Source organism: Castor canadensis, chromosome 1, assembly GCF_047511655.1.
Source record: "Castor canadensis chromosome 1, mCasCan1.hap1v2, whole genome shotgun sequence".
NCBI lineage: Eukaryota > Metazoa > Chordata > Mammalia > Rodentia > Castoridae > Castor > Castor canadensis.
Window position 1 is genome coordinate 45,563,257 of NC_133386.1, and position 144,179 is coordinate 45,707,435.

At 38.2% G+C, this 144,179-nt stretch overlaps 2 protein-coding genes and 1 non-coding gene across 12 annotated transcripts in view; 2 read left to right on the forward strand and 1 right to left on the reverse strand.

The window, feature by feature from the left end:
• Nucleotides 1-369: 369 nt before the first annotated feature.
• Nucleotides 370-63,285, reverse strand: Dcbld1 (discoidin, CUB and LCCL domain containing 1). The gene is made up of 11 exons (XM_074075731.1): nucleotides 63,087-63,285; nucleotides 37,488-37,700; nucleotides 23,406-23,540; nucleotides 22,054-22,105; nucleotides 18,548-18,620; nucleotides 12,543-12,676; nucleotides 7,761-7,801; nucleotides 6,386-6,473; nucleotides 5,163-5,212; nucleotides 3,576-3,695; nucleotides 370-2,333 (listed from the first exon to the last, which is right to left on the reverse strand). The coding sequence occupies exons 1-11, from the start codon at nucleotides 63,190-63,192 to the stop codon at nucleotides 1,807-1,809; spliced, it is 1,539 nt and encodes a 512-aa protein (XP_073931832.1). The 5' UTR covers nucleotides 63,193-63,285; the 3' UTR covers nucleotides 370-1,806.
• A 12,013-nt stretch (nucleotides 63,286-75,298) lies between these two features.
• On the forward strand, nucleotides 75,299-75,433 carry LOC141416624 (small nucleolar RNA SNORA18). The gene has a single exon (XR_012441256.1). It is a non-coding gene; the product is annotated as a small nucleolar RNA SNORA18 (small nucleolar RNA).
• A 17,465-nt stretch (nucleotides 75,434-92,898) lies between these two features.
• Ros1 (ROS proto-oncogene 1, receptor tyrosine kinase) overlaps nucleotides 92,899-144,179 on the forward strand; it is a 128,351-nt gene continuing 77,070 nt past the window's right edge. For 8 of the 10 annotated variants that reach the window (XR_012448800.1, XR_012448798.1, XR_012448802.1 and 5 more), the window contains exons 1-18: nucleotides 92,899-93,277; nucleotides 100,810-100,854; nucleotides 102,595-102,654; nucleotides 104,287-104,313; nucleotides 109,314-109,374; nucleotides 113,008-113,156; nucleotides 114,270-114,408; nucleotides 117,857-118,058; nucleotides 118,831-118,907; nucleotides 120,331-120,453; nucleotides 120,911-121,095; nucleotides 122,325-122,422; nucleotides 126,251-126,747; nucleotides 128,196-128,408; nucleotides 129,102-129,212; nucleotides 130,759-130,937; nucleotides 133,418-133,609; nucleotides 140,043-140,143. Coding sequence is in view for 4 of the 10 variants with exons in the window: in XM_074075738.1 (XP_073931839.1) it covers nucleotides 93,155-93,277; nucleotides 100,810-100,854; nucleotides 102,595-102,654; nucleotides 104,287-104,313; nucleotides 109,314-109,374; nucleotides 113,008-113,156; nucleotides 114,270-114,408; nucleotides 117,857-118,058; nucleotides 118,831-118,907; nucleotides 120,331-120,453; nucleotides 120,911-121,095; nucleotides 122,325-122,422; nucleotides 126,251-126,747; nucleotides 128,196-128,408; nucleotides 129,102-129,212; nucleotides 130,759-130,937; nucleotides 133,418-133,609; nucleotides 140,043-140,143 (2,582 nt within the window). In the remaining 6 variants the exon portion in view is untranslated. The remainder of the gene's footprint in view (nucleotides 93,278-100,809; nucleotides 100,855-102,594; nucleotides 102,655-104,286; nucleotides 104,314-109,313; nucleotides 109,375-113,007; nucleotides 113,157-114,269; nucleotides 114,409-117,856; nucleotides 118,059-118,830; nucleotides 118,908-120,330; nucleotides 120,454-120,910; nucleotides 121,096-122,324; nucleotides 122,423-126,250; nucleotides 126,748-128,195; nucleotides 128,409-129,101; nucleotides 129,213-130,758; nucleotides 130,938-133,417; nucleotides 133,610-140,042; nucleotides 140,144-144,179) is intronic. The other 2 variants (XM_074075744.1, XM_074075752.1) reach the window with 2 other exon arrangements.

Below are 144,179 nucleotides of genomic sequence, written 5' to 3' on the forward strand. Positions count from 1 at the left end.
AAAAAAAAAAAATGGGGGAATGATAGAACAATAATGTTGCCATTTATAAATCAGTGGCCATTTTATCCTCAGCCCTCACTTGAGAAACTCCCAAGGACAGCCCTGCCCTTAACAGAAATTCCGACCCTCTAAACAGCCCCACCGCACTAACTTCCTTAACCTTCCTCTTGTATAAAACCCACACAAGGCCCAGATTCATGGCTGCACCATCTTTTCCCCGGCCAGCCTGGCAGTTTGGGCCCGCCATTAAACTTTGCTCTATGGACGTGAGACTTTTCTCATGGGCTTTCTTTGTGAGTGGTGTTTTTCCTAACAATAGGATTACGCTCCCAATGGCCCAGTAAGCAAGGCCCCAATAAAAGTCGGGGGTTCTCTGATTGGGCATAGTTTATTACAATTAGTATCCACATGTAAACTCCACAAATTAAATGGTCTTCTGTAACCACCGCAGATAGTCTGCCATGACCTTCCAGCACCCTCACTATTTTAACATATATACATTTCACAGAAAGCGATATCCACACAAATAGGGTTCTAATACATTTTTTAGGGAAAGGATTTTTTTTTTTTGGTTCATATTTTCTATTAAAAAACAAAATATACACTTTCCTCTTTGGCAAAAGAGGTAAATCCCCAACAATTAATTCACAAAGCAAACTCAGAAAGCAACCATTGAACTTGAGGTACAACTGAAGTCTGGGTTACATACTCAGGAGAAAATAGTTTTTCACAAAATCAGTTCAGCTCCCAACCATGTTAGTAGAAAAGCTCTGTTTAGACTTGGCCTTGATCACTTTCGTAGGAACACATTTCAAATAACATTTTTGTTCTCTAGGGCACAGTGGAAGTCACTAACACACGTTATTTCTGAGGAAAATTATGAAAAGCATAAGGCTTTTGTCCTCTGCAATAATTTTAATGAGGCACAGAAACATGTGAAGCCGTAATTTGGCTGTAGTTGCTGTGAACCTTCATTGCAAATTGTTGAAAGAACAGCTGGGAATTGCCTGTCTCAGTATTTTGGTGTTGGGGTTTGAAAAGGTAGATTTGCATATAAAGGCTGCATAATATTCGCCAGGCCTGAGGTGAGGAGACAGTAAAGTAGGAAGAAGGCCACTCTGTCAGGCCCAGATCAGCTAAAGCCTCTGCAGGCTACAGATCCTGGAGCCTTCTGAAGTGGATCTGCAGAGACAGGCAGCTGCTGAGGTGAAGTGTATTCCTTTTTAAATCTACAATCACCATTGCCAACCCCCCCCCCACCACGTGCTTTTCATACTTCAAGTAATTTCATTTCTTCCAGGAGAAGAATGCTAAAAAAAAAGCTTAGTTTTAGTTATCAAAGGAAAGGAAATGAGCCACAATAAAAGGTTGTTTTAAACAGACCTGCTGCTCACACAGTATCAACCACATTGAAAAAAAAAAAAAGACCACATATTACTGTATGTTTATGCAACAGTCTCATTTTCCACTTCACCTCTGTACAGAACTACAATCTGACAAAGCCAACTTAGGTTACTTTAATGCTTGTTAAATACGACTCTGTACAGATTGCACATTTTATACTAAAGCAGCTCAATATCACAGTTAGAGAAATGAAAATGCCTTCTGAATTTTTTCATTTTTATAGCCCAATAGAACCCAATGGGCTCTCAAGCTAAGGGTAAGAACAAAACCAACTGCCCAGTTTTGTAAACAGTATGAGAGGTTGTCTCTAGGATCCTATTAAATCACACACACGCATAGGTCTTCCAGTGACTTGTAACAGCCGCACGCTCAGCACCACAGCAGGTTTCTTTCACATTGTGTTCACAAAAGAGCAGTCATGGCCGTCTGGTTGAGCGGTGTGAAGCAGTTTCTGGGGGCTGAATAACCATCATTCATCCCAGGACGCATCTGAACCTTCTGAGAGGCAGGGTCTCCGCTCTCCGCAGTCAAGAAGCTGCTGGTCTTGGGCTTGTCATAGTCTCTGTCTGCAGGCTTGGGGCTTGGTGGCATCTGATAGTCCCCCCTGGGGGCCCCTGCGGCAGGGGAGAAGCCCCCGGAGGACAGGGAATGTTTGTGGGCGGGTGCGGGCCCCGCTCGGTGACCGGTCTGAGCAGCCGAGAACGAGTGGGCGCGCAGCAGGTGCCGCTCCACGATGGGCGTGGCGTACTCGGGCTCTGCGTGGGTCAAGGGGAGCGCGTACTCGTGACGGTCCGCGCGGTGGGGGCAGTCGTAGTGGCCGCCGACATCCGTGCTCGCCGCGTTCTCCCCGGCATCGCTATCCATGGGCCGGAAGGTGGAGCCCTTCCTGGTGACTGTCCCGGTGCCAATCATGAGAGGCTGCTGGTAATCTGAAACCAAAAGAAAACACGCATCATTTTTGCAGCACCACATCCAAATGCAAGCCAGCTAGCTGGTCGCTGGGGATACTCTTCTTTCCCCTCCACTGTTTTCCACCAAGCACCTAGAGTGTCCCAGGTTCTGTGGGAAACACGAGATGCAAGCCTGATGACACACATAGGGACTTATTAAAAAAAAAAAAAAAAAAGCATACTGGGACTTCAGGAACCCTCCAAGGGTCACAGGAACCTAGAGAAGAGAGTATGTTACACCCTATGGCAGGGGAAAGTGATTCATGAAGGAAGTGGCTTTAAAACTAGTCCTTGAGGTGCTAAAGTTTGGAGGTGGTGGTAACCCTGAGAAAAGAGAATTAAGGACATCCATGAAAGTAGTCTGATATGACCAGAGAATGAGAGACTATGGCACAGTTGTTTAATGGAAATAAAGACCAAAGCAATAGGTCTGAGTTTAGTGATGACCAGAATAATAAAAGAGCTCACATTTATTGAACCCTAAATCTGTGCCAGACACGATTCTAAGATAGTAAGATATGAATTAAATCTTTTAATAAAAATCCTATGAGATAGGACTATTACTCCAAGTCACAAATGGGAAAACAAAGCAGAGGAAGACTAAGGAACTCTTCCCAGACATATAGCTAGCAGGCAGTGGAGTCAGGACTCGAGCCCATATTTAAAGTGTGTGCTCTGTTAATGGTCATAGGACAAGGTGGTTGCCTTGCTAACAAAGTTTGGTTTAATTCTATAGAAACTAACAGACTGGCACAGTCTGAGATAACTCTGGAGGCAAAATGAAGAAGGAAAGTCAGGTAGTAAAATTGGCAAAGACAGATGACACACTGATGGCTTCTCAGGGACATTGAAGCCATTTGAAAACCTGCAGAGTCCCTTCATCTACCTCCTCCTCAAGGGCAGGGGGTGGTATTTAATTCATCTTTCTAGTCACTCTTTCCTGGAGCTTTAATCAAAATCTTGGTAACAAATACAAATTAAGGGCTTCATGAGACCAGCAGTTCTTCAGGCCACTGCCATGAATGCCATGTGTCCAGCAGGCCTGTAAGACTCAACCAAATGGAGCTGATGAATAATATGTCAGTGCCAGTTTGTAACTTTGTGCAGAAAAAAAAATTCTGCTTTATTAAAGGATTTTAGTCTTATTTTTCTCTTGTCCCTCCTCTCTCCACAAGCAGCACCTCTTATCTAATAGCATTGTCTCAGGGCTATGACACTTACCTGCCATATCACTGGTGACGAGATCTAACTTTTGTGTAATTTCCTTCTCATTGTCATAGCTGATAGTAAACTCTGCTGACTGATGCCTGGCAAAGGGATATTTAATCTGCTTCCAACAGTCTGTAATAAAGATAACATGAAGCAAACGAACATATCAGAATTCAATGCACATACTCCATGACGTGTTCCTTGATGGATCAGAGTCAAGCTGTCTCTTTACCGTTGATAGTGACAAATGCACAGCCATGGCTGTTTTAAATGTGTGCACCAAGAACCCCATGCTGAGGCCAATAACAACAATGGCAAACACTACCTTAAGTATGCTTTCCACTGGCTTTGTAAAACGTACTTACGTACCCATTCAGGTAGGAGAGTATCCCTCTATGAACCATTTGGGCATGTTTTTTCTTGTGGCCTAAAGATGCTGAGAGTACTGGAGTGCATTGGCTCAAGCAGTAGAGTGCCTGCTATGCAAGAGTGAAACCAGTCCCCCCCCCAAAAAAGATAGGGCTGATGCTGAACAAAAGTAACCATGAAAATTCTAAATTAAAATATAGAGACTACATGCAATAAATTCCCTTTTTTTAAGACTTGCAAACTTAAAGACTAGAGAGCTTACTTTTTCTTAAGCCATACAGTAGTTTCCCCTTATCTGTATGATTTTTCTTTGGCTGGACTGAGGTTTAAACGCAGGGCTTGGTGTTTACAAAGGAGATGCTCTACTGCTTGAGCCACACCTACAGTCTATTTTGTTATGGTTATTTTGGAGATGCAGTCTTGAGAACTACTTGCCCAGACTGGCCTCAAACCATGATTCTCTCTATCTCCCAAGTAGCCAGGATTACAGGTTCCTGGCGCCTGGCTCCCTTATCTGCAATTTTGCTTTCCAAAAAGTAAAATGGTCACAGTCAACCATAGCCCAAAAATCACAAACTGAAAATTCTAGAAATAAACAATTTGTAAGTTTTAAATTGCATACTAGGTTGAAAACATGAAATCCTGGACAGTCCTGCCTTGGATGTGATAAATCATCACCATCTAGCATGTCCACTCTGTATATGCTGCCCTATGAGTAGTCAATTCAGTGATCAAATCAGCTGATATCGTATCACAGTATTGTGCAACACTTCTTTTACTTAATAATGACCTCAAAGCACAAGGGTGGTAATAGTAGCAATTTTATTTCTGTATGTTATTATAATTGTTCTATTTTGTTATAGTTATTATTGTTAATCTCTTACTGTATCTAATGTATAAATTACACTTTATCTTGGGTATGCCCCTATAGGGAAAAACAGTATATATAGGGTTCGATATTATCCATGGTTTCAAGCATCTACTGGGGGTCATGGAACATATGCCCCACAGATAAAACAAAGAGAGACTGCTGTATAAGTATAGGTCACTAGATACTTAGGATGTTTTGTGATTTTTGTTTTTGCAGTGCTGGGAATCAAATTCAGCACCTCATAAATGCTAGGCAAGCAGTCTACCACTCAGCTACATTCCAAGCCTATTCATGCTTTCAATCAGATCTTGTCACTTCCTCAAATACACAATAAAACTGTAGATGAAGTTTTAACCGACCTGTTTTCTGAGCCTCCGCTGATACATATGGATTTCCTTTCTTCTTCCTCCTATCAATACAAAAAGTCCTACTGAATATTGTAAGTCAGCGTGCCTTTGTCTCCTTGTATAAACATGAATATTATAGTACTTACCTAATAGGGCTGTTGTGAGGATTAAATGACATAGCAGTTGCTATGTGCTTATAAAGTTATATGAAAATATAGGATTATAAATAAATTTATCTTATAAAGGTCACAATATTTTCTCTAGAAGAATGTATACTAATTAAAAAAAAATTTTTTTTTTGTGGTACTAGGGTTTGAACTCAAGGCCTCACGCTCACTAGGCAGGCACTCTACCACTTGAGCCATGTCTCTAGCCCTTTTTTAGTGTTGGGTATTTTTTGAGATAGGGTCTCTTGAACTATTTGTCCAGGCTGGCTTTGAACTTTGACCCTCCCAGTCTCAGCCTCCCAAGTAGCTAGGATTATAGGTGTGATCCACTGGTGCCTGGCTCTAATTTTATTTTACATACTAAAAACCAATGTATTATTATTCTATTTTCTCACTTGCCCATGCAATTAATAAAATCCTGAAGTAATTCCTCCTGATTACATGTGTCAGTTCAGCCCTATTTTCTATACTGAAGTCCAAATTGTGGTGTCTTTAAAAAACTAGAGATTTAATATCTTCGTTCACTTATGTTGGAAAATGATGCTTCTTTCAATTTGGACTAAGTTGTGAAGGTGTTTAAAAATGTAAAAAGAGAAAAACTTCAGAATGATTTTAATTTTTTTGTTTAAACACAAGTCCTAACATTTGTTATAATGAATACAGAGTCTGAGATCTGGAAAAGAGTCAGTGCTCACTGTGGTAAAATCCTTTATTTTATGTGTGAGAAATCTGTGGCTTGGGGAGATGGAGTGACTGGGCTGCCCAGAGACACAGATTGCACCAGGACTTGGGCCTCCGGACTCCTTTCAAATATGCTTTCCACTCTATGGAAAGGAGAGGGGAGACTTCAGAAGGAAGTCTCTGGATGTTGACTTCAACAGTCTCTACAAAACTTGTTTTTAAAATACAAATTCATGTTTTTATTCCAGAAGTGGTACTGAGAATAAATTCACATTTTATCTTGAAAGAAGATGCTTTTTGATACATGTGTACCTGAAGAGTAAACTTTTTGGGTTTATGATAGCTTACATAATTAGAGAAGAAATTAAAATATGTAAACTCACATACTTTCTAAAGGCTGCAAAGATCCCAATTCCAGCCAGAAGAAGCACAATGAGGAGCACCAATGGAACAGCCACAGTTGCAACATTTATTCCTGGAGACAGGGAAAGCCAATGAGTCACAGTATAAATGACTGCAAAGCAAAGTTCATGGCATAAAACTGAGCCTGGATTTGAGAAGTCTTCAACTGTTTAATATACAGGGGAAATGAATGAGCATTTACTGATACTAGAAAGCAAAAGGAAAGGACTCAGAATCCTGGCTAATTTTGGGAAAATAAATCACTGTCCCTCTCCTCCCCAAAAATGGCAGTTTCCAATGCTCCTCAGGGATTAACATTTACTCTGAGCTTATTGTTTGGTCTGTGTCAGACTACAAAAGTCAGAATCAAGGCGGCCAGTTTAAAGAGGGCCCACCCAGCCAGGAATTATTTAGACAGATAAAGAACTTAAATTCAGCGTGGAGCTCCTAGCTTGGCTTTAGAGTCCAGTTTCCCCAAATGGTGGGCGGGTTTGGACCTGAGCCATAACAGAGGTCTGGGGAGCTGTGGGATTCTAATTACCAGAACTCTGGAGTGGACTGAGAGGAAACGCAGCCTGATGACCTCAAATGGCATTTCCACTCTGCTTCACAAAACACCACACTTTCCTACCACCCTTTCTGCTTTAGGAAAGGAGATTACTCTAACAGTCACTGAAGTGGGCCCCCGGGCTTGTGGGCTGCTCTTCACCTTGCTTTTTGAGATCTCTGGGAAGAAAATAAAGGGATGATCAGGAGTGGAAATGTGTAGTTCATGAATAGAAGGAAAAGAAACTTAGACGGATACAAAATGTGTATAAATAACAGCAGTGTTATTTATAAGAGTGAAAGTCTGGGTAGAAATTGGACAACTTAAATTCTAACAGGAGGGGAATGGCTGACTAAAAAATGTTATATCCATATGAAAATAATGCTATAAAGATATTGATCTCATAATATGTTAAATAAAAAACACGTTACAGAACAGGTCATATACTATGCTACTACTTACGTCTTAAAGTTAGAAATACAAATATAGTTGACTAAATGCAGTAGGATATGGTGATCATCTATAGATGATTTTTGTTTCCTAATTTGTATTTTTCTAATCATAACATTATGTAAATTATTTTATATTCTGAAAAAAATAAATGTACTTTTAAAGTTCATTACCACTGAAGGAATAAACTAGCACTGAAGAGCTTCATTTTGTTTTTAAGACAGGGTCTCACTAGGTAGCCCAGACTGACCTAGAAGCTTGTTTGAGATCTTCCTGCCTCTGCCTCCAGGTGCCACCATACCCAGCTCATTACTAATGAAGAATTTTAGACAACCAAATTCTTGAAGAAAACTTGATCCTTACCGTTGGAGGTAAACAGAAAGCGCTTTTCTGACAGGGAGCCACTGAAACAAAAGACAGACACAGGAGTGAATGAGTCACTTTACTGGATCCCAGAGAACAAAACAGGGTGGTAGCATAGGGCTCAAGTGCCTCCCCACCTAGGCAGCCTCAGACTCCTCACAACACCCCTGCAAGGCCACTGATATTATTTTCATCAGGAGTTTTGAAAGATAAACAGGCTTCCTAAATTCATACAAGTGACAAAGACCAGGACTCTGCTCTATTTAATTATTTTACACTCGGAAAGAGTTGCTTACTATTCTGTTTGACTTTGAATTACATACTGTATGTAGAGGGAGAAAGAGACAGAGAGGGACAGAGCACACCAAAACATGAAATCCACAGAGAACCCGAAAGTAATCTGTTCAAGAAGGTAAGGACCTTCCTATCAAAAGCACTTTTGAGAAGTATCAGGTAGTAAAACTTCCTGGAATGGATTTTTTTTTTTCTTTCACATTCTTTATCTACTCTTACTCCAAGGCTCCACAAACTCTGGTATTCCACACAAAGGTTCTATTATAATGTCTGTACTGAATAAACTGCAGTGGTCAGTCATTTCTCATAGGAGGAAACTCAGACCCACATGGGTTATGAGACTTGCCTAAGTTCACAGACAGGGACAAAGACCCTTAAAGAAAGGTGCACAGTGTTGGGAAAAATTTAGGATTTAGCTGTAGCTTCTCTTTGTCTAATTTTTCCATTTCCTCAAGTGTTCTGGCATGAAGTGTTATACTGAAAATGTGGGCCAAATAAGCCCAAACCATACTGCAGCAACCTTGAAAGCCTACTCTCACTCCCACTGCTGTGAAATACTAAAATGTTAACTTTTATTTTTTGTTGTTGACCAAACAGATGAAGTATGACTTTGGAGTACACTCAGAGAAGATACCAGAGAAGCTCTGCTTCTAACAGCTCTTTGTCTGGCTTTCCTCCATTATCACCTAGAATATGTTCTTCCATTTCATTCTTTTATACTAATCAAATGTGACCACTTGGAGAATGCTATAGGTATATAAGCCTCCTCTTTGAAAAATGAAAACACCAACGGGAGAACAGGGCTTTGAGGCATTTCCACTTAGGGTGAATGAATTCCATCAGATTACAGGAACAAGGAAGGAGCCTCCCAAAGGGCTACAGTGAAGAATAACCTGAGGCAAACACAAAGGAAGGCTTTTCCTTCTGGCATTAGGACTCATCCTCTGTATGAGGTCAGCCCCTCTTCCTGATTCCATTCTGGTCTCCTCAAGTCAAGGAAGTGGCCTGACCCCCGGATGAATCCCAGAAGTATGCTGGATATTTACTTTAGGGATCTTGTCTTCCTCAGCTGCAGTGCTTCCTTCTGTGTTTTTTCCTGAACACCAAACAACCATGTGTGGGAACATAAGTTCAATGACCGCACGTACAGTGGCTCCCAAACAGCAAACAACACAGATAAAAACAACGGGCTCCCTGAAGATTTGGGAATCTAAATGTGTGGAAGAGACTGTATTAACATACAGATGATTCTTTGCTTAGAGCAAAAGTCAGTGCCAAATTACAGAGCTAGGCAGAAGGGACCCACCAAAACAGAAACCAGACTATTTGCTCAAATAACTATATGCAATATATAGCAACACTTTTACTAATTCATTAATGATTTAAATTTATGTACTTTTGTCATAGAAATTTAATTTCAAGCTACATCAAAGTAATAAACATGCATTGAGTTCAGTCAATACAGAAGTAACTGAGGAATAAAGTACTACTTTTTTCAGTAATTTTGATAATTTTTCTTCAAAAGTAAAATAAAATCCAAGCAGTGTAAGTTAAACTTTGCTATCTTACTTTCTTACAAAAGAAGCATTCAGATATATAAAAATATAGGCAAGAGATCTGAAGCCAAAGGCCAATACTTCATTACTATTTGGAGAGGGCAACACCCAAGAAACCTAGGCCAGAGCCTGAAATAGCACCTAGTATCAATAGAAAAAAAAAAATCAAAAAACATAAAAAGAAATTCTCACATTTAAAGGCTTACATTACATGAGTGATAAGTTTCATTCTAAATCAGGCTGTAAATTTTAATGTTCCAAAGAGTTGAGGCAAATATATATATGTGAAAAATATATGTGGATATGTATATATGTAATTTTATTTGAATGAGGATTTTAGTTTCTAAAGGCATCCTGTTACTAAGCTGTTAGAACTTAAACTTCGGCACAAATCTAGAGATTTGATTTTCTTTTTTGAACTTTTAGATAGATAAAAAGAATACTTTGTGGCCTCTCATTGTTAAAAATCCTATCTAGGAGAGAAGGTAAATGGGAAGTCATGGTAGAGGAAGAACCCAAATATCATGAGATGTATGTAGTGTGCATCCTGTCCTTAGAAGATCAGTCTTTTGTCAATTACATATGGCATTACTTGCATTGCATATGAAAAAGTTAGGTTGGAACATCATCTGTAGTAAACCATCACCTCACTCTGAGCTGGGAACTTGCTAGTCAGAGGCTCTGCCTTTTCTCCTCAACTAGCCTACTGGTCATGAGCATGACACGTTTATGGTCACAATTGCTCTCTGACATTCATCCTAAGACTTTGACTCTACCCCAGTACACCTCCTAGGCTTTGTTCCTGCTTCTCATCATAACCCAAGGCTTGCTTCCTTCATGAAGGGGATTTAACCAACTTTTCCTCTAACTGCAGTTGCTACTCCCAAGCCCAAGCCTGGACCAACACCCCAATCAGAAATGGTTTTAGACTCAAAATTTACTTATAAATTCAAAAGTTGATCTTTTGGAACTTAGAATATATCTTCCTATAAAAACAACATTGTAACTTGTGGTCAGGATCTCTATTTGACCGATGACATTGCCAACCTATAATACATTTAGAAAAAGTAGAAGGAGAAAGAGAAAAAGTATTATATAACTTTCTTAAAAATCACATCAGAGCCACCATATATGTGCTGACTTGGGAACCGATCCACTACCCATAATGTGATTTTTACCAGATAAGATAGCACACAATCCACTGTAAGGATTCAACAGTAAAATATAATTTTTTTTTTTTTTTTTTTTTTGGTGGTACTGGGTTTGAACTTACGGCTTTGCACTTGTGAGGCAGGTGTTTACTGCCTTTTTGCTCTGGTTATTTTGGAGATAGGTTCTCACCTTTTGCCAAGGTCCACCTGGACCACAATCCTGTTTTATACTTCCCACCATCACTGGGATGACAGATGTATACTACCACATCCAGCTTTTTTCTGTTGGCATAGGGTCTCTCAAACTATTTTGCCAGGAGTAGGCTTGCCTGGAACTGTCCCTCCCTTTCTCAGCCTCCCACACAGCTTGCTACGACCAGCATACTCCACCAAACCCAATAATTGGTTGAATGAGCGTCTTGCAAACTTTTTGCCTGGGCTGGTCTTGAGCCACTATCTTCCTGATCTCAGCTTCCCAAGTAGCTATTACTACAGGCATGAGCCATCAGCATTTTTTTTTTTTTGAGGTGGGAGGGCAGTACTGGGCATTGAACTCTGGGCCTTGTGCTTACTATAAGTGCTCTGCCACATGAGCCACACTTCCAGCTAAAATATGACCTCATTCTTTCTGTTTGCAAGAGCAAAACAGTGGGACCAGAGAATATCGTCATACAGACTGTGAGTAGCAGAAGATACAGCTCCTGACTTATTTTTCCCACTTTTGGATCCCAAAATGACTGCAGCTTCCATTTTGTGCCTTATCTTGAGGTCCAAACCCATGTGGAAAGTTGTTCAAAAAACAGTCACCATAGTCAGAGAAAAAGGAGTGAGAGAGAAATCCAGTAGCTCAAGGAACATATCTTCCTCACTAGCTGTCCATCTGGAGGGGCCCTCCTTTTCGACCATTCCAAGCTGCCTATTGATATGTGTGGGCATACACACCACAGAGCAGCCTATATTCAGTTCTGCACAGATCTAGCTTCCAGGTGGAGGAAATCTGAAAGCATACAAAGCTTCAGTTGAACTGTTTAAAGCAACTGACATATATTTTTTGCTTATGAAGCAAAATGAGAAGCTAACAACATAAACAATAAAAGCCATCTTTTTCTATTTCCTTTTTAAAAAACATTTTATTACCCCTTACCCAAGAGACTGGCTAGTGCTGGGTGCTGGTGGCTCATGCCTGTAATCCTAGCTATTCAGAAGGCAGAGATCAGGAGGATTGTGGTTCAAAGCAGCCCGGGCAAGTAGTTCAACAGACTCTATCTCAAAAAAACCCATCACACACACACAAAAAAGGATGGCTTAAGTGGTAGAGTGCCTGTCTAGCAAGTATGAGACCATGAGTTCAAACCCCAGTGCCGTCAAAAAAAAAAAAAAAAAAAAAAAAGAGAAAGACTGTCTAGCATTCTGGGAATCTCAGTGGTTCTATAAGGGTTTATGTATTTTAGTTCCCTGTCCCCTTCAATATCTTAGGTAAAACTGGAGACAACCAGTAATTTATGGAAACCAAAAAAAAATAAGCCTTATTCTCTCCCAGCTCTGCCCTGGGGCTTCAGATGTGTGCCATTTTAATGTGCATGTCAGCATAACCAGTGAGCTTTTTTACTGCTACATTTATCTTCCACATAGAGACCAAAAATGCTGCTTAAGCACACACACATATATTTTCAAGCTGACAAACCTTGATATCACATCCCTACTGTTCTTTCAAAACTGTGACCTGATTAATTATGGTCTCAGGGCTATCTTCCTCTCAGAAAAAAAGGCAAAGTACTTACTGCCTGGAGAGCACACCATTGGCCAGAATTCCTTCATAATGACTTATTCCTTTGTGCTGAAGCACACTGATCCGGCCACCCTGTTCATCTGCAATTATTCCTGCATGAATGGCGGCTTTGCACAATAAAGAGGTCTGAAACAGAGCAACATCATCATTCAGAGCTTACTTAATAAACATTTAAGATATTGTGGTGATTTACAATAGCGGTTGCCTACCTCCACCTCATGAAAAAATGCCTCCCAGTAGTCATGCCCTGATGTAATCACCTTCACCTGCTCTCTAAACCGGGCCAGGGAGCTTGCTTTGTCCTGCTGCAGATAATGTGACCCCACCAACTACCACATGTGAGTGGAGCAGCTTTAGACTCTCCAGCTGCAGTTGATATGCCATATGACAGCAGCCACAGGAGCAATTCCAGGGTAGGGGAGCTGAAGAACCCACAGCCCAAACTGCTCACTCACAAATTCCTCAGCAAATGAAATGGCAGTTATTCCAAGCCACTAAGTTTTGGGGTGGCTTTAAGCAGAAAAAGATAATAGATCTTGTTTCTTAGACTTGGTTTACCAGATACATATATTGTTTAATGTTTGAAAGGGTGAACATCCCATACCATAGCTTCATTTGTTTATTCAGAGATTTACTGATAACAACTAGCCACAGAACACTAAAGGGAACAGAAAACTTAACGTGGGTGTTAGAGGACTGATGAGAAATCACAGTTCACAGCCTCATCGAATTTTCTGAATCCCACGAGAGAGATCAACAGCTTGTGCCTGCTGGGAAGCAGGCCTGTGCCTTGGAAGATTTAGCAGCTGCTGGCTGTTGACAAATCAAACAAGAACAACTGACTAGTTCCAATTAACACACAGTCATGGGGTTAGAATTTTCTCTGGTGGGAAGTGGGGCTGAAGGAACAACTAGAAGTTTTCCATGGGGTGCCCAGGCCATAGGCCCCTGAGTACAGACCTGGGGGGGTGGGGAAGGGTGATAAGGCAGACAGGCCAGGATTGTGGAATGAGAATATCATTCTAAATAAACTTCAGCTATGCCCCACTTCTGAGAACTAATGCCAAAAAAAAGAGCAGCTCATGAAATTGCGTCTCAGTCACTGAATTTAGGAGCTCCTCCTTGTGTTAATGACAGTGTTGTTTACGTTACTCATAATGGAAATGTTCCCTTAGATTTAAGTTAAAATATTAGAAGAATAGATGAGACAAATCATAGTTTGTAACTGCTGTTGTTGCAAAAAAATTGAGAACTTTTTAGAGACTTCATATTTCCTAAACTAAACTGGATTTGGCAAAGGACATCAGTTTTGTAGTACTTGCTATCATAGCCAAAAAAGAGGGAAGATTTCATAACAGAAAAGAAATTTTGAGAATGCCAAGACACAGATGCAGAGCCTACCCCTCCTGACTTTGGAAACAAAAAGAAGAGTTAGAACTAGAAAAAAAGTAATGCTCTTTAATAAAAATGAAGCTTGCATTTTTTAAAAAAAGTTTTCTGAATCTGCTTACATTCAAAAACTTGCTTAGCCAGGTTAGAGAGACTCTTGCCTATAATCCTTAGCTACTTGGGAGGCTGATAGCAGGAGGATCATGGTTAGAGGCCAGCCCCAGCAAATAGTTCGTGAGACCCCATTTCCAAAATAGCTAGAGAAAATGGACTGAAGGTATGACTCAAGCAGTACAATGCCTCCTTTGCAAGTTTGAAGACCTGAGTTAAAATCCCAGTCCCACCAAAAAAAAAAAAAATCCAAAAAAAAAACAAAACCGCACAACTTTCTTGGCTGGAGATGTCACTCAATTGCAGAGCACTTGCCTAGCTTACTCAAGGCCCTGGTTTGGATCCCCAGCGCTGTAAAACAAACAAGCAAGCAGGCAAGCAAGCAAACAAACAAAAAAACATTTTGTCACTGGTTTAGATTCTTGAGGTACAAAATGGGGGGAGGTACAAAATGGGGGAGCCAGTAGTTAAAAAAAATAGTGTTGAATTTAAATTCAGTAATTTAACTTGTCATCTGCTTCTGCATTAGATATGCAGAGGTAATTTTTCTGCTCTTGACTTGGTTTCCCTACACATCTGAACAATGACAATGATTTGTTACCTCATGATTCTAAATGGTATCCAGTGTATTTTTTGTTTTGTTTTATGGTTCTGAGAATCAAACTCATGGCCTCACACATGATAGGCTAGCACTTTATCATTCTGCTATAACCCTAGGCCTTCCAGTTTTCTTTTTGTACTGCCCATGAGAGCTATTGCCTTCACTCAGCTCCAGAATGGAAGCAAATTAGTATAGTTGTCTACTGGGCAGCCATTCTCCCTGTCCCTCGAGTATCTTTCTCAGAATTCTGGCTGGAGCTGGGTTAGTCTTCACCTAATAGCCCTATGTAGAGCTCTCACTGGACTTGGCATGTCCTATAGCCTGGCTTGGGTAGAAGAGAACAAGGTCACAGGTCAATGAACAACAGAACCTACCAGCATCACTGGCCACAGCACCCAGCATTGAAAAAATCCAATGGTATATACCATTTTATGGAATTTATTTAATTATAGCAACACTTTCCCATAATATTTAATGTAGGCCACATGATAACTCTCCAAGAGAAGAGTGAGCCACCAGGTCTGCCTAACATCATTATGATAAAATTACCAGCTTTTACCAGAACTATTTCCTTTTTAAAAAACACTCTCTCACCCATTCAACTTAAACAAAATTGTTGTTTACTTAAGGGTGGCTTTTTAGGTATTAATTTTAAAAGTTCACCTTCATTAAATCTGGTTTTTAGAAAATTGTCCTTTGAACAACAGAATAATTTATACTTTGATTTTCTACCCATTTTTGAAGTCTAAGTCTTAGTCAAGTATAAATGTAGGAGAACCACATTGCTGGCCTGTGTTAATTAGTGATTTACCTTAAACAAAATTCATTAACTCAAATGAAATCATTTAAGTGTAATGATTCTTCAGGAAAGGAAATGCAACAGGCCACCCAGGAGAACACCTGCATAGTGAAAGCAGTTGCAGACACAGCGTTAGCTACACTAAGTGTTTCTGAAGCTGCTAAACCACAAAAGATGGTCAAACAGATTAGCATGAGACTCAACGAAAACAATTTCCCAAGTGATTATCAAATCACCCCAGAATTGGGGGATGTTAAAAAATCTTCCTTAAAGAAAAAAAATCACCTTGTTCTGAAAAGTATTGACAATGCATTAAGAGTAAATTTAACATAAAAGTAAACATTTTATATTACAGTTAATAAAACATGAGTCAAAAGCAGTAAGATGGCTGGCAAAGTGGCTCAAGTGGTAGAGCACATGACTAGCAAGCATGAATCCCTGAGTTCAATTCCCAGTACTGCCAAAAAATAACCCCCAAAACCAGTAAGATGGATAGAATAAAGCAGATGCTTAAAAATGTTGGTAGAATGATGGTAAAATGTTAAATCATAAAATGATATATTCCACCTTCTATCATATGAATTGTTCCTACGTGCTATAGTCTTCATAATTATCATATTAGTAATACTTTCTTTAGGAAAATAGTATGCACTTATTATAGAAATGTTGGGAAATATGAAAATAAGTAAGATCACTCAGAGATACTCACCATTACACTGTATCTTCCTATGGCTTTTTATGTGCACAAAAGATCTAGTTTCTCCCCTTCTTGACCTAAACCAGGAGTACTATCTTTCTTTATTTTACAGTACTTGAAGATTTTTGAGAAAAGAGCATTAGTGAAATGAATTAAGCGATGTGTTCCACTTAAGAGCAGATGGCTTCAGATCAATAGGCTGAGAAGAAGGTGCCAAGACAAAAACTGTTCTGGAAGTAAGGGGGCAGATCTTCAAGAGAAGTCTATACTCCTTTGCTGGCAGTGGAAGCAGACTGCAGTGCAGAAGCCTGAATTAATTAGTCAAGGAGATAAACTCAGAATCTTAGTGATTCAAAAGGCCTTTGAATGTTTCCCATTCACTGCTCTGGACAGATCACCACATCTCCATCCCACGGAACCCTTCCTACACACCAGCAAATGATTTTAACATCTATACTGTTTCTCCAAGCATCCTCATCCCATTTTGCACTGCTCAATTATTCCATATATGCAGCTGAAATTGGCCTCCCTATCACTTTTATCCACTGACCCTAGTTCTGCCTTTTGGAGCCACCCAGAATGAACCAATGCCTTTTCTACAATAGACAACATATTCTCTCCTGAGACAGAGCATCTGCTATGTTAATGGCTCCTCTGGTAATTAGCTTTATAGATTCTGTCATCCTGACCTATAAGATATGCTTTGGTTTTGCAAAGACCCTTCCAGAAAAGATGAGGTTACAAGTGAAGATATTTCCCAAGATGAAGGTGCCATAGAACAGACTCTAGGACAAGCCCCATGATCCTTGCCTCCTGGTATTCACTTTTGTAGAATTCATCCAATAAGGACAGTGTTGTGACTTTCTTCTAACTGGCAGAATATGGCAAAAGAGGTAGGATACTATTTCCATGAGATAATTACATAAGGTTGCATTGTGTCTTACTAGGACACACCTTTGCTAGATAACTCATTTGTACTAGCTTTGAGGAAACAAGTGGCCATGTGGGGAAGGCCCAGTTGACAGAGAACTAAGTGCATCTCCAGTCAAAATCCAGGAAGAAACTGAGGCTTTCAGTTCAATGACCCTCAAGTAACCAAACACTGCCAATACTCTATGAGTTTAGAAACATATCTGTCTGTAGCAGAGCCTCTAAGGAGACTGTAGCCCCAGCTGACAGGTTGGTTGCACCCTTATGAAAACCTGAAATGAGAACCCAGCAAAGGCATGCCCAGACTCCTAATCCACAGAAAACGAGATATAAGGAAGCTATCCCTGTCAAAAGGCAGCAAGATAAACATCTACAGGAAGAAAAACTGTGCAATTTCCTATTGTACCTAATTCTTATGTTTCCTGCACATGAAAATAATTAATAAAAACTTTCTAATGTTAGGAAGGAAAAACTACACCTAAATATTTTATTTCTCTTAGTTAAATTCCTGGAGTCATTTTATAGCTTGTGCCAAGTAAATCTTCAGACTAAAGTAGTATAAATCATTTGAAGATTCAAATAATTTATTGAGTTACTAGGGGTTGAACTCAGGGTCTTGTGCTTACTAGGCAGGTGCTCTAACATTTGAGTCACTCTGTCAGTCCTCAAATAATTTATAGGTCAAATAAATATCTGTGTCAAACTTCTCAATAGGACTGAAGGTGTGACTCAAGTGTTAGATCACCTGCTTAGGAAATGTGAGGCCCTGATTTTGAATCCCAGTGTCTTAAAAAAAAAAAAAAGGCTATTTTTTTCCCTGCATGAAGACACAAATCAATAACATTTTTCTCATCGCTTGTGAGACCGCTCTCTTCTCTCTCTCTCTTTGCTTCCCAACCGCTAGGGGAGAGCAGCTTGCTCTACCACATGGTCCTCCATGATGCACTGCTTTACCATAAGCCCAAAAGCAGCAGGGCAAAGTGACCAAGGACTGAAACCTCCAAAATTTTGAGACAGTACTAGAGGTGTGGCTCAAGCAACACAGTGCCTGCTTTGCACTCAGTGTAGAGCCCTGAGATAAAACCTCAGTCCCACTGGAAAAATAAACCTATAAATCAATAAATAAAACTTTGAGACAAATAAACCTTGTCTTCTTTTAAGTAGATCTATCTCAGGTATTTGTTATAGGTAACAGAATGCTGACCAACACTATGGAAGAATACTCAGGTGTTCAAAAAGGTTTTGTTTTCATTGCATTTGTATACACTTAACTAGAAATGCTGGGAAGAAGAAAAAATGCTTAGATAACCTTGGTTTTATGCTTCTTATTTCATCTCATTGTCTCAGAAAAGAGAATAGCTCATTTGCAAAGTTTTATATCTCATTTCACTTTACTTTGTGAAGACTTTAGGGAAAGCAACCAACTCTTACTCCTTAATTTCCTTCCTGCCATTATCTTCAATTACTTACATCTCTATAGCCATGTACCATATTCCCAGAAATATCTCCTGCTATGTCTCTGCAACCAGCTGGGCAGAATATGCTGGAAAAAGAAAAATAAAGCATTTTTAAAATTAAATTTTATTGTAACAAAATATTAAACTATACTTAAATTTAAAAAGTTGTTACTCTTCTCCATAGAACATGAGGGAATATCTTGCTTTCACAAACCCAATTTGTGAAAACACAGATTGAGCTAAACTGTTAATCTGGAGGCAAGTTTTACACAATTATTTGCTTCATTTTTTTTGTATAGACTCTATTTGAAAATGAGCTTCCCTAATACACTTTGGTTCTAAGATGTCTAAGAAATAGTTTTAAGGTAAAAGGAAAGTTTCATTTATATAATATGATTTCATTTTTATAAAAATAAATGTAACAATTTACTTTTTTATAGCTTAAAAAGAATGACAAAAAAAGAGTATTTCTAAACGGGGTGAGGTGGTACACACCTATAAATCCTAGTACTTGGGAAGCTGAGTGAGGCAAGAAGATCAAGCGTTCCAGGCCAGTCTGGGCTATATAGTAACACCCTATTTCAAACAAAAGAAAGAGCAGGATTCTGAGGAACTTTTGCTTTCTGTGTTACATATTCTATATCTCCATTACCTATACTAGCACTGTTTGACCAAAATATAATGGTTACTACATGCAAATTTAAATATTCTAGTAGCCACATTAAAAAAGTAAAAAGGAACAGGAAAAATTAATGATATGTTGTATTTAACCCAATAGATCCAAATTCTAATAATTTCTACATGTAAATAAACAAGAAATTATCAATGATGTTTCTTTCTTTCTCTCTTTCTATTTCTTTCATTTCATTGGAGACATTGTAGTCTCCAATGTCTGGAATGTATTTTATATCTACAACACATCTAAAATTGCATTTGCCAAAATTTATGTGCTTAATAGTTGTAAGTCTCCAGTAGTTTCTGTACTGGACTGCACTAGTCTATATAAATTATAAATTAGGTTTCAATTTACTTAACAGTCATCTTTCAAGAACCTTTTGAGAAACATGTCACAGAATGTAGTGTGCTGGAGGATCTTGGTGCTAGGGGTAGGGTGACCAGGCTCTGGCACAACCTAACTGGCTGTGTAACCCTGAATATTACATACAATCCCTCTTGCACTCAGTGTTTTCATCTCTGATTCCTCCAAGTGTCAACATATCAATAAGGTATAAGGGCCACCTATTTACATCTATGAAAAACACACAAAAGAAATCCAAAGTACTGTAAGAAAATGGATAGCTCTGAAGATGAATACTATGTGCCTTTGTTTCTAAATATATCACTGTATAATATTAACATGGTTTATCTAAAATGAGTGTACCAGTCCAAGCACATTCCACAATAGCAGTTGTTTTAAATTATATTTCCTTTCAGTATCCTCTTGCTGACTTAGCAAATTATACTGTAATAAGTATTTCACAATTCTTTCCCTACCTTTTGGAATCCCAGCATTACAACAGTAATCAAGGAATTAACAAACAAAAATAATGGGGAATCCTACTGCAGACTCACAATTCTTCAGAGACAATTCCCTTAGAACCTCAGAATTCAGAATGTTCTGAATTTCAGACAGGTAAAATGGTACCAATGATGTATATAAGACTATATGTAATATATATAAATCTGCATACATTAATGAAAAACAGTAATAGTTCTATGTCAAATGCATAAATACTAGTCACATTAGACCAAAAAGTTCTATGTTAATCTAGTACAATTTTGTTGTCAATAGAATTTAAGGTCACATTATTCAGGTATTGCTACTAAACGAGTAACAAAGGCTTTCAAAGCTTTCTGTATTCCAGAAGTGGATGAGGAACTGTGGACTATACCAATGACCACACCCTATCTTTAAACACTACAAAATGAATGGGCTACAGCTGAGGTGATCTGGCACCTTAATGACACCTTGTATGCTTGAATATATTCCTTTTATTTTTTTGGCAGGACAGAAAATGAATATTAATGCCTGGAGGCCCTTTCACCACTGGATTGTACAAGTATGGCTGGTAAAACCTTAAAGAATGCTGACTTATATGTGGGATGAACAGTAATTTTATTAGGCAACATTTAATTATTACTCATTTTCACTTTCCATTTATCTCTAGTAGACCTAATATTAAAATTAACACTGGAAGTTGATTCTGCACCAAAAATAATCATATTAAGAATGTCCAAATATCTGAGCTAGTTAGGACCACGGTCTCTTTAAACTTGACTCCCTGGGTACACTTAGTAGGTATGCAGCCCTTGGTAAGTGACTTCATTAATTTGTGCATCTGTTTTCAGGTTATACAGAACCTGCCTTGTAGGCATGCTGAAGTATTCACAGGAGCTACTAAATGCTAATGCAGAGAGTTGTACCTGTCACTAAGAAACAGTGGTTCTCAACTGGGGTGATTGCCTACTGGAAGACATTGGGACGTCTGGAAACATTCTTGGTTATTACAACGAGGGTAGATCAGGGAAGCCAGGGAAGCATCCAACAATGCTCAGGATAGTCCTATACAATAAAGAATTACCCAACCTAAAGTACCATAGCACTAAGAACCGGTAACCCTGCTCTAGACTACTTTACTTTCTAGATAAGGAAATGTACATCAAAGAGACTAAGGAGATTTTTCAGTTAAACTGGAATGACAGTAACACTGGGATGACAATTTTCATTTCCTTATTCTCAGAAGGCCCTTCCCCTTCCCTTGCTTTTCTTTTTTTTTTGGTGATACTGGGATTTGAACTCAGGGCTTTCACACTTGCTAGGCAGGTGCGCTACTACTTGAGCCATTCTGCCAGACCTATTATTGTGTTGAGTATTTTTGAAATAGGGTTTCACAACTATTTGCCCAGATTGGCTCTGAACCGGAATCCTCCTGATCTCTGCCTCCCAAATAAGTAGGATTATAGGTGTAAACCATTGGTGCCTGGCTTCAGTAGGTTTTTATTTAGCGTGAAAGACAAAATGAACCCCTTGTTACCATCCCACCATGAAAGAATTACAAAAGTCTTCCCCAAATATTGGCCAGGAAAAAAGTATACTCTATACACAATTATTTCTTATTGATAATACGGTGTAATTCAGGGGTCAGCAAATTATAGCCTATAGGCCAAATCAAATCTGCTGTTTGTTTTTGTAAATAAAGTTCTACTGTAACACAGCCACACTTGCTTAGGTTCACATTACTAATGTTTGCTTTTTTATTACAACAGCAACAGAGATTGTATGAATCAATGCAATAGAGACTTTTGGCTTGCAAAACCTGAACTATTTACTATCTGGCCCTTGACAAAAGTTTGCTGACCTCTGGTATAGGAAGCCATTTCAAATACTCCTCATCAGTTTCAACATGAGAACTTTAAAAACAACTTAAGTACAAATATGGAGCTTCATCTCATTTCATGTTAAGGAAAACAAAACATTTAGCAACATAACTGAAGGACAGTCAGGACACCTATATTTACCTGTATTTTGTCTTCGAATAATGACTACCTCGTTCCAAACAGGTTATTAAATCTGTCACAAATAAAGATAATTGCAATTAGCAGATTGAGTGAGGATTGGGGCACCCATGCTTCAAAACTGTCCTTTTAAATAAAAGACAAATTTTAAAAGCATTTATTCATTAGCTAGTTATCTGAATTTTCCTGTTTGAAAATTAACAAAACCTGAGAACTCTGTCTCCAGTATCTAATCATTTCCTTTCTTTTCACTTTCCTATCACCAAGAATGGTTTTCCAGTGTTATCTTCAAGTAAAAGATACCAGATTCTATTTCCAACAGAAAAACCAATGCTCATTAGTTACTATCCACTACATACATACAAAGAGCATATGGCATATGGGTAACCTTTCAAGAGCCCAGATGGTCCATAGAGAAGGTTTCCAAGAACATGTTAATTCAACTTAGCCACTGGCATCCAGTGACACAGGACAAATATTTACCCAGAACACTACAGTATATCAGCCTTCATCATTTGGACCAAGCTCTTAAAAGAAGATGTTCTCTGGAGTAATTTACAAAACTGAACTAACACTCAGCAATGGGGAACCTAAGATGCTCTAAAGGTCAATGCATTTAGATAAATCTACTATAGTTCCCCAAATATTCCACTCTTGCTGTAATAACTCTTTCTCTTCATCAACCTTGTCAAGAACCTTAGGAAGCAACACAAAACGAACACTGGTCATACTAGCTAATCAGACCTGAATGACACATCCCTTTCTCTGACTATTTTCACCAGAGGAGAAATTTGGACACCTCTGTGACCCTAGACAGATATGGACTGGGCTTCATGGTAATGACTCTGGAGTACAGAGGCCAGGACAGCCCACTTTCCTCTCTCTTCAGTGTTCATGTTCCATTCCCTTCTTTCCCACTCAAGTTTTGGTACCATGTGATAGAAACCTCCTCATACTGGTATGAGTATCTCCCACACTGAATATGTGCATGGATATGTGTTAAGGATGGAGATGGGAGGTCACTCGTTAAAATGTTTGCTCCCTGAGCAAGGAATTAGGCAGGAGGAAGGCTCCAGAGACCAACCAGGCCTTAGAAGGGATCAGGAGGATAGCCCCAAAGATGCACTATTCCAGGCTTGTAGGTAAAAAGAGATTCACCCTATCCCACATGGTCAGCTAATCTATCTACATTTGCTATGAAATGATTCTGTTCAGGCCCAACTATTACAAAGAAACTGTTTCTCTCTCCCCTACATCTTAACTTTACATCTAAGATCACAATTCTGTCCAGAGAAGGTGATAAGTAGCAACAAGAATTCTTAGGCAGATCCATGATGTTGGTTGTTTTGCTCTACCTGGATAGTCACTGCTGGCATAGGTCAGCAAAAAACCCCGACCAGAAATGTGGGATCCACTCGCAAAGCGGACAGTTACTTCATTTGTGTTCAGCCAGAGTTTTTCGGGAACAGTCATACTTCCACAGTATGGACCTACAAACAAAGCACACTTATGGCACATTTCAAAATTTACACCAGCACAAAGAACTGCTATATGGCATTTTTCTCCCTTACAGGTTAAATTTCAATATAACGCATATGTAATATTCTCATCCTCACCTATCTAGATTGCTGCTTGACACTGAGACTGGTAACTCGTAACTGATCAGAGAACTTGATTAGACTGGGAAGCCAGGTGAGGAAAGTGGCTTACCCTAGACAAACAATAGGTTGGAGCCAGTTAATTACCAACAACCTAATGAACAGGATTTGATCTTGGAAAAAGAAAGCTAAAAAGCAAAGGTCAAATACATTAGGCAATAAAGAAAAATTTGCCGCAAAAAAGATACGCTAGAGTCCTCCTAAATTTTCTCTAAGATACTCGAATTCCAAGGAGGTTCGAGAATGAAAAGATTATTCCATGCCTAGTAAAATCTTGCCCATGTCTTTGTATTAACTTCTGCTTAACCTATAACCCTACATAATGTATTTTGGTGTGTAAAATGAGGTTTATACAAAAGTAGAATAATTTCTAAAGCCTTCTGCAATGTATAGTATAAATTATGCAGGCAAGAATATAACATTGTTGCCCAGCTTGGTGGCTCATGTCTGTAATTCCAGCTGTTCAGAAGGCAGAGATCGGAAGAATTGGGGTCTGGGATCTGCCAAGGGAAAAAGCTAGGGAGACCCCATCTCAATCAATAAGCTGAGCATGGTGGTAAAAGACTGTGGTCCCAGCTATGTGGGAGGCCCCTAGGTAAGATGACTGTGGTCTGAGGTTGGCTGGCATCTGGGAAAAAAGTGAGAGCCTAGCTAAAAACTAACCAAAGCAAAAAGGACTGAGGGGTATGACAGAGTCTTTGCCTTGCAAGCAGAGGCTTTGAGTTCAAATGTCAGTACTGCCCCCCTCAAAAGGATAACATTGTTTCTAAAGGAAATTGCTTAAAAAAACAATAGAAATCACAATAAACTTCAAAGGGAAATATTAGATTTGGAGCATACAAGAAAAAGAAAACCCCTTCCTAAGACTACTTAAGTAAAGGTCTAGTTTGTAAATTGTCATCTTGAAAGTCATGCATGAGCCAGGCACCAGTGTGGCTCACGCCCGTATTCCTAGCTTCTCAGGAAGCAGAGAACAAGCACTTTAAGGTTCTAAACCAGCCAGGGCAAATGGTTCACAAGACCTCATCTTGAAAATATCCAATACAAAAAAGGGCTGGTGGAATGGCCCAAGTGGTAGAGTACCTGCCTAGCCAGTGTTGAGATCCTGAGTTCAAACCCTAGTACCGCAGAAAAAATAAAAAGTCATGCATGTAAATAATCTCTATGAAATTGGAATTACTAAGAAAATTTGAAGAGATGTATTTTTTGGCTGGCGGGGTAGATCAAGTCCTAGAGTGTTGGCCTGATGGGCGGGAGGTATGGAGTTCGAAGAGAGGTATTTTTCATCAACTTCTCTCAGAATAGTAAGGACACAGTCAATAACAAAAACATGAATCACGTTAAGGAAAGAGGGGAAGAAGGAGAAAAGACCACTCCAACTCAGTATGAATTAAATGTGGTTACACTAACCAAAACCAACAGAGTGAGAAGCTGTTCAGTATTCAGAAATTATGAACCCAGCTAAGACTACTCTCCTGGCATGAAGAATGTGATCTTTCTCCTGTCCTGTCCAGGATTCATATTCTGAAGATACGACAGAATAAGAATGCTGAATGCTTACCCTCACATGCCACATCTGTTTTTCCCTATTATTAAGTTCTAGTGAAATCTAAACAAAAAGCTACCACTTTCCTCTTTAGAAATCCTCATTGTATATATATGTTACTTGCATGAGCTAATATTTGCAAATTACTTAGAAGAATACATGTGGTGCATACTGGGAGCTATAGAAGTGCTTGTTAAATAAATAAACTAATAAATCTTAAACCAATACATAATGTCTGTTTTCTCTCTAAACTGTGTTCCATGGGACCGGAAGTTTCATAACCATCCTTTCCTCTCTAGCAGATTACATAGTACCTTGCAAATACTATGCAGCCTGCCTCTCAAATATTGTTTGAATTGAAATATTTCCTATTTGCAACAATTTATAAAAGATAAACCCAAATAAGAGTACACAAAATATTTAAAATTTTGTCACTTGGAAATATCATGGAGAAGTCAAGAAGCAAAATATGGAGGAAAAAAATTAGTAAAATGGATATGTAGTTTTACAAATTTAATGCTGCTTATAAGTGTTATAGATAAGCAGTTCAGACTGCGTTTTTTAAAACATAATGAAGCAGAATGATATGTATTTTTTACAAAATTAAAGTGAGTCAGATTGGTGTGCTCAACCTCTTAAACTTAATTCTGTTTCCTATACATACATTAGAAATGCCTTTGTTCTCTGCAAAATAAGACAGGGGAAAATACTTGCTGTAAAAACCAAAGGATAAAAATGAAATAACTAGGCCCTTGTTGCTATTCATAAACTGGAATATTTTTTCCCCCCACAATTACCCACTTTTATATTTGCCCACTTACTCCTCTCCAAATTGATTTTATATTAATCTCTGTCTAACTTCCTATAGCATTCCAATGAGTTCTGATAAAAAATGAAGTAAGCATGTCTAAATTGATAATAAGATTTTTTTTGGCAATATTCGGGTTTGAACTCAGGGCCTCACGCTTGCTAGGCAGATGCTTTACCACTTGGGTCACTCCACCAGCCCTTTTATTGTGTTGGGTATTTTAGAGATAGGGTCTCGAGAACTATTTGCCCCATCTGGCCTAGAACCTCAGTCCTCCTGATCTCTATCTCCTGAGTAGCTATAATTATAGGTGTGAGCCACCAGCGCCTGGCACCAATGAGAATTTATTTGAATTTTTTTTTTTTAAGGTTTTATGGAAGAGCTGGAAGAAACGGTTGCAAAATTTTATGTATTTTATACAAATAGATAAAAGTACATATCACCACACTAAATTGCACAATATATATGATTCCCCAGACTCAAAACACATAAATTCAGTAAAACTCTAATTTGGTTTCATCTTGTTCCTGCCAAAGTTCAGACAGACATATAAATACTTCTGGAAGAAGTTCAAAGAAAAAAAAAAAGTTAAATACACTCTCCTTTAATTACCCTTATGCCCCAGACACCAGTCTGTCTCACATCTTTACCCATGTACAGCATAAATGAATCCTAGAGGGAATGGGGTATACCTTGTCTACTACATAAGTGGCACCATTAAAAGTTGTTTCCAAGGTTTCATTATAGTCACTACAGCAGGAAGGAGCCCTCCTCTGGGGTTGGGATAAGAGCTGAGCACTGGCTACAACGTTGCCTGGGGCAAAACACCCAAATTATCTCTGTCTCAAGACTTGACAGATGCAGATGCCTTTCCACAGATGAGAAGTTAATAACTATCTTCCTAGAGTTAAAAGGGGAAATAAATGAAAAGAGAAAAATGTAACTGGTAGTAAGGGAAAAATAGTTAATGGGAAACCATCGAATGACCATGTCTGTATTAAGCAGTGTTCTTAGTTTTCAGCCAAACTTCTTTGAGGATTTCTATAAAATCCTTTCTCTAGCCTACCCCACCAAAATGACACAGTCATGTACTGTTTGTACTGTAGTCAATGATGGACTGTGTATATTATTGGTGGTTTAATAGAATCAAAATTACAATGTCATAGTACAATGTCATTGCACTTGTGTTTGAGATGATGGTGGAGTGGACTTCCTACCCTGTCAGTTGTATGATAGTTCAGCAATATAATTATGTACAAGACAGTACTTAGTAAAGATAATGAACGCCTGTTATTGGCTTATATATTTATATTATATTTTTGTCATTATTTTAGAGTATATTCCTTCTGTTTATATAAAAAATGTTTACTGTAAAATAGTATGCTGTGTTACACTGGCAGCAGCCTCATAAATCTTGTTTATCAAGCCTCTTGATGGCATCAAGAGGCCATACTGAATGACTGACATGCACCATCTCAGTTTGTGTAAGTGCACAATGACAAAATTGCCTAAGGATGCATTTTTCAGAACATAGCCCTGTTAAGTGGCACATGTCTATATTTCCCTGTTTGAATCCTCAATCGTGACCTTTTTTTTTTTTTTTTTTTGGTGGCACTGGGGTTTAAACTCAGTTAGGCAGGTGCCCTTACCACTTGAGCCACTTTGCCAGCCCAGTCTTGACATTTAAGAAGGGTGTATACCTATATTCAAACATTAACAAAGATAAATTTCACTGGAAACCTAAATGAGTCCTGAGTGACTTCTAATTTTGACCATGGTTATATTCTCGTCCCAGGAAGTATTCCTGAATCAACAAACACGTTCAGTTAGACTGAACTCCAATCAGGCTCACACTTTCCATGGATATTTGCTTCATAACTAGCAGCACTGCATGTTTTATTGCAGTGGGAATGTTGTCTAATTTTCCATCTTCCCTCGCCTCTGTCCTCATCTGCAAGGCAGGTTCCTTTTTGCTTTGCAGTCACAAATTCCCATTATACTGAGCAAGAAATTCATTACATAGGCAGAAAAATCAGGGAAGAAGAACTATTTTCACCTTCTGTGGAATGTAACTGCACTCCTGGATCTTGGGCTGAGATTCAGTGATACCAAATGGAACAGCTTTGTGGCATTTGGCATCAGACATGAGACCAAGACTAGGCAGACAATGGACTGTTCCTTGGACAAAAGGAGTAACAGGCCAGGAACCACAGGAGCTGCCTTCTTTTAGCACAGTGGGCCAGTTTCTCTATGCACACCCCCGTCAGGGCTACTGTTCCATCAGTAGCTGAGAGAGAAATCCTGTATCTTCCCATGCATGAATAAAAGAGAGCTGTCCAGCAAGGAAGAAGAATCTGGCTGCTCCAAGCCAAACCCGGAACCCTCTTGATTCTCTGGCAATCTGACAATCTGTACAGCAATTTGCAGTACTTCTCCATTCGCCAAGGACTCTCTAAGACTTGGGCATTTCAAATTCAGTTAAAACAGTTCCAGGTCATTTCAGGCAGGTATGTGGGTTTGATCTTGAAACTGATGAAATTAAGTTATTGTTTCATCTGTGAAAGCAACATGTTAAAAAAACTGTTGTGTATAGCATTAACCACACTGTCAGTGGTTTTTTTTTTTTTTAAATAAAACCTCCATTACCACACTGTCAGTGGTTTAAAAAAACAAAACAAAACACAGAGACACCAAATGAAAACCTAACTCTTGAGAGATTTATCATAAATTAAAAGGAAAACAAAAAAGCCTCCTAAAAGCCCTCATTAGCCTTCTGAAGCATATACGTTTTTAATTTCTCATGACAGATAAGAACATGCCTGCTGGACCGCAGTGACCCTTCCTGGGAATGCCCCTCACAAGGCCAGCCACCTGGCACACTATCAGGAAAGACACAGCATGGCAGCTTTGTGCTTAGAGGCATGCTGATTAAACAGTCGCCCAAAATGCTGAGGTTGCAAACCATTGATTTGGGTCCATTTTCCATTTGGTTTTTTGTGTGTGCAATCAAATGGCAGGGTTTGTCTTTGCTTGCTAATTGCAGAAGGGCCATTGTACAAAATTAAAGAATTTTCAGGGCCATTTTCTTTGAAAAGGTAGAAAATTGGCATAAAAAAGGGATACTCCTGCACTATGCCATTAAAACCATAGTCACGTAACAATGTAAGTGGTATCCCTGAAGAGTTTTGGTCTCTGGTTCCCCAAAATCAGTGGCAGATGATAAATGAACCAGGAGGATTTGGGAACGCAGATCAAGAAGTATGTTAACACAGGGCACATCATCCACCCAGGCTATTACTTTCCTCCTTTCCAAATGGTGGCAATTATTGGATCACAATGTGTCTCCCAGAGAAGTATTTGGGCCAATAGCTTTTTCTCCTACAGACTTATGGTTATGTTAATGAAGCACCTACAGTGGGACATTCTGATTGATACAACCTTTTAGATGCTGGAAATTCCCTTGGAGGCTTTTGTTTTACCTTTAAAATTCTTAGGAACTTTGCATTTTACTCTGCATGTCTTAAGGACAGGATTTTCAAAACAAAAAATCAAGAAGCATAATGATTAGATTTTACTGCAGTATGTCAGATATGTATCCATTTAAAAATGATCAGAGAAAACTTGCGATTCTGAATCAAAACATTTCCTACTTTTCCCATTTCTCTTGTTTCTAGTATAATATAAGCATAAACAGCTGACTATACATCATTGTACATATAAATCACTGACAATGGTTAAAAAATATCGGGACAGAGGTGAAGATACAGGAAATGTAGGAGAGCAATTTTTTTTTCCTCAGTTCCCTTTATTTTTTTTATTGTTTTATTATTCATATGTGCATACAAGGCTTGGGTCATTTCTCCTTCCTGCCCCCACCCCCTCCCTTACCATCCAATCCGCCTCCTCCCTCTCCCCCCAACCCCCTCAATACCCAGCAGAAACTATTTTGCCCTTATTTATAATTTTGTTGTAGAGAGAGTATAAGCAATAATAGGAAGGAACAAATGTTTTTGCTGGCTGAGATAAGGATAGCTATACAGGGAGTTGACTCACATTAATTTCCTGTGCGTGTGTGTTACCTTCTAGGTTAATTCTTTTTGATCTAACCTTTTCTCTAGTTCCTGGTCCCCTTTTCCTATTGGCCTCAGTTGCTTTTAAGGTATCTGCTTTAGTTTCTCTGCGTTAAGGGCAACAAATGCTAGCTAATTTTTTAGGTGTCTTACCCATCCTCACCCCTCCCTGTGTGCTCTCGCTTTTATCATGTTAGGAGAGCAATTCTTGAACTTCCTGATTTCCCTATGGTGCAAATCGTTTAGCAGAACACGATTAATTTGATCATAAGTATGAGTACGATCCTACAGTATACTTTCCTTCCACCACTGGCCACCCTCTTCCTCATAGCATTTTGACTAAAAAGCTTTTTTTTTTTTACAGTGCTGTAGTTTGAACTCAGGCATTGAACTTGCTAGGCAGGTGCTCTACCACTTGAGCCACTCCACCAGCCCTAGAAAGCATTTTTAAACTTTAAATTCATATCAGTACTCTGTAAGTAAATGATTTCTCAGAACCCTATTTTATTCTCAGGATAACCTTATGGGGAAGCCCTGAGAAGTTTCCATTTCTTCCAGCAAGTAACAAACAAGAACTACAACTCGGGCCTTCTGCACAAACCAAGGGATCACATGGCTTCCATCACATTGAATCAGGATGGTGCAGTGGTTAATTACGAGCAGTGTCTCTGGAGTCAAAGGCCTACTTGAATCTTAAGTCTCGCTAAGTGGTCTTAAGTAAGCTACTTGACCTCTTTGAGCTTCAGTTTCCTTATGCACAGTGGTTCTAACATGATCTGTCTCGCAGGGTTATTGAATTAGTAACTCAGGTTCTGAGCCCAGTGCATTGTACAGAGCTGAGTGCTCAATCACAGGCACCTTCATGGCCTTTTCCATGCAAGCATGGGCCTAAAACCGTATGGAAATCAAGTCTTTCTTTAAATGCAGATGTCTGTAGATAAAGAAAATCTTAGTGTGAATCTTGATATTTGAATTTCTTTTGTAACAATCTGATTTTTATGCTATGTTTGCTAAAACCAAGCTACATGCAAACTGATTGGTCAAGTGTTGATAGTGCAAATGCAATTATAAGATTATGCTAAACATTAAGGGATAATAAAAGGATGAATAAAAGGCACTTACTGGCTCAAGAAATTCCCTATCTGGTTGAGAAGCTAAAATAATTACCTTGAGCCAGGGATGATGGTACATACATGTAATGTATTTGGGAGGCTCAAGCAGGAGAGTCATGAACCCAAGCCAGCCTGGGCAATATAGCAAAACTCTGCCTCAAAAAAACAAAAAGAACTGGAGGTGCAAGCAGTAGAGTCCCTGACTAGTGAAATTGGTACTCTGTTGAAAATTTAGAAAGAGCTAATGAGCACAAAAGAGGGAGTGACTAGAATTGCCAGATAGCAGAGAAATTTATAGGGCAGGGACTCCTGGATTGGAGGCTGAGGGGAGAGAAGAGAGAAGAAAGGGGGTTGGGGGGAGAGAGAGAGAGAGAGAACGAGAGAGATTATTGAATATGAATGAATGAATGATATGAATGAATGAATGAGTGTGTGTTAGAAAGGGACAGGAAAGGGGAGAAAACATGGAAGGAATAACATCAACAAATGTAAAAATGTACCAGGGCAGGAAACTGTATGATCCATTTAGGAAAAGACATGGAGATGGGGGGGGGGGGTGTCAGAGATGAGGATGGTCAGGGGAATGAAAAAGAAAGTCAGAAAAGGCTTGGATTTCATGATAGCAAAGTTCTGAAGACAATGGGGCACAGTTAATAATTTTTAAAATGAGAAATCTTTATAACAATATTTAACAAGATAATCTTAGCTGGCCTGGAAGAAATGGAGATTGGCAAGAGGGAGGAAATCAGGAGGTTATTTACAGAAGAAATACATGTTGTGTATCCCTTATCTGAAATGCTGAGGAGCAGAAGTATTTCAGATTTTGAAGTTTTCTGGATTTGGAAATATTTGCAAAGCTTAAAGCTCCAGTTGAGCACCCCTAACAGGAAGATCCAAATTCTGAAATGCTCTGAAATCCACCAACTTTTTGAGGGTCAAGTCAGTCTTCAAAAACTTCTGGACTTTGGAGCATTTTTGATATCAGATTTTCAGATTAGGGATGTGCAACCTGAAAGTAAATGTATTAACTGAATGTCACTGGCCCACATCTGTAAACCTAGCTACTTGGGAGGCAGAGATCAGGAGGATCATGGTTCAAGGCCAACCCTGGTAAAAAAGTTCACAAGACCCCATCTCAACAGAAATGGCTGGGCATGGTGGCATAAGCCTATCATCTCAGCTACTGTGGGAAGCACAAATACAAGGACCATGATCCAGGCTTCCCAGGCAAAAAGTGAGACCCTATCTCAAAAACAACCAAAACAAAAAGGGCTGGAGGCATGGCTAAAGTAGTTGAGAATCTGCCTAGCAAACACAAAGCTCTGAGTTCAAATCCCACCACCACAAGTAAATGTATTCATTCCTAGAATAGAATTGGGTACCTTAATCAAGTTTTTATTATCTTAAGTGCCTAAATATAAGATGAGCTGGTTTTCCAAAACCTTTTTCTGAAAAGAAGGCATCACTTTGTATTTGAGTCCTATCCAAGTTTCATATTACATTGATTTATTGATGGTCTACAAAGAATTTAGGGGAAGGTACTTCAGCTTGAAATAACCTAAAATCAATCAATGTAGTTTTTATGCAAAAAAGGGCCCACCATACAAGACAGTAAAAAGGAAAGCAAAGAAATTTAATGTAGATTTAATTTTCATTCTGGGAATATCTATGACCTCGAAATTGTGGATGTTGAAAACTGTTATAAAAAAGTCTTTTACAGATTGGGCACGGTGGTTCATGCCTGTAATACTAGTTACTTGGAAGGTAGAGCCCAGGGGAATCCCACCTCAAGGCCATCTGGGCAAAAAGTTCACTAAGACCCCTATCCCAGCCAATGGCTGGGTGTGGGACACATGTCTGTCACGTCCAACCACACGGGGAAGCACAAATAAGAGGCTCGCAGTTCAGGCCAGCCCAGGCATAAAGTGAGACCTTATGTCAAAAATATCCAATAGGTCAGGAGCCGGTGGTTCACACGTGCAATCCTAGCTACTCAGGAAGCAGAGATCAGGAAGATCATGGGTCAAGGCCAGCCCCCAGTGAAATAGTTTGGGAAACCCTAAAAAAAAAGGGCTAGTGGAGGGGCTCAAGCAGTAAGAGCACCTGCCTAGCAAGCATGAGGCTCTGAGTTCAAACTTCAGTAACATCAAAAAGAGAGAGAGAACATCAAACCAAATTGACAGACATTATACAAAACTCTTTAAACTTTACAAAAGGTTGAGACAGACCAAGGAACTACCCCGGATTAAAGGAGACTGAGGCAGCATGATAACTAAATGCTTCATGATCCTCAACTGGATCCCAGACTGAAAAAGGGACATTAGTGTTTCTTTTGACAGGAGTCTCAGTTATTTGATATCTTAAATAAGAATCGTGAATTCTCTTAATTATAGCAAAAATAATGTGTACCTAAGCAAAGTATGATTCTTCTTAAACATTTTATTATCAAGATAATGGCACCCATGATATTGAAACTCAGTGTTGACTTAATCCAAATTTTTTTTATAAATTTACAAGTTAAATTGATGTTTAAAACTATCTTTAATAACTTTTTTCCTTATTTCTAAAGTTAGGTTGACACATTTAAATTCATCACTTGTTCTGCTTTTTAACTATTTCAAAGGTATTTTGTAGTTTTCGTTTGTTTTATTTTTAGATAGGGTCTCACTATATAGCCCAGGCTGGCCTTGAACCCAAGGCCTCAGCCTCCCAAGTGCTGGGTTTACAGGAGAGTACTATCATGCCTGGTTTCAAGGGTATTTTGAAAAGTCACTTTCTTAACTCAGCCATAAAAGTACATTCTTCTCATCAGTGCTTGAGTCTGAAAGATCAGCCATAATTATATTACAGGACAAACAGAAGAATAATAATTCCATCTTGTCTATATCAGGCCTTTTAACACCAATGAGATCAAGTGCATATTGCCTGATTACTGTGAACACTGGTGTGGGTTTTTACACTTATTTACAGTTCACACTACTACCAATAATGTGGATTTTTTAAAGGGCCAAAGTAACTGAACCAAACATTTAAAACAAAATTGCCATGGGATGAACCACTGAAAATTAATTGCAGAATGATGAAAACTGTATTAATTCAGCATCCTTACAATGTCAATTTAATCACATTCCAAGCATGCCCACTCTTGGCAATGCTTATAAATACTAATGCCAGGAAACATTATTCTTTTTCAAAACATCAACTCTACATTCAAAATTCTCATAGTTTTGAGTCTTAAAGTCTCTAGCCAGTGAGTTTTAACAATTAGGTGGTTAATGAAAAGTATCAAGCTGGATAAACTGAAACTGCTCAGCTGTTTCAGCCACACACATAATTGTTAGAGCCACCATCTACCAGAATTATAGGAAGAATCCCTCCTTGCTGCACATCAGTGGGAAATAATTCTCCAATATAGCTGTGGATCCTGGGACCCTGCACTGGCAGTAGGGTCAAACCTCTGCCATCATGCAGATTCTGTGGCCACATAACTGCTAAAGTGCCTCCCACACATCCTGTGTGCAACAGCCACACAGGACTCCCCAGGGCACAGAAAGAAAAGTTTTTTGTCTGCCTTTTCCACCTTCTGCATTCCTTGAAGAATGCAGGGGACTATTTTAACTCAGTTAAAATATAAGTCTGGTTAATGTTTTTGGTCAAAGGAAATCTTTAAAGTAGCCACAAAAGAGAGAAACTCTGAGTATCATTAAACATTTTATCTTAATAACATCTCCAACTAAAGATACTACTACTTACTCCTTGAGTTTTAGACAAAATTGCTACATGATACTATAAAGGACTAGTTCATTTGAGAAAGGTAATAATTTAATGGCTTTCTTTGAGTAGTGGAACTGGGAAAGAGGTGCAAAGGAAATAGATGTCTTGGAGCTACAAAGACAAAGGAATAAATCTTTCTCCCAGTCCTTAGTTAAGAGCTAGCTGTGTGATCTTGGGCATGTCACCTAAGCTCACTGTGCCTCTAATTATCTGTAGAAAGAAATTAATAATGTCTGCTCAATGGTGGATGTGGGATTCTAGAAAATGTGTGTAATGGTAAAGCCTCCACTAGGCACTCATTCGGCACTGAACATGCTCACTTCTATGAACATACATTCTCTTTTTAAAAGACAAACACAATTTTGTATAGAAAAATTTTGAATAGAAATAAAATTTTGGTTGTGTTTTTGCTATGAATGAATTGCAATTCATTACCCATTTCCTAGTGAAAAGTGTAAGTCTTAAAATGGGTGTCGTGGTTCATGCCTATAGACTCAGCACTCAGAAGGCTGAGGCCAGAAGATTGCAAGTTTGAGGCCCATTTGTGTTATAATAGTGAGTTTGAGGCCAACCTGGATTACATAGTGAAACCCTGTCTCATGAAACAAAACAACAGCAACAAAAAAGAACTAGAAACATGGCGGACAGTAATCCTGAAACAGCAAGTCATTTTCAAGCCCAGCTTGAGATATGTAGTTAACCCATTCTTTTCCTCCTTTTTGTATATTTGGGGATTTACCTCACAAAATTGATAAGAAAAACTCCCGGGTGTGGGAAAATCAGGTCCGTTTATCTGTTTGTCCAAGGTTTGCTTTGAGAGGATGTATTCCTCTTAGGAGCTGCTCTCACCTCAACAAAGCAACAGAGATGGTTCCTCCACTGCTCTGCAAACAGGTGGAATTAACTCTTCATCTTTGGGGCAAGGTAGCTACTTCTCTAAAGAGGTCAGCATGGAAAGGCCATTTCTGGTGGTGCAGTAGTTTGCCTCACATTTTATACTGATGCACTGACACTTGATCCCCACCTTGGAAACTAAATGAAATCTCCTAGCTTATGAAATATTACCTGACAAAGGGCCCCCCAAGTTAATATACATTTCAAATTCCTCCAGGGGACTTAAATATCCCCTTTTTCCACTTGAGTCACATTCCAGTTAAAAAGCTGCAACCCATCACGTGAAAACTACCACCTCGACTCTGTCAACGTAATTTGACCATTATTAAAATAGACAAACTATTTCCAAGGATTTAAAAAAAAAATTTTGAATGTGAGCAAGGCTTGATGGTTCATGCCTATAATCCCAGCACTCAGGAGGCTGAGACAGGAAAATGGAGAATTCCAGGCTAGCCTGAGTTATCATAGCAAGACTGTCTAAAAAAAAAAAAAGCAAACAAATAGTATTAGATCTTTTTTGCATGGGGTTAGATAGGTTTAGACCTCTGAGTTGTCTCGGGGTGTTCTGGGCTGTAGACTGTGGAGGAGGTATGAGGAGCTAGGAGGCAACTTTGGACACAAGGATAAAGACAGGTAGATAGCTGAGTGTGTTTGAGAACCTGATTGTGTTGCTAATGGACGGAGGGGAGGTTACCTCATGCCTGTATCATTTTTGGAGTTGGATGTATATAGAATTTTAGAAAAATCTCTAAACTCAAAGAATGGTGTATATGGGATTTTGACATTGTGTAACTCCACAATGTTTTCTCAAGCTTATGATCAAAGCATCACTGTTATGGTAATTCCTGGCTCCCAGACACTAGTATCATAATTCAAAGCATAAAAGACTAAATTTCAAAGGCTATTCAGGACACTGTCTTTTATACTTGCCAACCTTCTTCAGAAAACTCCAACCCCTGTCACACCTGTATAACACCCCTGTATATTCCCTCACCTCATTCCGGTTTCTGTTCAAATGTCCCCTTGTTGGAGAGGCCTCCCTCACCATCCTATATGAAACAGCATAAACAGACTCTAAAACAGGCTCCACATCACCTTGGGGTGCTTTATTTTTCCTTATTCTTCTTTCTCACCATGGTCATATTACAGATGCATTTATTTTCTTCCTTCCTCTATTCACAGGTATAAGCTTATTGAAAGGAATTTTGTTTTTTCACTGCTGTTTACCAGTTCTTCAGCGTATCTGACACACTTAGTAGTCACTATTCAATAGACGGTAAAATGAAGATGATTCGTAGATGTTTTAGCCAAATGTCACATTTCTCCAATTCTCTTCTCATCAAGACTGAAACTCAAACAAAGCTTCAGACACATACAAAAAGCTAATTTCTACCATCTCCTTAGATAGTCTTTGTAGTTTAAGAAGCAAGCATATTCATCTAAGCTACCCTGAGAATTTACACAAAGCAAGTTTCTCTGCCAATCTTCCTAGGCTATAGTTAATTAGCATACCACTCTCCCTTGTCCTCATATCTCAAATGTTTTCATGCTCACAGAAACACACAATTTTCTTACCATACTTATCTGAAGAGCTGGTGAAGAGAAGATAGTCAGAAGTACAGGTCTGGGATTCAATATTCAAATCCCCCAACTTCAGAATCAGTCTCTTCCCCTTTGGGACTGTGATAGTCTTTTCACAAATAGTGTGATTGGGGTAAGTCCCTGGATAATTCTTGGATGTCATTGTGCCACTATCCTGATAGGTCACTATGTGCCCACAGCCATCACCTGGTAAAGAAAAGACGAAGATGTAAGTGCAATTAATTCTTACTAAGGATCGAGAGAGTCTAATACAAACTCCAAGTTATATATTTTATTCTCTGTTTTTTTTTTGGAGAGAAGGAAAAGCTAAATAATAAAGACTGAATTATTAAACAGTATCTATTGTTTCAGGTGATTTCCTCGATTCCTGTTTTAATCTTCTGAACATCATTGATCAAAATGTTTCATATACTGAATTAGGATACAAAGCCCTTAGGAAACACTTCATTCAATCATACTATTTTTTTGTAGTCATTTATCCATCTACCCATTCAAACTTGTCCTGGCATTCAAACGTTTGTCAAGCTACCCCCAAATAAATGTCATGCAATAATTTGCAGAGGAAATAATATCACTCACTTCGGACATGTGTACCGATGAATGAAAAAATGTAAACAAAATGCTTCTGGCAGAATCTGAGGTTTATGCTGATAGTATTTTGTTTAGATGTAAGTCACTTAGCTAGGGACTGAGCCTAACAACCATTCCATATTCATGTTAATGACAGTAAACAAAAATTAAAGGCTTTCATAAAAAAAAATTCAATTTACTTTGAGTGCCAGAGGCTCACTTCTGTAATCCTAGCTTCTCCGGAAGCAGAGGTCAAGAGGAACATAGTTTGAAGTGAGTCCAGTAAAATGGTTCATGAGACCATATCTTGAAAATAGTCAACACAAAAAAAGGGCTGGTGAAGTGGATCAAGCAGTGGAGCACCTACCTAGCAAGCTTGAGGCTCTGAGTTCAAACCCTAGTACTGCAAACAAAACAAAATAAAAAAACCTCAATTTACAGTTTCTCTTGAAAACTGGAGTCATGATAATCACATAAATGGACATTCTCACAGGGCTAGTGATATAGTGGTTGTTCCTTGAAAAGAGACGGACACCTCATAAAGCAACCCTGAGAAAACTAGCATAGATACAAACAATTATGCATATAAATATACACATAATTAAACTTTTCTAAGCCACCAAGAAACAACATAGCCAAATATTTAAATGACTCCAGTGGTAGTTCTATACAATTCTCCTTTCATAAGGGAGGAGGAAAAAAAATTTTTTTAAAGAAAATATAACTGAATACGTGGATGCACATGCCTGTATCCCAACATTTGGGAGACTGGGGAAGGAGGTTCCAAAACTCAGGCCAGCTTGGGCTATACTTCAAGACTTTGTCTAAAAAAACAAAAATTCAAACCCTGCAACTGAATGTATAAAATGAGGGGCAATTATGTGAGTTAACCTACATGTGATTATTGTATTCCAAATTTCATTTTTTAGAGTTGACATGTCATGACAAAGGAAAATCCCAAGGTGTCATTTTTATTTAGTCTTGTAATTATACTTCTTTTCAATTACTTCTATACTAAGCCTAAGAGGAAATGTGTCACTCAGATGCTGGCAGAATGTGGGTAGGTGTGACTTTGACAGTTCCATCATTTCTTCTGTGCCTCTTGGGAAAATTTCCTTTTTCCATTAACTGTCAGAACAAAATCCCATGAGTCTTTGTTCAGCCAAAAACTGGAAATGCAAAGAACTGTAGAGTCCCAATTTATTAAACAATCTCTCTCTCACCTGTTGAAGTAGACAATTTATAGAGCTTTCTGTGGCAAGCACTAATATCATAAATTTATCTGGGGGTATTAACTACATCAGCAGTTTTCATCCTACAGTTTTGATGACTTCAAGTAGAAATATGCCAAAGGGGAAAAAGATGCCTGTGGCAAGCATCAGAGAGTGAGCAAGACAGATGAATGCAACTGAGCAATAGAGAAACACTATTCCCATGACCTCATCCTGACATTTAGGTGCCCAACTCTCACAGCCAGACTCTCTAATTGAGAACCCCAGACAAAGAAGATGACAAAAGTTATTTTAAAATCTAGCTGTTCGTGTTCCCTGTCATGTGTATCAATGTCAACATCCTAGTTGTGATACTGTACTATGGTTTTGCAAGATGTTATCATTTGGGAAAAAAAGAAAAAGGGTATATAACATCTTTCTGTATTAGTTCTTACAACTGCATGTGATCTACAATTATCTCAAAACAACAAGTTTGAGACACTGAAAAATCTTGTTAAAAATAATTTTTTTACAGTAAAAAAAAAAAAACAAACAAAAACCAGAAAAACCTGTCAGTCCAGTGAAATTTGGCTGGCTGGGGGTGAAAGTGAAGGGGCTTTTACTTCCTATTTTGTACTTCTTTATACTATTTGGAATTTGTTATCTTGTATGCTTCTCTTATTCAAACCGTTTTAATCAGCTGAGGCATTCATGCAAGTTTGCACTGAGAAGATTTCCATGGAATGAATGCCAATAAACCTCTCTGAACCAAAGCCATTATCCAAGTTCCACTGAAATGAACAGCTTCTAGTAAGATGTAACTGACTCTGGCTACGGTCCTCCGTGGACGATAAAACCATTGGGTAGAAAGTTGAGGAAGACCTTTAAAATGGAGGGATGAGGTTTGCTGCCATCTAAACTCATGGATGGATCTCAGCTTGAGTACATGTGAGACAACTGGATATTAGGTCTCCCAGTAGGATAAAATATGCTCTGTGCACCAATGTCTGGGAAAAGCAAAACATGTGAATCAATAATAACGACCTTGAGTCTCATCATACCTTTAGGGCCAACCTCAAGTCTACAGCACATGGAAGGGATAGCGGCTCAAGGTTACTGACATCAGGAGGAAGTCATTAGTTGAACCCAGTCTGCAGATATTCTTGGTGCAACTGATACAGCTTCCTCCACAGGAATTGTATGAAGACACACACAAACACACACAAAGTGTTTATTTTAGTTTGAAGGAAACGAAAAGAGTTGTAATAAACAAGGCCTGGTGTACATGTGTATAATCCCAGTACTCAGAAGGCTGAGGCGGGAAAATCAAGAGTCTGAGGCCAGTCTGTGCTACACAGTGAGACCCTGTCTCAAAAATAAAAACAAAGCTGGGGGTGTCGCTCAGTGGTAGAGTGCTTGCCTAGCATGTGCAAGATCCTAGGTTTGATCCCCAGCATCCCTCTCCCAAAAAAATACTTAGCAGAAAAGGGGAGAGGCAGAATAAATGAAAAGATATGGGAAAATATTAATGGTTGCCATGGCTGGACAATGAGCATTCATGGTGCTGAAAGAAAACTTAAAAATAGTAAAAAGTCAATTATTTTTGTGTGTGTGGGAGGCAGGATGGGGTGTGAACACAGGACTTCTTGCTGTTAGGCAAGCACTTATGGCTTGAGCCACGTCAGTCCCAAAAGTCGATCTTTAGAGGGAAAAAGTAAAGTCATGGCTTTATGACTACACTCCATGCAGTGCTGGGAGAAGGGATGGTAGACAGAACTGTCACATTACTGTGGTCCCTGGTAACAGCTGGATTAAACTGTCACCTACCTAACATCAAAAGGGGGGGGGTATAAAGAAGAGAGAAGGAGGAAGTTTTGTCACAGGGAACTGTCACCTACCTAACATCAAAGCGGGGAGAGTATAAAGAAGAGAGAAGGAGGAAGTTTTGTCACAGGGAATTTGTCTACTCTTCAAAAGCAACTACTACACAGCGTTCATCACTTCCTTCTTTTGAACTGAAATTGAACTGCCGAAGCACATCATGAATAATATGTTTCATTTCCTTTTCTTCATACACTGAAAGCACCTCTCCATTGGAGTATTCAAGGGTGGTCATCTGGGATGGGCCTTAATTCTGGTATTTACTCAGAGCCACAGCTGCTCTATGAGACTGACCAACCATTTCTTTAAAATTTACAAAAATAAAACTGAATGTACAAAGTTTAGATTTAAAAAAGTGTCAGTATGCATAAATATTTCAAAACTCTCAAAGTGATCTGTACTAGGAATGTAAGTATTATAATTCTAAACATTTGGAAACAATCTTCATTGGAAAAGAATAGTCAAATTGTGATACCTCCAAGCAATGTGATATTAAGGAAAATAGTCCTATTTTCGAAGAGTATTTTAAAACAATATAATACATGGATATGTAGTCATGACAGGAGTTTACAATTGATTTACATTTTATTTACACATTTGTCTTCTAAATTTTCTATAATGTGAACACATCTAAATAAAAAAAATAATATAATTAAAAATACCAAATTTACCTAATGCTCTTTGTAACAATTAGGGTTACTTCAGCATTTGCCTTACAATACAGATGGAAAGTTTCCACAAATCCCTATGCTAAAACTGTCATTAAAAATTCATGCAACAAGCTGGGGAAGGAAACACATACTTCTAATTCAAGCGCTTGGGAGGTGGAGGCAGGAAGATCAAGAATTAGAGGCCAGCCTGGGCTACACAGTGAGTGCCAGGCCAACATGGGCTATATGGTGACACTGGCTCAAAAAGAAATCATGTAACAAACAGCTATGAATTTAGCACAATGTAATTCTCATTTCAAGGAGCTTACAGTCACGAGGAAAGAGACATATTAACAAGTAATTCTTTTTTTAATTAGCATAAATTGTACAAAGGGGTTTCATTGTGATATTATCAGACATGCATATAATGTACTTCTGATCAAATTCACCTCCTCTATTACTCTCTCTCATTCTTCCTCCTCCTCCAACCCAACCCAAGTAATTCTTGCGAGTAAGGTGACAGGTACAAAGCCAGAGATATGGGTTCAATATGTATTCCCCAAATGCTCAAAATTAATGGTTAGCCTTTAAAAGCAGTTCAGGAGGTATGGATATCTAAGCTATTTTCTAAATAAGTTTAAAATAAACCCTGAATGTTTGTCTACATGAACCAACCTTTTATTTAGTCTACTCTAATTCCACCCACTATGGAAGGAAACAATAACTTCCTTAAAAGACTATTTCCCTTTGATAAAAAATCATGTTCCACTAACAGAAAAGCAAAATAAGATACACCTAGTATGAGCTCAGTTCTGCAATACTAGAAAGCATGATTCACACTTTAAAGGAACAATTTTAACAGAGTTCCAATTGTGGGAAAATGATTTGGGTGAACTATAATGACAATTGCAAAACTACTTTTCAGACTGATTATTAACTAGTCTGTAGAGTAAGATAGCAGCATCAAACTTTTTTGATTATGACCCATAGTCAGGACATACATATTTTTCACCAAAGCCCAAGTAAACACATATGCAAATGTATGCATAAATAAAAAAAGGTGAGTGGTATTCTTTTAATATGTGGAGTGCACCATCGTATTTCCTACTTGACTCCATTTCATTATTTATTTCATTAAGCACACTGTTCTGCCTACTGGAATTGATTGCACTGCTTATTCATGGGTTCCAACCAGAAATTTGGAAAAGAGTACTCTGAAATATCACAAGAGTGAAACCATTTCTAAAAACATGATTTCATTACAGTTGCATCCAGTCTTCCTATATTCAAGTTACAGCAGGTCTCAAAAGACACACAATCATCCATGTGTGGGTGTGAGAAAATTTCTCCCCATGTCTAAGATCAAGTGAGCTGTTGATGACTACAATCTTTTCAACCACAAAGGCGAGCTTGCAATTATTACCAGCTCTTTGTCAGACAGATTTCCCAAGGCATGGCTAAATCCACCGTTAGCCATACTCTCTGACAAACTGCTCTTTTCCAGTTGTACTTACCTTTACATATTGCATGTTGCCAAAAGAAATGACAAAAAAAAAAAAGGCAGAAGAGCCTAAGTGGCTACGTGAGAATAAAAGGAAATAAAACAAAGTAGAGATGATAAAACAGAACAATTATTCAAAATTCTTAGTTTTTCTGAAAGGAAAATTCATGATATTATTATGCTGAAAGTCACAGCCATATGCTAGAAACACGGACCAAGTTCTTCAAAACTGTTTGATAATCTCTTTCAATCTTACTCTTACCACATATAAAACAGATGTTAATGATCTGAATAATGATCTAATGAAGCCAATGGTTTTGCTTCCACTAATCAAAGACGTTTGAAAATAAGATAAAAGTCAACACAAGGGACTTGCCAAAAGTCTCTTCAAGGTAACTCTCAACACTATGTTTTCTACCAGCTCAAAGTATGATTGGAAAAAAAAATCACTTTGAATGTAAGAAAATGAATCAAATCTTTCAACAGATCCATCAATAACTTGCTGCATGATATGCAATTGAGTCCATCAGTGTGCAGAGACATCAATAATTTCCATGTTAAGATATTAAAGACAGCCAGGTGTTGGTGGCTCATGCCTGTAATCCCAGCTGCTTGGGAGGCAGAGATCAGGATCAAAGTTTGAGGCAGCCCAGGCAAATAGTTCAAGAGATCCTATGTCAAAAACACCCAACACAAAAAAGGGCTGACAGAATGGTTCAAGTGGTAGAGTGCCTATCTAACAAGCATGAGGCCTTGAGTTTAAACCCCAGTACTGCCCCCCCAAAAAAAAGATAATAAAAAGGGGTCGAGGTACAGTGGCTCACACCTGTAATCCTGACTATTGGAAAGGCTAAAATCAGGAGAATGGCTCAAAGCTACCCCAGGCAAAAAATAGGTGAGACCCTGTCTCAACAAAGAACCTGGGTGTCATGACACATGCCTGAGGTCCCAGCTAAGCAGGAGGTTGAGAGAGGATCACAGTTCAAGCTGGCCAGGGTAAAAAACATAAGACGCCGAAAATAGCTAAGCAAAAAGGGATTGAGATGCGGTTCAAGTGGTAGAGTGCCTGCATACTGAGGCCAAGAATTCCCAGTACCACAAACACACACACACACACACACACACAAGGTATTAAAGAGCTTCAGAATTTATATCCAATGGGAAAAAGCCCTCAGAAGCTAAGTCAGTGCTATTCTTTAATGTGCTACAAGTAAAATCAGTGAAAACTATAGTTCCTGGTCACTTCTCTGATCTTACACCTTGTACTGAAAGTTCATAGGGTGGAGGAAGAAAGCTGCACAACTACTACTTTGTAATTTCATAAGTCATTTCCATGTACTTGGGAGGTGACAGAGCACAATAATTACAGCCCAGAGTTCCGGTAAGCCCTGCCCAATACTGACCATGGGGCCTTATGTAAATCCAATCTCAACTTCATGATCTGAAATATATAGATAATGGTGGTCCAAAATCATAGGATTATCATGAGTACTAAAAGAAATGGAGCACAGAGTTAGGCATGATGATGCACACCTATAATACCAGCATTTAGGAGGCAGAGGCAGGATCACAAGTTCAAGGCCATCCACAGCTACATAACAAAAATTTTTAAAAATGACCATATTGTAAGAATTCAATACATTTTAGACTGCTATTATTTAAAAGAATACTATACATATTAAAGTATGCAGATTATTGCAACTCACTGGCTGTATGATCTTAAGAAGGCACCCATTTTGTGTCTACCAATTTTCCTCATGTTTAAAATCACAATCATAACTGGGTGTGGTGAAGATAAATGAGGCTATGTGTACTCAGCAATTTTGAAGTGCTGACAAAGCCTAATTAGAATGCATTCCCCGTATCTATCTACTGCCTTTGCACTGCTAGGTCCACATATCTCAAGTTTGTGTATCTCTGTTACTAAGTTACAAATGTTTTGAGGGCACTAACAACAAATTGGACATTAGTTAAAAGAAATGTCTTCATTTATTGACAAAAATTTAAGAAAAAACCCTTGCTCATATAGCCAAACAAGTCTAAGACAACTGTTTTATCTATGTTGAACAGATGCTCAGAATAAGGAAAAGTGGTAGCTGACTTTACCGATAATGTCAGGATGCTGACACAGTGTTCAAATTGCTGCTGCTAAAGTTGAAGAGAAACTCAGGTATCTTTCCTGTCTCCAGAACATGCTATGTTTCCTAACCTAGGTTTCACATTAAATGCAGATATCATCAATATTCAGATAAAGTATAATATTGATATTAATTTTTCTGTCTGGCATCCTGAAAACCCAACATAACCAAGGATAAAGTTCTCTTAGTAACAGAAATTAAAGCTATAAACATTTCTTCTTTGAATATGTGTTTTAACTTTTTTATCATTTTCAAATAATCAATAAGATAGCTGGTCATGGTGGCATACACCCATAATCCCAGCACTTGGGAGGCTGAGGCAGGAGGATGGAGTGTTCGAAGCCAGTCAGGGATACATAGTAAGTTCCAGATCAGCTAGTCTATACAGTGAGATCCTATTCAAAACAATAACAGAAAAACCAATAAAAACCAAAAAGTTAGTGGAATACAAGGAGGGAAATCACAAAATTAATTAAAGGGCCTTTCCTAATAATTTGTACATTTCCCATATATTTACTGTAAAAGACAACACTTACAGAATATTCTGAAAACTTTATTTTATCTTAATCTTCATGAAAGTTATATTGATATATGATACTGATAGTTCTCTTAAAATTGTGCTTTAAGAGACATTAATAGCTCTCTTAAAATTATATTTGTGCATACATATAGACAAACATACATATATTAAAGAGTAATATCTCAAACATCAAAGTGTATATGATTATAAGACAGAACATTTGCAACAAATACAATTAAAGCCCATGATACCCTTCTTCATCACAAGTCCCTCCCATTACCCCTATTCTAAACATTTAGAAATTGAGGGTCTGAGAAACAGAGCTTGGACTGAGCTGGGATGTGAACCTACCATAGAGTGGCATCACCAGCTCTATGGCCACCTTTGCCTAAAGCAACTGAAGCAGAGACATTTTAGGCATTGCCCAGGCTCACATTACTACTGAGCACCATCTTTACATTTTGTTATTTGCAGTCTCAAAATTAACGTGAGGAAAATAGTCATGTTTAATTCAGGGTTTCCTATAAAAATTATATGAGAAATTCCATTACCCTTTCTTTTGAATTATTCAAGTAGTCTTTACTAGACTATGAAGGGAAGAGTCTATTGAGAGGCCATAATTTCACCTCCAACAGAGATTGTTCACTTTGCTTAGCAATAATGTAACTCCTAACAGATGCTGTGTAAATGAAGATTTCAGGGATTAAAGTGTATTTCTCAAACTTCAGTCTGCACACTGATTCGCTGAGGATCCTGTAAGAATGCAGGGCCTGGAAACTGCATTTCTGAAAAGCTCTTGGTAATGAATATTCTTCTAGTTCCTGGTAAGATATACTCTTGAGTAAGAAGAGCCTAAAAGAGTCCTCAATATTAATAGGAATATTGAGATGAATCTTTTTAAAAGTGAGAAGCCCTTGAGTTATCAGTTATTATATGGTTATTTTTTAATATCCAGTCCTAAAATTGGAACACATCTATTTTCAATTTGCTGATATTATTTTCACTCTAGATTTCACTTATAAATACAAGATGAGCAGTAATAAGCTTCAGGGTCTATACTTAAGCCACACTGATATACCTGACACCCAGACAAGAGTGTCAATTTAGGAATTATTTGAGCATACTGTGGAAAATACACAAAGAAACAGGATGAGAAGGTTTTAGGGACATAGATGTAGGCATCCTATGAGGAAAAGCAATCAATGCTTACTAACCAGAAACTAGTAAATCTCAGTGGGGAGACATGATGGCATCTAAAAAGGTATGAAGCACAAGACTTAAGAAAAATAAACCATATAAACCTCGAATCACATTCCACAGTTCAGAAAACCACACCACTTTTATACATTCTGTATTCTGCACTGCAGATTTATCACCAGTGCCATAGGATTTTCAAAAGCCTTAAAATATTTCTGTGGCAAATGTGATCACTCCTAAGAGGAACTAAAAATTGTTAATTTAAAACTGGATTGCAGGGCTGGGGTCATGGCTCAAGTGGTGGAGCACCTGCCTAATCACACACAGCCTTGAGATCAAACCCTAGTACCACCAAATCCCACCCCCCTCCAGCCAACAATAACAAACAACAAAAACCTTGACTGAATAAATAACCCTCTGGCACTGTGTTCCTTCAAGATTTCTTTAAGGCCAGGCACTGATGGCTCATGCCTGTCATCCTAGCTACTCATGAGGCAGAGATCAGGAGGATTGTGGTTCAAAGCCAGCCCAGGCAAATAGTATGTGAGATCCTATCTCGAAAAAACCCACAAAAAAAAAGGGCTGGTGGCATGACCCAAAGTGTAGGCCCTGAGTTCAAACCCTTACAGCAAAAAAAAGAGACTTCTTTAACTTATTCTTCTCTGGGTAGGAGCATACAATGGTTTCCTTGCAATGACAAGCAGGCAGTCATATTAAGACCTTTAGGATTGTAGCTTATGTGCCTCATCCCACTTTGGACATACAAACGGAGTGTAGCTAAGATACATGGCTCAATCTCTTGGAATCCCAGATCCCTTAAAAACTCAGAATTGTTGGAACTGAATTAGATGCTAAATAATAAATATTAAATTAAATTAATAATAAATCAGGATACATACCAAAGCAGAGACTTTACATTTTATTTCCATGAGAAAGCCAACTCTGTAAGTAATGATTGGCTACTTTAAGTCATTGTTGAAGGGGAAGTTTTACTGATAAGAGACCATCATTCCACAAAGAAATGATGCAGGGCCTATGGCATCAAATTAAAGTTTCTGCACACCAAAAGAAACAGTTACCAGAACTGAGAGACAACCCAGGGAATGGGAGAAAAATCTTTGCCAGCTATTCAACAGATAATGGATTAATATCCAGAATGTACAAAGAGCTCAAAAAATTAACAGCAAAAATAAATAATTCAATTAATAAATGAGCAAAAGAATTGAACAGATAGTTCTCAGAAGAAATACACATAGCTAATAAATACATGAAGAAATGTTCAACATTCTTAGTCATAAAGACATACAAGTCAATGAAGTCTGCAGAACACTGCATCCAACTTCTACACAATACACATTCTTCTCAGCAGCCCATGGAACCTTCTCCAAAATAGATCATATCCTAGGGCACAAAGCAAGCCTCAGCAAATATAAGAAAACAGAAATTATACCGTGCATACTATCTGATCACAATGCAGTAAAAGTAGAACTCAACAACAAAAGTAAAGACAAAAAACATGCAGACAGTTGGAAACTAAACTCATTACTTAATGAACAATGGGTCATTGATGAAATAAAAGAGGAAATTAAAAGGTTCCTGGAAGTCAATGAAAATGAAAACACAACTACTGGAACCTATGGGACACAGCAAAGGCAGTCCTGAGAGGAAAGTTTACAGCCATGAGTGCATATATTAAAAAGACTGAAAGATCCCAATTCAGTGACCTAATGATACATCTCAAACTCCTAGAAAAACAAGAACAAACAACTCCCAAAACAAATAGGAGAGAAATAATAAAAATAAGAGCTGAAATCAATGAAATGGAAACCAAAAAAACCATACAAAGAATTAATGAAACAAAAAGTTGGTTCTTTGAAAAAATAAACAAGATAGACAGACCCCTGGCAAACCTGACTAAAATGAGGAGAGAAAAAACCAAAATTAGTAGAATCAGGAATGCTAAAGGGGAGATAACAACAAACACCATGGAAGTCCAGGAACTCATCAGAGACTACTTTGAGAACCTATATTCAAATAAATACTAAAATCTTAAAGAAATGGACAGATTTCTAGATAAATATGATCATCCAAAACTGAACCAAGAGGAAATTAATCACCTGAATAGATCTAGAACACAAAATGAAATTGAAGCAGCAATCAAGAGTCTCCCCAAAAAGAAAAGTCTAGGACCTCATGGATTCTCTGCTGAATTCTGTCAGACCTTTAAAGAACCGATACCAACCCTCCTTAAACTGTTCCACGAAATAGAAAGGGAAGGAAAATTGCCTAACACATTTTATGAAGCCAGTATTACACTTATCCCAAAACCAGGCAAAGACACCTCCAAAAAGGAGAACTATAGGCCAATCTACTCAATGAACACTGATGCAAAAATCACCAACAAAATAATGACAAACAGAATTCAACAACACATCAAAAAGATCATTCACCACGACCAAGGAGGCTTCATCCCAGGAATTCAGGGGTGGTTCAACATACGAAAATCAATAAACGTAATAAACCACATTAACAGAAGCAAAGACAAAAACCACTTGATCATCTCAATAGATGCAGAAAAACCCTTTGATAAGATCCAACACCATTTCATGATAAAAGCGCTAAGAAAACTAGGAATAGAAGGAAAGTACCTCAACATTATAAAAGCTATGTATGACAAACCTACAGCCAGCATTATACATAACGGAGAAAAACTGAAACCAATCCTTCTAAAATCAGGAACAAGACAAGGATGCCCACTATCTCCACTCCTATTCAACATAGTACTGGAATTCCTAGCCAGAGCAATTAGGCAAGAAGAAGGAATAAAAGGAATACAAATAGGTAAAGAAACTGTCAAAATATCCCTATTTGCAGACGACATGATCCTATACCTTAAAGACCCAAAAAACTCTACTCAGAAGCTTCTAGACACCATCAATAGCTATAGCAAGGTAGCAGGATATAAAATCAACACAGAAAAATCATTAACATTTCTATACACTAATAATGAACAAACTGAGAAAGAATATACGAAAACAATTCCATTTACAATAGCCTCAAAAAAAATCAAATACCTAGGTGTAAACCTAACAAAAGATGTCAATGACCTCTACAAGGAAAACTATAAACTTCTGAAGAGGTTGAGGAAGACTATAGAAAATGGAGAGATCTCCCATGCTCATGGATTGGTAGAATCAACATAGTAAAAATGTCTATACTCCCAAAAGTAATCTACATGTTTAATGCAATTCCCATCAAAATTCCAATGACATTCATTAAAGAGATTGAAAAATCTACCGTTAAATTTATATGGAAACACAAGAGGCCACGAATAGCCAAGGCAATACTCAGTCAAAAGAACAATGCAGGAGGTATCACAATACCTGACTTCAAACTATATTACAAAGCAATAACAATAAAAACAGCATGGTACTGGCACAAAAACAGACATGAAGACCAATGGAACAGAATAGAGGACCCAGATATGAAGCCACACAACTACAACCAACTTGCCTTTGACAAAGGCGCTAAAAATATACGATGGAGAAATAGCAGCCTCTTCAACAAAAACTGCTGGGAAAATAGTTTCTGCTGGGTATTGAGGGGGGGGGAGAGGGAGGGGGCAGAGTGGGTGGTAAGTGAGGGGGGTGGGGGCAGGGGGGAGAAATGACCCAAACCTTGTACGCACATATGAATAATAAAAAAAAAAAGTGAAAAAAAAAAAACTGCTGGGAAAACTGGTTAGCAGTCTGCAAAAAACTGAAACTAGATCCATGTATATCACCCTATACCAAGATTAACTCAAAATGGATCAAGGATCTTAATATCAGACCCCAAACTGTAAAGAAGATACAGGGAAGAGTAGGAAATACTCTGGAGTTAGTAGGTATAGGTAAGAACTTTCTCAATGGAACCCCAGCAGCACAGCAACTAAGAGATAGCATAGATAAATGGAACCTCATAAAACTAAAAAGCTTCTGTTCATCAAAAGAAATGGTCTCTAAACTGAAGAGATCACCCACAGAGTGGGAGAAAATATTTGCCAGCTACACATCAGACAAAGGACTGATAACCAGAATATATAGGGAACTTAAAAAACTAAATTCTCCCAAAACTAATGAACCAATAAAGAAATGGGCAAGTGAACTAAACAGAACTTTCTCAAAAGAAGAAATTCAAATGGCCAAAAAACACATGAAAAAATGCTCACCATCTCTAGCAATAAAGGAAATGCAAATTAAAACCACACTAAGATTCCACCTCACCCCTGTTAGAATAGCCATCATTAGCAACACCACCACCAACAGTGTTGGCGAGGATGCGGGGGAAAAAGGAACCCTCTTACACTGTTGGTGGGAATGTAAACTAGTACAACCACTCTGGAAAAAAATTTGGAGGCTACTTAAAAAGCTAAACATTGATCAACCATATAATCCAGCAATACCACTCTTGGGGATATACCCAAAAGACTGTGACACAGGTTATTCCAGAGGCACCTGCACACCTGTGTTTATTGTAGCACTATTCACAATAGCCAAGTTATGGAAACAGCCAAGATGCCCCACTACTGATGAATGGATTAAGAAAATGTGGTATCTATACACAATTGAATTTTATGCAGCCATGAAGAAGAACGGAATGTTATCATTTGCTGGTAAATGGATGGAATTGGAGAACATCATTCTGAGTGAGGTCAGCCTGGCCCAAAAGACCAAAAATCGTATGTTCTCCCTCATATGTGGACATTAGATCAAGGGCAAACACAACAAGGGGATTGGACTTTGAGCACGTGATAAAAGCGAGAGCACACAAGGGAGGGGTGAGGATAGGTAAGACACCTAAAAAATTAGCTAGCATTTGTTGCCCTCAACACAGAGAAACTAAAGCAGATACCTTAAAAGCAACTGAGGCCAATAGGAGAAGGGGACCAGGAACTAGAGAAAAGGTTAGATCAAAAAGAATTAACCTAGAAGGTAACACACATGCACGGGAAATCAATGTGAGTCAACTCCCTGTATAGCTATCCTTATCTCAACCAGCAAAAACACTTGTTCCTTCCTATTATTGCTTATACTCTCTCTTCTACAAAATTAGAGATAAGGTCAAAATAGTTTCTGCAGGGTATTGAGGGGGTGAGGGGGAGAGAGAGGGGGTAGAGTGGGTGGTAAGGGAGGGGGTGGGGGCAGGGGGGAGAAATGACCCAAGCCTTGTATGCACATATGAATAATAAAACAATAAAAAAAGAGATGGTTAAAAAAAAATGACATACAAGTCAAAAATCTCACTCCAGTCAGAATGGCCATCATCAAGAACACAAACAGCAAAGGCTGATGAGAATGTAGCAGAAAAGGAGCCCTCATATACTGCTGGTGGGAATGCAAACAACTATGGAAAACAGTACAGAGGTTCCTCAAAAACTATTAATAGACTTACCTAGTGACTCCACCATAGCATTCTTGGGCATGTATCTGAAGGAGCGTAAATCAATACCCAAGAGAGATACCTGCATACCCATGTTTACTGCAGCTGTGTTCACAATAGCTAAACTGTGGAGTCAGCCAAGATGCCCAACAACTGATTAATGGATAAAGAACATGTGAAATAGATATAGAGAGACAGATAGAAAGGTATTTTGTATTTCTCTCCCCCTCCACACACACCATGGAATAGTACGCAGCCATAAACAAAAATAAGCCAGGTACAGGTGGCTCACACCTATAATTCTAGCTACTTAGGAGGTAGAGCTCAGGAGGATGTATCTTGGAAGTCAACCCAGGCAAATAGTAAGGGAAATCTTATCTCAAAAACAACCAACACACACAAAAAAACAGGGCTGGTGGCATTGCTCAAGTGTTGGAGCACCTGCCAAGAAAGAATGACACCCTGAGAGGATGAATTTAACCACAATTTATTGTAAGCACTTTTGTAAATGTCACAATGTACCCCTAGTACAATAATATAATAAAAAAGAAATTAAACAAAAAAGTGAGGCCCTGAGTTCAAACTATAATCACAAATAAATAAATACATAAATTAAAATAAATAAAACCAAAATCATGCTCAGTGAGCTAGGGAAGCTTAAAAAGCCAGATATTGCATGTTTTCATTTATTTGAGGAACCTAGACCTACGCGATGATTATGATGATAATAATACCACATGAATGTGAAAGAGGGACTTGGGGGGGTCAGCAGGAGGGGTGGGAGAAAGGAAAGAATAGAGGGGTGAAGAGGATCAAAATCTACTGCACACACACACACATGCACAAATTGCATACTGAAACCTGCCAAACACTGTCTGAAAGAAGGGGGACGGGAGAAATGGGAATATTATGGAGGGGCAAATTTGTTCAAAGCACACTGCACACACATATGGAATTATCACAATGGAAACCCCTCAGACTATTAATGTATGCTAATTCAAAAACAGAGTAAAATAATTTTTTTAAAGTATTTGCAGGTCTTAAAGGGAAAAGGCAATTTTATAATGGGGGGATCAAGTTGCCACTAAAGTCACTGATTATTCTTAGCTCCACTAAAAGTGGGGCAATAACAACACAAATAATACATGTGTCCTGTTATGATACAACTAGAAGTAAATGGCACCTTTGAGTATGTTTACCAAAACATCTTAGCCTGAACCTAACCAAGTTTTTAAGTTTAATTTCAGGGTTGCAGAAGAAATACAAGGGCAGGGGCGCGGGGCGGAAATGTACCAAGTCAAAGACACAATATCCAGAAGCAGCCAGCAAAGTTTAGGGTGTGAGATGGCTCACAGGACAAGTGAACCTGGTTTCTTTGCAGGAAAAGAAAAGTTACATAAGTGAGGATCAGTGTTATATAAAAAGTGACTTTAGGGCAGTAGAGCACCTGCTTTGCAAGTCAAAGCCCTGAGTTCAAACTCCAATCCCACCCAAAATAAAAGACTTAAGAGATATAGCAACTGCAATGTGCATAGCTTGTTTGAATCCTTGGTCATACAAAACAATGGCAAAAAAAGACATGTTTAGGATAACTGGGGAAATTTGAATATGGCTTATTAATTATATTAAAAATTATTAGTAGTACTCTTAGGTAAGGTCATGGTGTAGTTACAAAAATGTTTAGAAATGCAAATGAAATATTTAAGGAAAAAATGCCATGATATCCTTCGTAAATTTTAAAATTTATCATACTTATTAATAGATATGAAGACTGAAGTCTCGAAGATTTTTAGATACTTCTGTGCTAACAGTGACAGCACATACTGGGCCACTTCTCTATCTACAGAATCAAGCCATCTCCTATTTCAGTCTTTTGTTATAGCAGGAGTTTCCAGGGGCTAAAAAAAAAAGTTAAAAAGAGGCAAAACTTGGCTTTATTATCAACATAAGCACCCTTCATTGTAAAGTCCTCGGAGTGGGAGCAATTCGATATATGACATCATGTTTCCTGGTCCACCAAGACCCCACAGTATTCTTCTTTGGGATGGTATCAACTAGGCTTTGATTTGAGGTGAACTTGTTTTTTGTGAGATGCAATAAAAAGGTTCAATTAAATCCACTCAGCCACTTAAAAACCAGTTGGCAAACACAGAGATGTTTACCAGTTTTCCACATAGGAAATTTTATGCACTGATAATTCAAAGTTAACTACATATCAAACTTTAATATCCTATTGCCTTGATTTTTTTATCAGAAACAGAGAAAGATTTTTTTCTTTTCATGTTTTTCAAGAATAGAGCACTTTATAAAAACATAATTTACATACAACCTGCAACCACATCCACTAAACACACTCAATTGCAAAATGGAGCCATCCATTTTGCAAGAATTTTTTTTTTTTTTTGGTGGTACTGGAGTTTGAACTCAGGGCCTCATGCTCGCTAGGCAGGCACTCTACTACTTGAACCACTCTGCCAGTTCTGGTTTTGTTTTGGTGTTGGCTATTTTTGAGATAGGGTCTCACAAACTATTTGCCTGGGTTGGCTTTGAACCTTGAGCCTTCTTTTTTTTTTTTTTTTTTTGAGTTTGAGCTTTGAACTCAGGGCCTAAACCCTGAGCCACTCCACCAGCCTTTTTTTGTGATGGGTTTTTTGAGATAGGGCTCACGAACTATTTGCCCTGGCTGGCTTCGAACTGCAATCCTCCTGATCTCTGCACCCTGAGTAGCCAAGATTACAGACGTGAGTCAGCGGTATCTGGCTAGGACTTTCATTTTGAGATGTGAGAAAACAAAGACTGAGTTATTTTCCCTTGTAATAAGATGTAAATATGGTGGACACTGAATAAAAGGACTATAGTAGTGGTTATAATTTAAATTAGATGGAAAATGCTGAATATAAAAACAAAGTGGTTCTCAGTTAAACTCCAAATACTATGTGACATGTTAATTCCCTTAATATAAATTAAATGATCAAGAAATACACCTTTACCTTTCTGATGCTTAATGCATTTAAAGCTATACTTACATATTTTCTCATATACAGTATGAATAAGCAAATCAATTTTGATTTCATATGCAAGGAGTTATTTGAATAACACAAAAGACAAAAATCTTAACAAGACTCACAGCTGACATTTCAGCTAAGACAAAAATTCCACTTTCCTATTGGATATTCCTTAGTCACAATAAATGACCTTGAAATAAACTTGGTTTACCTGAAGGCAAATTCTAAAAATAAATCATGTGGAATTTTTCCTAATAACATGGTTAAAAAATTAATAAAATGTTAGACTTCAAAAAAAGAAAAAAAACAAACATGTCCACACTATGTAGTAGACTGGGTACCCAGGTATTAATTGCATTTTTGTTTTTATATCTTATGAATAATTTTTGTCTAATATTTAATTTAAAAAATAGTAGACAACACACATACATGACATCATGGCTTAAGAAAGTGCTGTCACAAATGCCTAAATTCTATCCCCAAAGGATCTTTGAGGTGAAACAGATCCCCTGATACCCTAAATGCATAAGCATCTGCACATCTCAGGGGAACCACTGACTCACTGGGTCCAAATCAGTGTATGACCTGTTCCTCTATTTCCAAGACTGCCAGCACCAAATTCATGGCAGCTTTCCTGCTACTGCCTAAAAACATTCTCATGAATTCTCAACCCTTTTCTGAGTTAAATTTCAGTATTTTCTTGAATACATGCAAAGTTGTTAGGGTTAGGATCTGAAGAGTCCCTCAAAGTTCATGTGTTGAAGACTTGGTCTCTAAGCAGTGTTCAGAGGTTGGACATTTGGAGGTGATTGTGTCAAAAGGGCTCTGATCTGACCTCATCAATGCATTAATCCATTAATGAACTAATAACTTAATGGGTATTGGGAAGGGGCAGAAACTTTGAAATGAGACCTAGTTGGAGGAAGTAGATCACTGGGGGTGTGCTTTAAAGGGTGAGCCTCTTCCTCACTCTCTTTGCCTCCTGGCCACCATGAGGTAAGCAGCTTTGAACATCAGGTGGTCCCTACCATGATGTTCTGCCTCATCACAAGGCCCAGAAACAAACTAGTCAAAGTGACCCTAGACTAGACTGAAATCTCTGGAGATATAACCATAATAAATCTTTCTTCCTTTAAGCTGATTTTCCCAGGTATTTTACCAATGGGATGGGAAGCCAGCTACACATCTGTGTTTTCCAATGCTTTACAATATAGTCCTATATACAATTTCTGTTGAAATGACTTTGTAAATTTTATCCTTCACCTCATTCTTTCAAACCTCAGCCTCAGCCTGGCTGCCTCAGTCACACACTAACTCAGGAAATATTTATCTATAGCCTGTTATCTGCCAGACACTATACCAGGTGTAAGTGGTGAAATACGTGGCTCCATCTCAACTAAGCGCTTGTGGATTTGAGAGAAGCTGTCTTCAACTCCCAAGAAAAGGCGAGTTTGGCAATTGGCTCTGGATCCAGCATACCAGGGCTCACAGATTCAACCTCATTTCTACATCATGTTAAAAATCACATTTTTTTCCCCCACCAAATAAGTCTTAAGCCCACAAGGCAAACTATTACTAATATATATACAAAGCAGAGAATGGACATCTGGAAAATAACATCAACGTGACCTTTTTTTTGGCAAGGCGTATTACTTATAAAAAAATTATGAGAAAAAAATCTGAAATTCTGGCAATAGTTCTCCTTTCATCCTAAATACCAGATTTCTCATACCAGAGACTGAGTTTCCTAATTTTTTTTTTTTTTTGTGGTACTGGGGCTTGAACTCAGGGCCTACATCTTGAGCCACTCCACCAACCCTTTTTTTGTGATGGGTTTTTTTGAGATAGCATCTCATGAACTATTTACCCAGGCTGGCTTTGAACCTCAATTTTCCTGATCTCTGCTTCCTGAGTAGCTAGGATTACAGGCATAAGCCACCAGCACCTGGATTGAGTTTCCTATTTTAAACTCATACTTCCAGATTTTTTACTTGTAAGCAGCAGTTAGATTAGACACAATTTCTTTACTTTGCTGTGTCCAGGTTTTGATTCTCAGCCTGAGTCAGGTCTGAGTCCTTTGCTGCAGGGCAGAGATGGTAATTTCATTGAGCACCTACTTCTACTGAGCACCAGCATGAGTTGGCCACTGTTCGAGGCACAAACCTCCTCACGACCTTATATTCCAGTAGAAGGAGAGACAAATGAAGGTATAAATTTTACAGTGTATTGGCAGAGAGCAAGTGCTCTAGGGAAACCTGAAAGGAGGGACGCGCAATACGGAGCTCTGGGAACAGACAGAGGGTTTCTGGTGTTTAGGAAAGTTCTCCCTAAGATGGCAACATCTGAACAAACAGGAAAGGAGGAGTGAGCTATGTGGATATTCACAACCACGTTCAGACAGAGGGAACAACCAACCATGCAGCAACTCTGAGGTAGGAATAGCAAGAACATCAGTGGCTGGGCAGGCTTGAGGATGGGGGAGCATGGCAGGGAATGGGACAGCAGGGGAAGCAGAACAAAGAAGGCCAGACACACGTCAAATTAATAGTAATAGACAATAAGAAAGAGTAATTTATTGACTTATTACTATGTCTTACTATGTGGAAAATACAATGCCAAATACATTTATACATTATCTCCTTAATAAAGAAAACAACTTCTGAAGATGTAGTTCAGTAATAGAGTACTTGCCAGCATGTGCAATGCCCTGTGTTTGATCCCTAGCACCAAGAAAGAAAAGGGGGAGGGGCAGGAGAGGGGGGATGGGAGGGGATGGAAAGAGGGGAGGGGAAGGGAGGGCAGAGGAGGCGAGGGGTAAAAAAGAAAACAACCACTTGCTCTATATGCATGAAATGACTTCAAGCTTTATGGCACACGTAGCAGTAAATCCAAACTCTATAGTATGTATTTCCTTGAATAAGCTTTGTGTGTGTGTTTGAGACAGGATCTAGCTATGTAGACAAGGCTGGTCTTGAACTCACAATCCTTCTACTTCCATCTACCTATGCATCTTAAAAAGAAAAACATAATTCCTCATAAATGTTAGATGTCCTACTTTTCCCAGTTGTATTTTTTCATATGATTTTCAAGTTTGTTTCAGTACAAGGTTAAAGGGTTATTATGAGATGAAAAGTTAATAAATACAGTATGAGACATTATTTAATAATATCCTTTGATTTGTTTACGCAATCCTTTAACATAACCTGTTTCTCTTCTGAGATACATGGTATAGCTTGATGTTTCTGAGTGTTGCAAGCTATGACCATTAGAGCCAAGAGCTATGGTACATATAGTTTTTCTGGCACATTCACTTCCATTTAAAAGGCATCCTTACATATATGCCAGAGACCTGGGCTTGACAAACACAATTAATTAGTGGAAGCAGCAGATGTACATGTACCTCCATGAAGAACTTCAGAAGGCTCTTTATATTTAGCTTTTACTAATTAGGAAATGGCTTGAAAGTATCTCCTGAACACAAAGAGATCGTTCAGCTCAACTCTAGAAATATTTACTGAGTGTCTTTTGTCTGATGCTGGGAAGACAAAGCTGAAGTCCTAGTCATTCCCTCAGGAACTTACAGACTCCAGGGCTGGCTGAATCTCAGACTTTTCCCTGGTCAGATAAGATCACAGAAAGTCTGGGCAAGTACATACACTCTGGACTTCTGGTGCAGGTTGTATCAGAATAAACTTTTACTTTTTTTTGTTTTTAATAAAAGCCACTCACCTAAAACATTACATATCAGCAGGTCACATGTCTAACCAAATATGAACGACTGATTACTGAAGTACAGACCTTCTAATAATAACAAATTATGTATGAGTTGGCAGGGGTTTTCAAAGAAATTTATAAACATCCGGAATTTGAACCTACACTTAGACATTTCTTCAGAGATCAACTGCTTATTTTAATTTTCTCTATTTAAATTATTAGGAAGAAATATCAGAAGAGAATCAGGAAATTTTAGGCTCCATAAGTTCATCACAATAATTAGTATTTTAGCTGGGCACCAGTGGCTCACACCTATAATCCTAGCTACTTCAAAGGATGAGAATAGGAGGACCTTGGTTTGAGGCCACCCTTGGCAAAGAGTCTGCAAGACCCTATCTCCAAAATAAATAGTGAAAAATGGACTGGAGGTGTGGCTAAAGTGGTAGAGCGCCTGCTTTGCAAGTGGGAGCCCTGAGTTTGAACCACAGTCCCAACAACAATGAAAAATTTACACTGTTTATCCTACAGTAATTATATCAAGGTAATAAGACTGGATTAAATCCTAGGATTCATATAAATTGAATCAAAACTGAACAACAATTTATATGTCATATTATGGAAAGTCAAAAATCTTGTGAAATTTTACTTGAGTGGGTCCAGAGGAACAGGGCAAAAGGAGGAGCTGAAATCAATTCAAATTGTTCAGCAGGTCTCTGGGGCCTGGCAGACTGAGAACACTGGGAGGGATGGACACTTTAAATAAACTGAACAAAAGCATGGTATAGGCAAGCAGCATCCATACAAAGGAACCAGTACAGCCTCATGGGGTCAATGGACCCTAACAATCAAAAAATTCAAATAATTTCATTGGGTAGGTGCATAAATATTTAGGTTGAATTATGACATGTTTGCTGAAACATAATACAATGAGAAAACAGCTAATACTGTTTATTAAAGAAATGGTAGCCCTTGAGCACAACCCTAACATTATAAAATGTTTCCATCATCTCCAACTGATTAGAGTCAGAATTACTTGGTGAAATCGCATGTTCTCAAGCCCCATTGCATATTTTGAATCTGATTAAAAATAAGGTGGATGGAGCTAGCTGTTGGTGGCTCATGTCTGTAATCCCAGCTACTGGAGAGGCAGCGATCAGAAGGATCATGGTTCAAAGCCAGCCCAGGCAGATAGTTCTGGAGACCCTATCTTGAAAATACTCCACACAGAACAGGACTGGTGGAGTGGCTCAAGTGGGAGAGCTTCTGCCTAGCAAGCGTGAGGCCCTGAGTTCAAATCCCAGTACTGTCCTAAAAACAAATAAATTAAAAGTAAAAATAAAATAACAGGGATGGAGTTTTAGAGAGCTTCCTGAGATACTGGTGATCAGACAGGATGGAGAAACAGAGAGCCAAGAAGACCTAGACTAAGTTAGTTGACTGTAGGAACAGTGAGCGTTAAAAAAGGGCTATTCCAAAGCCAGTTAATGATTCCCGCCTGTAATCCCAGCACTCTCGGGAGCATGAGGCAGGAGGACCATGAACTCTAAGGTAGCCTGGGACACACAGAGAGACCCTGTCTGAAGAAATAAAACAAAGGACATGGTGGTCCACATCTATATTCTTAGCTCCTTGGGAAGATTGAGGTTTGAGAACAGCCTGGGCAAAAGAGTTAGCAAGACTTGCATCTCAAAAAACAAGCTGAGCATGGTGATACATACTGTGATGCCAGCTACATGGGAGGCATAGGCAGGAGGATTTCAGTTCGAGATAAGCCAGGACAAAAAGCTCCAGATCTAATCTGAAAGAAGACTAAAGCAAAATAGGGCTAGCGTGTGGCTCACGACCAAAAAGAAACAAAACAAAAGAGGGGGGGCAGTTATGCTAACACTGCCCTCTTCTAAACATTTCAAGCACTAATATCATTTATGTCCACCATCCACTACATGCCTATAGCATAATCTCAAGACCTAAAATGGGCCAGAGCTGGTAGCTCCGACCATAATCTTAGCTACTTAGGAGGCAAAAAGCAGGAGAAAATGGGGCTGCCAGAGTGGCTCAAGTGGTAAGAGTGCCTGTCTAGCAAGTGCAAGACCTTGAGTTCAAACCCCAGTACTGCCAAAAAAAAAAAAAAAATCACTTATTATTCCCCTTTACTAAAGAATTATCAACACTGGAATTACTAGATTTTTTTCCAATAAATATCTCCAAATCTAAGCTTTACTTTTTGTGTGTGGTTGAATACCCCTTTTCTTTTTCTTTTTTCAATATCCTAAATATATGGGATGTTTCACAGAAACTCAAATGACAGTATCTTCTTCCATCAGTCAATGGCAATAAACTCTCAAATTTGAAGCTCAGTAAGAATCTAAATAGTCACACTTCTGCCCAGAGGACTGCTCTATAAAGTACCCAGTTAGCATCCTGGGTAACTATATAAAATCTGAAACTTCACAGAAAGATGGGTGACAGTGACAGCGCTGGGTGTGGTGGGCAACACCTGTAATTCCAGCACTTGGGAAGCTGAGAAGTAGAGGCAAGAGGAACATCAATTCCAGGCCAGTCTGGGCTACATATGGAGATCCTGCCCCTCCTAGAAAAAAAAAAAAAAGGCAGGGGGTGGGGGGAGGAGTGACGGCTTTGGCCAGATTAGTCCTGGGACCTATTGTTGGATGAATTAGTAGATGAATAACGTTAAAGGTGCATTTTCAAACAGCAACTTGAAAAAAGTATTTTAAACATCCATCATATTTAATAAAACCTTATATATTTGTTGGAAATTTACCATATGTTAGTATTGTGCTGTAGTGATGTTTCAGACTGGAATGTTTTTTCAGTGGGAAAAAACAAACAAACAAACAAAACAGCCAGCGTCTGGTGTAGCTTTGATTCTTGTTTGGCCGGAAAGCGCAGTGGTAGGGAGCTGTCAAAGTATTTTCTATAGACACATTGCCATTAAATACAACCCGACTTACATAGTGGCAGAAGCAGGGGAGGAGAGAAACAAGAACAAACAAAAAACCTTGGCGGAAAGCTGGCCCTTGCTATCAGAAAAGAACTAATTAGCGAGGACTCATGGAGTAGAGCCCACCTAGGGCTGGCACACCAAACCGGTTTCCTGCTTTAACCTGGTGGACAGGCAGAGGGTGAATTCAGTTAACAGGGTCGAACTCAAGTCAAGAAGGGCCGGTCCACAGAGAAAAAGCAGCCCGGTGCGGAGTCGCCTCCCTCCAACATCCTAGTGGGGTCCGATCCCCCGGATTCCACTTGGGTAGCCAAATGAGCAGGACACTCGCTCATGTGGGGCGGCACAGCGTGGCCGCCTGCCCAGGGCCACCCTCGGCAAGCAGTACCGCCGACCAGCGCACTCGCAGCCCGGGTCCCATGTCGCGACAGGGAAGCCCGCGGGGTGCGCGAGAACAGGGGCGGCATCGGACTCTCCCCTGCAGTGACCCTGGGCCATATCACTCCGCACGCGGCCGACAGTCAGGAAGTTTGGAAGATGAATGATGGGGGCCGGAGACGGCGACGAGAGCAAGGGGAAAGTCGCCAGGGTTTTTTTGTTGTTGTTTTGGGGAAGGAAAGAGTTTGGCTAGGGCGCGACGCGCAACGCAGGAACTTGTTTCAGTCTCGAGCCGCGGCCTGGCAGAGGTGGACTCGGCGGTGCAGGCAGCCAGCCCTTTCCCCGGGTCCGGCTCTCTCCAGGCCGGGCCCGCCCGCCCGCGCGCAGCGTCCCGGGTCCCGCCGTCCGGGCCCCACTCACTCACCCAGCTCCTCCGCCAGCAGCCGGAGCGGGACGCAGACCGCGAGCAGCAGGGCCAGGAGGTGCGGCCCGGAAGTCCCGGCTGGCTCGCCGCGGCCGCCAGGCACCATGGCCCCGCCGGGCGCCAGCTTGGCAGGCTCGGCCACCCCTAGACGGGCCGTGCGCCGCCGCTGCCCAGCCCGGACAGCCTCCTCCGCGGTCGAACGCGGCGCCGAATCCCATTGGGGCGGCCGAGCTGGGAGGGGGCGTGGCCCCGCCTCTCCCGGCCACGCCCCACCCCTCCCGCGCCTGCCAAGGGAGGAGGGAGTCGCGCTTCTCCGTGTTGACCCGCTGCTCAGCCCCCAGTACGCGGAGCACCGCCCACAGGGGCGCCCAGTTTCGCTCTTCCCTTTTCCCAACTCTACCTGTCTCAATTCAGGTGAACCTGGAAGCCAGACGACACCTGGCGGGAAGACCTGCCCGGAGCCTCACGGTCCTCCACGGTGTCTGAGCGCGCTCCTCCAGGGTCCCAGCACGCGTCAAGCGCCGCAACTTGGGCACCCGAAATATTTTAGTGATGGGATGGCGACGGATACAAGTAAAAACTCAAGTCCCCCTAATGATTAATTAATTCGTTCACTGATAAGTTATTTAGTCCAGCAATGTGCCTTTCAACAAAGGTGCTAAACCCACGTGGCACTTGCAGATGTTGAATATAATCAGGCAAGAATATAATGCAAATTGCAGTCATTGATGTGAAGGGTGTTCGTGAGGCACATTTAGGAAGATGTAATTAGATGGCCGGTGGGACGGCTGCGGAGAAGCAATCAGCCAGGAAAAGCTCGCTAAGTGGCTTCTAGGAGTGTGAGTGCGACTTGGGAAAGCAAAAGGCGAAGAAGAGAGAGGGCTAAAGAGAGGGTGAGGGAGGGGAGGGAGGCGCCAATGTCAGTGTGACTGGAACCCAGTGAACAGGTGAATAGATGCATGGCCAGAGGTGAAAGCCCATGTGCACAGGAGGGTTCATGAAAGGCCTGGCAGGCCACGTGAAGGATATTTAACTAGGTCCTCGGAGCAATGGGAAGAGAAAGAAGGTCCTGAAGAACAATGACACAATCTAATTCTCTGAGGGATGGTAGAGAAGGAGAGATTAGGAGAGGACAGGTTGAAGTGTGGAGAATTATGAGGCTATTGCCGAGTAGTTGAATGGGGTAATGACAGTGGCAATAGAAGAGGAAAGATTAAAAACTCGTTTGAAACACTGATGTCTCCAGTCCCTTTCGGTCTTCCTACACATCCTCTGCACGAGGCCATATCCTTCGCACCCCCGTGTGGCGTCCTGGGTTGTTACACTTACAAGTGCAGAGAGAGGGACACATTGGAGGCAGAGAGGAAGCAGCAGCTCCTCCAAGACCTGTCAAGTAACCTTTGGTTACTCAAGGACAGACTGCTTGTACACCAGCATCCTTTTGCCTCTTTCTTTTTTTAACTTTTGAGATTTAAAATGACATTTGTTTGTGGGACTTTGCTGTCTCATAGGTGGTGTCATTAGAGGAAGGAGCTTGAGTTTATAAATGAAGTCCAAGTCGGAATCTGGGGTCAGCCACTGCTTGGTGTTGATTCTCTAGGCCTCAGTTTCAGTGTGTGTGTAATAATACCCAATTCTCCTGGTTGTCGCAGAGACGAAATAAATGTGTATGTAAAGTTCTAGCATGTAAAGGAGGTACCCATATAGTAGATTTTATTATGTTTAAATTGAAAGTAAATTCACTCTGTGAAAATTTTGACTATTTATGAACACACTCCATACACCATAAAAAGATACTTCGATACATTGAATAACTTCTTAATTCCAGCTTTCCCTTGTCCTTATTTTTCTTTCTAAAAAAGTGAGTTTGGACAGCTGCTTCCAGACTAAAGTTTTGGGTCTGTGAATGAAGGAAAGACAAGGAAAAGCATTGTTTACCAGTGAGGAATTCATGCAGTGAGGCTTGCGTTCCCAGGTGACCTTTTCCATTCACTCAGTACTTTCATAGGAATGGCTTCATCTTTCTACACCAGAATTCTTAGCCAGATAAGCAGAGTGATTTAGGATCTGGTAACAATGAAGTTACACAAACACCAGATGGATCCTATTGCTCTAGTTATGCCATTCCTTCTTGATATATAAAAGAAAATCTCTAGTTCAGAAAACCATAGCAAAAAAAATGTGAAAACACAACAGATTACTAATTATATTTTTGTATATAATGAAATAAATAAGCCTGGTTGAATTAATATACATCAACTACAGAGATTTTTGTCAAGCTTATGTACTTGTTTTTATCTTGAGAAGATTCCATTTTGATTTTTTTAAAATAATGCATTATGGAATCTGTGAACCAGGTTTCATTAAGAAAAATTATGCTTATTAAGATCTATCCACAGGGCTGGGCACTGGTGGTTCACGCCTATAATTCTACCTGCTTGGGAGGCAGAGATCAGGAGGATCGCAGTTCAAAACCAACAGGGGCAAATAGTTCCCAAGACCCTATTCTGAAAATACTCAGCACAAAAAAGGAATGGCAGAGTTGCTCAACGGGTATAGCCCTAGCAAGCATGAGGCCCTGAATTCAAACTTAGCACTGCCAAAAAAAAAAAGGATCTTTCATAAGGCTACATCTAACCCCCCCCATACACTTTCATTTGCATATCTTACTGCAATTTATGCTTACCTTTGCTACCACTTCTGTAGAAACAGATTGTGGCTGGTGAGGGCCTGCCTTATCTTTATATATAAAATATGTGTTCTGTCTTGCTTAAACAGAACTGCAAACTCAGTATGATTCTAAGTAGTTAGAACACTTCAAAATAGATAATGGTTCAATTTGATGACCTAATCAATCTAATCAAATTTATTCTTAACGTTTAATAACTTTGATTATGACTATCTGGAGAAGAGATCTGAGATATAAAATTGAAACCCTTATAGGTATCTACTTCCTGAATGTTCTCCCCCTTTGTCATTCAATTCAATACATATGTTTTAAGTGTATTCTACATGTAAAATAATGTGATGAAAATACAATAAAAAGAAATATAGGTAACGCCTCTGCCTCATTTATAATCAAATAATAGAAATTTGCAAAAGTTAATTACACAGAGAAAGCTAGTTGTATAGGCTAGTAAGTACAATGACAGCTGAAGATCAGAGAGGTATACAGAGGAAGGATATATGGTCTGGATATTTAAAAGCTTAGAGGGAGCTGAGTCCCGTGGCTCATGTCTGTAATCCTAGTTATTTGGGAGGCTGGGGTCAGGAGGATAAAGGTTCAAGGCCAGCCCAGGCAAATGGTTTAAGAGACCCCACCTCCAAAACAGTCAGAGTAAAAATGGATTGGAGGTGTGATGTACAAGTGGTAAAGCACCTGCTCCCCAGAACCAAAAAAAAAAAAAAAAGCCTGGAGCACATGGAATATTGAAGGTAGTAATTAGAAAGAAAGAAATGTTTGTCAGATGAGAAGAACTTGAGAGAAAACCCAGAACTAGGAATCCCAGTGTGCCTAAGAGGAACTTAATCTAATTCATCAAGGAGTTTTAAAACAAGAGTGAGAGGCAGGAGCAGAATGTGGGGTCTCTGAGTGGAGGGAAAGTGGAGGAACTTGTTCAAATTTGCATGTTAGAGAGATCACACAGGCAGAAGGTTGGTCACTGATGGAAAAGGAGGCCAGGAGACCAATTAAGGTTTGTTTATACAAGAGATGATAGGCTCTAGGCCTCTTTCATTCAAAGTGCTCCTCCACACCAGTGGCATCCCCATCACCAGGAGCTTGCTAGAAATGAATACTCCTGTCCTTACTCCCACCCAACCTCTGAATTAGATTTGCAGTTTTAACATGATTTGCAGATCAGGATATAGCCATGGACATACGTGAGAGATAAAGTATAGAAACACAAGACATATTGAGTCAGGATGTAGGCAGTAGGAGAGAAGAAAGATGAAATTCTAAATGCAATAGTCAAAATAATTTGTATTGTCCATATTTATTCCCATATCTCTAACTCCCTTTTGAGTGTTCTTTTGTTGTCGATAGTCATTGAGTAGCTGACTTGGAACTCTCTATGCAATCCAGGCTGACTTGAACTCACAATCTTCCTGCCTTACCCATCCTAGTGCTGGGATTACAGACATACAACTATGCCCAGCTAGATTTACTCATTTCAACAAAAATGAAACTGAATTTACTGATCCACAATACTTCCTGTTCGACCATCTGAAACATGTCCTGATGCTAAAATGAGCCTCTGGGGAAGTAGAGGCAATTTTTTGGGATGTCTGGGAAACACTACTGGAAGCTTGAAGCATTTTAATAAAAACAAAACAGAAACCAAAAGCCCTTCTCAGGGAGAAGTGGTTAAAATGGCCTGGCTTCTCCTTGTGACTCAGAGATATTCCCATACAAGGGCTGAAGGTTTCCAAGAATAGGTATCTGCAAGGATAGAGAGAGATCACAATGCATAGGGAAAAAGCCATGAACATTTCGCAGCACCCACAGTGGGGGAAGTTATGAAACACAGGGCAAATGAGGGATTTCTAGTCAAGAGCCATCCAGGTGGGGGATGTTGATAATGGGGGAGGCTGTGCCTGTGAGGATGGAGAGTATATGGGAACTATACTTTGTTTAGTTTTTATTTAATTTTATTTATTTATTTATGTGGACTGGGGTTTGAACTCAGGGTTTCATGCTTGCAAAGCAGGTGCTCTGTCGCTTGAACCATACCATTTGAACCACATACTGGAGGTATGATTATTTTTGAAAATGGGGTCTTGTGAACTATTTCCCATGGCTGGACTCAAACCACTAGCCTCCAAAGTAGCTAGGATTACAGGCGAGAGCCACCAGTGCCTAACTAAAGTGCTACAAACTGAGTGGGATTTTTTTGTTCATTTATAAGATCCTACTGGAAAAAATAACTAAAGCAAAAAGGGCTGGAGGCATGGCTGAAATGGTCGTCTGTCTAGCAAGGAATCTGAAAGACCTGATACCTTGTTAGCAGAGCTCGAATTGGAAGCCAAGTGACTGGAACCAGGCTTTCTCCCCTTTCCCTCTTACTGCTCCCTTCCTTCTCTTAGCCACCCCGTTTTTCTGTCTTCTCAAACTTACAAATGAAATCTTAAAGGCGCAAGTTTGGCAGACTGCAATTAAAATCCGAACTAAACGATTTCTCTTCTACCCACTTTCACCTGTCCTTCTGCAGCTGTAAAGGGCCCTCCACATTTGTTGTATGAGATATTTTTACAAAGCTTTGTTCTCTTCCTGTAGCCCAGAGGTCTGTTTGAGGTGTTAACTGATCACATCTTCTTAATAGAGATTTATTTTTTAGGAGGAGCTATTGAACTCCAGCAACATCAATGTAGTCTCATTTCCTAAGTCAAGGTTTTCTAACCCTACTTAAAGGTAAACCCAGTTGCCTTTATTCCTAAGGCACTTATGTCTTCCTCACTAACCATAGGACTTGAATTAAGTATCACTCATCACACATGGGGTCTGATAACACATGATGTCTTTACATGTACAATCTTATGTCGTCTCCTTTTTTCTTAGTTACTGACTGTAATAAGGACTCAGAGCACAAACGTAGACTGGAGGTGTGGCTCAAGTGGTGGAGTGCCTGCTTTGCAAGTGTAAAGCCCTGAGTTCAAATCCCAACCCCCCAAAAAAAAAGTCACAATATAGGAAATTGCTGAGCCAAAGCAAAAGATCAAGACTGAGGCAGAAGTAGGATTGGGGACCTCCAGCATGCTTTGGGAGCAAAGGATCCTAATCTGTCTGCTATATCTCAAGCCTCAATGCTCAAAGAATAAAAGTACAACAGTTGAAATAACAGGTTGCATAACTGAAAGTTTTGTTGGGGGTCTCAGCCAAATCCTCCTGGAAACAATTCAGATGTCTTCAATCAGTGAATGGTTAATCAAACTGTCATATCCAGACCATGGAATATAGCTCAACAAAAGTAAACAAACAAAAAAACTAAGAAACAAACTATTGACATATCTAACAGCTTGAATGAAGCTCCATATTGATTCTAGATTAGTTAAAAAAAGCCAATATCAAAACATTTCTATAACATTCTTTTTTTTTGTGGGACTAGAGTTTGAACTCAGGGCTTCACACTTGCAAAGCAGGAGCTCTACCAATTAAGCCATGACTCCAGTCCATTTTGTGCTGGTTATTTTACAGATGGGGGGGGTCTCATGAACTATTTGACTGGGCTGGCCTTGATCCATGATCCTCCTGATCTCAACTTCCCAGGTGTGAGCCACCAGCCCCCAGCTCATTTATATAATATTCTCTTTTTTTGCAGTGCTGGGGCTTGAACTCAAGGCCTCACACTTGCTAGGGAGGCATTCTACCACTTGAGCCATTCGGCCAGCCCTTTTTTATATTGGGTATTTTCAAGATAGGGTCTTGAGAACTATTTGCCCAGGCTGGCTTGGAACCTTGATCTTCCTGATCTCTGCCTCCTGAGTAGCTAAGATTGCAGAAGTGAGTCACGGGCACCTGGCGATTTCTATAACAATGGGAGACCTTGTAACTTCCATGTCAATCTACAGATGCTAAATTAGTTTGGGCACTTGCCGTCAAGATTTGGGCTTGGCTTGATTTAGGTTTAGCTTGATTTGTGAGTTTCTGAACAGGTCTGGGCAACATACTTTCTTTTCATTTTTTTAATCTGCTTTCTAGAACAACCTAGTTCATATTCACTGAAGGATTTAGGAGAGGAAATTCTTGCTCATCTCCCACGCTATAGTTATTAAGTCTATTTATTTTATCCTAAAATCAAAATAAAACATGACTGTCTTTTCCATTGAAAGCAAAAAAAAAACAGGCATTCTTTATGAATCTTTTATTATGTTTGTAGATAACCTCATCATACAACTTGGTTGTGTAGGAAACAATAAACCTGAGTAGTCTATCCTAAATTATCATAAGAAAAAATATGGATTCATTTAGGTGTCAGAGAGAACAAAAGTGCAAACATAATGTAAATTTTTTTTTTGCAAAAAATGTTGAGGATTTATATTTTGCAAAGGACACCATGGACAAAATTCATAGATAGATGAGACTGTGAGAAGATATTGTGACTCCTAGATACACAAAGGATTAATATTTAGAATATGTTTATATCCATAAACCCCCTATTAATCCAGAAAATGTTACAGAAAATGGCCAAAGGTTATGACAATCATTCACAGAACCCCAAATGTTTAACAAGTATATAAAGAGCCATCCAAACATCTTAGTAATCAGAGAAATGTGAATTTAAATGCAATAAGATACCAGCTTACATCCTTGATAATGTCAAAAAGAGAAAGATACACAAAATTTAGCTTTTTTGCAGGGGAATAATAATAACCCTCTTGTACCTCTGTAGAGAATGTAGACTTGTATAGCCATTCTGGATGGTAGCCCTCAATCAAATTAGGTACTCCTAGTGCTATGACCTTGCCCTGACTCTAATGGGATGTGTGAAATGAGGTAGAAGAATCAGGATGTCCATCGCTTGGAATGAACCTTTGAAAGGTAATGGTTGTACTCTTTGTACACTTTGAAGCAGTATACACCATTTAGAAGCAGTGGACATGTATGTATAATACGACAGGTAGATCTTAAAAACATGGTATGGAGTAAGAAAAGAGCAAGGAAGGAACATGTATATGAAAGTTTACATAACATTTAAAATATTAACAATACTTTTTTTCAAGATGCATAAAAATTCAAGCTGCCATATGAACTACATTAAAACTATTGCATATAGTGGAAAGAGAGCAGGTGTAAATAAATGTAAATAGGGCATAAATAAATAAATATAGGTTTTATGTGGACCCTTGATGACACTATACTTTGAAATAAGTATGATTAGTTCAACCCTGGCACCCGAGGTAATTAAAGGGAGAAGAGATGAAGAAGTAAGGGAAAGCTGGCTATATGGAATTGAAAGCTGAACAGACAAACGGCAGCAAAGAGGGTGATAATTTTTTGTGTGTGGTGCTGGGGTTTGAACCCAGGACCTTACAATAACTACGCAAGTTCTTTACCATTGAGCTATACCCAGAGCCCAAGAGAGTTAAATTTGGAATGACACCCAAATCTTCCTCTTTCTTTTGGGATCAAGCCTCCATTATGTGGGCCTGCTTAGTTTCAGGGCTACCTAGAATTAGGAGAGCAAATCTACGTTTCTGAAGTGTAGCCAGTAGATCCAATTGGGTCAACAAATTTCTTATCCTCCTCCTCTTCCCCTTCCCTATCCCCTCTTTCTTCTCCCCTCCTTTTCCTTTTTTAAAACAGTCCAGACTGGCCTTGAACTCATGATCCTCCTGCCTCAGATTCCTGAGTGCTGGCTTTATAGGCATGTACCACCTCACCTGGCTCTCATTCTTTATGTCTCAAATTGCAGAGAGGAGCTGTTTATTAGGAGCACCTGTTGGAGTACAGCTTCCATAGGCTTTCAAATAACCTAAACTGTGTTGCTACTAACATGCAGCAAACAGTTTTCCTACCATCTTACCCACCTGGATCAAGGTACAGCCCAGACTTAGCAAAAAGCAGTGTACTGAGGTCAGGAGTAAAGGGCATGTTCTTACCATCATCAGACAGGAGTGAAGCAATTCCTCGGACTTCTAATCAGGGCAATCTAATGGAGTCTGTTTGTAAAATCATGTGGGCAGAGGAAACAAGGTTGCCTATCAGGCTTTCTCTGGGTACCTTCAATTATTACTATGTGACTAGGGTGTGATACACTAGAAAAATGAACAGAGAGCTATGGGCATGCTGGGAACACCCAGCAAAGAAAGCAGCAAGACAGCCAAATAGCACTAAAAAATCAGCAGTCATGGAGGTCCTCCTACAGAGTAATGACTGATGTCCCTAACCAAAGAACAAAGGTCATTCCTCCTCAGTTTATTCTTCTCATTGAGAAAATATTTTTTTCAGGATATTGACATTAACAAAAAAAAGATTTGAAATTATTAGAGTCAGCTATTTGAAAAATCATTAGTGTATAAAATACTCCAGTCTTGTTTGATAAATGAGGTAAGATTTTATTTTATTTAAGGTGTATTTGAGGTATAATTTTATTTATCTTAAAGTAGTTGTGAGTCAGGTGCCAGTGGCTCCATCTGTAACCCTAGCTACTCGGGAGGCAGAGATAAGGAGGATCAAGGTTTGAAGTCAGCCCAGGCAAATAGTTCTTAAGATCCAAAATACCCAACACAAAACAGGGTCTGTGGAGTGGCTCAAGTGGTAGAGCACATGCCTAGCAAGTGTGAGACCCTGAGTTAAAACCCCAGTACTGCAAAAAAAAAAAAAAAAAAAAAAAAGAAAAATTAAAGTTGTATTTGTGAGTTAGTTTCACTAGCCTACAAGTTCAGCTTGAGTCAGGGGCCTATCTCATTAGTTTTTGTCCTCAATTGAAGTGTCTTCAATTTAGCCATTATACTGAATCCTCTGTTGCTTAAAGAATGCTATGAATTTGCAGTATGTATATTTTATATTATGCAAGTGTAGACTTTGATCAGAAGAAACATAGGCAAATAGTAATATGTAATAAGTTTATATTATGTATACAGCAGAGCTTGCAAAAATTTTTTCCAACTTAGAATGATAGCATTGCCTTTCAACTTTTTAATTCAGTTCCAGTTTCAGAAAGACCTTGCTCAAATTAATGTTTCTTTGGCATGTTAGAAACACAGATCTGATCTCTGCAATTGTCATATTCACTCAGATACATAGATCTTCATAAACACTGACTTAGGAGACATCAATATACAAGTAGAAATCTTTATAATATAGAGTAGAAATCTGCTAGGAGTTATTTATCTACTACATTGCAGAAACTGAGCATAAACAACATTTTCAATTTTCTTTTGCTTAAAATGCAAGGTGCAACTATTGTAAAACATTTCTTAATTTAAAACATTTCATAATTATGGGACAGAATCAGTCTTCTTAACTCCCTTTCTGCATCCTGCCCAGATAACCATGGTTACATTTCATGTGAATTCCTCTGTCCAAATCTGAGCTTTGACTTTGCTACAGAAACAGTATTAATTAAATATAATTATTATCTATAGTTATATTGACCATAATGTTGATATGCAGATAAAATTTGGTTTAACAAAATTGAACAGTCTTACACCACCTCCCCAAGTTCTTGCCATAGAGTCTTCACTTTGCCACCCACATGCTACTGAGGAAAATGTCAGTGTGCCTTTCCACAACTTCCCCCCTTTTATTCCTGTACAAACTTCATGGGTGATACCACCCTTTGAGAACAGAGGGACATGTGACTCCATCTTGAGCAGATTTCTAGACTCACACATGCAAATTTGCTAGAAATGTCCACAGTTTCAAAGGCCAGAGGGCCACCCATTGGTCTCAGTTAAAAACTCCCATAGGGCTGGCAGTGCTGCTCAAGTGGTACTTGCCTAGCAAGTACAAGGCTCTGAGTTCAAATTCCTTGTTGCCCCTCAAAAGGAAGAAAGAAGGAAAGAAAGAATAAAGAAAGAAAATTAAAAAGAAAAACCAAAAAACCATGATGAGCCATGGTGCTGCATGCCTATCCTGTAATCACAATACCAGGGAGACTGAGGCAAGAGGATTGTGACTTTATAACCAACTTGGGGTACATAGTGAGACCCTATCTTAAAAATAAATAACAACAACAAAAAAAGTAGAGAAAAAGAAAATTTGGTTTAAAGTAGGTAAAGTTGTAGTAGGGACTTTAAGGAATCATTTAGGATTCCATTCTTTTAAACAGGGAAAGCTGGCTAATCCTATTTTTCTTGGTTTCCACCATCTTTCTGAAGCAACTCAGTTTTTCCCAAAATTGTCATCTATTTAACAAAAACCTGCTTTTGTACTAACTCTATATTTTTGCTTTTTAAATAATTCTAGGACAAATAACTTTTCTAATTTCTTTTTTCTTTGTAGGGAAAAAGTCAACTCATTGACAGTAGTAGCTTAAACTCTGATGAAAGCAATAGCTGCCTCTGACAAATCAAGAAATACTTTTGAGAAGGTTATGGTTCTTCAACAGATAAAAAAACCTAACATTTCATGTTTTTAAGTACATTAAAGAGGTAAACGTTTGCTCTCAGTTGATTTGTAACCAAAATTCTTGGCATATTTCTCAAGCGGTAGAGTGCCTTCTTTGCAAGCATGAAGCCCTGAGTTCAAACCCCAGTTTCATTAAAAAAAAAAACAAAAAACAAAACCAAAAAAACTTGGCAGATCAAGTGGGACTGGATGAAAGTAAATAGCAAAGTAATTTTCAATTTTATATTTCCAATTATCAATGATTGATTAAAGTAGGAAAACATTAACTAAATGGGTCCAAATGCTTACTAAGTAAATGGATGAATAAATGGCTATAATAGGAATGTTGCCTTATTTTCTCATCTATAATTCAAAATACAAATGAGTCTAAGTCCACTAATTCATTCACTCATTTGATGATTAGTGCATTCAGTCATTCAACCATCTATCCATTCACCCATGCTTTTGCCAATCCATCCTTTCAAAAAGTACTTTTTTGAACACCCTTTTTTTTTTTTACCATGACACTGTAGAGGATATTAAAAAACTAACAGAAATACCAATGGCAGCCCTAAGAAGCTGAACATCAACAACTTACATTTTTCAGAGTGGATTTTTGGGGGTAGTGTGTCTCAAAAAACAAAAGAAACCCATACTTAGTGGAGCGACTCAAGTGGTAGAGGCCTGCCTAACAAAAAAACCCCATAAAGTTGATTGATATGGACCTGAAGAGAATTGCCTCAGAAATTACAATTAGTGGTAGAAATTTATCATCCTTAACAGGTCTTGATTTAATAGATTTGTATCTGCTTATATAGTTATTGTGTATGCATTCTTGATCAACCTTTTTGTTATACAATGCTGGATTATCCCTTTATAATACAGAGATAATGAAACCCAATTATCTTCTTTAAAACAACCAAAAACATTTTTTGTCTGTGTTTGAGATGTCATCTTGCTATGTTACCCACGCTGGCCTTGAACTCTCAGGCTCAAGCAATCTTTCTGCCTCAGCTTCCTGAGAACCTAGGATCACAGGCACGTACAGCACATATTAAATGAGATACTATACACAAGGGCCTTGGCAATTCCAAATATTATACAGTTCTACACTTTGAAGGTATTTCAAAGAGATAAAAATGTGTTCTTAAGAAGTATGGAAGGTGAGGTGTATCCCAATGGGGGCTTTCGTTCTGTAGCCATGCATCATTGGAAATGCTTTATACAATAATAGTGTAGTTTTGCTTTACTCACAGGACTATTTCTTAGATCTGTGGAAAGTAATTATAAGACAGATACAAAATATAAAAGACTTAATATATATCTTAGGTATTGGCATATTCCCAAATATCCTGAGTGCAGTAGGCATATCCTAATTTAATAGGAATGAATATGATCTGAATTTATTCATGTTAGAGAAGTGCAGTGTCACCATGTAAGAACCAGGTAGATCAATCTACTCTAAAACTGACTCAAAAAATAAAAATAAATAAATAAAAGTGACCCAAAAATAAATTGTTCGAAGAAATGAGAGCCCAAAGATCCTCGGATGGGAATTTTGAAGTTGTCATCAGTAATTCAACTCTGCAATTCAAGTGGCCCAAGTTAAAAAAAAAAAAAAGGCCAAATTTTGTGGATCGATAGGACAACTGGATTAAGTATCTTTTCAAAAGGACTATTGTAGCATGGAGAAGGATCAGAAGAGAAACAGACAGGCCTGTGTTCTGATCAAGTAGCAGGGGACAAGGGATGGCATAGCAGAGAGATAAAACCTAAAGAATCCAAACATGAAGAAGGTCATGTAGCACTAGGGGTAGAAGGACACTAACACTAGGGTGAAGTAGTCTATAGAACTGCATATAACCGTATGTGGATTAAACCTTATTTTTAAAATTTTATTGCCTCTGTAACCTGCTTGCAAGGGTACATAAGGTGAGACCCTTTGTTTTTGGGGCTCAGCCTTTAGACACAAGTCCACTGAGTCTGTGTCGGCACAATAAAGCATTGCTTCCTTGCCTCAGAGTCCCATGTCTCTGTTCGAGTTTCCTATAACACTATCTTGAAGAAAAATCAGCTTTAGAGGTGACCTTGATGTGTAGTGACCCAATCATAACACGTGACAAATAAAACATTAAATAATAAAAAAAGAGGTATGAAGGCTTTGTCTTATTTGCAAAAACAAATAGTATGCTATTGTATATAAATGTTCAGGTTTTTTTTTTTTTTGTGGGATTGGGATTTGAGCTCAGGCCTTTGCATTTGCAAAGCAGCTGCTCTACTGCTTGAGCCACACCTCCAGTCCATTTTGCTCTGGTTATTTTGGTGATGGCATCTCATGAACTATTTGCCTGGGCTGGTCTTGACAGCAGTCCTCCAGATCTCAGCCTCCTGAGTAGCTTGGATTACAGGGTGAGCCACCCACGACCAGCTTAAGTGCTCAATTTTGGTGAGGCTAAATAAATCCATATGCATACATTCTAATTGATTCAAGTGTACAGTGTGAAGCTGCAATTTGGGAAGGAGGAACAGAGGACAAAGAAGGTGTTGGAATGTGGGGTGACCAAGCAGAAAGAGGTGGTAGGAGTGACAGTTGTAAGACCTAGCTGGATCTCTGCTCTGCTCTACTCTTGTTTATCTTTGAGGACAAGATACCTGAAGGGTAGCAATTCCTCTTCAAGCGAGCTGACCAAAACTGGTTGGGTCTAAAAGGCTGCCTGAGTGGGCACCATAAAAATCTTTAACTTCACTGTTATCCTATCTACAGGCTAAATCACACCCATCCCCTTACCAGCGCCCTGGGTAAGATTGCCATAATGAAGGCCAGAAGGAATTATAATAAAAGCAAAAATTGGTGGCACCCTAATTCTTAGAAAATCTCCACCCCTTCCCAGAAACACATGAATACTCCTCTCCTTAACCTATTTCTTTTACCTTGTATTTATTAACTACCACTGCACTCAAGGCCACAATTCCAAGAGGGAAAAGGGACCCAGTTTGGGGCCAAAAACAGGTGACAGGGAAAGGTAAGAGTAAAAGCTGAGGTCAAGCGTTCTTTCTTGTAGCTTTAAGGCAGGGGCTCTGGCTCTACAGCAGCTTTCTAACTCATGAGGTAGGACCCATGTCACTGTCATTTGGCATCTCAGAGTAGCCACACAATCTGTGTGAAAAGCCCCAGTACTGCAGAATGCTGCAGTAGAAAGAGATCAAAGTCAGAATTATACTTGGCTTCAAATCTTGCTTTGCACTGAGTAGGTCACTGAGCTTCAGTGTCAGTTTCCCCATCTGAACCCTGGGCATAAAAACAAATTCGCAGTGTTGTAAGCGTTAGATGTCTATCTAGCCTTGGTAGTGAAATGGGAGATTTTGTGTAGGACTAAAAGCCTCTACTCAATCTTGCTGGCTTAGGTGTTTAGCAAGAAGGAGGGTTGGTGTTCTGGGGTTTTGGCTCACAAAACTGAAGAATGAACTTTATGGGCAGCTGGACAGGAAGGGTGAGCATAGAGGTAGGAAAGTTTACTAGGGGTAAGAGTGAAAGCTCCAACAGGAAGGGAGGAGTCCTGAGAAGTGACTTGGTCTGAGGTCTTTACCCATTTTCTCCAGGGCATTGCTTATTCTTTATGCTAATTAGGTGTGCAGAAAGCAGCATTCTGATTGGCTGTGCCTGCTATGTACTGATTGGTCTGTCCTAATTCTCACACTGTCTTTTTTTTCTTCTTTCCTGCCATTAAGGTCACAGGGAGGTCATAAGGTAGGTTTCCTGGGGCTTTTCTGTCTCAGTAGGTAAGGAGTTCAATAAGTGGTAGTTACTGTGATTGCTGCCTTCAGGCAGTTGTAGTCTTGCTACTGTAAGAGGTGCTTAAACTGCTTTTACTGAAAAGCACTGATTCCTAACTTGGGCCCTTGAATTAACTAAACACAGGAGAAAAGCTTGGGGTCTCTGTCTCCATTTTGTACCTATTGTCCTCGGCTCTGAGCCATTCTCTCCTGCACCCACTTTGGAATCAAGGAAGAATAGGAATGTTCAATAACATCTTCCTGACAAGGGACTGAAACTTCCCTTATGGAACAGCAGAGTCTTGCGGGACAGACCATGCCGCCACATGAGGACAATTATCTATAATGATGAGGTGCACCCTGAAGCAGGAATAATCATCTCATGGGAACCAAATTGCTTTCCTTAAGGGATGACAGTGCTAACAACTCTGGAACAATTCTCGGAACAGTCAGACTGAGATAATGGTCAATCAGAACACACCTGTGACTGGGACTTTTGATCTATGCATACATTTTGTCCCCTGACCCCAGTTCTTTTGTCAACTTAAACCTATAGCTCATGTCTGTACCCTAAAGATGGCTGACGATGGGCTGAGTAACTTCGGCTTCATTACCAGAAAGTTCAGCACTGATGTCTACCTTGGTTCTTGCATCTGGTGAGAAGAATTCAGGCAAGATGTGAAAGTAAAAGTAAAGTTTATTAGGAAAGAAATTTAGTATAACAGGATAAAAGTGGAGAGAAATGTTGAAAAAGGGAGAAACATTTCCTGTTCCCCATGCAGGAAATGGGAGTAGAGACTCAAAATGGTTGTCTTCACCTCTAGTCTTAAAATTTTCTGAGCTGGGGGAACACATATGGTCATTAAGATAATGGGTCCAGGTGGTTAAGATGGGTGTTAAAATGAGGAGATGTCATTTAGATCTACCCAAAACACAAGGACAGTAGGTGTGCTTTAGGACTTCCATTTGCTGGACATGCCTTTCAATCTTTCTGTCCCTCTACCCATCCAAGGAACCTTGCAGCTTGTGGACATTTCAAAGAGAAGGAAGGTGCAGGTCTTTCCTTCCTGTTTCCCAGTTTTTGTAACTTAACATCTAAAAGTAGGTGGGAGGGAGCTAGCTGCTCTCGCTTTTTAGTTTTTAATTTCTCATTTTAATGTCTATTTTTGACTCTTTTAATATTTACATAATGGGACAGGTGTTTGAACTCAGGGCTTCATGCTTGCTCTACTGCTTATGCCACACTTCTAGTTCATTTTGTTCTGGTTATTTTGGAGATGGGGTCTGGTGAACTATTTGTTTGGGCTGGCGTTGAACCTGTGATCCTGCTGATCTCAGCCTCTTGCCCAAGTAGCTAGGATTACAGGCATGAGCCACTGGTGCCCAGCTAATATTTATGAACATAACATAATTTCCCTGTCTTCTCATCTGTCCTTCCTCTCCCATCACTCATAGCAAACTGCTACCTAACAGTCTGAACTTTAGGGCCTCTCTGATAGCAGCCCAGATTCTCAGAGGTCAGTATAGGCAGCTCCAGAAAAAGCTCTGAGAATAAATCTTAATGCTCCCAGAAAACTAGAATTGCATTTTAAAGCACCCAACAGCAAGCAACAAATATAGTTCTCAAAAGCATCATTTGTGTCATATGAGTGCTTATAGTGCTTCTACCAAACAGGAAGTTGTTATATAAACTTTATGATCTATTGAACAACCCTAAGTGGAAAGTCCCTGGCCTCTTGAGGAAGAGAAAGTAATTAGCACGTCAGGCCATACTACTGAAAGAGCAGATTATTTAATCCAGACAAATGTAGCAGCTTTCATACTCCTAATATGTACTTTATGCCTTAAAAATCCTCTGTTAGGCCCCAGAGGGCACTTGTTAATATTAAAAACAAAACCAACTCAGTTCAGTTTAATTGTAATTAGTCAGTGACTCTGTTGAAGAAAACAGAAGTACTTGTTTATTTTGGTGGTTCTAGGGTTCAAACCCAGGGCTTTGCATTCGCTAGGCAAGCATTCCCCCATTGAACTACACCCCTGCCCCCCGCCTTTTGCTTTTTAGTTATTTTTCAGATAGAGTCTTGCTTTTGCCCAGGCCTACTTCAGAGCCACTTATCTGGGATTACAGCAATGCACCATCATGCCAGACTGTTGAAAGTGAGCATTTAGAATATCAAAATAAGAGTTCATAGACGAAGCCAGGTGTGGTGGCACCCACCTATATACCAGCACTCAAAAGGTGGAGGCAGGAGGATTTTGAGTTCAAGGTCAGCCTGGACTACATAGCAAGACATTCATTTCAGAAAAAAAAATGTTCATAGAACAAGGTAAAGAATTTAAATGTGTGCTATATCATTCCTTCCTAGATTAGATTTTTATTGCTGACAGTTTAGGTTTCAGCAATGTCATGATAAATGTGTGAGTCAACATGGTGAAATACAAACAACTAAGAAATCCAAAGACTCAGAGGAGAAAACAGATCACAGCATGAAGAGCCCTTAGAGATAAGACTGCTCTTTATTCAATGGACATTGTGATCTGACATTTAAAAAGGAAGAAAGTGCAAATGTATATCACTAAGTTCTTATTTGACCTGACTTTATTTTTCTTCTGCTAAATGATGCTTACTCAGCTGTTTGTCTCTAGTGCCTCAATACTAACAGAAAGTGAAAGCTGGTCTGGAGTGTTGATCAGAAATCAAGACATAGAAGCTGTTTTCTCAGAGGTTTTAATTGTCTTTTAATCATGAAAAGAAAGGAGCTGGTGCTTACCTTTTCCTTTACCTTTAATGATGGTGGACAAACTAAAAGAGTTGTTTTAAAATTTGAAATACAATTTTATTCTGGTTCTAAACCAAAAGGAATGGTAATCACTGTACAAAATAACTTTTGAATTCCAACTCTGTAGCTGTTTTTAGGAAAAAGCGCACATTTTTTCTTTTTTCTCTGGGAATAAGGCAAGGTATATATATGTTATATATACATATCACGCTTGTAAACTCTGGACTTACGGTAATAGCCAAGAGTTTCTTTTGTACCCCTTTCTCGGAGAGTAGATATCTGTTAAGAATGTTGGAGCTGGGGATTCAGCATTCCATAAGAGGTCATACCAAGATTATGTTTTCTCAGTTTAAGAATTTTCACAGATGCCTGTGTCAGGATTGAATGTAAAGCACATAGAAGTAATTTCTTTCTAAAACTCAAGTATTGAGTGAATGATTAACTTACAAAACAATGATTCAAGATTTTCCTTGCCACTCACATGAATTTTAACATTCTTTCTTAAAGGGAGGGAAAGAGGTGTAGTTACATTCCAGACGTATCATGAGCTTGTGTAGTTCCACAAAATGTGACCTGTGTTTATTTTGGTGGCAAAAGGCTCAAAATACTGAGTTTTATGATTTTGAAGTCTCCTAAAATTCTATAATTCTGTCAGAGGAATTTTTTTTAGTGGAAGTGATAGTAACATTTATTAGGAAAGGAATACACTTTCAATAGATTGAAAGCAGTTCATCATTAGAGAGGGCGAGAGAGAGAGAAAGAGAGAGAGAGAGAGAGAGAGAGAGAGAGAGAGAGAGAGAGAGAGAGAGAGAGAGAGAGAATATGAATGAGAATCACCTGTCAAAAGAAAGTTTTAAAAAGCTTTGTAAAAGGTCTGAGTCACTAGCCATTTGGTCAAATTATATTTCTTGTCTTGAACATGTTGTTGGGAGACATCTACAGTCAACTGGACATGGCTGTCTACTAGTATAAAACAAGGCCATTAATCTCAAAAATAGTTGATTGGCCTTATCCATTTCTCCTGTAAAATCACATGAAAACGTGGTTTTGCTAATTTAGCTTTTACTTCAATTCCATTCGAGTTTATAGAATGCTACACTGCCACCTTGTGGACATAAGATTTTTCAACTTGCAACAAGGCTTTTTACCATATAATTAGTACTGCACCTAAAAAATAGAAGCTTGTAGGTATTGTTCATTATGCGAGAATTAAAAGAATAATTGCTTCCTGTTAAATGGAACTATATGAAATGATGTCAGTTTCTTTAAATATAACTGCAACTTCATCAGAAATCACAAAACTTAGTAGCAAGAAGTGGATTTTCTAGAATTTTCTTCTGAGCTAATTTCCAGTATAGGATGACCAACTAACTATTCCATTTTATCTAGAACTAAAAGTTTCCCCAGGACTCAGAACTTTCAGTGATAAGTCTGGGAAAGCTCCAGGAAAATTTGGCAGAGACCATCCTAATTTTGACATATGTGTTACTGTCTTGCAAAGGGTTTTTAGCTGTCTTTGTTTCTAGTAATTTCTTACAGACTTATGGGAACTCACAGCAACCTTTTCAGGATAAAAGAAGAGTCTGATGAATTAAAAGTATGGATTTAATGTTATAGAAAACACTATTTTTCCACAAGGTAGAAGCAACCTTAATATTTGCCAGCTTGATATTTGCCAGTTGAGTGGGTAAATAAAATGTGCTATGTTCTTGTAAAAGAATACTATTCAGCAGTAAAGTGGACTGAAGCACAGACATGTGTGACCACATGGGTAAATCTTGAAAAAGTTATGCTGGGTAAAAGAAGTCAGGTACAAAAGACCACATATTGTTTGATTTATTTATATGCAATGTCTCAAATAGACAAATAGAGACAGAGAGATTAGTGTTTGCTATGGCTCGGGATGTATAGAATGAGGAGTGACTGTTCATCAGGTTTCTTTTTGGGTGATGAAAATATTCTAGAATTAGATAGTTATGCTGATTGCATAACTCTGTAAATATGCTAACAGCCACTGAATATCACACTTGAAACTGGTGAATTGCATGATATGTGAATTATTTCTCAATAAACATGGTTAAAAATAAGTCTTTGGTGTCACACTCTGACTGCAGCTAACTGTCAGAAAGAGAGATGCTGACAGCTGGGTACTGGTGGCTCACGCCTGTAATCCTAGCTACTTGGAAGGCTGAAATTGGGAGGATCGCAATTCCAGGCCAGCGCAGGCAAAAAAAGTTCATAAGACCCCCATCCCAGCAGGCTGCTTCTTCCCAGTAATTGTGAGAAACTTGTAATAGGAAATTGCAGTCCAAACTGGCAGGCAAAAGTGAGACTACCTAAAAAACAACCAGAGCAAAAAGAACTAGAAGTGTTGCTTAAGTGAAGGAGAGTCTGCCTGGCAAGTGCAAAGTACTGAGTTCAAACCCAGTGCCTCCAAAAAAAGGAAGATGAGTAGGAAGGCAATATATGAAAAAGTAATTTAGTGTCCAAGTTTCCATGATTAACTCCTTGTAGGTTTATGCACTGTAGAATAAATTAATTTGGAGATGATTTATGAGAGAAAGGATACAACCTTTACTTGTATAGAGATTTGAAGATTTAGTGTTAGCTGTATCTGGGTTTGACTCCTGGATTAATCACTTAGATGCTGAAGCCTCAGTTCTCACCTATAAAGTGGTTTTGAGAAGAGTGTTCCCTGAGTTGAGCTGTAAGGAATAAAGAAGTGGTAGACTTGTAGGATTATTGTAGCTCTTGTTCATACAACTACTTTTCCTATTGTTGCCAGCATTGACCAAGAACTGAGACTGGGTGATGTAGGGAAGGCCTCTCCTCTTAGGCCACCTTTGCAAGATAGCTGTGATCTGACTTTGTTGGTAAGCTCCTCAGAGCTGCTATCCATCAGAAATTTACATCAGCAAATTGTGACTTGGAGAGCTTTCTGCTGGGAGGGTAAGAGCTTCAGGTGCCTGGACTTCAAGCAGCAGCCCAGCTCAGACAACAGACAAGGTGTGATATTCTCAAGACTCTTCTTCTTAAGCTGGATGTAGTGATAACACCTTTAATCCCTGCACTCAGGAAGCTGGGGCAAGAGGATTGGAAGTTCCAGGCCAGCCTACCCTCCACAGTAAGACTCTGTATCAAAAGAAAAAAAAAAAATCTTCCCCAAAGAACTCCTTTCTTCTGATACCATTTATTCTCCCATCATCTTTGTTTTCTTCTGGCCAGTCATTAGGCATCACTTTACTTTAGGACTCATACCACTAACTTTTGCCCTATATTTATTTATTTAAATTTATTATTTTTTTCTTTTATTCATATGTGCATACAATGTTTGGGTCATTTCTCCCCTCTTCCCCCGCTCCCTCCCTCTCTTTCCCTAACCCCTTGCTATCAGGCATAAACTATTTTGCCCTTATCTCTAGTTTTGTTGAAGTGAGAGTATAAGCAACAATAGGAAGGACCAAGGGTTTTTGCTAGTTGAGATAAGGATAGCTATACAGGGAGTTTACTCGCATTGCTTTCCTGTACATGTGTGTTACCTTCTAAATTAATTCTTCTCGAACTAACCTTTTCTCTAGTTCCTGGTCCCCATCTCCTATTGGCCTCTGTCGCTTTAAAGTGTCTGCATTAGTTTCTCTGCATTGAGTTTGTCCTACATTTAAATACAATCACCTTTCTAGTATTCCAAAGCAAGGATAATTAGCAAGGTTTTAAATTTTGGTAACAAACTGTTCAGTTGCCTTCTTATTGCAGGTTCCTATTTTTCTCAGTATGGTCAAATCACCTTTTTCCTTCTTGGGCTTCATGATTCAGGAAGCCAGTACCTCTAAGGCAGTGACACAGGGCTGGCACATACTTTGGTGAATACTTGCTTGAAGTGAGTGAATCATTTAATTTATAACAACATGCCTTTGAAGTGTGGGACGGAATTCTATGCAGCGTTTGCCATGTTCCTTGCCACTGCCTTTCCCCATTCTCACTCAGTAGTCTTCTCATCCAAAGTCTCTGAGGTAGTGAATCTATGAGAGGAATAAACCCAAATGTTTTAAAAATGCCTTGGCATGGGCTCAGCTCAGAAACTGGACTTGGCATCCTTGTATCACTACTTGTGTTGTGCTTGAAGCTGAGGGGTCCTACAGGGTTATATATGCTACAGGAGTTTGGGCATTTCCAGGGAGAAGTTCCTGGGTGACAGAACCAGCCTTCAATGTTAAGTCAGTTTCAGGAGGGAAGAATGAAGAAGGGCATCTAGCCAGATGCCCTGATCCTGATGCTCAGGGTTGGAGGTAACAGTGCAAAATCTAGATCTGATCCTGATCCTTCTCTCCACAGGTCAGGGTGAAATCATGCAGAACTCACCTGCAAGGAATATAGAGAACCCAAGAGAGAACTGAGCTTAATCTCAGGGAAGAATGAAGAAAACTCAGGAGAATAGAAAACTGACCAAAGATCAAAGCAGCGGAAGGAATGTACTGAACTTGTATTTCTAATAGGATCTGTTTTTGGAATGTGCTATTATATTTATCTTGGAAAAACCATTATGAAGCCCAATTAAATAAGAACATTCATAAAATATAAGGAAACTTATATTTAACATTAATAGCTTATCATACTTCCCACATAGACTTAAACTATGGCAAATTTTTATTAATTTATTTACATAATATTTATTGAAAGTTACTAGGTTAATCATATGAAATTGATATATTTTTATCTTATTTTATTATTTTGATAGTACTAGGATGAAGTTGGGGCCTCATGCTTGCTAGGCAGGCACTCTACCACTTGAGATACTCCACCAGCCCTAAAATCAATATTTTTTAGGTCAAGATGTTTGATTTTTAAATTTTTTTTTCTTTATGGAGGTACTGCAATTTGAACTCAAGGCCTTGTGCTTGCTAGGCAGGTGCTCTACCACTTTAGCTACTCTTCTATCAAGACCTTTGAATATCATATAGTTGAACCAATTAACCAAAGTAGTTGTTGAAGGAATCAACAATGAGCCTGCCCCTGCTCTCAGGACATTTGCAATCTAGGGAATACAGCTTTTAAACAAATCAATAAGGAGTGATCAATAGGTAAATAATTATAGTGTGTTAACTGTAAGCCAAAGGAACATTCAAGGAGCCATAGGACCATATATTGAAGAAGCCAAACCTAGTGTCAGGGGTCAGAGAAGGTGCCCTTGGGCACAAATCTTATTAGCAAATAGAGGTCATGTGCTCCTGAGGTTTAATTAGGATCCATTCTGCATATGTTAGTGGGATAAACTATGAAAAAGTATGAACTTTTTTTTTGTCTTTTTGGTGGGACTAGGGTTTGAACTCAGGGCTTCCCCCTTGCAAAGCAGGTATGCTACCTCTTGAGTTACCTCTGCAGTCCTTTTTGCTGGGTTATTTTGGAGATGGGCTCTTGAGAACTACTTGTCAGGGCTGACCTCAACAGCAATCCTTCCTATCTCAGCCTCCCAAGTAACATGAGTCACCGGTACCTGGCTGAGACTTCTTATTTTGATCTTTTGATATTAAAACTTTTTCCAGTTGATACGTATTGTCATCACTCAAGACCATTTTTAGAGCACCTACTACATGCAAAGTGCTGGAGTTCATCTTTTGCTATTAACAATTTATATTCTTGGTTTTATTATAGTGTATCAGTTTAGAAGTTCTTGACTATGAATCAGAATAAGAAACTGAAAACATCTTTTTTTTTTTTTTCTCTGTTCTGGGGATCAAACATAGGGCCTCGTGCTGTTAGGTAAGCACCGTATCACCGAGCTGTAAAACAACACCAACATTATCTCACAGAAGTTTGGAATTAGGTTGGGCCAGTGTTAATTTTGCATTGAGATGTACATTAAAACATGTATGGGGTAAAACGACAATTTTGTGAGAAGTTTAAAATTAAAATTGGAGCTATAAAGAAAATGTGAACATGCGAGCAGCTCAAAGTTAGAAGCCCATGGACAGAAGTGGGCATCACTTCCACTCAACTCCTAGTTCTCTTCTGCTCTCAGATTTCTTCCCGGGAAAAGATTCAAAGGCTCAGGGCTCACTGATCCTGAGAACATGGTAGCCTTTTGATTAGAATGGGTGACTATAATCTAGGGTTTTCTGTATACATTAGAGTGATATAGTTGGATAAGCTTTTCACAGATCTTGAAATCAGGGAAGGATTCTGATTATTTCTGATTATTTAAATCGATTGACCCAATGACATGTATTTAGTTAAATAAGAAGCCCATGTTCAAGGTCATAGAGACAAAAGTAGTTCCCAAAAAGCCAAGTGTAACCATACTGTCCAAACCCTGTTCAATCTTAAATCTCTGTCTTAGGAACTCGTTTAATATGACAGAATATTACCTATGCTCTGAAATATACCTAGTACAATGTAAATTTTTTTTAAGGAATGATTCTCTTAAAACTGATATTAATAGACTTAAATAGTCATTAAAAACCTCCAAGAGCTTTATTCATCTCCAAATTGTGGCATAATTAATTATAGCAGCATTTAGAGCATAATTTCCTATAATTTAGGGATTGTTTCTCTCCTGTGCTTTATTATTATTAATTAGCAAGATGTTTTCTAAACCTTAAATTGATAATTATAAATGAAATACACTTCTTTATTAAAAGGAGCAGGACCATTCTAATGATCTGTTCTAACCCAGAAAGATGAAAGAAAAAGCTGCTGACCCACTTACAGCATTACTGCTAAAGGCAATTCCAAGTTAGTGTTAAGGCTACAGACTTTGAGGTCACATAAATTTGTATTTCAGTACTGATTCTTATCTGTGTGAACTTGAGAAACTTTTTAAACTTCCTCAGCCTCAATAGTCTCCTCAGTAAACTGCATCTGCTAACAATTACTTAATACTCATAAACCATTTTTCAGTGAGTAGTACATATACTGTTCATTCAATGTGAGTTGAGGATGTGCTATATGTCCAACAGCTATGAATCTGTGTCAACTCAGAACTCATGGTAGAAGCCATCAGAACCATTCTGAGCTATATGAGTATTTCAAAAGAAGAAAATTAGCCAGGCACCACTGGCTCATGCCTGTAATCCTAGCTAGTTGGGAGGCAGAGATCAAAGAATCTTAGGTCCAAGCCAGTTTGGGCAAATAGGTCGTGTCAGCCTATCTCAAAAATACCCAACACAAAAAAGGGCTGGTAGAGTGGCCCAAGTGGTAGAGTGCTGGCCTAGCAAGTGTGAGGCCCTGAGTTCAAACTCCAGTACCACCACTACCAAAGAGGAAAAAAGGACAAGAATGAAATTTTGATAAATTATTTAAAAATTCAGGTAGCATGTCTTTAAATTTTTCTTTTGTAGACAGTTTTCTCCATTATGATGATCTGTTAAAATAGGAACCTTTGATAGAGTGCCCTAAAACAGTTTACTTCCCTCTCACCAGGCAGATATTGGAGACATAAGCCAGCTTTCATGATGAGTCATCTGCGAGCCCAGTTCCACTCACTATGCTCTCTCCTATTCGTGTTCTGTTGCCTATGTTTTGAAATAATTTGCTCCTACAAGGCAATCTTCGAAATAGCAAAGTAAATATCACATTGTTCTATGATAGAAGGGTTGGGTAACCATTTTGCATTGTGAAATTTCATTGTTTAAATCAAAGGATATAATTGGAAACTTTGTATGAAACATAGGTTGCAACATTTGCAAATGCAGACTAGGTGGTGGTTGAAGAAAGAAATGCAGATATTTTTTAAATCTAAAGTCTTGGCTCCCTAGTTCTTCATCTTACAGAGTTTAAACATACTTCTATCATGACAACACCAGTAAGAAATCTAAATAAAACACTTTGCTCTCTGTTCTTTATTTCTAAGTGCTCTCATTGAAGGTGTGTGAGAGATATTGAGAAATCTTTTCATGAAATAGAAACGAATAAAGAAAGCAAAGTTAAGTTTTTATTTTAGCAATAGAAAAGGTGAAAGCCTTGGTGTAGACTTGCAGTGTGCATAAAAGGAATACTGTGCATTGGAGCCCCTGACACCAGGCCCTGCCCACTGAGAGTACATAGCACATTCAAGAATCACTTCTGGATTTATCAAGAGTCTCATTTTACCAGTACAATAATTTGTTGTTGTTGGGGTTTTTTTTTTTTTTGGCTGTATTGAGGTTTGAACTCAGGGCCTTGAGCTTGTTTTAGGCAGGTGCTCTACCCCTTGAGCCATGCTCCAGTCCCTACAATAATTTTTTAAGCAAAGAAATCTGAAAGATTCTTCTTATTCTCATTTGTAGATGAACGTTGTTTGTTCTGGGTTTTTTTTAGGTGTGGTGGTGGTGGTACCGGGGTTGGGACCTCATGCTTGCAAAGCAGGTGCTCCACTACTTGAACCACTCCCTGAGTCCTACCGATGAACTTTGAAGGAGTGTACACTTGGAGCATTTTTAGTCTAATGTCAGTATTCAAAGTTAATTGGCTTTGTGCTCAGACTAACTCATAATTTAGGAATTATGCAAATCTTAAAAGTAAGTGACTTTGTTCTTTTTTATTTTGGTGCTAGACTTTGAACTCAGGGCCTCATGCTTACTAGGCACTCTACCACTTGTGCCGTGCTGCCAGCCTGTTTTTGTGTGTGTGCGCACATGTGTTGAGTATTTTTGAAGTAGGGTCTTTGAAATATGCCCAGGCTGGCTTCAAGCCTTGATTCTCCTGATCTCTGCCTCCTAAGTAGCAAGGACTACAGGCATGAGACACCAGTGCCAAGCTGTGACTTTCTTAAAAGACAAATGTCCTGGGGCTGGATTTTCATGTGTCAAGGTTTCTGCCCCCTTGACCTGCTTCCATCTCTCACTGAGTTCCCTGCCTCCACGAGCACTACCATTGCTCTCACTGACCTCACTGACATTGGATAGTTCTTGGGAAGTTACTTTCTTTTTTCTGTCCATATGGTCTTGCCAAGAGTGAAGGTTTGAAATAGTAGCAATTCTGGCCCATGAGGGTGGTGGTGGTGGTGAGTGTTATGCAAGGTGACTGGTACTCAGGGGGACTGGCTATGGAGTCCTTGGCCTCAGTATCTTAGGGGCATTATTACTGCACCAGAAACAAGTTTTGGGGGCATTGTTGAGGAAGGGGAATAGTGAAAAAAATCTATGTAGATTCTGGACCTCTACTTCTGGAGGCTAAGAGAAAAGGAAAAGACTCAGAGGCAAAACTTTGCTTTTGGAAAACCTCTTACTTTTGCTTCTAAAGTAGTTTATACTTGAGAATTAGCTTTAGGTAAAATGCTTAGATGGTCATCTACTATCTGGTCTCAATTTCTGGAAATCCTTTCCATTAAGAGACAATATTAGTCTGGACATAGTGGTGCATGCCTGTAATCCCAGTTACTCAGGAGATGGAAGCCGGAGGCAGGAGGATTGGGATTTGAGGCCAGCACAGACAAAAGCATGAGACCCTATCTGAAAAGCAAACTAAAATGAAAAAACAAAAACAAAAACAAAAAAACTGATGGTGTGGCTCAAGTGGTAGAGCACTTGTGTGAGGCCCTAGTATTGAGAGGAAAAAAAAAAAAAAAGAGAGAGACAATGTCAGTATACTCATGCAAGGAATGAGCAACTACTTAAATACCAGCCTTCTAGGACTTTAGATTTCTGAAACCCCAGATTGGGAAGTGGCAGGGTAAGCACTCTGGATTAAAATAACAACAAGAACAATAATAATCATAAAATTCTTTGAGCATTCAGAGTCAAATATTTGATCAGAGCCAAAGAAAGTCCCCAAATTATGCCTTTTCTTTGTGATTTTTGCCTCTTTTTATGGGAAGCAAAAGGTGTGCTACAGTTAACTCACTTCCATCCCTGACCTCGGCAAAGTAATGTAGCGAAAAAGAATGTCAAAAAACCCCCACAAAACAAAAAACCCACTTTTGCATTTCAACCACTAAGTTTCCAGCTTGAAATAAAATTTTAAGAATTAATTGCAGATCCAAAACTAATTTTAATTTCTGGGCCAGGCACTGGTGGCTCACGCCTGTAATCCCAGCTACTTAGAAGGCTAAAATGGGGAGGATCCCTGTTCCAGGTTAGCTTGGCAAATAGTTCATGAGACCCCCCACCCCCAACTCCAAAATAACCAGAGAAAATTGGATTGGAGGCATGGCTCAAGTAGTAGAGCACCTGTTTTGAAAGCACAAAGTCCTGAGTTGAAATCCCAGTCCTGCCAAAAAAATTTAATTTCTGTTTTTAACTTCTGCTCCTCTAAGATGGGACCTTTTGTGTCTTAAAAGCCAATCACATGATATTTCTGTCCTATGCATTCTGTAGCATCATCCTTTTTCCAAGACACGAAGATGAGATGCCCTGGGTACAAACAATAATACTTTAAAGCTTGATAGCACAAAGTACCCCATCAGATAGTGTCCTGGTGATTTCAGTTATACCTGTCCTTTGGTGAAATTCTCAAATATTTACCTCATGAATATATTTGTAAATGACATATTGACTGAAGGAATAAATATAGCATGGCAACTGAAGTTTGAGATGTGATGTTGGGAGCTACTGTTAAAACCAAATTATAATAATTGAAATTTCTGCACATAAGCACCATGTAACTGTTGACCTCCTGATTGTGATGGCCGATTGTGTTTCCCCAAAGTGGTACTTTATTCTCTCCCATCCTACATGTATTTCCAAAACCTTCTCCCACCTTAAGAGACAAGGCCATAAGGCCTAATTCCCTTCTTCTAGGATCTGGGCAGGTTTGTAATTTTTTGATAAGCAACAGAATTCAGTAGAAGTGACATTGTGATTTCTAAAGGCAATGTAGTTTATGCTTTGAAAGCTGGGGCACTTTCACCTGGCTCTAAGCCCTATGGAAATAGTCCATGATATTAGCCAGAGGCCATCGTACTGTGGGAAAATTTATATAGGCTCACATAAAGAAATTGCATGATGATTATGCAAAAAAGACTCATCCACTATTATTACATTATTATACTTTCAGGTTGTTTCTATGTTGTGCTGCTGTGAATAATGCAAGTGCAAATTTATGTGCTGGTTAAATTCCAAAACCCAGGATAACAACACAAGCTTGAAATTAAGAGGATACTTCTTTTTCACACCCTACCAATAAAATTAGAACAAGTGAAAGAATGTACTTAGGTTTTTCAATGAACCATATTTGGAAGATTCATTTTTTTTAGCAAAGTAAAAAATCCAAGTATTACTTATGCTAATAAGGCAAAAGGCACTGGTAGTCACAGTGAAAATTAATTTTGTTGGGATGAGAAAATGTCTTAGGCAAGGTACTTTATTTCCTGATTTACAAGTGTCTTTGTAGATTCTTCTGACCAAGAAAACAACTATTAGGGGTTAAATTTGGGGTCAGTATCCATTCATGTTTATGATGTACATGACTTATCAACATTTATCAAAAGATGTTCAGTCCTAAAGAAAACCCCATGCATGTGTTTCAATGAGAACCTCATGTCACTAGGAAAAGGTTAAATTACATTTGCTGTAATTTATTTAAGAAAGCAAGGAGGTTTATTTGACACTTCAGATTGTCATAAGAAAGAACACCGCCACAAAGTATCTGGTCTTGAAGAGTTAACTCTTAGCAGCCTAAAAAGTAGTTACCTAGAATGACTCAGCGCTGTACCTGGCAGATTTCAAGTTCTTTGTGTTAGGCTTCAGTTTACCTTTATCTTGATACTAGGCTAAGTGAAAGCTTGTACAGTATTTCCTTTTCAGGGCAGCTACACTTGTACATACCTTAGTTCTTTATGGTGGCTGGTTTCTGTCTCAATAGACCTGATAAGGCAGTATTTTAGTTAATATGTAGTGAAATTCTGAGAGTACTCTACCAAACTTCCTTGTCTTTAACTTACCCTCAGAGACTTTGTCTATTAATTTCAGCTTTGCTTGCTCTTTAATTCAAAAATATACATTTGGTTTCAAAGCATTTTGTTTTCCTTCTCTGTTGCATTACTTTGTATTAATGCTTCTAATTTTTTTGATAGCTCTTTATTATAATAGTACTATTGTTTGCTAAAGCATGGATGGTCAAAACCCAATTTCCTGCATAGTTGAACCAACCTCAAAGAAGTAAAGTGGTGGATGATCCACCGAAGCATTTTAATTTCAGACTATGCATGTGTCACGCTTGCTGAAAAGCAATTTGCGTTTTCACTGTTTACTTTCCATGTGAAGTACTCTTCTAAGCTCTAACCTTTAGTCAGTGAGTGACTTTCTTTATGAGAGAAAAAAGGAAGCTAAGCTATGAAATAGCTTTTATGTTACAAGCTATCTAGGATTCAAAGGTCTAAGCTAATAGCTCTCAATTTTATTTCGAAGGGCAGAGATATTCTAATACTGTAAAACAAAACAAAAAATCTACTAGCCACTCTTTCAATTGAAGTGATGAAGTCTAAAGGACTCATATAGCAAAATGGAGAAAGTCAGAAGACCAGCCATCTGAAATCTACCATTGGAGAAGTGATGAGGAACATTCACTGGTTTATCCTGAAACTTATCAACTTCATGACTCTTGGTTGCATATGGATTTCTGTGGCTCAATGCGTGGTTTTAAACGGCTGCCTAAAGTCATGTGTAACTAACCTGGTGAGTCTCGCCTATCTCATATTTGTCATTACAGGGATTTAGAACATGAATTCCTCGTTATAATGATACAGGTGTTTTCTTTTTATGAGCCCTTTTCTTATGAGAAGTAGTAGCAAGGTAAGGTAGCTTATTATTTTTTTCTGAAGTAAGATAGGAGTATTTATAATTTCAGAAGGTAAGGCAGGCTATTTATTTCTTTGTAATCTAGTCATAGATTTTTTGGGGGGGAGATGATACAGGGATTGGGTAAAGGAGGCTTACATGGAATCGATTTTTGCACACTTAGAAAATTCCACTTTTAGTAATTTATTACAAAATCATTAATGTTTTCTTAAAATATAAAATAGACTTGCTAACAGGTAAGCCTTCTAGTTAGTTCTAGACTAACAGTGGTATTTATATTGTGAACAGAGAAGTGTAAATAGCTGGATTACCAAAGAAGCAGATGCAGATGCAGATGCTGTGTAAAACATTTTATTTTAAAACAAAGAATTGTTTCTATCCCTTTATTTCTACCTGTGCATTTGTAATTTTAATTGGTGAGTTTTTGATATGAAAATGTTTTCTTTCTCTTTTTTATTATTATTGTACTGGGGGTACATTGTTACAAGTTCTTACAATATGTCATAGTTGAATTCACTCCTTCATCATTCTTCTTCATCCTCCCTCTACCCATTCCTAGAATAGATTTGAAAATGTTTTCTCTCTCTTTCTGGTTGTCATCTCTTCTGTGTACATTGTACCATATCTTCTCAGTTGTGATTTAATTGTGCTTAAAATAGTCACTAAATAAACTTTAACTCACATATTCTCTAGCTAGGGAGAGAGACACTCTTCCCATGCAAAGACAAAGGATGGAGTAGCACCGTAACTAACATACACACATTGTACAGTGTTAAAAGTTATCAAAAAAGTACTCATCTTTACGCTAACATGGTGGAGAGAGAATTCTGTGGTAGATTAAAAAAGAAATTTGTGTTACTCACTTTTGACTTAAAGTATCGTTTAAAACACTACTTAGGCTTACTATAGATAATAACATTGAAAAAATAGTTTATATAAATGTTTGCCAAAGACTTCATGCTTTGACATAGGATTGCTTACTTTACTTTTTAAAGTTGTAATATAAACTGTAAAATGGAAGCATGGGACTGCTAAATGTTTTCTTTCCTACAAGATTTAAATTTTCTTCTGAGATACTATTCCTAATTTTTTGACGGCCTTTAACACTCCTGGAGCTGATTGGTTGTAAGTGTGCTTGTTCCAGAGAGTGGAAGTACAAACACAGGAATTACATGTGTTCTATGTATGGGAACTGAGTGGAGAAAGCAGATCAGCTCTTACTGTTTTTGAAATGCCAAGAAATGGTATAGATGAAAAAGTAGCAGTGATCCAGCTTTCTTCTTTTGGATTTAGGCTACATGCCTCGGGGAGGGGGTGTCTAAGGAGTATATAGTGTACATACCCAATCTAAAAAGCACATTAACTATGGATCAAGATATTTTAAAAGTTAGTATCTATGCCATGATCTTGGACTTCATGATGCAAGGGAGAAGCCAGGCTAGGGAAAAAGTCCTGGATTACATTTTAGCAATTGTTTTAAAAACAACAAAAGATAAAAGAATTTTCATTATTCTTGTATATTGACATATTTTCTCTTCTTAAACAACATGCAGTTGGGTAGCATAGTAATGACTGCATAAAATCTTGATTTCTCTGTCAAGTAAACCTAAAACTTACTGTGTAGTTCTTTCTTTCTTTTTTTTTTTTACAATCTTGAGCCTCCTAAATATTTATTTGAGCCTTTTTTCTTACCAAAGGAAAAAAGGTTAAGCGTGGTCATTTTATAGTCTTCACATAACCCCTGAAATATTTCACACTTGGAAATGAAATTCATTAAAATTAAAAATAATCAGTAATAAAATATGTACTGTATCAGCTTTTCTCATTCATCTCTTATCTTGTAAACTCCTTTTATGAAAATATTTCCAGAAATGCTTGGAATTTTTTAATAATTTCTTTGTGCTGTATAAATTCACATTAAATGTACTTAAGGGTTAAAAAAAAACTTTCTTCTGATTATAATGAGAATATGTATATATTATAAATATTTATAAGATAAAGAGTGAAGAAAAAAAAAACCCCTATATTCCACCACTAGTAACCTCAGATTATATTTTAGAATTTTTCTCTAATGTATCTTCAAATATATTTTTATACAGAATTTTCCACTCAGTTGTGTACCCAGCCTTCTCATTTCACATTGAGTTTCCTCCTATATCCTGAGGCATTTTGGAAACAGAATCTTTAATGCATTTATTTATTGTGTTCTAGTAAATGAATACAGCACTGTAATTTGTTTTCTAATTTCCCTACTATTGAAACTGATTTTAATTGTTTTCAATATTGCAGTCTCCATGTTAGTTTAGTTTTCTTTATTCTTCTCTTTTTGTGTGGGCTGTTTGATTTCGGGGTTTGGCGGTAGGAGCAGACAGTTTGTTCCTTTGTTGAGTTGCCTTCCGTTTGCCACCTACGGAAAAGGCACAGCAGATGAGAGGCAGACAGCAAAAGAGACACAGCCTGCCAATTTGACCAGGGAATGTAATAAAAGTGTTGTGATTTGGGCTTCCCACAGGGGTTTTGGAGGGAGAAAAGTGAGGTGAATGAACAGCTGAATGTAGTCACAGATCAAGAGAGAGGATGTGATGTGCAGCTTATTACATTTTCTGAGCCCTTTTCTCTAGCATGGGTAGTTGCTGTGAAGGTCATCTTTGATTTCACTGGGGTGGTTCTTGATAATGGGACTTTTTTTCACTTAAAAAAGAAATAAAAATTCTTGAACAAAAGAATGTTAGAAAATCCACTAGTTGCAAAAATCCACTAGTATTCTATGCTTGCAGATGGATATTTTACTTTGAGGGATCTGTACATATTAGTTGAATGTATTAACTGACTTTATATATTTGAATTCTAAATGTCATCTGCTTCAGAAAACCACAAAAATTGATGTTCTTTAGAACACTAGTATTGTGCTATCTTTTACAAAAAAAAAAAAAAAGAAAAACAAAGACTCATGGACAAATAACTTGTGCAAGTGTACTTTGGTATACATTCTTTTTGTAGATCCCTAGGGAACAATAGCAAACTAAAAAGGCTTTGTTTAATCACAATTTTCTCATCTTTGCAACCTCTTCCCCCCACTTTTAAGTAGCAAATCCCAATTGAGGAACTACTGCTGAGAAGTGCTCACTTAGAAGTATCAATTCAATTCAATAAATTTTCTTGGATTACCAGGTCTACTCAAGTCTGCAGTGGATGTAATTGAGAATACAAAATGGAAAATTATGTGATCAGTGTCCTTATGGAAGTTACAACATAGTGAGGTGTCAAGGTTTTTATCACTAGTTGTTTATGGTTAAAAAACAATTATAAATACTATATATTATAGTTTTCCTATGATGACAACACATTTTAAAAATTTGCTTCTGAAATTTCAAAGGAATCAAGCAAAAATCAACTGAAAGACTAGTAGAAACAACAGAGCTGAAGAGGTTGTCCTGTTATTTTATTTTTTAATGGGTGTGAGGTTTGAACTCAGGGCTTCATAGTTGCAAAGCAGGTATTCTATGCTTGAGTCACACCTCTAGTCCATTTTGCTCTGGCTATTTTGAAGGTGGAGTCTTGTGAATTATTTGCCTCAGCTGGTCTCCAATCAAGATCCTCCCGATCTCAGTCTTCCAGATAGCTAGGATTACAGGTGTGATCCAACAGTGCTCAGCCAGTTTTTTTTTAATCACGTACAAATATCAATACCTTTCTTGTATGCCAATAGATGACATTGAAGCAAGATAATGGAGCAAAGCCATAATCCAAAAATTTTTCCAAATATTCAGAAGCTTGTAATTTGTATTGATGTAGGAACAGACTGGCTAGTGAAATGGAATATAATCTGAAAATAAAACCATACGCATAAGAGAGTATAGAATATGATAAAGAAGGCAATTCAAATTAGCAAGGCAACTATTCATTTTGAATAAAAATAATTAAACCATCACAACATTCAAATACATTCTAGGAGGTACTAAACAAAGAGTGTGACTTAACTACAGACAAATAACAAAACAAAATAACAAATAAGTTAAAATAGTAGAAGAAGTTCAAATAATAGAAGAAATTATAATAGTAGAAGAAATTAGGGGTGAATATTCCTATAATCTTAGAGTCAGAATGCCTTGAAAAGCCTGCTTAAAAAAAAAAAAGACTCCTTAAGTGGCATTTTCAATAAATTTGACTATTTAAAATTTAAATAACTACCACAGTAAATAAAATGGAATAAAAACAAATCCAAAGAGTGGAAAAAAGACACTACATCTGATATATAAAATTTTACCAATCCTGATGTATACAAAAGCATGTAAAATAAGTTTAGAACATGAATAGGCACCTTGAAAAAGAAGAATACTAAGAGCTAAAACACATGTGATGGATACTCAGTCTCACAGCTACCACAAAGTTGTGAAGAAAAAATAAGCAATTTCTCCTTTTTCAGGTTGGTAGAGGTAAAAACATTTATGGTTGGCAAAGGTATAAGCTGGCTTTTGGGTACCTACTAGTTGGAATTTGATAGGTTTCTAGAAAGCAATGAATAGAGAAATATCAAAATGTAAAGGAAAATATACCTTTAACCTTGCACATCAGAAATTTTTCTGAGGAGATTATGGCATAATGAACCAGATATGTATGCAAAAACCTATTTACAGCCAGTTTCCACACAACCTTGATAGGAGATTTCTAAGGACCCACACTATGCTATAATAATACATTGTTTAGGCTAATCTTCACAGAACCTTATGAATTAAATATTATCCTACTTGTGTGTCAGATGGGAGCACTAAATTTAAAATTGCACATTGGGAGCAAGTACAATGTGTGGGGTTAAATGCAGATCATTCTGCTCTGTTCCATTGATAAGGGAAGGAAGTAAATAATGAAATTAGTTCCTGCTGAGGTGGACAGGATAGAAAAGCTTGTGCCAAGAAGTAGGTGTTAGGTTAAGAGGGTCTGAGATGTGGGAGAAGGTCCCTCTCTTGAAGGCAGGTAATTGGAGCCATGGGAGCTAAGGTACATTGCTGGGAGACCCTAAAGTCCAAACTGAGAAATGAGAATAGGGTACAGATTATGGGAGACATCAGGTGTTCACTAAGAGTACAGGCTACAGACTCTCCCGGACCCTCTCAAATCTTAAGTCTTCCATTTTCTTAAGCTCCTAATACTTCACTTGTAAAATGGGGTTAATAATAGTACTTACTTTTTGGGGTTGTTGAGATGGTTGAATGGGATTTAGTGTAAAACACACATGTAAGAGTGCCCAGGACGTAGAAATAATTCAATAAACGCTAGCTACAATGGTTATGAGCGGGGCTGGAGTATGAGTGGACCACTTGCCTAGCAAATTCAACCCCTCGTACTTGGAGTCTGCTGGCGGGGTGGGGGAGGATTAAGGAAATGTTCATGAAAGCTACTTCACTCAGCCTGTTAAATTTCATATGGAGAGATTTAAACAGAAGGACTTACAACTGTTCTGATATGTTTTGTGGTTATCAAGATACATCTCTGTTGTCTGATTGCTTAAAATTGAACACAAAGACTACCTAGAATCCACTTTTTTTCTTTTATGATCCAAGATACATTTTTGAAGGGATGGGAAAAATTCAACTATGAACTCATTATCTTTCACCTGATTTTATGAATTGCATTCAATCATATAATGGGGAATCAAAACTTCGATTTGTACAAATTCATGGAAACAAAGCATTATTAAATCTTGCTTGCAAAATTAATCTAAATGACATAGTTCTTTCTAAAAACAACACATTATTATTACTTAGTTCTTATCTAAAAAGCAAAAACATGTAAGCAAGCTTCTCCTTTTCCTACAAAAATAAGTGGTTAGGGAATGGAATTCAGAGAAAACTTTATTCACACATCAACAGCAGAGCAATATTTGGTTTTTGGTTTCTGTATGGGATTACTTTTCAAGTTATCTCCACTCTCAAGTCAGGGCATTGAATAGTATTTCCAAGGAACTTCTCGAACGTTCTTAATTGTGAGAACATACTCAGTTTATGGATTCAGCATCACATAGCTGTTATCCAGGAGGCCATGTTCTGGGCACTGGTAACAGAATGCAGAGCAAAATGGATGGAAAGAAGAGTACTTAACTGTAGTAATGGAATGCCCCCCCCCTCTTCTTCAGAAGCATAGGCTGTTTGGAGTCTACACTAGATGCTTAAATCTTCTTGGGATTTTCTGTCATCTTGTATGACATATCTTGCTTATAGTACTGGGTCAGCCAAGGACAGATACCATGACCTGTTGGATTAGTAATCTCTCCAATCCAGTGGTTCATATCAGCAAATCTTTAATGGGAGGTTCTGATCAGCACTACCTGCAATTACCAGAAAAATCTCTTAGATTCCCTCTGAGTCAATCAATGGAAATATAATTAATGAAAATTAGATCATAGCCAGTTATCTGATTATCATAGACCCAATATTGCCACCCTTTGCAAATCGTTGGTTACGGACTCCACTCAAATAATGAGCAGGGAAAGGATGAGCAATTTATTTACTTATTTATTGATTTTTTTTATTTCCTTTATTCATATGTGCATATGATGATTGGGTCATTACTCCCCCCTTACCCCCACCCCTCCTTTTTCCCCCACCCCCTCACTTCCAAGCAGAAACTGTTTTGCCCTTATCTCTAATTTTGTTGAAGAGAGTGTATAAACATTAATAAGGAGGACCAGGGGTTTTTGCTAGTTGAGGTAAGGATAGCCATATAGGGAGATTCCTAGTTTTTGTTCCATGTACATATGTGTTACTTTCTAAATTGATTCTTCTCGAACTAACATTTTCTCTAGTTCCTAGTCCCCTTCTCCTATTAGCCTCTGTTGCTTTAAAGTTTCTGGATTAGTTCCTTTGCTTTGAAGACAAGGGATGAGCAATTTACACATTTTTTTCCATTTAGTTCCCATTTCTTTTATCTTCCCCTAGTACAAAAAAATGTAAAATTTGCAAATGTGAGAAATGAACAGATAATCTGTATGTTTTGTTATAGTTGACATTGTGAATTTATATTTTTCATCTTTTAATGAGTAATTGCAAGCAAGAAACATTTGAGAACAATACATTTCTAATCCAGGGGGCCTTTGACTTGGTTAGTGGAGTAATCCACATGTTTATTTGATTCTGAGTGAGACTGCCTTCATTGTTCTTCATTAGTCCTATCGCCACACCCTCACTCCCACCTTTGTAGTTTCTACAGAATTCTTAGGTATTACATCTATAATTTGCACCAGCATTTTGTCTGATTTCATGATGACTTTGATGACTTTAAAACATTTGGCTTCTTTACAGTTAGAAAACAATGAAGAGGCAATACTGTCAGGAAGCTTTAAAAAAAAGTATGGCAGTTACACTGAGCTTGATATTGATAGCTGGTGTTTATCATCTCCTTCTTCATTTCAGGGCAGACAACTTGACATTGGCACACCATACAATCTGAGTGAACCCGTGAGTAATTGCTTCCATTGTCAAGAACTTCAGTGTTTGTGTTGCTAAAAAAGAACAATGGCCAGGTTTTTAAAAATCACAATAAAAATAATTGCTAAGTAAAAATCTCAACTACTTGACTCTGATGAAAAAACATCAATTGAAAATAGTGAGTAGTCTGAATCATGGAATTCATTTAAAATGAACTGTGGTGCTGTGGCTCACGCCTATAATCCTAGCTACTCAGGATGCAGAAATCAGGAGGATTGTGGGTCAAAGCCAGTCCAGGCAAATAGTTCAGGAGACCCTGTCTTGAAAATACCCATCATAAAAAAAGGGCTGGCGGAGTGTCTCAAGGTGTAGGCCTTGAGTTCAAGCCCTAGTACTGCCAAAAAAAAAAAAAGAACTGTGTTGAAGTGGAAAAAGCATAAGACTAATGCAAGCCCATGATTCTGACTCTATATAGTTAGGTGACTTTGGCTAAATTATTTAATATTTCTGAGACTTAGTTTTATTGTGTGTTATTTGAGAGAGTTGGGCTGTATAATCTCCAATGTTTCTTCAATAATTCCATTTTATGGTTTTGTTACTGTTCTGTGCATGTACTCATTTATTCAACAAATGTTCAGTGACTCAAGGAATTAGTATGAACCGAGTTCTGGACAAGGCACTAAAGATTTATAAATAAATAAAATAGGGTCTCTGTTTAAAAGGACCATTTTGGGATACATACATAACACTAGACAAACAGACACTTAACATAAAACCATGGGCAAAGCATCAAGAGAACTAGAATAGCGGTGTGCATGTGGAATAACAGAATACATAAGAGAAAAAAGCACTTCAGTTGCTTGCAAGGCCTTCAAATGGAAAGAAAAAGAATTTTGTAGAAGCAGAAAGGTATGTGGGTAAGAGAGGGCTCTGTGTCAAGACACAAAGGTTCTAGGTAGCCTAATTTGCTCAGGAAAGAAGAGTATTTTCACTTGCTCAGAAGATGGGGTGTGTGAGTGGAGGGTAGGGAGGTGGGAGATGAGGTTGGCAAGTTTGTTAAGAACAGGTCACAAAGTACCTGCTTGGTAATTTGGTCTCAATGTACAAGATTGAGGAGATGTATAACTTTAAGCTAAGAGAAAGGTATGACCAGATTTGGTTTTAAAAGGATCACTCCAAAAATGGAAACAAGAGGGGCCTTTATGAAGCTGTCGGAGAGTGGTGAAGGCACAGCAGAGCCCAGATGGATTTTAGTTAATGACTAGGTGAGATAGTAGGACCTGGTGGTGGCTTGTCTGAGGTGAAGGGGAAGGGATGAGAGAAGAAGCCCTGGTTCCTGGCTCAGCCAGCTCAGAAGACTGAGCATGCTGATTGTTGTGTCCTGTTTTCCGTTTCGTTTGTTGAGTGAGGACCCAGGATATACTTTGATGCCTCGTCCTAGACTTTACCTGCTGCCAACTAACTACCCGGTGGACAGCGTGTTCCTGAAGGCTGAGGGCTCTCTGGGTTCTCACTCAACCCTCAGCAGCTGCCTAGGGCCCAACTCCGCTCAGCAGCCCTGCTGCCTTGGGGTGAGCTACACCGTGTCCTGATCTGTCTGTAGATTTGGAGCTCAGATTAGAATCCCAAAGGTCCTGATCGTTGAGAGGCTTCAGCTTCTTTAGTAGAGTTTTATTTCTAAAACATATGATAATTTCTGTAACATGCACTTTAGGGTGACAAGAAAAGTCTCACTTCTTCAGTCATATTGTTTGTTATTTTCTCTTGTAGTGCATCCAAGGATGTCATTTTTGGAATTCTGTAGATCAGGAAAACTGTGCTTTAAAGTGTGTAAGTATTAATTATGTTTTTATCTGGGTATTGATGCTTCCCTCCAGAGAACAGTTAAGAGAATTCCCACTTGCATTTCCACTGGTTTCCAACTTGTTTGCTTGACCCTACAGGAAAATTATGACAGCCTGAGTAATTTATAGTAATGAAAAAGAGATTGAGATAAACATTATTCATGCAGCAGGAAGCCAAGAAAGATTAATGTAAACTAGGGATGCCCAATTGTTCCCAAACTATAAAGGCCTCTTAGTAGAATAATAGGTATTTCTTAAATTTCCTAGTCCTTTGGTTCTTAAAATTTCATGTACAATTATCTGGGATCTTGTGAAAATACAGATTCTGATTCAGTAGGTCTAGGTGGGGCCTGAGATTTTGCAGTCCTAACAAGTGCCCAGTAATGAGATGCTGGTGGTCCCCAGACCACACTTTGAATAGGAGGAAAGTAGGTCATGTTCAAAGTTGCTTTGCAAATAACATGGTAGCAGTGTAATCCAGAGGTCACCAATCCTTGTTTTTCTCTATTTCATGTAAGAACTGTATTCCAGATACTCTATTTTCATTTAGTCTGGGTTTGCTACTTAGTGTTTAACTTAGTTAAGGTACTTAATCCTTTGGTTCTTTATTTTCCTCATCAGTAAATTAGAAGAATAATAGAACTTTACTCTTCAGGATAGGGTTGGGCATATTATAAATATTCTGATTTCATGGATAAGAATTTTATCATTTAAAAATGGGTTCCTTTACTCAGCTTGTTCAGGTTAGAGGTTAAATTAAAATGAATCATAGTAATGATCCTAACATTGTTTTTTATTAATGAGTCAAATTATGACAGTGAAATTTAAATAAGGATATTAAACTCTCCATGCATAGAGTCTGCGTAGTTTTTCCTCTAGTATGCCTTCATAGACTTGTGTTACAGGAGTTACTTATGCCCACTCCCACATTTGGGGCTGTGTGCTTTATAGAATGAAAGTGACCAAAAAAGAGGAGCATTTGTCATCTGGATTTAGTAATTACTATATACTTGTCACAAATTGCCACTTAAATAATTACTTGTCTAGTTAAGTATTTAATATCTTGTACCCCAACATGTAAGCTCCTTCAGGGCAAGAAATGCTCCACCTTTTTCAGATTGTATTCTTTCTACTGATGACAGTGGGGAACATAGCCATTGCTCCAACACTGGCTGAGTGAATGAGAGGGAATACCATTTGTTGCCAGGCAACAATTCACAAAGCCATGTGGATGATGGAGTGGCCAATCTGGGCAGAAGAATTTGCTGGCTTTTGCTAGCCAGAGCTACTGATGGTTTTCATTTCAGTTTGTCTCTGTGAATGCTCCATTCCCTAATCTAGTCTATCAAAGACTACTTAATCAACTGAGATTTTCTAGTAGAAATGGTGCTGTATCATTTTTTTCAGTGATGAGAACAACATAATTTTTAGAGTTATTCATGTGGCAGCCAGCCTGGATAGAAAGTACAACTCTAAGCTCTTTTTTTGTTGTTTTTATTTTTAAAATCAATGGTGGGCAAAAAATCAATTTGGAAGAAATATATTGGTAAGTATCATTAAAATTATTTACAACTTTCAGGATTTTAAATAAGATTTACTTTCATTTTTTTCTATACAGAATGATACCTATGCCATCATTTATGAGGTGAGTTGACACTTAAAAAAATGCTATCAAAACCCATGTCTTTATCTCTGATCTCTTAAAAAACTATTAAATGAGAATGAAGAAATACAAGACAGTCTCAATGCACAGAAGCCTTCTTCTTGGAAGTGTTATTACTTTGGGTATAAAATGATATAATTCTATTCTTGCCACAAATATTTACTATGTTTTATGTATCTATGTATATTATATAATGCATATATAAATATATATGAATATGTATGTGCATACACACATCCACAGATATACATAGGCAGTCATCCCTCAGTATTCTAGAAGGACTGGTTCCAGGAACCCCTGTGAATACCAAAGTCCTTGAATGTTTAAGTCCCTTAAAATGGTATAGTATTTGTATATAACCTATGACATCTTTCTGCATACTTTAAATCATCTCTAGGGTACTTATACCTAATACAATGTAAACTGTTCTTATACTGCATTGTCTGCAGAATAAACAAAAGAAAAAAAATCTTACACCTTTAATCAAGTTGTAAATTAAAAAATATTTTTGACTCTCAGTTGATTGACTCTGCAGATGTAGAACTTGCTGACACAGAGGGTCAACTGTATGTTCCTCTAATCTTGTTTGAAAGATTGTAATTCCTGGAGCCTGGGCAGAAGGGGTTGGGGCTGGCAGGGGAGGGGAGAAAAAGAGGAGCGTATCCAGGAGTATCTCTGCTGATGGTGTTTCTTCCCCAAAGAGAGTGTTCTTCCTTGAAATTCATCATATTAAGAAAAACTTTTAATTCCAATTTCTTCATTAGTCAACAAAACCTTGGCCAACATATTGAAATACTTTTTTTTTTCACTGCAGTGATAGTGACTTTTCCTGACTTCTCCATGTCCTTCCTGCCCTCTTCTGAACATGATTTTCTCTTCTTTACAAAGCCTTAGGATTTTGATCTTTTTCTACTCTGACTTCTTCAACTAAACTATCTGTCCTGGATTTCATCCCATCAGAGTTAGGTTATTGGACAATAGGTGCTATATTATTTCTCACTTTAAAACCTGCATTGTGTTCTCTTTCAATGACCTTGAAACTAAAAAAGAAAACTATCTTATCCAGAGTGCAAAGGAATATAAATTAGCATCCAATAGTAAGGCAGAAATATTTCCTCTTAATAGAGAACAAAAATATTAAATCACGCTATTCTATAACCAGAGGGATTTTCTCTGTAAGTGAATAGAGGTGGGAGTTGGCTCAGATGAGAGAAAACCCAGGGGATAATGTCAATAGACAATTAAGGATCTCTCCTGAATGAGATAAAAAATATTCCTGAGTTTTATGTGACTAAAACAAAATTATTCTTAAAGAAGAGTCCCCGAGTGTACTGGTGTCAGGAAAACTAACAACAAAGACTCTCCCAAGAAACACAGGATTACCTATGTAATTTACTAGTTTCTATCATTATGCTGCCCCATCATTCAGGCTTAGATAAAGTGACTCTTTTCTCTCAGTGTTATGACGTATAATTATTCTAGTCTATTTATATTTTGCTATTTTATACTTTAAAATGTTATACTTTTAACTAAAGTAGGATTGAACAGGAGTACAAGCAATATTGATATCAATGTATCATTTTCTTCTCTCTCTCTCTCTCTCTATAGATCTATCTATATCCTATCTATATGTAGATATATTAACTCAGCTATCACTTTAGGAAACACTTTCATCATGGATATTTGTACCTAAGAAGATTAGAAATTTTGTAATTCATATTCCTTTGGAGGAAAGTCCTAGAAGTGATAGCTTAACAAAATATAACTTGGAAAATGATGACACCAAGTGAGATGGCTTACCCCTGATAATATAAAACACGAACTGGATCTTATCATAGCATATCAGTCTTTGGCTAACATCAAATGTAAATCTTATCATTTCTGAGAACATTTTTGTGGCTTCTTATTGCTGTTTAGAAAAAAACAAAAGATAAATTAGCAAGGTCTGTTGACTCCACTGCCTCTCCATCTGACCTCATCTTGGTTCCCCTTCCTGTGTCCTCTGTCCTCTGTGCCAGCCACACTGGCCTTCCCTCTTGTGTGACTACAGAGGCACCTTCCTGCCTCGAGGCTTTTGTCCTTACCCTGCAGACCTGTTCCACATCATCACTGAATTCTGGCTTGAGGGTCAGCTTATGGTTCTTCCTGATCATCCTAACTAAAGGAAGCTTCCTTCTTGCCTAGTCTAACCCCATGCCTGAGACTTGTTTTATTTTCTATATATCATTATTTGTTTTCTCTTCTCTCCATTTTTTTTTTTTTGAGGCTGATCTTTCTATGTAACCCAGGCTAGCCTGGAACTCATTATGTAGCTCAGGCTGCCTTAAAACTCACAATCCTCCTGCCTCAGCCTTCCTAGTGCTGGGATTACAGATATGCACCGCCACTCCTGTCCATGTAACACCTTCCATTATCTGAACTTTATTTAAATTTGTCACTCACTTATTGCATAACCCTTTCTAAGAGAATATATGCTCCATAAAAGCAGGGAACTTATCTGTCTTTCTGTTACCTATCTATCTCTATCTATCTACCATTTTTTTTTTTTGCAGTTCTGGGAATTGAACTCAGTTCCTTGTGCTTCAGGCACTCTACCACCTGAACTTTTAGTTTGTTTTTGAACAGTTTCTCATGCTTTTTGGATGGCTGGCTTCATATCTTAATCCTTCTGACTATGCCTTTTGAGTAGCTAGGATTACAGGTTTGTGCTACCATGCTTGGCTTCTTGACTGCCATATTCTTAGAGCATAGAACAGTATGCAGCACATTTAAGGCACTCAGTATATATATATATATGTAACCTTGGGGCTTTGAGCTTGTCAGGTAGGTTCTCTACCACTTGAGCCATACTTCCATCCTTCAATGAATATTCTTGAATGAGTGATCTTTTAGGAACCAATGCTGCAATTTATATGGAGGATGGCGGGGGATGTCTTTTTTGTGTTACAAAAATTAGGGAAGGTGCTGGAAGTACAGGTGCCAGTCTCAGAGGGACAATAAAGATGGCCTAACTACTATGGGAAAAATTGGAGTGGGTATGGGCACAGAGATGGCTGGCTGATGTGGTCCCTGGACAGAGAGACTTGGCTTCCACAGTGGGAAGGGCAACCTGGAATGTGCTGTATAAATGTCCCATCCAGGGGCTTCTGGCTCAGATCCTACAAATTGCTTAACTCCAACCAATCTCTAGGCAACTGAGAAACACTGTGTAACCTCAATTGAAGTCCTACGATGTGTTGCTTCCATGTGTGGGAGTGGGGTGCAGCCTAGCTCCAGCTTTGCCTACATTTGAGATAATATTTAAATGGGAATAGATGGGAATTTTACTATATGTTTTCTCCCAAAAAAATCCAGGAAGAACAGAGTTGCAATTTCCTTAGTTTGTCATGACTTGCAGTATTTCCAAATAATAATAATATATTTCCAAATATGTCTCCTTTTACTTTATCAATTTTTCTGGAAAAAAATTGTATCACATGTTACATTATACTTTTGTTACCACTTGGTTTGTTTCTTCTCTGCAGTTAATGGGTATGTTAAATATGTTTTACCGAAATTTCCAAGAGGATGTGAAAAGTATACTAAACTTTTAAGTTAAATAATCCTGAGTTCAAACCAGGAAATTTAAATTAATCCTTAACTAAGCAAACCTGGGCTTATCAGGCTCTACTTCCTTTTAATGCACAAACATCGCAGAGTTTGTATTTGCAATTTACAGCCCTTCTTTTTAGGGCAAATACATTGTTGTCATGGTTTCCACTAGTATGAGAAACAATAGCATGGTTTATCCAGGCATTACAATTATAAATTGAAGGAGAGCAGGGAGATCGATCATGATTGTCTTAGCTTTACAGTGTGTGCTTTTACTCCAAGTTTTTCTTTTTTCTGTTGCTTATGTTAATGCATCTTCAAGAGTTGCAGGCAAAAAGAAAAAAAGGCTGCAGAAAACCTGGGTTTAGATCATCAAATATGTGCTCTGCTTCTGATTAATGAGCTAAGGTGTTAATCATTATTTAGGCTATTGTGGATCTTAAAGATCAACATTGGTATTAAGACAGCCACTAATCTATTACAAAATTTACAGTCATTTTTTAATTTGAAAGGAAGGCATGAATAACACAATAAATATGCTATTCATAAGCATTATTTTAGGCTAGAGAATTAAGTTTTCTATTCATCCAAATATTGAACAAGATGATAAACATATAATTGCATTGCAAAGCTAATTGTTTTTTCAAACTGTAGGATGTGACCCATTAGAGGGTCATGAAATCAGATCAGTGAATCATAGTCACATTAAACAAAATGAAAGTGAATAGAATGGAACATATAAGAGTGGGGTTTCTTTTGGGTAAGATGAAAATGTTCTAAAATAACTTTGTGCTCATGACCGCACAACTCTAAATATACTAAAAATCATTAAATCTCTGTGTTTTAAAGGAGTGTTACAGTATGTGAATGTATCTCAGTAATTAATCGCTAAAAATGTCCAGGTGCCAGTGGTTCACACTGTAATCCTAGCTACTTGGGAGGCAGAGATCAGGAGGATCAGAGGAAGTCAGTCAGGGCAAAGAGTTTGTGAAAGTCCATCTCAAAAATAATCGCCAAAAGAAAGGGCTGATGGAGTGGCTCAAGTGGTAGGGTACCTGCCTAGCAAGTACTGAGACCCTGAATTCTAAGCCCCTGTATAAAAAGCTAAAAAAGGTGATGGTGAGATGGAGGGAAGTAGGTGTTGTTTCAAGAATCTTTTTTCCAATGTGTACTAGGTTTTATTATTATTATTATTTTTTTTTTACAATGAAACATTGTCAAAAAACAATTTGGGAAACACTGACCTAATTCCATTAGCAAATGTTACAGTTGAAATAAATGATATGAAAGTACATTTGCATACCAGGCATTGATATTTCAAATTTTAGTTGCTTACCAGCAAAACCAGAACAAAGGCTGTGCTAACCCATGTGCTACCTTCTCTTCCACAGCGAGAGTCATGTGAGGTCGGCTGCAGCAGTGCAGAAGGTGTCTATGAAGAGGAAGTACTTGGTGAGAAAACACACTTGACAAGTAGGAAGTGATCTATGCCACTTTAGGGGCTGGTTCTTACAAAATGATAGTGATGCACCTCTTGAAATATCTAGACTTCTACACCTCAGTAGGGTCGAAAAATATTTACATAGAGAGAAAATTTGATAATTTCAAACATATAGTCCATGCTGATTGATACAGATTCACAAAGACTTTTTCCAGCTAAGTCACAGAGAGCGAGTACACAACTCTGAGTTTGCCAGATTTTGCCCTCCTGGTCATGGGTGCCATCCCTCTATCTACTGAGAGAGCAATGTAATCCTGAGCAGACTTGATGTCAAGAAATGAAACTTTTTTTTTAATGAACTGAAAGTATAGGAGTATTTCATTTAATGTGCACTACGTTATTTTGCTAGTAGTTATACCCGCATGTGTATGACAACCCAAAAAAGCACTGGGAATCTGTGAAATGTATACAACTATGCTTCTCAGTGTTAGAATTTGAGTAAGTGGGACACTGTGTGTCTATCAGCTCCCTCTGCCTGATTCAGTCTGGTGTGGGTGTGTCTAAGGTAGCTTTGCCCTTGAATATTAATTCTCTGGTGGTTTCTGAAGGGCTGGTGGTTTGATAAGTCACAGCCTGGATGTTAGCAGCTGTCTTTTGCAGAATTCCACAGGGCCTCCTCCCACCAAGAGATAGAGTTCCTTCCACATGAGACATGCTTGACTCTTCCACAAGTTGTCCTTATTTCAAGTGGCTTGCCCCCTTACTCTCAGTGGCTGATGGAAAGTGGAAGGAGGTTGTCACTTTGTTGTCTTGATTTACTTCTGCCCTTTAGTGTCCCATTAAAAAATAAAAAAGCAAAACCCAAAACTCTTAACATTTCCATGGAGAAGATGTGATATTATGTTTCCTTCTGTGTTGTGAGAGTTAACTGTGGATGAAATTTAAACTTTGTGGTTTCCAAACTGTGCAAGGCAGTGCCCTAGGGCACCACAACAACCATGTGGGGTATTTCCAGTACTCAGGGAAACATAGGGATAGTTGGCATCTGTTAGACACACTTCTAGATCTGCTGGTTGGGGACAGTTCATGACATTAACAATAGATCTTATTACCTCCCATCTGTGTCAGAGCTTTGTAATGCTTTTTAAAAAAAATGTCTGTAGTAAAAAACAAGTATCACAAGAACAATATGGAACAGGAAGTGAGGATGATGATACTCAATCAGATTATAAGACTGGGGTGGGTGTGCACTGCCCAAGGGGCATAAGATGACATTAATGTGCAGTAATTTTTATTTAAGGATGAAATGACTGTAGCATTTTGCCATTCAACTTATGTCATTTTTAAAAGCACCTATCAAGTTTTTAGAACCTGCACACTTATTGTTATGATAGTAAGAGGAACTGTTAGGTAATTCTTTTGGTCCAAAGAGCTACAAAAACTTATTGAGAAACTAGGAAGCCAGAACTAAAAGAGTTGTAAGCTTTGATTTACATCCTTTTCTATATTCTAAAATGATATTGCCAACTCAGTTAACCAGTTTTGTTCGACTATAAGTGTAATCAATGCTTTATTTCAATTTCTCATCGACTGTGTACCAATGCCTATGCATCATTAACAAATGAGATACACTAAGTCTAAACAAAGGCATTGAAGCTTACAGAACATATCTTTAAGTGGTCATGATGAATCATTTGCCCAGGCACATAAGACCCTGTTTGTTTCTAATGCACTTGGTACCATGTTCACTTATTTATGGGTCTGCTATCTTAATATTTTTTACATTTTGGATCTTCCATGTCCCTTTCCTCATTGTAGGAAATCATAATAGATAACAATACATCAGAATAACAATAGATATTTTTATTAGGCATTTATGAGTCAGGCATGTTCTCAGTACTTTATAGGTATTAATTCCTTTTGTCTTCAGAGGTATAAATACTATAATTAACCTCATATGACAGAAGAAAAAATTGATTTTAAATGTTTGTTTGAGCTAGGCACTGGTGCCTCATGGAGGTAATCCTAGCTAATTGGGAGGCTGAGACCAGGAGGATCAAGATTCTAGGCCAGCTTGTACAAATAGTTTGAGAGATCCCATCTTCAAAAATAAATACAGCAAAATGGACTGAAGTTATGGCTCAAGCAGTAGAGCTCCTGCTTTGCAAGCACAAAGCTCTGAGTTTAAACCCTAGTCCCATCAAAATAAATAAATGCTTGCTTGGAGCCATATGAATGGTAGGAGATATAACTGGAATTACAATCCAACTTTCTGATTGCAGAGCCTTTTCTCACCTCTGCTGTCATGTACTGAAAGTAGGATGTAGCTCAGTACATCTTCTTTGACTCACTATTGCCTTGAAATTTTAGAATAAGTGTACTTTACCCCTGATTTTCCATATGCATCACATAGTTTTGAAGCATTTGTCTGTTTATCTATAAAACTTGCATTTACTTGTACTTATATAACTCTAGTACCTCTGCTCTGTTCTCAACATATGTTATCTCTAATGCCTCTTGGTTATTCTTCCTCATCTGCTGTCAACTCCATCATTGGACTCTTCTTTCAGGTGTCCACAGAATGTACCAATCCCTGGTACTGAGGGTTTTACCATAAAAGAGGAAAAAGTGGAGCTGTGCTTTGGTTATACAGTTATAATACCCTGAAATGAACCATTAATAGAGGAATCAGCAAAGAAGGGTGTGCTAGTCTTTTTGTGAGTTGGGTCCTCAGATGACAATGGCTTTAATTTTTCTGGATTATAGATTATGGACTTTAGTCCATATCCATTGTCTGTAGTGATGAGAACTGTGTTAGTTTTCATGAGAAAGAGTGAGTTCCTGGGTGGTGGTGTGGGGGGGTTGAATTTAACCATTTTAAGTTCCCTAACAAATCTACCATTCTTTCTCAGAAGAGTGCTTTTTCAGCATTAAAATTATCAAATCATCAAGGTTTTGGAAAAGTAGAAAAATTAAAGTAACATAATTTCATTCCAGTGTATATACCATGCAACAATCTAGCCCTTAGTACAGTACCTGGTAAGCAGTATCTAATAAAGTGTGCCATGAGTTTAAAGTCTCTAATTAGAAGTCATGACATGTTTTATCATTTCTAGTGTTTGGAGACATGACATGTTTTGTAATGCAAAGCAGTGGAATGCCAAGTCCTTTGGTGTAAAGGCAATAGCCTTGCATGTATAAAAATAATTTGTTAAGGGCTGGAGGCATGACTCAAGCAGTAGAATGCCTGCCTAATAAGTGCAAAGCCTTGAGTTCAAACCCCAGTACTGCCAAAAAAAATTGTGGACAGGATGTGCAGTGACAGCAGAATTATAGGATAAAATTTTAAACTTGGGATGGAGGTTCTGGGGCAATGGATGGTTCTGCTGTATCACAGATACGCTTTTGGCCTCTGCCCCCCTTGTCTGTAAGAGAGTGGTATCCTAAGAGAAAACTGGACAGTCTCACAAAACTCCATGTTGCCTGCCTGTAAAAAGAAATAGACTACCTTATATATGTGTCCTACTTACTGTTTAGGTGAATTGTAGCAGAAGAACGTGCAGGGCCCTAAGCAAATTGGGCACACTCTCTCCTGCTTTGATGGACAGGAATGGTTGGTGAGTGAGATGTTGTTTTCTCTCCAGAAGGTACAGAGCGTCCTACAGCACCTTTTGCTTCTTCCATTGGAAGTCATAGTGTGATATTGCGATGGAAATCTGCTAACATCTCTGGAGTAAAATACATCATTCAGTGGAAATATGCACAACTTCTAGGAAGCTGGACTTACACTGAGGTATGTAAAGCTGCTTTTGTATCTAAACAAAGACTTTCCTTTTCCCAAATTTTTAAAAGTTGTGCATTATTGCATATAATTAGTATTTGGTTTCTGCAGTTTCAGTTACCTGTGGTCAACTATGGTCTGAAAATATTAAATGGAAATTTTCAGAAATATACAACTCATACGTTTTAAATTATACATCATTCTGAATAGCATAATGAAATCTCAGGCTGTCCCATTCTGTTTCAATGGCAAGTGAATTGTCCCTTTTTGTCCAGTGTTTCCACACAGTATATGCTACCTACCTGTTCGACACTTAATAGTCATCTGTTAAGATTATTATATTGATGCTTGTATAGGGTTTGGCACTATCAGTGATTTTGTTAAGATTATTATATTGATGCTTGTATAGGGTTTGGCACTATCAGTGATTTCAGGTCTTAGAATATATCCCTAGTGGATAAGGGGAGACTATGTATGAACATCAACGCATTCTAGAAAAGGTTTAAACATGTGGTTAGATTAAATTTTAATTTCTGTAAGTCCTTTATTTTATGAGGAAATATATTATTGGCCATATATAAAATTTTTCAGCACAGCACCATATAACAATTCATCCCATTGATCCTATCTGTCCCCACAAGTGATTCCAACTTGAATGGAAGGCATAAGGAAGATTCTCTCAGGGATTTGTTCCAATTTAGAAATGCTGTTTGGGGTAGTCTTTCAGGACTCTCCCTTTTAGGAAAGCATGAGCAAGTTTAGGGGAAAACATAGTCCTAAGATAGCAAGTATAGTTGAATCCTTAATTTTGATATTTTGAAGATGGAGAGGGGCTAGGGATGTAGCTCAGTGGTAGAGCACTTTCTTAGCATGCATAAAGCTCTGAGTTCAATTACCACCACCACAAAAAAAAAAAAAAGAGGGAATTCCTTTGTGAATTTTGCAGACTCGTGTCTGAATGTCTCAGCTCTCAGATCCAGGACACTATGTCAGCTTGTGTGGCAGAATCTTGGTTGCCCAGTCTATAAAAGGCCATCCATCTTCTGCAAATTAATTGGTGCTCTTAAGTCACAATGTGTCATGGTGATTTAACAAATGCTGATTGTTGATCTCTCATGGATCTAGACTGTGTCCAAGCTGTCATACGTGGCAGAGCCCTTGCACCCCTTCACTGAATATATTTTTCGAGTGGTTTGGATCTTCACAGCCCAGCTGCAGCTTTATTCTCCCCCAAGTCCCAGTTATAGGACTCATCCTTATGGAGGTATGGCATGAATGCATTGTTTATGAAGTAAAGACATTATTCCGAGGCTTTGGGTTAGTTTGCTTTTGTTTTAAGCAATGAAATAAATTTATTCTTTTGTTATTCTATTTAAGAATTGAGTATCCAACTGTGCCAAGTAGTGTTCACAATACCTCTGTGAATCAAGACAATGACCCCTGCTCTTGTGGAGCTCACATGTTGGTGGAGGGAAAATATTATCTGCAATAAACATAATAAATAAGAAAAGTATATTGTAAGTTGCATGGTGCTGTATGCTGCAGTAAGGTGAATATTTTGAGCAAGCTTTGTGCTTTAGGGGATTAGAAATGGCAGTGGGGAGAGAGGGTAAAGTTGGCTGCAATGTTAAATAAGGTGGTAAGAAGAAGCTTCATTGAGTTGGTGGGGTGAAGTTTGAGCAAAGACTTAAAGGAGTTGAGGGAGTCAGCCAAGCAGATATCTGAAATAATACAACATGCTAGGCAAAGAGATGATCCATGCAGTGGTCCTAATGCAAGAGCATCCTTGGTCTGTCCAAGGAGCAGCCAGGTGGTCAGAGTGGCTGCATGAGAGTGAAGGAGGTGGAGGAGTAATAGGGAAAGTCAGGGAGGGCTTTATAATGACTGTGGAAGGTGAGTCACTACAGCTTTTGAGCAGAGGAGCAACATGATCTGATGTGACCCGCACTACATATTAAAAGGATCACTCTGGCTGTTGTATGGAGAATGAGCTGTGGGATGTGGGTTGAGCAGGGAGACCTGGAGCCATTGCAGTGACACAGGTGAGAGATGCCAAAGGATGTTAGTGTGTGTGGCAAGATGAAATATACTATATTTATTTGTTAAGATAATTTTTAGTCTTTTTCTTGCCTAGGTTATAAGTTTCCTTGGTTGTATAACAATGAACTCTGTGCAAAAAAATTTAGCTCCTTTCTTATTTTTTCTTTTTTCCTTGAAAGTTTTTTTTTTGTAGGAAAGGAAAGGTCATCATTTTATTCCATTCTTTCCACAAGTATTCTTTGAGCACCTGTTATCTATCGACATTGTTCTAGGAACCACTCCTGTGGGGGGAGTATTTGTTGGGATTGTGAGAGGAGCCAATAAATAGCATCCTTTTCTCTAGTCTGAGTTCTGAACCAATGAAAGATAAAACATCAGAGTCCACAGATGGATGCAGAATACCATCACTATTTCTGATAAAGATTAAGTTGGATGATGTAGCTTAGCACGAACAGAAATGGAATGAACTTGATAACTCCCTGATCTGCAGCTTAGACTTTAGAACACCAACCCCTTTAAGAGAAAGCTTTATTCTGTAGAGCAGACAGTAACGGCTTCTTGCCTGTTTTGCTAGAAAGGGAAGGATAAGGGGACCAGAGCCTTTCTTTTAAGAAGATTCTGGATGATTACCTCCACCCAGTAGAAAATCATGTTGCAATGACTGCTGCCAACTTCTTCTTTCTCTATGGGCAGAACTAGGGCTTGTAAGAGATGGGGACATAAAATTCATAGGCAGATATGGCATGAGGAATAAGGACGCATTTCAGTAAACAATGCAGTGTAATTTCACATAGGTGTTAGTACTAAGAAGAAAAATAAAGTAGGGTAAGTGATAAAGAATGCCTGAGGAGAGGACCTATTTTAGATGAAGGGCTGGTCTGAGAAGGCCTTGTATGACACAGAGACAAGACATGCAAATATCTGGGAGTGAGTTTTCCAGGAAGAAGGAAGAGCAAAGACAAAGAACCTTAGTGGCAATGAGCTGGGTGTATTCAAGGAAGGGCTGATGTAGCTGGAAGTCAGTGAGTAAGGTGGAGAGGAGGAAGTGAGATGTAACAGTCAGTGTACTGCCACATAGTCTGTGATGAGGGGGTGCAATTTTATTCTAAGTATGACAGTAAGTCTTTGGAGAGTTGTAAGCAGGAAAGGACTGGTTCAAATGTTTAAAATTTCAGGCTGGATATTGCATGGAGAACAGACCAGGGCTGGGAAAACAGACCAGAGCTGGGAGGTGGTCAAGGCAAGCAGGGGAGCAGTAAGGAGTTCAAGCAAGTCATGGCAGTGGCTCTGACCATGGTGTGTGGTAAAGGTGGAAAGCTTTGCTATATATTTTGAAGACATGGCTGATAGGTTTGCAGAGTGGATTTGGTAAAGAGGATAGAGAATCAAGATTGATAACTTAGATTTTTTAGTCTGAAGACTTGACTGTTTCCATTTATGGAGGGGATGGAAGTAGGGATGAGGAAGACTGTGGGAGGGCAGCTTTCCTAGGAGAAACAAAATGTCTGTTTTGGTAAAGTAAAATTTGAGATGCTTATCAGACATCCAAATGGAGTTTTTAGGGACACAATTAGGTGTGTGAATTTGGATGTTGGGAAGGTTGGAGATATCCAAAATACCAATGTAGGAGCTATGTTAGTCCAATAGTTTGGACAATAATTACATCTTGCCATGTAGCTGGCATTTAACATGCTTGAAGTGTAGCAGATGATGTCTCAGTGTTGACCCTAGTGAGGTTTTTTTTGACAGTCTCATTTGACTTCAGTGGGAAATGGTTCCTTCTTTCCTATTCACAAGGTGACCAAGTACATGGAGCCAAGGAATGACACAAAGATGTCTGTGTTTGTTGAGGATTAGTCTGAGAGTTTAGGAGGAATTGTATCAGAGGAAGGCTTAGAGACCAATTTCAGGTGGGTGAGGTATGAAAAACAGGTAGAGATATGCACGGAAGCTAGGCTGTCAGATCATGTCTTTCTGTTCTGTGTGACTTCAGTAGTGTCTGGAGTCTGTGAGTGAATGTTTACTCATTTAATCCATGCATCTTTCATCCTTTTCAAGGGCTGGGTGCCTTTGAGGCTCAGTCAGCTTGGATTCCCAGGGACTTAGGGCAAGGGGAGGGGTAGGGAAGGTGTAGTCTGGTTATCAGAGCTGATGGTAACAAAAGTGAAGTAGATTGTTCTAATTCTGGCTTATCTGAACCCACATCTTCAGCTGGAACTAGTCAGGCCACAGCACAGAGAGTAAAAAGGCCCCAGGACTTATCTTTTTCAACTCATGTTAATCATTGACTCCAGTTGGTTCAGTTTCTTTTCTTTCTTGCTTGGTTCTTTCCCACAGTTCAGTCCATTTAGGTCTCTAGAGATTTTTGATAGCTCGTCTAGAATGTTTATCGTGTTTATATACTTCAACATATAATTTTATTCATAAATTAGAAGTGAGGAAAATAACATTTGAAAGAGTATTTTGGGTAACACTAGCATATACCTGGTGAAATTTAGATACCAAGAGTTGCAACCCAGAGATTTTTACCGTCTTCCCTCTAACGTATGTTTTGAGGATTAATCAAAATATTTTATTTCTGTTAATGTTTCAGGAATGAAATTTTTTTCTGTCCTATTCTAAGAGCATAAAATCTGCACACATTTATACTATGTAATCACTATGTCTTCCAGTCCCTGAAACTGCTCCTTCAATTAAGAACATTGAAAGCTCAAGTCCTGACACTGTGGAAGTCAGTTGGGCTCCACCTCAATTTCCAGGTGGACCTATTTTGGGTTATAATTTAAGGCTGATCAGTAAAAGTCAAAAATTAGACTCAGGGACACAGAGAACAAGTTTCCAGTTTTACTCCACTCTACCAAATACCACCTACAGGTAAGAATTAAGAGGTGCAAAGGGAAATGTAGCCAGCATGATTTCAGACATGATAATTATTTAAGAAATATGGCTAAAAATAATTTAAATACATTTTAAGGCAGGAGGGTGAAGTCATAAACAATAAAAAAAGAAGTGCCACTGACTCTTTGCTGTTGGGGTGAAATTATAGTCTTTTTCTCAAGTGTCTGCATATTAGATCACATAATCCTAAGCAAAAATATTTTCAAGTGTTTCTATTATATTCAGAGGATCCTTGCAAATATGATTTAATAAAGACATAAATACAATTAATGCCATTTATTCATTTAATTCAGTATGAAAAATTTATGGGGGGGGTGGAGACGGGGGTGGGCTGGGGTGGGGAGAAATGGCCCAAACAATGTATATACATATGAATAAATGAATAAACAATAAAAAAATTTAAGGTAGTAAAATTCTGTTAATGATATCTTTATTAACCATCAGGGACTATTTTATTATTGTTAGCTTCTCTGCAATTTACTAATGCTTCCTTCAATTAGGGGAAGAATGGGGGTCATGCAGATAGCAGAGTTCAGTTTTTGACCTCAGTGACCCTGAACTGTTCTGTGGGGAATGCAAACAAGGAGGTGATTGATGGCCATTTTAGTGCTGAGCAGCAACACTGAGTAACTAGATATATGTCTTGCCACAACATCCTTTAAATAGAAATGGCCATTTCTCCTTCTATTTTTATCTCATGTTCACACCATGCCATGTGAAATATCTCTCCAAATTGTTTTTGGAATAGGTTTTCTATTGCAGCAGTAAATGAAGTTGGTGAGGGGCCAGAAGCAGAATCTAGTATTACCACTTCATCCCCAGCAGGTATGGTCTAGATTTGCTCCTTTGTTACACAGGAATAAAGGGTAGCCAGAGTTGGGTCAAAGTCAGTGGTCCAGGGTCATCTGGTAGACCTTAAGATCTGTCCTCTTCTGCTCAAATGCATACTGTCTCTTGGATAACTTGATAAATTTTCAATTTTAAGTGACAAATGAATATTTGACAAATAGCAGTAAGTGGTCAGATAGAAATTTTCCATATTAGAATTTAGGGATTTAAATAATAGAATGAAAAAATTTAAGAATTTAAAAAATGGCCTCAAACAGATCCATAATTTCAAATGAAATTACAGGTGATTGTGACTGCACTTAAGATCTATCTGTCCTAACCCCCAGATGACAGTAAGTATTGCCATTTAAGTCATAGCACACATCTTTTTTTCCCCTAGTCTCCTTAATGTGTTTAAGTATGTATGGACTTTAATAATTTACATGTTAACATTTTTTTTTTAATAATCAATCTGCCAAATTATCTTTTGTTGTTTTTTGTAAGTATTCTCTTTTGGCTTTACTATTTTAACAATTGCCTTGACTGGTTGTTTAGTTTATAACTATTAGAGCAAAATAACTAGAAAATGCTTCCTAAGAAGCACTAGACATTTTTTAGAAAGTAGTGAAGAATTTTGAGTAACACTCAAGGACTCAGAATTCTAGAAGCCTGTTTTTCTATTTTCACCAGAACTCCATTTGCTGACTTGACTATCTCTTACCACTCCTGTGTCAGTGGGTATTGAATACCACCTATCACCAGCTTTTAGGGTTTTTTTTTGTTTTCCTATTCCTACAGTCTAGGAGAGGTATTCTTGTTATGTAGTAAGCATGTCCAAAGGGCAAGTTAAGTATAGAGCAGGGTAAAGGTTATTATGTAATTTTTTGCATACTATTTATTAATTGTCATAAAAGTGTTCTTTAACCATGAATCCTACATCAGTTTCTAGTTGGACATGACATCAAGCAGAGTTTTGAAACCCTCACATTTTATTCCTCTAAGGACTTTTCTCTTGCCTCAAGGGAGAGATGTTGAAGGCAACACAGAGACCCTAAAGTCTGTCTATATTTGTGTGTTATCCAACCGCATAGTGTTTTTAGTCAGGGGTTGTTTCCACCAAGAAAAATTCTCATGACTGGGAATAATGTGTTTAGCTCCTATTGGGGCATGGCAATTCTTCATGTGATGTTATTTTGGGGGTACTTGGGGGACAAACATGTAAGTTCTATTTGATCACCATTATACTTTCTACATTTTATTCTGGAATAATGTGATTTATACCACAGATGATTTATACCAGTGCCTTCAGAGAATATCTCATTAGTCTCTTTTAAGTACTATTTCCCTTGTTTTGAAGTATTGACATTTTTGTGTTAGTGTGCATATGGTTGGTATGTCTGTAAATCATGTTACTTTTCAGTTCAAGGAGAGGAACAGTGGCTCTTTTTATCCAGAAAAACTTCTCTACGAAAGAGATCTTTAAAATATTTAGTAGATGAAGCACATTGCCTTTGGTCAGATGATATACACCATAATATTACAGGTCAGTATGATAGAAATGTTTCTTTAGTGCAAAAAGAAATATTTGGAATTTATGGAAGAAATACTTCTAGAATAGAAGAATATTAAGTGATTTGGGGTATACTCAGTGGTAGAATATGTGCTTTGCATGCATGAGGCCTTGGGATTAATCTTCAGTACACATATAGTCACAAAAACCAAAACAACTCCTCCTCTTCTAACAAAGCAAAACACAGAAAGCCAAATAATTCTAATTTTCCAGAATATACTATGTTTTAAAATATTTCTGGGATATACTATTCTAAATTCTTCTAATATATTCTTCAAATATATTAGAAGAATTTAGAAGCATACTTTCTCCTAAAATAGGACTTCTATTTTAATCTCTTCGTTAAACAGTAAAGAAATAAATTCTCTTTCATTTTTTTTTGCCCTGGTTGTTATTTCATAATGTGTTTGTCCTTACATGGGTTTTCTAGGAATATCAGTTAATGTCCACCAGCAAGTTGTTTATTTCTCTGAAGGAGTTCTCATATGGGTGAAGAAGGCTGTGAACATGTCCGATGTGTCTGACCTGCGAATTTTTTACAGAGGCTCAGGATTAATTTCTTCTATCTCCATAGACTGGCTTTACCAGAGAATGTATTTCATCATGGATGAATTGGTTAGTCTATTAATTTAAAGTGAATAACTAGCTGTTGATACTGATATAAATATCTTGGCATATTTAAGTAAACACAGTTCTCCCATTTAATACAGACTCACTGAGTACTTACTTTAGACACTAGGTGAGCAATGAATCATAGAACTAGTCTACAAGAGGGTCTAGCCTTTACCCAATGCTAGTCCTGACTTACCATTAAGTCATCTTTCCAGAGTCACAAGTTTTTTACTAATGATAATTCATCTGCCTTAAGAGTGGTGGTACCTGTATTATCACTGGGTAGGATACCACCATAGTCAAAGTCAGCTGCAAACATCTTCAGTTATTTAATAACCACAGGTTACTTTAGTGTGTCTCTGAAAATACAGTAATACTGAAATATTTGTGAAGGAAGTCTTGATGTGTTTCAGGTTCTATTTTTTTGGAAGATGTGAGCTTATCACAATGAGCAGAGAGCTTCAGTACAGCTGGAAGCCCATAAACTTGGATGCAGCTTAAATGTTAAAAATTGTTCAGTGTCTCCTCAAGCCAGGAAAATCCATACTTATATTTCATTGGTGCCAACTGAATATAAACTCATTAGGAAATAGACTATAAAACTGCCTACCCCTTTTCTTTTTGAGACAGAGTCTTACTGTGTCACCCAGGTTGGCCTCAAACTCATAATCCTTTAGCCTCTGCCTCCCAAGTGCTGAGTTTATAGGTGTGTGCCAATTAAACAAACTTTTAAGGACTTCTTTTGAAGAAAGAGTAGTGCAAGGGGTTTGACTGATTAAAATACAATATATTTACAGGTAAATACCAAGATAAACTTCCCCTGAACAATGAACAGAAACTTAGACAATGAAGGATAAAAATGTAAAAGCATCATGTTAAGGGGAGGATTCAATTGGGAGGAGGAAGGTAAATGAAGAGGGTAAAGGAGAGTGAATATGGCTGATGTGTTTTCTACACATGAATGGGTATGGAACAGTGAAACCTGTGGAAATCATTTTAAGAAGAGGATGGAGGAAGAGGGAGAAAAATGGAGGGGATGAACCAAATGGATACATATGGAAATGTCACAGTGAAACTCCTTGTATAACTATCATATACTAATAAAAACATTAAGAAAAGTGTGTAGTGATTATCATAGCTCCAAGCACAGAACAGATGCTCAGGAAATACCTGGTGGCTGAATCAAATACAGAACAGATATGAATCCTGTTGATGTACTTTTGATTTTCTAGGTATGTGTCTGTGACTTAGATAACTGCTCAAATTTTGAAGAAATTACTCCATCCTCTATTACTGCACCTCAAAAAATTGTGGCTGATTCCTACAATGGGTAAGTGTTAGCCTTGTAAATGTGGGTTCTCTTATTGGCAAAACTTACTGTGAAACTTGCTTGCCAATGAAGCACTGGAACATCAGATGAGTCAATCTACATATCTTATTTCAGGTAAATTTAAGTAAACTTCCAGGCAAAGTTTTCATTCTATTAGAGTCAGGAGAAACTTACTTTCAAACTTGATTGTGCCCTCCTCTACAGAAAAAATAGGTATATGTCAGGGGCCCAGGGACCTGGGTTCTAGTCCTGGATTTGTCATTATTTTATGTGGAACTCACCATCTTGTTGTCCCTTCAACACTTCCCTCAGAGGCCCTTACATTATGTGCCTGCCTTTTGCTGGGCAATTAAGCTCTATTTTGGTGTGAGTCTCACATCTATCAAGAGGCTAATTTAACAGGAAGGCTGCTAACATCTACCTTAAGAGGTAGGATTTGATGGTTAATAACAAGTTCAAATTTTCTATTACAAATAACTTTCTCCCTTTGTTACAAATTAAATGGACACATTTGAACGAGGTTGTGCTGCTAAATTGCAGTAGTATCTCAAATAAGTGACTTTGTGACTACCACCATTGGCTATCCATTCATACGGGAAGATAATACTCAGTGATATTCACACTGAGATATTCATTCTGAATGGTTTTTGTGAACTTCAAATGTATGTGAATGTGAAGAATGAAAACATAGGAAGTTATTTTTGGGTTCTTTCTTTTTCTTACTGATGGAACTGGGGTTTGAACTCAGGGGTTTGTTCTTTCAAAGCAGGCACTCTACCATTTGAGCCACACCTCCAGTCCATTTTGAGATGGGGTCTCACAAGCTATTTTCCCATGACACCTCGAACCTTGACCTTTCCTATCTTAGCTTCCCAAGTAGTTAGGATTACAGGCGTGAGCCACTGGTACCCAGTTGTGGTGTTATTTCTTAAATGTGACCACATAATAGCAAGTTAGTAGCTCATATGCAAGCTGAATGGGTAAGGTTAAACATTTTTCTTTCTTGTGGGAATAAAGTTGTTTTCTTTTTGAATGAAAAAAAATATAGACCGTAACATTTTATTATTATTATTTTACATATTGGCCTTGGGAAAAGATTGTTCCATTGATGATTTAAAATTAAACTTTAGGGGCTGTGATGTAGCTCAATTTTGAGTATTTGCTTAGCATGGATAAGATCCTGGGTTCAATTCCCAGCAAAAAATTTAATCAAATCAAACTTTTCTGTTCATGTATTTCTAAAATTTACTTCCATTTTAGGTTTGAATAACTTACTGCATTACAGACTATTAAAAACAACCCATGATGTAGGGAAAGTCCTTTGGATTCTCTAGCCTCTAGTTATTTTCTTATTTGTAAAGTTCTAAGTTCCTATGAAATGTAACCTTGTTCTTGGCAATTGCGCAACATGACTCACTCTGAGGATAATGAACTCCACCCACTAAATCAGTCCTTCAAATGTATCTCATTGGGGTATTCTGTGGCTTTTTTTCCCATTAGAATAAAATTGATTTGAAATATGACTAGAAATGATTGTGATAATTAATATTTACACCAGTCTGCTAATACTCATGTGTCCTTAACTGTATTACTTCCAATAATTTATCCTTGCTCAATCTGAGGCAGGCACTTTTATTAGGTAAGGTTGATTTAGTAATTGTGCTAGCTGTTTTGCAGTGGAATCAGTGTTGGACTTCTTGAGTCTTCCAATCATTTCCTTATATCACCACAGGAGAGTTTCTGTAAACATCAGGCTGTATGTAACTCATAGTAACAGTTTGTACAGAGTGTTCCTGCAGGGCAGTTGATGTGTGACACACTTTGCAGTTTGCCTTCCTATTACTGGTCACATTTTCCTTTATTTAGTTATTTTTGCACTATTAAATTATTCCATCACTGAGTTTGTACTTGCTATCAGCCCCTTCTCTGCTCTCCTTCCACCCTTCATCCCACCCTTGCTTTTTCCCTTCCCACCTCTGTCATCCTCCTTTCACTCCCCAGGTCTCCTTTCCTTCCTCTCCTTCTCTTTCCTTTCAGAAGTGGTGATCAGGATTAGAGATATTCATTGCCCCCTGCTTCAGTACAAGACTTATTCAACTTTATAAAGATAATTTTCCTCTTATCTATTCTAATTAATATTCTTTCCTTCCTTCCTTCCTTCCTTCCTTCCTTCCTTCCTTCCTTCCTTCCTTCCTTCCTTCCTTCTTCTCCTCTTCTTTTGGCATCAATAGGTTTGAACTCAGGGCTTCATGCTTGCTAGGAAACTGCTATACTACTTGAGTGCCAGCCCTTTTTTGCTTTATTTTGCCCTGTCCAGCCTCAGACAGGGATCCTCATACTTAGGGCCTCCCACATAGCTGGAATCACAGGGGGACAACCACCACACTGGGACTTGCTGTTTGATATGGGATTTTCCTAACTTTTTGCACAAGCTGACCACAAATCATGATCCTCCTGATCTTTGCCTCGTAAGTATCTGGGATTATATGCATGAGCCACCATACTAAGCTTTTTTCTTTTTTGTTTGTTTTTGTTTTGCTTTGAAACAGGGTTTCATTATGTAGCCCAGGCTGGCCTGAATCTTGCTATCCTCCTCCCTCAGCCTTCTAAATGCCAGAATTACAGGTGTATGCCACTGTGCCTAGCTCTTTTATTCATTCCAATTCCTCCAAATTCCATTAAAATTTTTGAATTTGGAGAAAAAAGTAGAAAGTTAAGAGCCATGCTTTTTGTTGCCTACTCTCCTTCCTTAAGAAAAAAGAACATAGCTTCATATCTAAAAATGGAGTTTGTGTCTCAGGGTATTAATGTAGTATGGAAGTCTTGAGTATATCAATAAAGATTTGGAAAGGTCACTAAGGGGAACAAGAGTGGACTAATGACAGGGAAAATTCCTGCCAGTTGTGATGGAGGTTGGAATGGTGCCTATCCATGGGGTTGTGATAAGAATTTACCAAACAAAAGTATATGTGTGTTAGCATCTGTCTTCATGATGACAAATTCTAAATTAGTTACATGCAAATTAACAGTTTTATATTTTAGTTAAAATTTTACTTATGGATTTGATTATCAGTGGAATAGTTGAGTAGTGTGTTTTCTTTTCCATTATTAAAAGATCACCTTCCTCATTACAATGAAGTTCAACTGCAAATAGGGCACCTTTCCTTAAATTCTTCCATGGACTTCAGATTGCCCTGATTGCTGGGTGGTTCTGCTCAACTGCTTTGGTCACTTGTGGGGCATTTCTTCATGGTTTGGAAAATGAAGCATTTACAATTGCCTGGCTCAATTGTAGATAGGTATTTTTAAAAAGTGTAGGCCATTAGAAATGCAAAACAGTTATGCTAGCTATAGGAAAATGAAAACAGTGTGATTAAAAAGTATAAATGGTTTAAATGTTTTACTTTCTTCCATTTATCATTCACAATGTATCAGAAAATTTATTACAGAATTAGATAAGAATTTATGTATTCTGGAGGAAAGTGTTTTACAGTTCATGACGTATTTAGCAATATAATTTTTTTACATGATTTCCTTTGAAATTCTTAAAGACTCTATTCTTAAACTCTATGATTCCTTAAAAAGTCATTTGTAATAATTAAGAGACTAAACATTGTAACAATGGAGGCTGAAAATTTCCAACTTCTAACGAGTAGGGCACATCTGTAGCTGTGACCTTTACCCTGTTGCACCTGGGAAAATCCTGTACTTAAAGACTCACAAGGCTATAGGGCTTTGATTGGGCAACAGGTTAAAGCAATTAGTTCAGGGGGTTGAATGTATACCCATGCACTGAATTACATCAGGCTTCTTTTGTTCCTATGTCAGGTATGTCTTTTATCTCCTGAGAGACGGCATTTATAGAGTCAACCTCCCTGTGCCATCTGCTGGGGATGCTAAAGCTATGCGCATTGTGGACAGTTGCACATTAAAGGATTTTGCAGTAAAGCCACAGTCTAAGAGAATTATTTACTTCAATGACACCACCCAAGTCTTCACGTCAACATTTCTGGATGGCTCAGCTTCCCATCTTGTCCTACCTCGGGTCCCTTTTGCTGACGTGAAGAGCTTTGCTTGTGAGAACAATGACTTCCTTGTCACAGATGGCAAGGCCATTTTCCAACAGGACGTTCTGTCTTTTAATGAGTTCATTGTGGGATGTGACCTTAGTCACATAGAAGAATATGGGTTTGGTAACTTGGTCATCTTTAGCTCATCCATCCAGTCGCACCCTTTGCCAGGCCACCCACAGGAGATCTCAGTCCTGTTTGGCTCTCACCAGGCCCTTGTTCAATGGAAGCCTCCTGCCCTCGCCATAGGAGCCAGTGAGTGTACTGTCCTCAGGGTGGCTGCTGACCCACTGGGAGGAGAGGAGACTGGGATTGCTTGGCATTGGGATTCAATTTTGAGAGCCACATGCAACAATCCACCAAAAGCAGCTACTAAGCTAAAAACAAGTGTTTATAGATTGTTCTGCATTTATTAGTTTTGTAGTTGTAGGATCTTTATACTTCCCAAGTAGAAGAGTTGGACCATTTATTGAACATCTACTAAGGAGATAGACTCCGACATTCTAGTCAAAGTGAAAACTAGCAAGGAGGATAGCTTATTTGGGTTGGGATCTTGCATGAATTTGAGCATTTCCCTAAAGCTCTATGAACTTGACTCTCTACCTCTGGAGAGGCAGCATATATGGTGGGTAAGCAGGTGAGTTCTAGAGCTAACTTGCACGGATTCAAATACTGGTCCTGTAGGCAAAATTACCCTGGTCAAGTTACCTAAACTGAGCTGTGCTTTGGCTTCCACAACTGCAAAATGAGACCATTGGTTATATCTTTCCATGGGACTGTCATTCAGATTAAATTAAGATTCATAAGGAAAACACTTAGAATATTATGTAGCACAGAGATCAGTAAAGTTTTTTGTAAAGGAAGGGTCAGATGGTAAATGATTTCAGCTTTGTGAGTCAGATAGGTCTTTGTGGGTTAGATGGTCTCTGTGGGTCAGATCTACTCAACTCTGAAAACATCCATAGACCATACATAAATGAATAATTGAGAATGTGTTTCTAATACAACTTTATTTGCAAAAATAAGCAGTGGGCCAGATTTGGCTTATGGGCCAAAATCTAGGGGCTATGGTTTGCCAATCCTGGTTCATCAGGCAGTAATATTAGCCAGTGTTGACTATTTCTTACTTTAGGACAAAGTTAATTATTTCTATCCAGGTAGAGTTGCTCATGCCTATACGTCATTACTCTGGATGTAGAAGCATGAGGATTGTGAGTTTGAGGTCAGATCAAGCAAAGTTAGCAATACCTTATCTCAAAAACAAAATATAAACAATCATTCATATTTGCTGCATTTCTCAAAAATGTCTGAGGATGAAAAAGGCATTTCCCCCTCAATTGATTGGGTTTGTAGAAGGTATTGTACAAACATTGGGAATTGTATTGGAGATTCATCACTAAATATTTTTATTAAGAGCCTGGTTATAACTGGAAGCGCAATAGAGAACCCTTCTGATAATCCTATAGTTGTGACTGAAGGGCAGTCTTAGTTGTTGTAAGTAATATGCTCCTTCAGCAGAGTAAACTGAAGAGTAGACAATGTTTTAGACTATCATCATACTGACTGTGATGATTACTGGGATAACAAGCATTACTACCCAATTAGTCTTCCATCTGAGATGAGGTTATTGGTGAATTTATTGACAATCCTTGGTTTGCCCTTGCTGGTGTCATCTTGGTCAATGACATTGTTAAACTCTTTAGGCCCATCTGCCTGGCAGAACTGGACTTATGAAGTGAAAGTGACAACACAAGTTCCTCCTGGAGTCATTCAAGTTTTCTCTAATATAAGTGGGACCATGCTTAATGTACCTGAGCTTCAGAGTGCTACACAATATATGGTTTCTGTGAGAGCAAGTTCTCCCAAGGGTCCAGGTCCTTGGTCAGAGCCCTCTGTGGGTACTACCCTGGTGCCAGGTGAGAAAATGTTCTGGATTTAGGAAGTGATTCAGACAAGAAAAGGCTTAGCCTTTAAAATTCCTTGCCTCAAATTGATAAATCAATTAGGATGAGGCTTGAGGATGTGCTTTGTATCTGACATTAGGAATGCAAATAAAACACTGCAGTATTTGTGTTTCTAAGTTGCTTTTAAAAACGTTCCAAGATATATTTGAGGAAACACAATAATCATCTTCTTTTACATGGGTTTCCTCTTTCTCATAGTTTATTGAACTGTAGTATTTCTGAATTCTGATGGTCTTGGAGAAAAGAAATTGAGGGGCTATGAATTATGCTGAATTCCCTCTTGACTGAAAGAAGTAGAAGGCGAACTGTATCATTTATACTGCTGTTGTAATAAGTACTTCTGGGTGCTCTGAATGAAGCATGACTGTGGCAAGCAATAGTCATGGGGGTGTGGGATTTGTCCTGCCATGACCATGACATTGTTTTAGAGGCACTATCACCATGCATTTCTCTGCACATTTAATTTCAAATACTTATGCAAAAGCTAGAAAGTATGTTTAATATGATAGATAATTCTACTAAGCACATACCTTTATATCCTTCCATAGTATTTTTCAAAATGTTTATATTCTTTTGCTTTAAAAAAGAATCTTATGGCATAAGACGTATCTCTAAAAATGTGCATTTCTCTTTATAACCAAACAGCTACTGAACCACCATTAATCATGGCTGTGAAAGAAGATGGTCTTTGGAGCAAACCACTAAATAGCTTTGGCCCAGGAGAGTTCTTATCCTCTGACATAGGAAATGTGACAGGTAAATATCCTGTGAATTTAGATGGCAGGTTTCTACTCAAGTTCCTCAATAAATGGGAAGAATTGAGTGCTCACTCTTAGGCGAATAGTAAATTGAAAAATGCCAGCTGAACAATACTGCCAGTGATGTTGTTGAGAACATATCAGCCCATTTCCTCCATGGGGAGTGGGAACTGTTTCTCTCTTTTTTCTTCCATTTCTCCCAACTTTTATCGTATTATACTAAATTTGTTTCCTAATAAACTTTGCAATCATTTTCACTACAAAAATATCTGTTCTTCATGAGTGAAAAGGGGTATTATGGGGGGATTGGAATCAGTGGGAGGGGGAAAGGAGATAAGAGAGGGTACTGGGAGGTGAAGAGGGTGGAAGTATGTTACAGTTTATGTATGAAGATGGCATAATGAAGTCCACTAAATGCTGTTTGAAAAGGAGGGAGGAGTACGGGGATATAATGGAGGGAGTGAACTTGTTCAAAGTACACTGTATGCATTTGTGAAGTTTTCACAATGCAACTCCTTTGTACTATTAATGATAAAATTAAAAAATAAAATAATAATGATGATAATAGTAAAAAAGAAAAGTAGTTTCTTAAGTAGGACTATTTATTAATTCACAAAATGTGAGGTTATTTATTGATTTATTCCCATTTCAGGAAGATTTCTATATAATGTTCATGTATTTTAATTTATCAATGTCATCTTGAAGTAACAGCCTATTCTGCAAAGAGAGCTGTTCTTAAGTAATGTACTGTGAGTTTGTTATAAAGTTGGAACAAGAAACTGCTGGATAGAGTTTTAAATAAGGTGCAAGGAAAATTTGATGACAAAGAGGATTATTAATTATTCCTAGAAGAAGAAAACTCGTCATTCTAAGGTGACATAGTAATGATTTTGCCTAAAGATGACATCTGTAATTATCTATTTTATCTGTTGACTTGGCCTTTAAAAGTTCAACAGCATTTATGATGAACAAGGTGGCTGGACTTATTAAGTAGTGTGGAACTAATGGGAAGAATGCTTCAGAGTTGGCTAGAATCTGGGCTCCCTTTCTTTTTACTGGTGAGTTTTCAGAGAGAATAAACAATCTCACCAAATTTTAAGTTTGCCATCTTAAAAATGGGGATAATTTTTATTTCATAGTTTTGTTTCAGAGGTTAAATTAGCTACGTAAAGTTCCCTGGTACAATGCTTGGCATAGAGGAAATGCTCAATGTGTATTAGTTTCTCTGCTAGTTAGAGGGTTTAAGATTTTGGGGTTTATATTATTGAAAGATTCTTGACAGATCCCTGAAGTTCTCATGAATATCTTTTTTTGCTCTTTCTTTTTTTTTTTTTTTGTGGTACTGGTGTTTGGACTCATGGACTCATGCTTGCTAGGTACACACTTTACCACTTGAGCTACTCTGCCAGCCTTCTCATGAATATCTATGTCAGCATGTGCTTTAAAATTATATTGAGGTGGTTATGTGATTTGTTAACTTGTATATGTGATTTGTTGGCGTACATGAAAAATAACTGCTAATGGTTTTTTGTCTTTGTTTTGAGACATGGACTGGTATAACAACAGCCTCTACTACAGTGACATGAAAGGTGACGTTTATGTGCGGCCACTGAAGGGGATGGATGTCCTAAAGAATCATCACATACCCAACATTTCAGGAGCAGGGGCCTTAGCTTTTGAGTGGCTGGGTCACTTTCTTTATTGGGCTGGGAAGACATATGTGGTAAGTCAAAGACTGGCATCCTGGGGTGTTCCAAAGCAATACCTACCAGCTTCAGTAACTTGCCTGACATTTTCACAATTTATTTCATTCTTTTTTGTTTGTTTTGCTTTGGCAGTATGGGGTTTGAACTCAGAGCCTCATACTTTTTAGGCAGGTGTTCTATCACTTGAGCCATTCCACCGGCCCACACATTCTTTTATATTTATGACCACCCATGCTACTACTGATACAATATTTCTCTGTCCTTAATGTGCACTTATGTGCAAAGGAAATTTTATATCTCTATTGGGTGTACTGGTTTTACATTTTCATTAATTTCATCTCATTAATTATATTTCATTAATACCTTAAAATAAGTACATTAAAATGCTTACCTGAGGGTCAGTGTCAGAAAGACGAGAGCCTCCAAATGCCAATTAAAGGAAACTCAGTGAAGTGACTGTGCAAAGGTGTGAACAGGGCTAATAAGGGCAGGGAGACATAACCCCAGGTGTTGAGGAGGCCAGGGAAGAAGTGGAAGCACTTGGAGATGGCTACAGCTGTCAGAGAGTTGCTGTCATTGATCTGTGACTTCAGATAGAGAATTCCTAGCCAGTATCAAAATGTATATAGTCTGGCAAGAAGTGAGCTGGGGGAATAAGGACCCTAATCTCTCTTTGCTCCTGCCCTCTGCTAGTCCTTCAATGACTGAACCTCACTAGAAGCTGAAAGGTGAGCTAGTCAATGCTGTCTTTAGACATCAGTTTCTTGGGGGTACAGAGTAGGGTGGAGAAGAATGAAGAATAGACTTGAAGCAAAACAAAGACACCGAGCACATGTGAGCCATAGTATACTTTGAAGAAAAGCATGACGGCTAATGATGAGAACACTGACCTAACATCAAAAAATATAGTACTGAAACCATTTCCTAATCAGGAGGGGCTTGTTATCCATTCACTTACTTGTTCAACAATCATTTATCTACTGCTAATGTGTTGAGAGTCTTGAAAATAGACCTAGTAGTCAATAGTAGACATGTCCCTGCTCTTAAAAAAGCTTTATTGAGATGTAATTCACATATGATAAAAGTCACCCTTTTATTTTATTGTATAGAATTCACATGGTTTTAGTACATTCAGTGTTGTGCAACGATCATTTCTTCTCCCTGCTCTTTTGGTGAGATTAAATATATATATGAAATAATAAAAAGCATGCAACCAATGTATTTAGAGGCAAAGTAATATGGTTCAGTCTGAATTCATAGGTGCTAAAAATAGGCAAGCAGAATGTTTTAAGTAGGGTTAACCAGAGATTATTTCCGAAGATGGTTTAGTTTAGGCTGCATGTGGTGGCTCATGCCAGTTATCCCAGCTATTAAGGAGGCAGAGATCAGGAGGATCACAGTTCCAGATTAGCCCAGGGGAAAAAGTGAACTAGCCTCCCATCTCAACAAATAGATGTTGTGGTGCATGCCTGTAATATCAACAACTTGGGAGGTATGGATAAGAGGATTGAGGTTCAAAGCCAGCCTAGGCAAAAATGCATAAGATGTTATCTGAAAATTAATTAAAGAAAGAACAGCTGGAGGTGTGGCTCAAGTGGTAGAGCTCATGCCTAGCAAGTGCTAGGCCCTAGGTTCAAACACCAGTACCACTGGGAAAAAAAAAGGTTTACTTTAAAGATAGTTTGCAGGAAGTGGAAGAGTAGATATAAAAAAATATAAAACTGGTTTTAAGTATATGCTCTGCTTTTTATGAAACTGTTTAATTCCTGGACAAATTGCTCAACTTTGTTTAACCCAGTTTACTTGTGAAGAATATACATATACATATACATATACATATACATATACATATACATATACATATACATATACATATACATATACATATACATATATATGTAGTAATAAGGGAAATATGTGATGGAAAGGAGTAAGGAGAGGGGTCATCATTTATTCTTTTTTTGTGGGACTGGGGTTTGAACTCAGGGCTTCATGCTTTGCAGGGGTCATCATTTATAAGTACACGTATATCTCTTTTAGCTATCCCACCAAGCATATTCTTATCCATGAAGTTTTTTTTTTTACATTTTTATTAGCACACATTAGTACAGGGGATGTTCACTGTAACTTACATATGTGCTAACAATGTGCCTTGATTAGATTTACCCCCTCCATCATACTAAGAAAGTTTTGTTGTCTGCATTTATGATTGGGAATGTTGACTATTTTAACTCAAAATAAATTTGCTTCTTTTCTCTTTAGAGATATGAAAAGAGATAAGTTTCATGAAGGCAGGTGCTATGTCGATTTGTTGTTTTGTTTCTAAGGCTTAGCAGACTACCTAGCACATAGTGTTAATAAATATTTGTGGTGGAATGAATGAATGGATAAATGGAACAATTTATTTAATTTATGTATTTTTTATAATTACAACAAACCATTCAGATAATGGTGTCATTTGAAAACCACTAACTGACTATACCATTATGTTTTCTAGATACAAAGGCAGTCTGTATTGACAGGACACACAGACATTGTGACTCATGTGAAGCTGCTGGTGAATGACATGGTGGTAGATTCGGTTGGTGGCTTTCTCTATTGGACCACACTCTACTCAGTTGAAAGCACCAGACTAAATGGTGAAAGTCCCCTCATACTACAGGCACAGCCTTGGTTTTCTGGAAAAAAGGTGACAAGTTAAAAATAAGATCTGGTCACTTAATAATAGTTGGTGGCATCCTATAGTTCTAATAATACTGTCTCTGCTTCCTGTGAGTAATTGAGGTAGAACCCTAAAGGAAGTATTGTGACTGTGAGATCTAAGTCTTATCTGATGTTCATAATTGATCACGTCAGTTCAGTATAGTCTGGAGTTTTTTTTTAGCTTGCTTTATCTTGAGTGGACCTATATTTGGCAGCTTTTCCACTTACTGTTTTTATAGTCTTAACACTTAAAAATATTTTAGTGCTTCTTGTTGGGTGTTGATTAGGTGTTTTATTATTTTTAATCAATTTTGGGTACTGACTGTTCTAAAAACTGTGACTCATAGGCAAATTATTTGACTTCTTATTTCCTTATCTGAAAAAAAATGGGACAATTATTCTACTTTTAGGGTTGCTATGAAAATTAAGTGAGATAATTCATGAGAAGTAGTGGGAATAGCTCCAGGAACATAGTAAATCCTCAGTGTGAAGCTCTTATTATTGCAACTCAATCTGAAAAGTATACTTGATATAGGAATATTTCAAAAATAAATGTTATTTTCACTTCAACTTCTGGAAGAAATGCCTATTTTTCTTAAACCTTTTTACCTCCTAGGTATCTATCTACATTTCTGAATCTCATTTTTCTTACTGTAGTAGGAATATATGCCCACTATAGAAAATTTAGATATTACAGAAAAACATTAAGAAGAAATAAATCATTCACACTAAGTCTACCTAATATAGCTTTTAAATTTTTTCTTATTTTTGAGTTTTTTCAGTAGAGATAAATATATATAAAACAGATATACCAGATCGTTAAAAAATATGTATGTACATGAACTAATTGTTGAGTCACTGATTTCTAGTTCCATGGATATATGGGCTATAATTCTGAGAATATACTTTATAACTAGATGTTTAAAAGAGGTAGAAACTTACATACAGTGTTCAAAGATTAATCATTCCTGTTAAATAATGAAAAGGGCCCTTAATTTTACTTTGGAGGCACTTAGGTCTGAATACCAAGAGAATATATTTTTATGTCTCTTCTAATTGCTAGGGAAAAGCAATTCCATTTTTGTGAAATCATATTGAAGATAATGTTATCTCACGAGTATTCTCTTCTGGCTCAGTCTCTCTGGTCCTCCTGTTTCTTATCGTTTGAGCACTCTTGCCATCTTGGAAATAGGTCTGAAGTGGCCCTGAGGACTTTTCCATAAATGACTCATTAGATTTCTCAGCATATTTGGAGAAATGCACCTTTTTTTTTTTTTTGGTGGTACTGGGGTTTGAACTCAGGGCCTCATGCTTGTTAGGCAGGCACTCTACCACTCTAACAGCCCTAGAAATACACCTTTCTTTAAATTCCCACTCTAAATCCTCTCTCAGGCTGGCAAGCATTATCCCTGCTCTTGTGAATTGTCCTGGTTACACAGTATGAGATCAATTGAATTCTCTTGAAGACTATGACTTATATGACAACTTGAAGGATTATTATAACAACTGCCTTATGATTGATTTTGGTTTTATAGCAGTCAGGAAATATTTTTAGTTCTTGGACATCTTATTGTATTATTTTTACATTTTTCACTGACTCATAATTTTTGTTTAAATGCTGCGTATCTTTTTTGGTGGGACCAGGAATTTTCTTTCTGGAAAAGTTTTAAATTGCAATTTCAATTTTAAATGCTGCTGTATCTCACTAAAGATGTAGTTATTAACTTGAATCCTTTCTGATACCTCTCAGCCTCCAAGTTGGCTATAGGGGGACTCCACTGCTCTTAGCTATTTGAAGAATATCTAAAAATCCAAAGAAAGCAGAAAATGCTCTTTTTTTTTGTCAGTAAAAGGAACAGTAAAGTTTATTAGGAGAGGAATTGTGGGGGGAAAAGAAAGAGAGAAGCATTTCCTGTTCCCCATGCAGGAAATGGGAGCAAAGACTCAAAATGGTGGTCCCCAATTCCTAGTTTTATACTAAAGAGATTGGAAATACCCGTGGTCAAAGATAATGAGCCTGGGTGGATGAGATGGCAATCACCTGCCCAAATCATACCCAATCACACCCACAACCACCCAAGTCACAGAGACAGTAGATGTGCTTTAGAACTTCCCTTTCCTAGACATGATTATTTCTTTACCCATCCAAGGATCCTGGTAGCTTGTTAACATCTCAAAGAGGAAAGCAGAAGCAGGTAGCTCCTCTTTGTCTCCCTGTTCTAGTAAGTTTAGCATCTAAAAAATGAGAGGAGGCTAGCTCTTTTGGCTCTCCTTGTTCCAATGTCAGAGTCTGGCCCTTTAAATATTTATTAAAATAATACAATTTCCCTGTCTCCTCTTATGGCCACGGCTTATGTCTAACTGCTACTTATCATTCCCCATTTAAGGACTAAGACCCTGAAATCTTTCAGGGAAAAGAGGTATCATAAGCTGTCTTTAGCTGCTTCCTTCTGAGAACACAGTCATAAGTCAGGAGTCTCTGGTCCTTGCTCTCTATCAGCAGCCAGGAAGGAAGACAAGTTGCCTTTCAGTATTCAGATCTGTCCATTAGTCTGTGACAGTGGGAGCTATAGTCGCAGGGCACAGTAACCGGTGAGAATTGCCCATCAGGATGTGGTCGTAGATAGAGACGTTTTCTTGGAGTTTGATTGTAAATGCTGTAGAGAAGGATCCAAACAAGATAGCGCAGTCTACACATTTCTGCAGAAATAGATAACATGTTTCCCATCTCTCGATGGAACAGATGTGAGGTCTGGTATCTGAGTAACAATGTGATACAGTTGGTATCTGAGTCACAGCACCAAGTATGTTACCAGAAAAATGATCCTGAAAATTACCTTGGTTCTTGTGTTCAGCAGGAGAAGAATTCAAGCAAGATTCCAGGATATAGTAAAAGTAACAGCACAGTTTATTAGGAGAGGAACAGTGAGGAGAAAAGAGAGAGAAGCATTTCCTGTTCCCCATGCAGGAAATGGGAGCAAAGACTGAAAATACTCTTTTTGATAATAACTTCTATCTCATGCACTATATATTTCATAGGAGAAGCAATCTTTATCTCTTTCTCTGTCTCTCTCTCTTTTTAAGAGATAGAACTTAGCAAATACTAGTGCATCTCACTATAAATAACAAACAAAGATTAACTTGATTTCCCCTAGAAAACTGGGTATAAATCTGAGGTATGGATTGCAAAAAGAAGACAAAGAAAGAGTAGTAAGAAGTGTTTTTCACATGTCACCCAGAAATAGGGCTTTATTTACACATCTATCCAATTATAATATAAATGCCCTATGTATATTATCTTTATAAAGTGTGTCAGGATGATTTTGATTGCAATGAACAGAAAACACAATTTTAAATTGTTTAAACCATTGGTTCTCAAACTTGGCGGCACACTGTAATTTTTTTTTTAATTTTTATTTTATTCATATGTGCATACAATGTTTGGGTCATTTCTCCCCCCTTTCCCCCACCCCCTCCGCTACCCCCCTCCCTTATCTCCCCTTACCCCTTGCTACCCAGCAGAAACTATTTTGCCCTTATCTCTAATTTTGTTGAAGAGAGAGTATAAGCAATAATAGGAAGGATCATTGGTTTTTGCTGGTTGAGATAAGGACAGCTATACAGGGAATTGACTCACATTGATTTCCTGTGCATGTGTGTTACCTTCTAAGTTAATTCTTCTTGAACTAACCTTTTCTCTAGTTCCTGGTCCCCTTCTCCTATTGGCCTCAGTTGCTTTAAAGTATCTGTTTTAGTTTCTCTGAGTTGAGGGCAACAAATGCTATCTAGTTTTTTAGGTGTCTTACCTATCCTCATACCTCCCTTGCATGCTCTCGCTTTATCATGTGATCAAAGTCCAATCCCCTTGTTGTGTTTGCCCTTGATCTAATGTCTGCATATGAGGGAGAACATACAATTTTGGCACACTGTAATTTTCTGGAGAGCTTTAAAGCATATTGAATACATGGTTTCATTCCCAGTGATAATACTTTAATTGGGTACTGAGATTTTTAAAAAACTCCACAGATGATTTGAATGTGCACCACCATTTGAGAATAATTGGCTTAAACAATAACAAAAGTCATTACTTCATGGGCCTAAGGAATCCAAGGGTATGGGTAGCTCTAGGCAAGGCTTGATGTAGGATCAAAGTTTCAAATTCAATATCTCTGGAGTATGATTGAGAGTTTGTATTTATACCAAGTTTTTAAGTGATGTTACTGTTGCGGGTCTCAGAATCATATTTTGATAAACACTAGAGCTAAGTATACAAAAGCAAAGAATAATTATTTCTTGCCTTTTGATAATTTTGGGAAACTAGTGCTTATATCCAAATAATATAGTAGGAGGAATAATCATATAATTTTAATATTCAGAAAAAGGTAAAATTAACAAATTTATTATTACAAAGAAAGTGTTAAGGAGAAGTCTTCAGTTGAAGTATTATCTATTCAAAAAGGTAGGCTTCCACGAATAGCCAAGGCAATACTCAGTCAAAAGAACAATACAGGAGGTATCACAATGCCTGACTTCAAACTATATTACAAAGCAGTAGCAATAAAAACAGCATGGTACTGGCACAAAAACAGACATGAAGACCAGTGGAACAGAATAGAGGACCCAGATATGAAACCACACAACTATAACCAACTTGTCTTTGACAAAGGAGCTAAAAATATACGATGGAGAAATAGCAGCCTCTTCAACAAAAACTGCTGGGAAAACTGGTTAGCAGTCTGCAAAAAACTGAAACTAGATCCATGTATATCACCCTATACCAAGATTAACTCAAAATGGATCAAGGATCTTAATATCAGACCACAAACTCTAAAGTTGATACAGGAAAGAGTAGGAAATACTCTGGAATTAGTAGGTATAGGTAAGAACTTTCTCAACAAAACCCCAGCAGCACAGCAACTAAGAGATAGCATAGATAAATGGGATCTCATAAAACTAAAAAGATTCTGTTCATCAAAAGAAATGGTCTCTAAACTGAAGAGAACACCAACAGAGTGGGAGAAAATATTTGCCAACTATACATCAGACAAAGGACTGATAACCAGAATATATAGGGAACTTAAAAAACTAAATTCTCCCAAAACTAATGAACCAATAAAGAAATGGGCAAGTGAACTAAACAGAACTTTCTCAAAAGAAGAAATCCAAATGGCCAAAACACACATGAAAAAATGCTCACCATCTCTAGCAATAAAGGAAATGCAAATTAAAACCATGCTAAGATTCCACCTCACCCCTGTTAGAATAGCCATCATTAGCAACACCACCACCAACAGGTGTTGGCGAGGATGCGGGGAAAAAGGAACCCTCTTACACTGTTGGTGGGAATGTAAACTAGTACAACCACTCTGGAAAAAAATTTGGAGGCTACTTAAGAAGCTAGACATCGATCTACCATTTGATCCAGCAATACCACCCTTGGGGATACACCCAAAAGACTGTGACACAGGTTACTCCAGAGGCACCTGCACACCCATGTTTATTGTGGCACTATTCACAATAGCCAAGTTATGGAAACAGCCAAGATGCCCCACCACTGACGAATGGATTAAGAAAATGTGGTATCTATACACAATGGAATTTTATGCAACCATGAAGAAGAACAAAATGTTATCATTCGCTGGTAAATGGATGGAATTGGAGAACATCATTCTGAGTGAGGTCAGCCTGGCCCAAAAGACCAAAAATCGTATGTTCTCCCTCATATGTGGACATTAGATCAAGGGCAAACACAACAAGGGGATTGGACTTTGAGCACATGAGAAAAGCGAGAGCACACAAGGGAGGGGTGAGGATAGGTAAGACACCTAAAAAACTAGCTATCATTTGTTGCCCTTAACGCAGAGAAACTAAAGCAGATACCTTAAAAGCAACTGAGGCCAATAGGAAAAGGGGACCAGGAACTAGAGAAAAGGTTAGCTCAAAAAGAATTAACTTAGAAGGTAACACACACGCACAGGAAATCAATGTGAGTCAACTCCCTGTATAGCTATCCTTATCTCAACCAGCAAAAACCCTTGTTCCTTCCTATTATTGCTTATACTCTCTCTTCAACAAAATTAGAAATAAGGGCAAAATAGTTTCTGCTGGGTATTGAGGGGGTGGGGGGGAGAGGGAGGGGGCGGAGTGGGTGGTAAGGGAGGGGGTGGGGACAGGGGGGAGAAATGACCCAAGCCTTGTATGCACATATGAATAATAAAATTAAAAAAAATTAGAGATAAGGGCAAAATAGTTTCTGCCGGGTATCGAGGGGGTGTGGGGAGGGGGGAGAAATGACCCAAAAATTGTATGCACATATGAATAATAAAACAATAAAAATTAAAAAAAATTAAAAAAAAACCCCAAAAAGGTAGGCTTCAAACATGCGTTTAGTTTATTTTCTAACTTTATTTTCTATTTAGATTATTGCTCTAACTTTAGACCTCAGTGATGGGCTCCTGTATTGGTTGGTTCAGGACAGTCAGTGTATTCATCTGTACACAGCTATTCTTCGAAGACAAAGGTAAGAACTGTCTCTGAAAGGCAAGTGGTTGAGAAGAAGAAAATAACATCTCCCTCAGTTATACATTACTGTGGTGTGATTTTCCAAAGATGATGTAAAAGAATTGTGTGCCTCCAAACTAGGATGGGGTTAACAACACCCAAATGATCCATACAAATTCAGTTTGATGAGTAAATGAGTTTAATAAGGATTCCTTACAGAGTGGTGGATGACTATAGAGGGCTGCTTTCACCTGAAGTCACTAAAGTCACTCAAGTCACCACAGTCACCACCTGCCCAGTTTATCAAGCTCCTACTTGGCTCTAAGTCTATAGCAGAAACCTGGACTTGGAGCGCTACCTAGTGTCAGAACAACAAAAGTTAACTACAGTTATAGAAACAAACCAAACCAGGCCCTGGGAAAGTTATATATTTGTGAACTCCATCCTTGCCCTTATCAGGGATTCTGTTGGTCTCAGCAAACACTGTCTGGTAGCTTGTTTTGTTTCACTCTGGCATGCAGAACAGCTAAATGGTGGCTTGCAAGATGGAGTTACTCTGGCTAGAATTCAGAGGACTTGTCTTACTGCAATTACTCTGCATGAGAATTCATTTATTCATTCTGGAAATATTTACAAATTATCTACTGTGATGCAGGCATTGTGCTTAAGAGGAAATATGGGTGTGTAAACAACTAATTTCAGTAAAATATGGTAGGTGCTTGATGGAGAGTGCTATGAAGAGAGTACAGAGGGGATACTGAGGAGAATGCTACTTAAGAACACAGGAAATGTATAGATGGGGTCTTATGTTTCTTATCAAAGCAGAGTGCACATTATTGAGTATGGGTAGAAACCATCCTGAGCTATGCTCCCAGTCTTTTTTAAATCAAGCAAACAGTAGTCAGTTAATTGATTGATTAAATTTTCTTTAGTTTGTTTTTAGATAGAGTCTCATGCCTTTGATTTGGACCTTGATCCTCCTATCTATGCCTCCCAAGTAGGTGGAACTATAGATGTGTGCCACAATGCCCAGCACAGTTTCAATAGTTTTCTTGCAGAATACTTGAGTAAGGGACCATTTTTACTAAACAAACCTGATGGTCTCATGAGTTAGGAAGCATTTATTCCCCCTCAATTTTCTGAAAGCATTTGTGTAGAATTGTATCAATTCTCTCTTAAAATTTGATAGCATACACCAGTAAATTCAACTGGGCAGGGTGTCGTCCTAGCTTCTCAGGAGGCAGAGATCAGGAGGATCGTATTTCGAAGCCAGCCATGGCAAATGGTTTGTGAGACCCTATCTTGAAAAAAACCCATCACACACTGGTGGAGTGGCTTAAGGTATAGGCTCTGAGTTCAAACTACAGTACCATACACACACACAAAAATTCAATGGGGCTTGCAATTTTCCTTGTGAAAAATTACCGTAAACTCAGTATCTCTTAAGAATATAGGGCTACTTAGGTTTTTATTTCTTCTTGAGTTAGTTTCAGTAATTCAAGCTTTTGAAGGAGTCTGTCCACTTTGTGCAAGTTGTCAGTTTCATATCTTCTCATTGTCACTATAATATGTGTAGGGTCTGCAGTGACATTCTTTTTATATCTGCTATTGATTCATTTTTTTATTGCTCACTCTTCCTGTTTATTAAATGTATTAACCTTTTTGAAGAATCAACTTCTGGTGTTGATTTTCTGCACTTTGTCTATTTTCCATTTCAGTCATTTTTTTAAACATCATTCTACTCATCAATATTTTGTAATATTGGTATTTAAAGCTGTGAGCTCTTTTTAAGGACTACTTGTATTCCACAAATTTTTTTATGTTGTCTTTCACTATCATTCAGTTCAAAATATTTTCTAATATATATTATTTTTCTTCGATTCATCAGTTTTTAAAATGCACATTGTTTAATTTTGAAGTGTTTAGAGATTTTTAGGTATATTATGATTTTGCATTTTATTTAATACTATTGTGGCCAAAATAATGTGATCTGCTTAATTTCAATCCTTTGACATTTATTGAGGTCATTTTATGTCCTAGAATATGATGTATTATGGTGAACATTCCGTGTGGACTAAGGAAGAATGTTTATTAGGCTTTTGTTTGTTGCAATAGTTTATAAATATCAAGTATTTAAATTGATAATGTTATTAAAATATTTTTATGTGCATGTATTACGTAGTACTGAGAAAGGTGTTAAAAGTCTTTCACTGTGATTATAGATTTGTTTACAATTCTCTGTAGTTCATATATCTCTGTGTTTTGTATTTAGTATATTCATGATCTATTTACTTGATTATATTACCTTTTTATTATTGCAAGATACCCTCATTCATTTATGAGTATTCTTTATCTTAAAGATTACCTTGTCTGATACTAATATAAACAAACCAGCTTTCCCTTGTTTAGCGTTTTCACAGTACCTCTCTTCGTTATTTTAATTTTAATCTCTGTGTCTTTTCATTTATTTACTTATACATTTATTTTTCTCTTTTTATTTTTGTGCTGTGTAGGGGTACATTGTGACATTTACAAATGTTTTTACAATATATCAAATACATCATGCTTGAATTCACTCCTTCCATCATTCTCCTTTATCCTCTCTCATTCCTGGAATATTTTTAACAGGTATCATTTTTCCATTCACATACATGTGTACACAGTATTTGCACCATATTTACCTTCCCACATTCTTTTCCTGCCTCCTTTCCCTTCCCATTGGTACCAACCTCCACCCTCCTGCCTGCAGTACTGTTCTACCTTCCTGTTCTCCAATTTTATAAATGAAAAAAAATGGGCATTTCCTTGTGACGGTTCCATGTATATATAATGTGTTATAACCTGAATTGGTTCATCTCCTCTATTTTTCTTCTTTCTTCTTTAATCCCCTTCTTTGGTGGCTTCAATGGGTTTAAAAATTCTGTATTTGTTCTTGTATAGAGAGTACATCAACCTATTCACCTTCTTAACTTTCTTCTTTTACCCTCCCCCTCACATTAGTGTGACCTCCCATTAATGTGACCTATTTTTCATAATATTGATGTATTTGTTTTAGGTCTGTATTCCATTTATGAGAGAATATATGTGGCCTTTGGCCTTCTGAATCTGGCTAACTTTACTTTAGATGATGTTCTCCAGTTTCCATTCACCTGCAAATGACAAAATTTCATTGTCTGTGACTGAATAAAATTCCATTGTGCATAAATACCACATTTTCTTAATCCATTCATCAGTAGTGGGGGCATCTTGGCTATTTCCATAGCTTGGCTATTGTGAATAACACTGCAATAAACATGGGTGTGCAGGTGCTTTTGTTGAAACCTGACTTACATTCCTTCAGATATATGCCTTGGAGTGGAATTCTAGATCATGTGGCAGTTCTGGTTTTAGTTTAGTTTTTTTTTTGAGGAGCCTCCATACTGTTTTCCACAGTGGTTGTACTAATTTACATTCCTATCAGTAATGTATGAGGTTCCTTTTCTTCCACATTCTTGCTAACATTTGTTGTTGTTTGTGTTCTTGATGGTAGTTATTCCAACTGGAGTAAGGTGGAATCTTAGTGTGGTTTTGATTTGCATTTCCTTTATGGCTAGAGATGGTAAGCATTTTTTCATGTGCTTTTTGGCCATTTGAATTTCTTCTTTTGAAAAAGATCTGTTTAGTTCAGTTGTCCATTTCCTTATTGGTTCATTGATTTTGGGGGAGTTTAGTTTTTTGAGCTCCCTGTATATTCTAGTCTCAGTCCTTTGTCTGATGGTTAGCTGGCAAATATGTTCTTCCACTCTGTGGGTGGTCTCTTCATTTTAGAGACCATTTCTTTTGTTGTGCAGAAGCTTTTTAATTTTATGTAGTCCCTTTTGTCCATCCATTCTCTTAGTTGCTGAGCTGCTGGGGTTCTACGGAGGAAGTCCTTGCCTCTACCTATTGCTTCCAGAGTATTCCCTGCTTTTTCCAGTTCTAACTTCAGAGTTTCAGGTCTGATATTAAGGTCCTTGATCCATTTTGAGTTGATACTAGTACAGGGTGGTAAACATGGATCTAGTTTCAGTTTTCTG

Bases quoted from the DNA above. Each gene is read 5' to 3' on its own strand.
- Dcbld1 (XM_074075731.1), bottom strand. From the start codon at position 63,192: ATGGTGCCTGGCGGCCGCGGCGAGCCAGCCGGGACTTCCGGGCCGCAC. The intron at 37,701-63,086 runs GTGAGTGAGTGG...TTTCTTTACCAG, and splicing joins GCTGCTGGCGGAGGAGCTGG to GTGATGGCTGTGGGCACATA. The intron at 18,621-22,053 runs GTAAATATAGGT...TTCTTTTTCCAG, and splicing joins TATTCGAAGACAAAATACAG to CATATTCTGCCCAGCTGGTT.